Below are 144,179 nucleotides of genomic sequence, written 5' to 3' on the forward strand. Positions count from 1 at the left end.
ACCACAGAGTACTCCAGTTCTTGGCAGCAAGAGCTGTGCTCTTGCCTAAGTTCTGATTGCCAGACTTGAAGACCCAGTCTCCCCACCTGTGGGGGCAGTTCTCTGAAGCTCTCCCTTACATGCAGAACTCTGTTGAATACATCTACCATATACAATTTCAAATATTAGCAGCACAGTGGTGGAAAACCAACCCTGATCTCCAATCCCAACCAGTTTTGGGCTGCAAAAACTGATTAACAAAAAGCATTTTTCAGACTTTACCAAATGTTGTTGTACACATGAATCAGTTACATTATCCATACTTCAGCTATTTTCTGTTTGGTCTACTGCTTCCCAAAAGTAAGAGTATGGGGAAAGGATGGGTACAATTGAGATGTATCCCAACATTCAGAACCATAATAATAATAATAATGATGATGAAGAAGAATGTCTATGTGTTAAGATCACAGAAAGGCATGTTTCAATGCCCAATTTTTAAAAGCCCTTGGTTAGAATGAGGTCTACAGCATAATACCTGCTTCTTGCCAACAATTGTACTTCTATATAGTGATGACACTGTGTTATTCAGCTCTTTTCTTTAAAAAAGCCCACAAAATTGAATGTCACCATGGGAACAGTCTAAAGTTGATTTTGGAAAGAGGCTCATTTCCTATAGCTTTTCTGTTGGCATAAAAATAATGTCACTGAACTGTATCAGAAGTGTGTTATGAAGTATCATCCCTGAAGATACCATCCAGTTCTAAAAATATCCTCCCTAATGGTTGCATTTCTTTACTTTCTGAAGCAGAATAAAGGGCCCAGAAACACTTCTTCCCTGTTTTCCTCAACAAGAAACACACCCTAATTGTGTGATCAGCAGTGTGATCTAATTCCACCATTCTTCAGCCTGCAATATGTTGTGTAAGGATGGAAAACTTCCTCCTTAGAAGAACAATTAAACTTTAAAGCAGTCATCCTGGTTGGCTGGCTGAACAAATGACACATGTTCACACAAGAATTATTCAGTCAACCATCTTAATAAGGATTTACTTTAAACAGAACCTTGTATGGGTACACTAGACTCAGTCTCATTAAGGAGCAAGTTGGATTTTTATACACATGAACCACTGGCAATCTAAAACAGACCCACTGAGGAACGGAATGGAGAATCAAACGCAATGTTTCAGACCCAAGCTCTATGTGCCTTTAATACTTTCTTTTTCCTTTTCTTTTTGAAAGAGTGCACACTACGACAGACATTTGCATTTATCATGTTTTTAACTTCTTTTCTAAGGATGAACTCTCTGAATCTGGATCTTCCAACTCCGCTCTGTGTCTTTTCAGTCCTCCGAGAGATTGAGTGCTCTCACTGCCTGCAGGATGCAGGTCAGCAGTATCCTCTCTTGTGCTCACATTGTAGCTGTTGGAGTCCATTTCAGACAGGCAGCAGTCTTTGTGCAAGGTCACACCCACCTGTACAAGGTTGCCTTTATCAGCATTAGAGTGCACCTGTAGTCCTTGCATCACAGACTCCTGCTCTCCAAAACTCTGTCCATTGTTGAAGCATGAAGGGTGAAGATGCAAGTGGCCATTATTGTGGTTAATGCAGGAGGGGTCGAAGCTCCTCTCCTCACTGCCATCAGTCTGGTTTCTGGAGCAGTGACCTGACACGCTACAGATGGCAACAGCGGAGAATGGAGGGACCAGTGAGTGATGGCTTGGTGCTGGTTGACAGTTCTGACTATTTTTCTGTTCCACAAGTCCTGTGGTCTGAATGCAAGGTTCTTCAGTACAGCTATTTAGCCCTTTGCAGTTAGCTTTTCCATTGAGCTTTTTAGTCTCAAAAGAATGCTCTACACCTCCACTGCTTGTGTCTTCAGATGTGTTTTCTTGACCCTCCATCCGCCGCTGATTGTCACATTCATGAGCTTGACCATTACTAGAATTTTCTATCCCACTACATTCTTTTAAATTTTCTCTGTTGTGGTTTTCAGCAGAAAGAGCTGAGGAAGCCTGAGGAGCTACTGAACTTAAGTTCCTAGCATCTTCCTTAGTTAGCGAGCATGTTGCACTGTGCCTTCCACTGGTTCCTGGCTTCCCTTCATCATTTTCTCCATCTCCTCTGGAGGATTCACCATCTTTACTAGCTGAATATGATATGTAGGAATAATGGAGCCATTTGTAAGCTTTGTAAATCTTTCTCTCCACTGATTCACTGTCTGAACAAGGGGACGTCCTTTCTTTAAGAACTCCTTTATTGGCCGAACTCCTTTCTGGTGAAGAAGCTGGAGAGGAAGAAAGATCATCCACTTTGATCTGGGGGTAATCATATATGTCCTCACCAATATAAGGGGCTATATTCTCTGTGTTAGTGCTAGTCCTTTCCTCCTTTTGCACCTTCTGTCGGCGCCTCAGTGCATTGCGTTGCCTCATCGATGTGCGTCTTTCATTCAGTTCCTCTTCATCTTCCGTACTGGTGCTGCTGCTGGAACTGCTGGACTCATTCTCCTCAGGACTGGGAGATGGTGGCCGTGGGAAAAGGTCTGTATCTAGTTCCGCCTCACAAGTATTGTCATCAGAGTCAGACTCATTGGAGAGGGCCAGGAGACGTTTGTCCTGATACTTTCTCAGTGCAGAGAGCCTCTGCTGACGGGAAGCCACATCTTCTCTGGCTGAGGGGGATGCAGTAGATCTTAAGGCCCTTAAGTTATAGGCGGTTTCATCAGACTCTTCAGCCACCTGTGGTGGGGAGTGATGCAAAGAGGTGGAGGACTCCGACTCACTGTAAGCAGAGCGTTCACTGACTCCTGCATGGAGCTGCAGGATTGTGCTCTCACTGAGGTCACTGTCTGAATCAGAACTCCAGCCCTCGATCTCCCGGCGCACAAGAGAGTCAAAAAAGGCCATCATCCGTGGGTCTTCCTGGACTGACTGGTTGGCATAATCGTGGGACAAGCCACTACCACTGTTCAACACAAGACTGATGTACTCTTCATGAGTGTAGAGGCAACGCGAATCATCCTCAATTCTACCATCCAGGTCCCCTGTGCAGTCAGGCTGCTTGTAGGGACTCCAGATCTGTAACAGAAAATAAAAAGCAAACATATGTCTTGGAATTAATAAACTATTATAAGCATTTGAAATGGAACAGTAGCTGAAATACCCAGAATAGCTGCAGGTTGCAGATTGTTTTTATTAATTTTTACCCTTTGGTATCATACTTACAAGTATTACAGAGATGTGGGATTTTTGTTCCCCTTTACAAATGTGTTTTTCCTGCATTTACTTCACCCATACAGAATATAAAAGCTCTTACACTGCAAATTATCTATCATTTTGGTAATTCATTGTGTGATAATTTCTCCCAAATTGCAGGGCTCTATTTTTATGTAATAAGGGATGCTTACTCACTAACAGTAAGAATAGTTTGTTGCCTACAATACAGTCTTAGCACTAATGAAAGCACTTGTTTCCCAGGAAACTAGAGCTGCTGCTGCCAGTGGTGTAGAGTAACATTTCATCCAGCTACGTAGTCAATCCCACCTGATCAGCAGGCAGGGAGTTGAATGCATGGAGGTGAAAAGTAGAGCTGCACTACTTCCTTTAAGGAACAGTTACAGAGAAAAGAAATCTTCCAACGTTCTCTGAAGACACAGCAGCAGTTTTAATAGATGAAGTTGAAGAGTTTTACTGAAAGCTACTTCTGAAGTATACTGATTGCACCAACAGCAACAGTCATGACTATGCTGTCTGTCCATCTATCCTTCCCTCAATTTTCCTCATACGGAGAGGAAAAGGGGAAAAAAAAAGCCCCAAAAAAGATCCATCAATATCCCTAAGAAACAGGTAATCCATAGCAAACAAAATAGTTGGATGTCCTCACCCTTCTCAGATTTACTCACAGATTTGGGGGCAATGTGATTATGACATTCTGTGGACAACCACTATCACTTTGGATCAGTGGTTAGTGGAATGAACAATGCCTTACTGTAAGCAGAGCCAGTATGTAGCTTATCTACAACAATGCCTTAATGTTCTGCTTATAAAAGACCTGATCTCAGCCATGCTTTGGTTTTATCATGCTATCAAGCTCAGGGGAAAAAATTCTATGCCAGCTGTCTGTGCCAGATTGGACTTTTGGGATAGTCTTTGGAAAAAAAAAATCTAACAACTTTCCCAACAGAAATTAATTAAGTTTTGTTCCAAACAGACAAAACTGCTAACAAAAAAGAGTGTTTTGCATGTATAAATTACATTATCAGCACTTATCTCACAGATGACTGGTTAACAAATGCAACATAACCCAATACTACCATGACAAGCAACATAAGAAAAGCCCACACAAATGTCAATTACTCTGTATTCACTGAGATTTCCAACAGTGTACAAAAACCCCTTATACTTTTAATGATGGGAGCAAAATTAAATAAATTACCTTGCAACTACTTGTCTGGAACAGCCAAATTTAAAATGAACAAATAAACTTTATTCTGGAAATCTCCCAAATTTGAAAGCTTTTACTTTGCATCCTCTGTCATTTATGGTAAACAGAACTTCCACATATGATCTGGCTAGATAGATAAGAGACACTATTCTAAAATTAAAGTGGGCTGCAGATATACTTTCTTCTGCAGATAATCACCAAGCTGCCTTTCAGAGCAAAGGGAAAGGAACTTTACATTGTGTTACATCAGGCTGTTTCTAGGAACATCTCAACATTGAGGTGTATTTGCTGTTGGTATTTAATTGCTTTTATTATTTGCAGTACTTCAGCAAATTCTCTCCCAGTGCAGTTCTTCAGTATGACACTTGAAACTAGAATGAAGACAGTTCTCTGTTGCTTAGTTCAAGCACTACACTTAACAGACATATAGCCCGAAGGACAAGCATCACATTTGGATGAAGATAACAATCTAAGCCTACTATGTATAGAATTTCAGCAACCAAACTTAGCCTTTTTGAACTATTCAAGAGAACAGAAAGAATCACTCTTCATCCTTGATTTTCCAGGCTCCACTTCCTAAAGACAATGCAGGAAAGAACTTTCTCTCAGTGAATCCATGAGAGAGATCGTTGATTTGTGGATACACCATATTTTTTAATAGAAAAATAGAACTCTACTTGCTGAAAAGACAATCTTGGATTGCTGCCTTCTTGAAGATTTATGTACTGTGTGTTCAGTACCTTCTCTCACAACCCCAAATCTTTTCCCCCTTTGTCCCACTACTGAGCATTTCAGCAAGCAGATCAGATCTTTTATAGAAGCATGTAACTTCTTATAAATGCTTTGTACTCTGTGCTTAAGCAGGCTGGCATGCCCCTCCTTCAAATAATTTTAGCAGCATTAGATTGGTCACTAGGTTTTATAAAGCTTTTTTTGTTTTTTAGAAAAGAGAATTAGAAAATGCTTAGATCTGGTATGAACCAATATATATGGAGGAGAGGTAGTCTGCTCCAAAGTCCCTCTGAGGAAGGTCTGTTTGTAATGAAATTAATCTAAAAAGGTACATAAATTGTGTGCACAGAGATATTCTACATCCTTGGTAGCACTACCACATCTTTCTGCTCTCTCTCTGCAAGCATCAGCAAAAACACAGCAGTATAAAATATTGGAAAAATTGCTACAAGAGTCTTCAGTGAGACTTTTCCCTTCCAAGAAATTTGTTCTCAGAAAAGTAAGTAATAAAGAGAAGACAAGAGAATTCAGGATGTATACCTTGTTTGTACGGGATCAGTTGTCTCTGGAGAATGATATCCCTGCATTTCAGACATTTTTTTATGAGGGAGTGCAAAGGCCTGGCCAGAGTCACAGAAAGAAACCAGACTAAGAATCTATCCTTGGCAGAATGGAGAAGTCTTTAAACTGGTATCAGCTGATCCAGTGCCCTCTGTGGCATCTGAAATGGGCTTCTTTGTAAATGCAATGCCTTTGCCTTTTTCTTATCCCCTGACTGATGCCATGTCGAGGAATAATGTGATCAAACTGGAGAAAATAAGTTGGCAAATCAACCCACTGAAGCAACACTTTATCAAGAAGTTCTTTCTCTGTCAGGAGATTAATAAGATGAATATTACTCACTGATGACCTGAGTACAGATATAAAAATAGGAACAATAACAGAAAACGGAATACAAAACTGGTTCTCTACTCAGCAGATATCTACTGACAGCATCTTTGAATTGCTTGTATTCCAGGGTGGCAACCCCCCAAATTTTAAAACAAAAAAGTCCCTGTAGCGTGAGAATAATTAAAAACAGTTAGATTATCTGATTAGGCAGAGGCAGATAGTCACAATGACATTAATCTGTCACCATAGCAACATGTGCAAATAGACTTTGTTATCTCCGACACACTTACGATTTTTAAACAAATGGGACCCACAACAGTTGTGCTCTGTTACACAATATTCCATTTTCAATATAAAACAGAATTTTTTTCTGAAAATCATTATGCACATTATCTGCTTTATCTCTCCTGGAACTGTCTCCTAACTGCATAATTCTCCATGGCCCTCCTCTAGGCACAAGGCATCAGAGGGAATGCCTCATTTATTTCCTCCGCAACGCAATCTGTTTTCCTGCCAGCATATCCCAATGTTTTATACGCTTAACTGAGGGGAAAGTGGTATTTTTCTGCTTTATATTGCTTTAGCCCTTGTGTTAAATGCTTAATGCAAATGATTATTTTAGTTTTCAGATGCACTTTTTCATGCAATTTTGCTGAAGTTCAGTAAATGAAGGGAAATGAACAATTCATTTGGGTTCATGTGTCCATCACACACTGTCTGGAGTCAAGGCTCCTAATGTCTTCTGTTAATGAGATTGTTGGGTCTTATTTTTGGTCCTAGCAGAAATCAAACCTTAAACCAACGAAATACTTGAATCGTATACTTGTGGGTGCTTTACAACAAAATAAAACTAAAGCAAAAAAAAACCATAACTACAAACATCAAAACCATTCTTGTGAATGCTACTCTTTTCTGTGGGGCTAGGCCAGAGATGAATTTGTATCTCATTTGCAATCAGCTTTAAAATAGCAAATGTGTTGGCAGAAGCTCATGGAATTATTGAATGGCTTGATGCTGGTGCTATCAGTTCCTCCCTTCTTGAAGTACTAAATTTAGGCCAGCTACTCTAAAAATTAAGAGCTCAGACAAACAACTACTTGCATCCACGTTTTTAACACATCACCATGTCTCTACAATTGTTTCTACAATTGCAACCTACCACAGTGAAGTTATCTCCTGTGATTTAATTCCAGAAAGGGTTTTAGAAGACACTTGAGGGATAATAAAAAGAAGGATACTTTTTAAAAACTGATTAAAACAAATAAACCAAAAGGAACAAAATAAGAAAACATAAAAAATTTAACCATGATTGTTATTTATGGCTCCTTCTCCTGTCATCTCAATTTCTCTGAGCAAGCACTTCAAGCATTTATACAGGGGAAAGAAGGGCTGCCATGCAAAGGAAAAACTTGTGTTCCCAGCTGTTTTTAATGCAGTAAATGGCCCCTCAGAACTGCTGGTGCTGTTTTTCCTGTTCTGCCCTTCTGCTAGTGGCAGTTACTAGTCTCCACCACAGAAGTAGATGGAATGAAGAAGAAACCACCTTTGTACAGTCACCTGCAAACTGCTGTGCACTGAAACTGTGCCTTTAGAGAGTGAAGTCAGGCAGCTCAGACAAGACACGAGCACTGAAAGTACCCGTGTACTTTCAGTACAAACAAGGCACATTACAAGCTGAGACAAAAGGACATACAACAAAAGGATAAGAAGTTCTGGCTGGCCATTAAACTTAATACATTAAATACCTTTCCCTTAATTTTTCTTCTAGCTTGAAATGTCTGGGGAATTCAGTTCCTTCAAAGCAGCTGCACAAGTTCCACTGCACACACAGTGACACAACAGGAGTTCTCTTCTAAGGAAGCGCTCAAGCAGAGGTGTCTTTCAAAGAGTTACACAACCTGTGACTGCAGTCTTAATCAAACGAACCTTTTAATCACTAGGCAAAAAAAAATGCCCTGCCAAAACCCTAGCAGAAGTACACAAAAGCAACACAGGGGATGTTTATACCAATACTAATCCAACAGTCTAAGCACACTCATGCAGGAAGGATTCATAGGGTGAAAGGTCAGCAGATCTAGAATCCAAAAGGCAAATTTCAGGCTGCATGAATCAAGCTCCCAAAGCAAAAAAAAAAAAAAAGCCTCTGTCAAAACTGTTGTTAAACAGTGGCAGTTTGACTGCTTGGAAATTGAAAAATCAGTAAGCTGCTAAGACTGTTCAATGCACTTTTGTTCAAAGCCTGTATTTAATATATTTGTGATCAAACCTGTCAGGCAGGCAGAGATGAAGAAAAAAGAACTAAAGTACCGGGGGAAGACAGAAGAGACAGAAAGCTGAACTACAGTCAGAACCTAAATGCTGACAGTAGCTGTAATGCAAGAAATAGAGTGGGGCATTGAGCCATGGTCCCAGGATTTTGGGTCAGTTCTGGTTTCTGGTCCAGAATTCCACATCACATCACTAAAACAGGACAAGTTCATGCTGTCAACTTGTGCTGGACAAAAGCATTTACAATATTCTAGCAGCATTATTTATAGCCACATGCAGGTAAGACTTTCATGAAGTCATTCAACAAATAATTACGATCAACAGCAGTTCTTTTTATCCTGCTTCTAAATTAAATGGTTATGGCTTTTTTCACACTGTTGGTAGACCTAAATTATAGCAAAATATCTAAAACAGCAGAATGCAAATCACATTAGTGTAGCATAACCCTTTGCTTTCTCAACCCCCAAATAACAAAATTGGTTTGGCCTTGTTCCCACAATATTGACTCTCTTTCCTTGAGGAAGGAAAATTTCAGAACCTAACCAAGTTTCTTATCTCTTTCAGTTCTATGGGAAAAGGTAAAACCCATCCTAAAAGTGCTGTACATTGTCAAAGGATTCAGAAAGATATTGTGCAAGGTATTAAGAGTCCTTCCTCTGGAAGCCACAGAAAAGGTATATTGAATTGATTCCATGCATAAGTATGTATAAAAATTATAGAAGGCCTTCCAAGGCATTATTCAGCCCAGTCAGTTTAGGCTAAGGTTCAATAATACTCTTTGGAGATATTTTTATTACATTTTAGACCAGAGTATCACAAGCTGTAGGAGATCACATTACAACTGTAACCAAACGCAGGAGCAAACTAGACAAAACGTTTTATGAAACAGTAAAAGGAGAAGACAGGATAGAATAGAATGTGTGGAATAGAATGATGCTAAGCAAAGCAAAGTATTTCTTCCTGAAAGATTGAAAGAACACATTTTCTGATAACTAATCTTACCTTTATAATCTTTTCAACACCAGAAGAACAGATCATGTAGGTGTGAGGATTAAACCGCACTTGGTTCACAATTGACCGATGACCTTTCAATACCATAAAAGCACCATTGACGACCCTGCCAATGCCACCTGGGGGAAAACAAGCACACATGGACATAGATAATTAAATCTTCATATTACTTTCAGTCAAATTAATTTAAAGTCTTTTTATATTTGAGAATGCACTTCAGCTCTATTTTGCAATATTTTATGGCCTGTGTTGGCTGCAGAATTCCAATTTTATGAGCAATGCCCCTATGAGAAGCTGCAAGTCTGATGAAAAGCATCCTTCCTGCAAATTAGGATTTAGAGGCTTTCTTTGATACATCTAAACAAACAACGAAGGTTTTTGACCTAATATGACAAATATGTGAATGAGAACAACATACATAATGAAATCACCACAGAAACCTAAGGCATGACACAGACATTTTGTGAATCTGAAGTAGAGACAAATAGAGGTTGGCTTTTAACAGCAATACTATTTTTCAAATTTATTTTTTAAATCAGCAATTTATTACTGTCACAGTTGACTCTAGTCTGATGAATAGGAAGGACCTGAAATAACACATCTGAACAGTGGGTTATATCATTCTTTGTCACAAGGCAGTGAATTAGCCAAAGTGGAATGCTTTTGTACTAGTGGTAAAACTCAAAACAGAAGCCAATTAACTTTTCTGCTTGGTCATTGACTCTTACTAGGTCTATACACCAAAACAAGAAACAGTCATGCACTATTTTTTTTTATTCATAGACTCACACAATTAAAACTATAAATTTGTTAGAAAGCACACCTGAGTATCTGAATAAACCATTGTCCACCAACATGCTATGACTTAATGTTTTCAGTGAAAGAAAACAAAACTTTTAAAAGGCAAGAAGTAAAAACTGATTATCACTTCACGTGAAAATCAACTTGCTATTTAAAACTTCATAGGTTGTAAGTACACCTTACAGAAAATTAAAGTAATTTCACTACCTTCTGTGCTATTTATAGTCATCTTTACACTAAACAAACTTTGTTCCTCTTGTTGAACATACTTCCCTCCTCTTAAAATGAAGGTGAACTTCCTCACAAGGCTACTTAAAAGAACTGCCCAGTTACATGAAATTGCCCCAGGAGAAGTACAAATCTCAGAGGTCAGCTTTTACCAATGGTATGGGGGAGGTTTTAATAATTTAAACCAGAAAAGTACTGACTCCAGCAATACTCTGATAATCTTTATATCAAATATAATAGGCTGCCCCAGAACCTCAGTTTTGGACAGTCCCTTGCTTGATGCAATTTTAGTCTACCAACTCCTATGTGTTTAAGTGACACCTCTAAGTAAGCTCTTAATGTAAAGTCTCCTCCATCCTTATCTTGGAAGCAGTCCCCCTATTTTATAGTAGCTCACCACAGCTGTCATCATATTACATCAAGATCTGCATGGCAGAAATCTGCCATGTCTGGAATCCCCCTGGTCTCTCAGCAGAGGCTTAGCTGCAACCATTACAGCCTTTAGCCATCTCAGAGTGTGAGTTAAGTTTGCTTATCTCTGCTGGCAGGAAAAAAAAAGTGCATCTGTACATTAAGTGAAGGCTAGCCATAAACTGCTCAAATTCCTGTTGCTATCTTCCTTTTTCCCATGTAATATTGTTGTCTTCCCTTGAAATGGTATTTTTATTTGTATTGTTTCAGCAGAATTGACTACTGCTATCCTAAAACCACTGAAATTTTGCTTTTGAGGTTTGGAGGGGTTTTTTTTTAAGGGAAGGAGGTGTTATTTGTTTGCTTTTAAATTTAGTAGCATGCATGGGTTCTGTAACTCTTTAAGCACAGCAGCTTTTATATTCTTAGCTAGCTCCAACATGTATAAGCAGTGTTCATACAAAAGCCATTAGCTTACATACCTGTTACTAATAATATATTTAAAAAAAAAATCCTAAAGTCTTCAGAGGCTGACTATGCCGATTTTAGAAGGTTTATAATTTTATAACCTCTAAGTACTGGAGGGGAGAAATGGATATGTTCGAGCTGATTTTGCAATACAACCCAAAAATTGCCATGTTTAAAGACAGTCCTGAGTAGTGGTTTAGTGTTCTAGCTGTGCTGGTCAATGGGTTTTTTTGGTCTGCTTTTATTTGATACTCAAAGTGAAATGTCAAGAAAATCACTTTGAATTTATACCCTGCAAATAAGTGTTCCAAAGAAGAGCAATATAAAATCTCAGAAAGTCCTTTAAATAATATCCTACTATGATATCTGACCAGCTGAAAGAAATAACTTATAAAAGGCTAAATCTAATGTGTACATTTTAAAACAGATTTCCCATACATGTTTGACAGGAATACCTTTGCAACACAAGGCCTCTCTACAGGATCCTGTGCAGAGGAAGGAATAATACAATGTTTTGATGTAGTTGATGTCTACTAAGTTGCCAAAGTGATTTCTTCTTGGTTTGCTTTATTAATTTATGTTTTAAACGTTAGGCTAATTAACTACTTCTTAATTATGTGGTTTTGTAAATACTTATGTGAATGAGTTGACATATTTGACATATTGCAAACATGCTGAATGGTACATCCCAATAAATTTTAAAATCTCTAGTAAATTGTAACAAAGGAGAGAGAGAGATTTAGACACCAATCTGACTTCCCCTGCATGAGTACTACAACATGAAGCAATGTTTAGAAAAAAACCAGAATAAATTATTTGAAGGATAAAGAAAAAGTGAAAGTGATAGATTACTAAGAAAAGTGTTCTAGTGCAGAAAGCCTGTGAGAATGTCGAACAGTCTCCAAACTAATGGAAGCTGCATTGTCCCAAACATTAAAAAACCTGTCAAAATGCCAGACAACTTGGGAGAAGGAACTATCCTCCACTGGCTCTGTAACAGAGGAATTAAATGACCTCATTAAGAAGTCTTTTCTATCTAGGACACTGGAAAAGAAATCTCACTGTTTGTTCATATAAGGTAGAAAGACCTTCCACAGACTAAAGCATAACTTCATACAAGCCTTGTGAATTACTCAAAGTGCTGAAAACTCCTGAGAAGAACCAGATATTTGCAGCTGCTGCCAGTGTGCCATAGCATATCATTCCACTGCAGTACTTGGCACTACCGTAGTAGCTCATTTAAAATTAATTTAGTTTTCATTAATAATAATCCTGGGCACATTTAGACCATAGGCCACTACTTTGCATTTGAATCCTGTGAGATCATGATGTGCTAACAAAGAGACACACCATAGTTTGGAAAGTGAATGCACAGCACTATACAAGCTATATAGGGCCTCTGCCTTCAGTGCAGCACATTATGTTTCGGTAACTTAAAAAGTCTCTCTCTGCTCACTCACACACCTGCATTTGTTTCATACAATGGATGCCAGTAGATGGTTTTCTCCTAGAGACCCATCTGCAGAGAAGCTAGATTTAAACACAAGCACTTTCAGCCTGAGAGACAGGGTCCTGCAGCACACCTTCTTCTGGGATCAGCAATCTAACTCCCGCTCTGGCAGCAGCCAGCCTTACTAAAGTTTTCTCAGCAGCACAAGCAAAATTGCCTTTGGCCACATCAAATACAGGGTGAGAACAGGAAGGGGTGACCAAGATCCCTTCTCCTCCTAGCATGGTTAAAGGAGACAACAGAAGTACCAAGTACCTCTCATAAGAAAGCAGCTCCAACTCCATTTGCAGAGTTGGAGCTAACGGCATAGGCTGCTTCCTCTGACACCTTTGAATACCCCCTCCAGCTTCCAGGCCAGGTGAAAGGATCAGCATGGCCTTGCAGAGCTTGAATGAAAGCACAGGAAGCAGTCAGCTGGTAGCAGCCTCTGGCTCAGACAACAACTCCTTTGCCTGGCCTATACCTAGAACCAGCCCCAAAGTGGTCTTGTACCTCTGCGGAGGTTCCAAAAGCCAAAGAGAAAAGTAATATTTAAACATTTAAAGACTATGCAGAAAGCTGTAGTGGTAGTGGCTATTTTTGGATGTATATTTTCTCACTTCTTTTGTTGCTTCTAAATATCTGCCATATTACCTATCCCAACCCTCCCACTGTTGTTATCACCAGTATAGCTAAACAACAATATGAAAGTTAAGACAAAATTGCTATAGAAATAAACTTTGGCACACCCTTTCCACTCCATTCCCCCTCCTGGTCTGAGAGACACTGCTTTTTTGGTGTGCTTAATGGCATAGGTTGCAACAGGTTTCACAATGTTATTGGAACCATGCAAATTACCATCAACAACTATGCTTTCTGAACATAACAGATATAAAGTAAGTGGAATTATCTCACAACCAATAGCTGTGCTTGTGTTTTTTTGTTTGCTGTTTTGTGCTTGGGTTTGGGTTTTTTTTAATGAAAGTGTGAAAAGTGCTTGGCTGTGCATTTCTCTTGCACTGGTGGCTGCAACGATTTTCAATACAACCAAGAGAAAGGAGATTTGATACAATTAGATGGCCAGGTGCTACAGACTAAAGCTTCTCCAGCCTCTCCCAGTGCTCAGTGTTATCTTCAGCTTTCTATTTGCGAATTAGATATTAAACATACTAAGGCTGGTGAGAGAAACACTTGTTGATGCTGAATCTTCTTTCACATATCTACAGCACTACAAAGCACACAACACTGCCTTGTTTTCTGATAGATGCCACTTGGCCAGTACCTTCCACAGGTCCATAGTATTATTACAGTCCAAATGGCATGGAAACTAGACCCAATTCCGTGGAATACAGGAACCTTTTCTACAATGACTGAGAACTCACTCGCTGTGTTAATCAAACAGCTCCATAGTACAATATGGTCAACACTGAGTGAGCTGAAAAAAAAGACAAACTACAGTCTAAAAGTAAAACAGTTTATATCCCAAGACCACACCTCAGAAAAATAATTTTTTTTAGAAAACACAAACCTTCCAGAGCATGCTCCCCACTGGGTCAGATGGCTGCCCCATGAACCAACCAAGTGGTATGCACATACGCATATATATCCATACATAAAATATCTCAAAAATAGCTAAAGACATTAGGAAACACTTAATAATTTTTTACTCATCTTCACTTATCAGCCCAGAACTTTGAGAACTTAAACTACCAAGCTGTCTCCAATGAGACAGCCCTGTTCAAGTATTGTGAAAAGATCTGTTCCCGAATTCTTCAAGCATAAAGAGCTGTCGGCATTTACAAAGACCAAGGAGGAGGAAAAAAAGGAAGAAAAATTGCATCAGTTCTGCTGAAAATTTCTACAATTAGTTTAGTAACTGGACCACAATGAACAGCCCTTTCTTGCTTGAACTTACAGTCAAAGGCAGAATTAAAGAAGTTTTGAAATGTAGTTTGCTGTTTTGATTTAATAAAGTTTTCCAGAACCTGGTGACAGCTTGCTCTCAAGAACTGAAGGATCCCCAGCTGTATTCTCAATCACAAATAAATACCACATAGCAGCTTTGAGCAGTACTTCAAAAGCAAGAGTTGCATAGATGATTCAGAGTAGTGAGTGAGGAATGTAAATTCCATTTTGAAAACTTTTGGTCTACTAAGCCCTCTATTACTCCACAACACATGTCAGGCTCTCTCTTGAACAGGAGTGCTTTACAAGCTGTGTAAAGAAGACATGTTTATTGGTGTTAGGTTTATAATGTCTTAAATGCTTGTATGTTAATAAGCTTGCTGGACAAGTCATGTAGGACTGATGTCTCTTCTCACTTCCAGCTTACATCGAAGTCAAGCAAAAGCTGTGGAAACTCAGGACTGCTTTTCTTTTGCCAGACTTATGTATTAACTTTGCTAGAAGCTGCCTCTGAAAAAGACTGTGATACTTTCAGGGATTACTTTAAAGAAGAAACTGGCTAACGAATTCATGAAATATTTGGCAATTACTTCTAAAGCACAGTGGAAAGCTGGATAGTACTTGGACAGAGATGAAAGTGGAAAAATGAGCAAATTATTCCATCTTCAAGAAACTACAAAAGGTGGTAAAAAAGCAACCAACCTTCTGGCAAAGGAAATCCCAGCCAATTCAGAATAATGTAAGACTGCAGAGGGAGACAGTTAGTAAAGCTCTTCAGCAGAATAGCTTCCTAAGCAATTTAGGAAATACCTTTTTTCATATACCTCCCTGCCTCAAAGATGGCAAAAATCCTGTCTAATTGTTGGACCAAACAAAACTGCTTGCAGATTCCAGCTGATTATAGGAATGATTTAATGCAACCTACTGGAAGGACACTTCTAAACTATGACTACCCGAAAAAAAACCAACCTAGCAGAACTTCTTCTGCTCTCCTGGCGAAATACCAGTACAGGCAACCACATTTCTCCAACTTGAAATATGTTTGCAACTGTCTGACTGGTGTGTTCCTTCACACTTTCCTTCATCTTTTGTTCACTAATGTTGCTAACCATTGGATAACCAGTACTTGGTGCACCTATGCTTAAACAAAATCATTTCAGAGATGTTGTTATGGATGCAGCTGTATAAAAAGATAGAAGCTTGCAAAAAATTTCCGTATTTTCCAATAACTGATACAATTTAAGGGAGTTGTATCATAAATATTTATAGCAACACAATGTCTGAGTTCAACCGGAAGGCAGAAATCAGTTAGAGAGATATTTTTATTTAAAATACCAACCAACAGGACAGGACATTACATCATCCTGTCTAGTTTGCACACTATTTTAAGTGAAAGACCACATTCCACTCTCTCAGATCACAAACCCAAAGGCACTCCTATTTTAGCTAGAACATATGAACAAGGAGTTTTCCACTGAAGCAAAAGTTTTCCAAAGTCTCTACATCCCTAGGGCAAGACTATTTCTCCAAGAAGGAAGCACAGCAACATCTCTCTCTGGAAATTATTCTGAACAGCAGGATAAGATGTAAGAAAGGGCATTTTATCACATTCAAAATGAGCACAACTCTTCAAGAAGAGCTGAATGAAAAAAAGAAAAGCTTCAATAAGCCTATTATGGGTGATCTGGATGCCCAATTAGTTCTTTGCTACAGAAGCAGACCTTTGGATCTAACAAAAACAAAGCTTGTGAGTTTTGCTAAAATATTTCAAAAAGAGAACTGCTCAAGTTACAAGACATTAAGACATACACATTCCTACTCCTGGATCTTCTGATTGGTTAAGCAACCACTGAGGGCAATTGATATTAAGTAATTAATTTTGTAACTGAAATGTTGCAAGTGTACTGACATCCTTCCTGAAGTTACAAGAACCAGAGACAAGAAATCTGACCAAAACAGATATGACATGGTTTTGTGGTAAATCACTAATTAAATATTAAATTTGTTTTATCAAAATGTATCACCTATTTGTAAATAGCAACTATTTTTGCAAGCATGTATCTTTTTTACAGAGGGGTGTCTTTAACAACTATTCTGAAGCAGATTATTTTGCTTAACAATTATTTTGCTTACAGGTGCAACAAGTACTAGCTATTATCCTTGTCCAAAAGTCCCAGATAAAAGGTTTGTCATGCAGCTGTCTGGGAAAAAAGTTTTCAAGAGTATCACAGCCATATAAACAGAAAATCTCAAATCCAGATTTTACAAAGGAATTCAGGACAGTATGGTGACACATGCAGAAAATGTTATTCTACAGTCCACACAATAAAACTTACAAATAAATAACTAATTATAATGTATGTAATTAAAAGATGAAAAATCTGTAAGTAGTAGTAAACCAGTATCAAATGTAAAAGAAAATCACACAAATAAAAAGAAAAGCAGGGAGATATCTCTATAAACTCTGTGCAAAGATAGAAGGCCAAGTGACTGGTATTTAGTAGGAACATCTTCAGGACTTGGGGACTGCAACATGAAATGTTGGTTAACTAAGCCAAAACCCCAAAATTAGAATGCCATTTTCCTCAAAACCCTGCCATTAACTGAAGGCTATTCATCCTTTCAGCTGTGGATTATACAGCTGTTATTAACAGCCTCTGAAAATGAAACAAAATATTTTCATTTTACCTCTAACACAACTTGTAATTTTCTCTCACTATTGCTAAAGCGCCTGAGACCACAGGACAGTAGTCATCCCTGGTACTTAATATCACTGAAAGGTACAATTTAAAGAGCCAGAGCCACTAAAAATTAAAACACTAGTACAGTTTTGAAAGTCTTGGCTCTTTCAATTAAAATTTAACACCCTTCTAGAAGTGCAGTGATTTATTTCAACAGAAGTGAGATGCTGATGTTATATAGCTTAGTGTGTTATACTGCCAAACCCTACACCCTACTAGACCACATCAAATTAGACACTGACCAACAGTGGCATTCACAATATTTACATTGCCCCCTCACAGCTGCTTTTCTTTAACATGCCTCTCCTGTACTTTCATACAGAGCTGTGCTACTGCTGTTTGCTAATCATGTCTGCCCCAGCAGGGGAATGGGTCAGAAATCAGTTAAAAGTGGCCATTTCCACCAGCTGATAGTGCTCCTCCACCCAGAAAGTAAAAAAGCATAACTCCTCTGCACTGGAAATCAGTGGGAAGGTTTTGGTATAAGAGGAATGAATGACAGGGGAAAAGAGATCCTTGTACTGGAGCTGTAAGGAGCACCCTGTGGACCCAGCACCATTTTATGTTGCATGCTTTATTATGGGAGGAATGATCATTACATGAGAAGGGAAAAAAGTAGAAAATTATTATGATAAAACATTCAAATGCCATTGACCACTGTTACCCAGACACTGTATCAGGCATTTGTAAACTGTCCCTATCCAGCTTTCCTCAGAGTTGCTCTACATTCACAGTGTGAGAACAGCAATTTTTTTGAAATACTAGTCTAGTATTGTCAGACATTTGCCCCCCCACTCTTCCTTCTCCACCTAAAACAACAACAACACTTACCTGCTTCTGGATCTGGAGGAATCCTCCACATATACAAATTGAAGTCATCAGAGCCCGAAAGGATGTACTGTTGAGAATTAAAATAAAAGCAGTTTAAGGAAAAAGTATCACCTGAATTATGCTATTTTATTATTGATTTACTTCCTCCAAACCAAAAATGAGGGGAAAAAAAGGATAATTCACATCATTCTTTGCACCTCACTGATCAATTTACATTTAAATGGGGATGAAGTACCAGCACAAAAATGCTGCATGCATAAACAGACCAAAATTGAAAAGCATACTTCAGATATCTGATACCTACTGCCCAAAGTGTATGTTTGCTTTGCTAAATAAGGCTATGAATTTTGGTTGGCTTTAATATAAGCATGTCTAGATCTAAATCACACTCTCTATTTTTCAGCCTGCAACTCTGGTCTTTTTTTTATGACGAAGAATTTCATCTTTTTTTTTCTCATCTCCTGAACTACCAAGGAAAACTCCATCAAACACATACCTAAGAAGAGTGCTGCCATGTCCATTACTCATCAAGCCAGACATGTCTACCAAGACCATCAAAAGTCAGTCATTGAGAATAATTTTGAACACCAAACACAAAACAAAGCTAAACATTCACTGTCATCAAGTCTCATGTAGTTTAAGGCCCTCCACTGCACCCGCCCATTTATCACACTATTCATTTTTCCCTGGTCATAGTTATTCTGAAGAGATGGGAGGCTGCCCTTTTGCAGCAATGCACAAACGATAAACAACCTCTTTATTGTGCAGAACTTGAGGCAATATGCAATTTAAAGTAGTTTAATATACTACAAGCAGGAACTGGAATGACAGATGACATTTGATGTGGCAAAAAGCTTATGCCTCTCAGTTCCAAGAGGCCACAAACTGTGCCTTGCCTCCAAATACTTATTCTCCAATAAATGACAGGGAGTACACTTTATTTCTCTCCCAAATTGGAGATTAAATGACATGTAGTGGAATCAATGGCAGATTCCAACTCCAGTTATACTTGTGTAGACAGTGTAAATCTCTAACACTCCACTAACGTTAGGCTGCAGTTTCATCAATACAAGAAGCTGGGTTTTTCATTTTATTATTATTATTAGGTTAGGAGAAGGGGAGAAAAATAAAGAAATGGACCCCGCTTGCCCCTTTTCTAACCTTTGAGGAGAGACAAATTCTGTTTTGCTTGGCTCAAATATAACTGGTTTCTACCTTTCATTCTCCAGGGAAACATAAAATCATTAGACAAAGTAACACCAAGCAGAGAGGACACAAGTTCTGGAATAACACAGGACTGAGAAGCAAATAAACAAAAAATACACACCATCACAGAAAAAATGGCTATCAGTTTGCATATATTCTGTTTGCAATTCTAATTACATTAGTGCAGTGTTTGGATGTTTCCTGTCACAAAAATGCAATAACAAACACCAAAACCCCTTCTCTGGTTTCCTCCTATCATAATCCAACCATTCTTTCCCCCCCCGCCATTTTTAGGAATGCAGGATGTGAGTAAGCACTTATGAATGCAATTCTGCTCCTTTTCTGACAGGTAACAAGTACTGATCAAACAAAAGCTCCTTTAAAAGCTTGTGCACACTGGTTCAGAATCACTCATAAAGCCATACTTTCCAAGCCAGAAAGTTATTTCTACAAGCCAACATGTTCAAGCACTTAGGCAATTTACCTTCCAAACCGACCTGACAGTGCCAGGAATATGTGCTTCCCCTTTCATTTGATTGCTCATAAACGTTAGCCCACAGCAGCCTGAGCTGCTATGCCAAAACTTCAAGGATTAGGGCTCATATAGGAAGCATCCCAGCAATTAGAAAGAAAGCACTTCTAATACGTTTTGTTAAAGAAATGCTATGTGGAAAAAAAGTCTTATTTATGCAGAGATGTTGCCAATTGTTACTATTTATTACCAAACTGTGTTATTGAAGCAGCAAGTAGTTTGCCAAGGCCGCATGACTAAAAACAGACTTGTAACTAAAACACCTAGAAAACTCAGTATCTTGAATTTATGACCATGCCTTTTTTTTTTTTTTTTTTTTTTTTAAATTTCTTTTTCCCCCCACATATCATAAACCAACAATGACAGGGCCCAAAAGTGACAGATTTCAGATATCCTGCATGAGGCATATAAGACAGAAAAAAAAAAGTTATGTACATGCTGGGAATGGAGTGTCTGTGAGACCCTTCGAACCTGCTTCCAAAATTATTTGCAGAGGAACATTCTGTGTATTATCCTGTAAGACTCAATGGTCAACTGTGCAGGAAATAACGTGTCACTGCCCTCAGAGCAATATACTACCTGCAAAGACCATTGACCTCAGTATACTCTGTCTTGCTTTGGAGGCAGCAAAATTCAGAGTAGTAACAACAGCTTACTGCACCGTCAAGAGTGTAAACAGGAGGTCAACACAAGTGATTATTTCCCTTATCTGGCACTTTTGAAGCCACACCTGTGGTTCTGTGTCTGGCTTGGGTCCTCCATACAGGAGTGGCACTAACGAACTGGACAGAGAGTGGACAAGAGGGCTGCTGTAGCTGAAGCCCCATGACCTGCAGGGAAAACCTAAGGGAACTGGTTTTGTTTAGCCAGGAGAAAGGGAAGGGACCTCAACAGTTTCACACTAATCAAAGGAATACTGAGCAGCCAGAGACAGACTCTTCTCAGAGGCATGCAATGGATACCCAGGAAGCAACAGTCACAAGTCACAACAAGGGCAATTCCAGCTGAGAACAAAGGAACAGCAAGTTCAGGAGCATAACAAACACTGCAACCCAGCCCCAGAAAGATGGTGGAATCTCCACTCTTGCAAATCCGGAATTTACCTGAACAATTCCCTACGCAATTGGATTTCATTTTGAACAAGCTCTGCTCTGAGAAGCAACTAAAGTCAGGTGATCTCCAGAGCTCTCTTCTGACTAATTTTTTTCAAAGATTGCCAAAATAAGAAGGGAAATAATTGTCTTGATGGATTAGGGTTGGACTGTGGGTTACAGGGGGGAGAGGAAGGAGGATGGGAGAAGTGAACAGTGTCAGGAAAATGCCCACCTGAAACCTTTACACTCCATCAGACATCACAGCTTCATCAAAGTACTAATGACAAGACAGGCCACAGCAATAGGATCTGCAGTTCAGCACATGGACTTGCATAAAATAAAGTGATCACAATTTGGGAATTTAAAGGAAGAAATTGACGAAGTACCTTAAAACGATTTACAGAATCATAGAACGGCTGAGGCTGGAAGGGACCTTTGGAGTCCAATCCACCTGCTCAAGCAGGGCCACCCTAGAGGCTGACTTCCCAGGACTGTGTCCAGATGGCTCTAGAGTATCTCCAATGGCAGAGATATTCAATCCAATCCTACCTACTTAAAAGGACCATGAAGTCCTTCACTTCATTTTCAAGCTTAATGACATTTGCACTGATCAAACACACTTGCTAAAGTATTCTGGAGTGAATTAAGAGAAAACAAGTAGCAATGAATTAAACATCTGCAATGCAATTATGTCCAGCCACAGAACAAGCTCAGCTCAGGATCTGAGCTGAAAAAGTACTTATGGCTTTAATCTTGACACAAGACAGCCATTAGCAAATGCCAAAAGCATTAACGGATAAAGTCATGTACACAAGTTTGATGTTGTAAGCAATGTGCTCTGAGTAGTGAACTTTTCATATAAAATTAAATTTTATTTTGATGGTTAGGCCTGCTGATAATCACCAGAAATTTATCATATTCCACAAAACATCCAAGTAGTTTGTGTCTGCCATTCCACTGCCACCACTGTAGCAGCCAGCATTGTTTTCCGCTCTCTTTCCCTGTAAGGATAACTTCGGGGTACATGTTTTCCTCCTGTTCTCACAACATAGAATTGAATTCCCAAATGCATTCCTTTTGTCCTTTTCTGTAAGACTAGGTGATATGGGTCTGACAAGTAGAAAGCAGCTTTTCTGGTCAAGACCAAGAGATTGCCAGAAGAACAACCTCATGACTGCAGCCATTGCAAGAACAATGTGGCACACGAAGCTTCAAGGGCGGACACCCAAGCTGCCGAAGTCACAAACATGCCTGATGTCACTTGCATGACATTTGGAAAACAATCCTCGATTCCAGTTACTCGATTCCAGTAGTACTCCCTGCACAAAACAATCAGAACCTAAGGCCTCTAGAGAGCACAGCTGGACTGGTATTACTAGGACATTTACAGGACCATTAGTGAAATTTTTAAAAATATATTCATTATTAATATAACAATAAGCCACTAGTTCACAGTTGTAGAATAAGAATTAAGAAAACTAAAAAGTCAGTCCCTACTACTAGAAAAGTCAAAGAAATAATTACTATTAAGTTCACCAAACTCTTGTTAATAAGGCTCAAATCCTGAGAGAATGGAGTAGACTTCTTAAAATGAAGGAACAGAAAGGAAAAAAATAAAAGGGCTTGAGGAAGGGTAGATGAAAGAATGCCATCCTGCATGTGGTTAGACTCCACTTTAACTGTGAACAAGGATTTTTGGTCCTGAGGGGATAGATTCCTAGCAGAGTACTTTCTATTCACTCACTTTAAGAACAAAATGCCAGATAATCAAATCACAGAGGCAAGCCAGGGGGAGGCAAAACCATGTGCATTCACAGAGACAGCTAAATAGCTAAGACATCAAGCCTGTCCTCCTTCCACCCTCCCCCCCAAAGACGAACTCAATCTGAACATAACCTCAAGAACCTCGCTGCTGAATTAAGAATCAGACCAGACCCTGCATGAGGAGCTCAGATGTCTGGGGGAAACAGCAATATTAAACCCACCTGTTTTATTGTTTGTCTTTTTGCTGCTGTATCTGACCAGGACTTCAAAAATCAACATTTACAATATTCATGTGAAGACAAGATTAGACAGAAAAAACACTTGCTGTTAATACTGGAGTTTTTTTAGAAGGGCAGAGTCAGCTTCTATGCCTAGCTGTTAGCAACAATGACAGGAAAAGGCTTCCAGATGACTATGAGCTGCTGATTCAGAAGTTTGCCTTAGAAGGAAGAAAACTCTAAGGCATGATTAGTCTGCCCCTGGGAGAAAACACCAATTCAGTCTGAGTTTCAAGTAAGCATAAAATGCTTAAAATGAACCACCATCAGGAATCTGAAAGAATTACATTGGACTAGCACTCCCCACTCATTCCACTGTAACTCTTCTCATTTTCTCTCTCTCCCCAAGGAAATTACAGCAGTTGATATAAATAAATGAAGATCTAATCTGCTTCTGTAGTCTAGTAACAGTAGCATTAGCATTGCATTTTTCAGAGTACTACCACTCCAGGGAATTTATTTTTTGTTCGTAGCACTGCCAGTTTGAAAGCTTTCAAAATCCCACAAGCTACATTCCTGAGGTGCTACTAAATATGGATTATTTCAATAAATTCTTTTCTAAATCACACCTTGTTTTAGTCTCCAATATTCACATTTCCTGCTCCCATAAAACGTCCTATTGCTTATGACCTATATCAGAGAGATTTCTGAGCTTTTGGCCCTAGATAAAAGACTAGCAGACACGGATCATGTTTCCAAAAGTATCAGCAGGTCTCTTGAATGGCCTTAACTAATGTAGGGGAGAACAAGAAGAATGTAGGAGCCTGTCTTAAATGCACAAATCAAAAAGCACCATCACCATATAATTATAAATGTATGCACAAACAACATATAAAGGCACAGAAATTATAACCATTTTAAAACTAAGTACTGCTAAGTTACTAGCAGGAAAATGCTTGTCAGACTCAAATTTCATGCTGTTGTTGACAGTTTTGAAAGAAACTAAACATAAATCTCAATTCCCACTCACTTGGGCATGTCTGCCCTTTCTTCAGAAGGGCCAATGAAACTTGGGACAGAAAAGATCAGAGCAAAATAATTCTTCCTCATAGTTTTAGTGAGCTGTCCCTTAGCTTCTTCAAGTAGTGCAAAACCCACAATCTTGGAGGGTAGGAAGCACAGTGGTATCCAAGTTTGAAACAGTTAGTCTGGTGCATTGCATATGTCCTTTAAAAGACAGGATGTACAGGTCCTCTATTTTACCTGTAACACAATGTAATTAATGGGTGGGATGTAGACTTTTGCTTCTTTTCTGATGACAACAGATAAAAGAATCTGGTTTCGGGCAGAGTCTTAAGGCTCAAATCTGAATTCCTGGACATTTGTACATCACTTCTGTGGTGGAATATGCACTGATAAGCACTGAGGAAAACACAGTTTGACATGAAGTATCACTGAAGTCTGAAAAATACTGTTTGTCCAAAAGAGACTGGAAATCACGTGTGGAAAAGGAATCCATTTACATGAAGAATATAAAAACTGTGTTTTTATCCAAGTAGGAAAGGTTTCCTAAGTAAATAGGGCTTATGCCATTTTGTTCTTTGTGACAGCTCTCTGTCTCCAAGAACTTCTAAGCCTAACAGCCAATTTCAAATTTAATAAAGAAGCTGAAGATTCTAGAATTATGAACTGTCCAGAAATATTCTTTTACAAAAGGGCAGCTGTCACACAGAGGGGAGAGAGATACCCTGTAAGTAGCCACTGAAAACAAAGCAGTACCATAGATACATCCTACTAACTAAACATCAGGAAACCTAAAAGGGAAGTCATCCTTGAACCCAACAAAATCCCAATGTGAACATGACAATCTGCTTCTCATGGAACTATTTCAAGGGGGATAAGCAAGCTATAAACTAAAGAAGTAAAGTGTAAGAAAGCTCCCCTCATACACAGATGTATATCTCTGTGTGATTGTGTGTGTGAATACATACATGTGTATATATACATGTGAATATATACATGTGTATGTATATAAAACCCACAACCATGAACACCAGTCTTGTTATACATCACATTTTGTATGAGAAGTATTTGACAGAATACAAACAAAAATTTTTAATAGCTACTTCTAGACATTTTGTAGTGTCAAGACTGCTCTACACATCTTATTACAAAAAGCTTCCCCTGCCATTTTTTCATTTTTAAAAATACTGATAATTTACAATTTGATCATAATTTCATGTTGTCTGCATTTTTTGTAGGTAGAAAACCCACAGATTTACTTTCAATCCATCTATATTGTTAGAGTATCTACTAACCAGGTGGGAAACAACATAGGTACACAACTATGGAGGAGGAAAAGAATTTTCCTATTCCAAAAGCATCAAGAAACAAACATGCAAAGAAACAACAAGGCAAACCAATTAAGGACAACAATCAATTAGTCAAGTATTTCCATTTCTTTGCAATTCCTGATCTGTCAGGCTGATACCTTTATGCTGTTGAATCTAGCTGTTGATGAATCTAGGTTTTTAGTATAGAATTCCCACTGAGTGCAGCTTGAAAGACTGCTCTAATCATCACCAGCTGACTTCCTCAGCAGGCCTGTTCCCACCCACAGGTCTTGTGCTAACACTGGAACCCATAACAGCACTGGTCTGATTCAGTAGCTACAGCAGTAAAACCTCATACCAATTGTCATGAGTCATTCAATATAGTATTGCCATTTATGTACTGCAGCCAGATTCTGTAGGGTCAGATGGGTGCCAGCACAGCCCAAGGGAAGTACAGGATGTCCCAAGGGAAGTACAGGATGTCCCCTCTCTGTACCTCCAACTGCAACCCCAGTCAGAGTTGCTGCCTCCTTGTAGTAGCTCTCATTGTTAGCAACTAGAGATTGTTCTCTCAAGGCAGTTAACCAGGAGATGACAAAATAATGAGCAGTCACCTGTGCAAGCCACTAACCTCTTATTCCTGTCTTTCAAAGAAAAAACCTAAAGTAAGAGGAGACATAACTGAGGAAGTTCTCTCTGAGATGTGTTTTGGAGAACTTATGGCTATGAAAAGAATTTGCCTACAAGATATCTACACAACCTTTCATCTTCTACTTTATAGTAAATTCTGGGGCAAAAATTCTGGGGGTTTATTTCAATATTTATCAAATTCAAAGAGGGCTCACAACACTGTGAAAACAGACATCTTTTTTCACACTAGCCAGGACAGCCTGTATCTACATTCTACCCTGTACTCTTTGAGACTGTTTTTCAAGAGGCTGAAACTGGCACAAAAAAGAGCTTAAAAGTTTTCCATCTCAGTCTGAGAATCAAACAGGTGAGTCCAAAAGGCTTTTTAACAACAGAAGCTTTGTTCCTCAGTAAGAAACATGCCTATCTCATGAACTGGAAAAAGTAAAGCTGTGACACAGCAGACTGGAGAAATACAAATTGCTTCTAGTACATAAATTTCAAAGCCAAAAATTTGTATTCCCACTCCCTAAATCCCTAATCTTACAAGCAGCCAATTCTGTGTGGGGCAGTTTCAAATGCTTGCAGAAGCATCATTGGGAACAATTCATCAACATTTGTACAGCTGCCTTTTTGTCATGCAGAAAGGCCCTAACAGGAATTCTATTAATGAACAAAAGCAACTTACTGAGGATTTCTATGGCAGGGAAAATATTTCTATTACATTACAAAGAAATCAACAAGTTTATCTGAGCATATGAGAGGTGTTACTAACTACAGCACCATCTCCCATGATGTACTATGAGGAACACAAAGCCTGCAAGATTCAAAGTCTCCTGAGTCTGAGTTCCACTCCACCCACCAGAATTTAGTTTCAGTATGGGTCCTTTTGGGTTTATGCATTGCTGTGCAGATGTGTAGAAACCTCCCCCAAGGGCTTATTCAGTAGAGAAGGGAGACAGGAAATGGGGATGACAGGATGCACCAGGAATAGGGGAAGAGGCAATCAGAATGAGAAGAGTTAAAGAAAATTCACAGCTCCTGCTGTCAAGACCTTGACTCTGAAGAGGCATTTCCCAATGTCAATTACCAAAAACAATGGGGGGAAAAAAGAATAAATGATTTCACTGCTAGAAAAATCTCATGCAGGGACTTTACAGGTATGTATTATGCATATAGCTGGAATTTTAACTGCTATTTAGATAAAGCAAAAACCAAACTACAGTGTCATCAGTAATTCTTGGCAGAAACCAAATTAAAGACAGAGTAAGACATTGATTTTCTTTTTATCCAACCACAGCAACGTATTTGCACACTGAATGCTTTTCATATTAAGCAATGCTGATTGCAATAATGTACTATTCATTAGGAAGTCTTTCATGCATAGTAAACTTACTATATATTTTCTAAAAGAATAATTTCCTTTCTTCTTGCTAAACCCAGATATTGATAAGGACTACTTCCCATGATAAATGACCTCCAAATTGGATGACACAAATAACACCTCTGAAGAAACACTGAACTCTCTTTCTTTACAAAGGCAATATATAACCCTACAAGATCCTGGCACCTATACAGCTGACCTTGATTTTGGAAGAGTTACATTCATGTAATAATTCTGTCCTGTGAAAAGCTGAACATTAGGGAGCTCTAAATAGCCCTAGTTAGCTTGTCCCTAACTAGGGCTATTTAGAACACGGATTTCAACATAATGAGGGCTGTAACTTTATAGGGACTTGGAGCAGCCTTGCAGTACCGTGAGCAGTACATTCCTGAAACTCTCCTTTACCAGTGTAATGTCAACAGAAAAGGCTGAGTGGTGATGTAATGTCTGAGGGCATGCCAGAGTCAAGACACTTTTTGTTTGATTCACAGGGTACAAGTTATTTTTCCCCACCCCCGCCTTTTTTAAACAGGCAATAAGCAGTTGATTTTACAACCACGAGCATTACAGAGCCTCACATTATCTACACAGGGAAAAAACAGGAATGAAATGATAGCATTCATCATTGTGACACAGGCAACAATTCTTGAGCAAGAAAACCTTTTGGACTATTTTAGTTTGGAGAGTGGTTGTGTTTTGTGGTTTCTTTCTGGGCCTTTTTTTTTCTGTTGCCCATCACTACAGCCTCTGCGGCTCCTACACTTAAAATCACATTTGGGTACCTAAAGTTCTACAACACTTTCTGTATCCTCAGATACAAGAAGGTATTTTCTATACCAGTCTAGCAACTAAAAATCCTTAGTATTTAATCATCATTTCCCAAATTCTAATGCTGACAAGAAGAACAGAAACTCACCTAGCACTAGACTAGAGAGTCTCACACATTTAATATTTATATGTAATCAAACACTTGTGCATACCAAAGTCAGTGGGACTTGGGTGTATAAATAAACCGGTTTTAAAATTCTGGACCTGGATGCCTGGAAGGATGGACAAATTATGTTCTCACACAAATCTCTACAGCCAACAAAGGCAGCGGGAAGCTGAGAGTCATGCTTGATCCATCCACCCCACCTTACCCTTCCTCTCTTTCAAAGGTATATGACCCAAGTGAGCTCCTGGATAATGCAAACACCACACCATTTTGAACCCATTTATCAACCAACATCAGAGCTCTTCTTCAAAGAGTAGAAAAATTGGTGTCATGTGAATTAGCTCATTACATCAAGGACAAAGGAAAAAGTTCTGAGAGGAGCAAATGAAGATAGTTTTAAATGGGTGCAAATAAAATATCAGCTAAACAATGCATCTCAAGCTTTGGTAGCTGGAAGAAACAAGAAAAGCATGACTGTAGCATTTCTAGGAAAAATACTCATATACACACATATATATATACACACTGCTCATTGACTTTGAAATCAGACTCACAAGGACTAGGACAATAATGCTTTTGGAGGAAAACAGTAACTTGCAAGGTCACAAAGATAAACAAAGCTGTTCATCCTCTAAGATATCCTCTAAGACCCCTGTCACTTAGCTTGTGCTGCAACCCATAATACCTGCAACAATTCAAAATCATAGAAGCATTTCAGAATATGTTCTTGAACTCAAAAAAACTGAAAAAAATCATAGCAGTTAACAAGTGAGTCTTCTTGCATTTTGTACGTTAAAGTGTTAATGATAGATGTATCATTCTTTGCTAAAAGATTTCAATCTACTTGCATCTCAGATGCTCTAGTAAAAGGAGGTAGCTTCCCTCCAGAGTAACACATCAGGAGGTCTGGCTCCAAGTCCTTTTGAGTACCTATCACAATCTGTGAGCACTAAAAAACCAATGCTGAGAAAATATTAGAAAGTCTAAACCTCATCAACAGACAAACTAAACTGTTCCCCAACTAGTAGTCTGTGTTTTGTTTCTGCAAAGAAATTTCATCAATTTAACACACATACCTTATCAAAGTAAGAACAACACTTCTGGTCATTTTGGGAACTTAAGCATTTGGCTTCTTAAGATATAAGGGCAATCTCCAAGAGAACTCTTAAGTTGTATGCTTGCAGCTCAGGATCTGCTCGTTTCTGCCATACCAGAACAGGGTGTTATTTATCTTTACTGTAGATTTTCACCACTGTATTAAAACAATTTTCCAAAGACAAGCCAAAACTAACAGTTATGGGGTTTAAAATTCTCATGGCCATAATTTAAGGAGTTGAGTCTCACAGAGCTGAAAGGCCACATCCCCATCTCTCATCCATCTTCTGATCCCTATATGACAAACTCTTGTCAGAGCTCTCTGAGTGTCAGTACAAGTAAATAACTCAGGAAAAGAAGTAAATGCATTTGCCAAGTTAGGAAGTGGTATCAGTGAAAGGTCTTACATCACCTCTGCTGAACAAGAAAGGCCTCCTCCTTTTCAGCAGTTCACTTTTTTCCCAATAGAATTACATTCTAAGCACTGATGAGTTAAGGATAATCCTTTCTTATTAGAGTTAAAATATAGTATAGAAATGCAACTTTATGAGATGAACTACCTATGCAGACAACACGTAATAGTTTTTGAACACAGGAGACTCCATTTTTAATTTACTGTGCTCTCTAAGAAAAGGAAAACCTATCCAAGACAGCTTAAAAGAGGAAAAAAATCAAGTTGGCAGTTTAATAAAAATGAAGAGAACTGAAGACAGAGAAAATCAGAGGTTCAATGTGAAAAAACTGCTAAAGAAGCCTTCCTACCATAAGTGCCACTCACAATTTGAAAGCAACTTTCTTATCCACAAGTCCCTTCAAATAAGCCTTAGCCCACACAAAATTTTGATCCTATGAAGAAATACAGCCAAGGTATTCTGTGTGGCTTACTTTGCATGGATCTCAAATGAAAGACATCCTTTATAAAGGCTAAGAACAGCAATATTAAAAGAGAGAGGCGACTGAAGCCAGATTAAATTGGATACAGCATTATTTCTTCTTTTGATGAATTCTGATTGCAGGAGTGAAGACTTGTATACATTATACCAAAGCATACTAGTTGTACAGAAGGGAAAATCTCAAAAAAATGTTGTCTTTTTTTTATTCACCTTGTCTATCTTACAGTAGGTTCCAATTCTAACTCTCTTTTCTAGATATACCTGCAACTGGAATTGGGTTCTTTTAAGGGCTATCCCTAGTGTTGACAGTCTTAGCCACTGAATTTGAACATTACTGGACAGTTTCAGACATAGAATTGGAGCACGTGTTGGCATTTTCTGAATTCATTATAATTTTTCATCCAGTTAGAAGACAGGTATGAGTTTGTGTCTAAATGTCAAATTCCACATCTCTCTAACATTCCATATAAAACTTCATCTTCCCTATTAGCTTTATATAGTTTTATGAGAGAATATAATTGTCTTTTGCTCTGATTTCCAACTCATTACCAGCATTATGTGCTGCTACTTTTCTGAACAGAAAGTCTGTCAAGCCGCAAGAATATAAAGTGTTTTTTTTGAATGCAAGCTCCTGAAGTATAGCATCAGCCTGATACAGAACAGACATACTCCTCCTGTTAAAATAACACCATACCCATTAGAAAATGCCTTAGAAAGCAGAGCAACATATACTAAGACTTTTCTCTACATCTTTAGTAACAAATGAAAAGCTAAATTATGTGTCAGAGTGTACACAGCTCTACACTGAGTTCCAGAGAAAAGTGTGTTATCTTTAGGCTGACTAAATAATGGACCACAAATAGTTGGTGGTTTTCCTCTTAACCAACAAGTTTCCCCATGCTTTATAGTAAGCCCTCAATGGTTTTAAATGAGTTTCATTATCACATTTTCACACTCCTGTCAAAAAATATTCAGAACTAAAGAACACTGCTCAACATCAGTGACATGAATACATTTCCTACTTGCAATCTGAAAGAAGCTCAACTCTGCCTCCTGCAGCAGCAGCAATAGAATTAGTGATGAAATTCTGACTGCAGGAATTTTGCTGATGTCATTTAAGAAATTTTCACATCATAGTTTGATACCATCATAGCTTGAAAGTACATCTTTTGGCCTTAAACAGTGCCTGTGGTTATTAAATACAGCTGTCTAAAGACAATATCTGGATATAGAATCATATGAACTTCTGTTACCCACTTTATGTATGACCTACTTCTTGGTGATCAGTAGTAGGGACAGAGGCCTGTCTCAGTGAAGTAACAGACTATTCTTTCCTAACCACCTGACATCACCACTTACAGAACACTGACCTACAAAGACCTATCCTACCTGATCTAGTAGTCAAGTGCTAAAAGAGAAACATTATAATCGGCAATAAGAATTAATAACTCTATAAGTACACAATATTTGCATTTTGTGGGATTGCCTCTACGTCACTCCATAACAAAACTGAAATGCAAGGAAGATGCTTCCTTATCATATGTAGATGAGTAGATAACATTGTATTAACTGGACCTAAAAAGACAGCAAATATTTTTTCTGAATATAATCTTCCAAGTAAGTATTAGATCATATCAAATAACAGGTAAAAATTTCTCATGTGTTTTGGTATATGTTTTCCTTCTTTCACAGCCCATATTGCAAAACAGTTCTGAATAAGCCTGTACGTGTCCTGCTCCCTGTGTTATCTCCTGAATCAGAAAAAAAACGCCCTCACAGAGGTGTTCTCAGTCATGGAAACTCTTGCTTATTACCTGATCACGATCACCTGCAAAGCAGCAGCTCTTCATAGTGCAGGAGTTGAAGTAGCCCTGGTTGTCGAACTGGAAGACGGGCAGGCGGCAGTGGATGTCGTAGAGCACCGGGGGAAGGCGCCGGCGCAGCGCCAGCAGCTGGGTGCCGTTACTGTTGAACCGGACGCTCATGGCGCTCTGAAGGGAAAGGTTCCCACCATAGCGGAGCAGCGAACTGGGAAAACACAAGTGGGAGCAGGTGAGGTGGGCTGCACAGGTGGGCTGCTCAACTACCTAAAGACAGAACTCTCTTTAACCTTATTTAGGCATTTCAAACAAATAAGCCCAGTAAACTATAACCTTATTTAGTTTCTGCTTTAAAGCATCAGTTCCTGAAAAATCTTAATATGAAACCTGAATGACTAGCTACCAAAATGCTATAACTGTCAAGTCTTCAGAAGAGAAAAGTTAAAGACTGTGAGTAGTTTTGTTAATAACAAATATATTTCCTGCATAGGAGCAAAGTTGGACAGAGCACTTAGCCTTAAAAAGGCTGTACTTTTACTTCTGGGATGTCTGCCTTTGAGACTGACCCTACCAACACTCAACCCTTTTTGTTAGCTGGTTCTTGAATCCAAGCAGTCTTTTACCCTTGCTCTGGCACCAGATGGCATTTTCTCCAAATGTAAACAGGCTGGCCATTCTCTCTCTTCTGCTTCTATTTATATCTCTACAGGGCATCAGAGGATGTTTAAACCCCACAATCAGCTCCAGATGTCTTAAATAAATGGATATCTTACTAACATGTTATTGCAAGAAATGCTAAAATAAGTCACTTAGCTAATCTTGAACTAGAGCTTCATCCAAAAATACTGCCAAGTAGGCAAGACAATTATGTTATCACATGACACTATTACCTAAAACTCTCATGTGGCAGGTTTAGCTGGTTTCCTTGTCCCATATAAGGCTGTATGCTCAGAGCTGGAGTATTTGTGTCCATTCTTATTGTCATACACAAAAAACCCCAAACCCAAAGATTCACATTTTTTCCAGACTCTTGCCTTAAAAAAGTAACAGAAATGTCATTTGTTCCATAAAGGAATCTAAAGTTAATCAAAGCACACCTTAAATGCAACTTGTACTGATTTTCTCTTCTTTTCAAGGACTTCATTCAAACTGTGTACTTGAAATGATTGTGTATATGGAAAGCAAGACAAAGATAGAAGACATTTTACCCCTTTTTTTTTTTTTTCAGTGATCACTGAAACCTTCCTAAACAGTACTAGAGCTCAATTTTCTGTTAACAGTTCTGTTTTGAGCAATAACCTTCAAATCTTGTTGAGAGCTGTGACTTTTATGCCCCTTCTGGACCAGAAAAAGCATGCCAGCTCAGAATTTGTAAATTCTAGAGGGAAGTTTATTCATAGATTTTTAATGCATAATACTTTCTGATATAGCCCTTTGCCCCAACAACTGTGAAAAATGAGTCACTCCACATGGATGGGAAGCCACATTCCATGCAGGTCGAAACATGCATCATTGCCTGAGATACCATAAAGTTAAAAGACTATTGTTCCTAAACTGGAGTTAAACAAAACCAACACAAAATACAAGGCTCTACATAATGAATGCCCTAGAAATATGCTGCCCACACACACACACTCTCTTTGTGAACTGAACACTCAAAGCCAAGGTGCCACAAAGGCTGCAGAAGTCACACTTTCAAAATTAACCAACTAGCAAGTTCTTCAAGCTGGGCACCAAAACTTCAGAACACTTCTATCAGCGGGAACAGTCCCTGGTGTCTCATGTTCTCCTCCTCCATGGCAAAGTTGCCAAGCTTTTCTTCATCATGTTCAAGGTAGTTAAACATGAGAGAATTTAATACTAGAAACTGTAAGCTTAGAGACAAGGATTTAGGATCCCTCTCATCAACCCTAGTTTCTTTGAACTGTCACCAATAAAGTACTCAGCTCAATACTCAGACGTTAAAAATCAAAACAAAACAAGATAACCAAAACACATATGACATTTTTGCCGCCACCTCTTCTGATAGGTCTTAGTAAGCCATCTTTTTGTCTATGGAATTTTCCACTTCCTTAAAAAAAGCAAATAGATGAGCTAAAACATCATATACCCCCCAAAACCCCAACCCAACCCAGAAGTCAACACACACCAAACAGGCAGAAGAAACAATCCCAGATTTTTTTGGCTAAGAAAATTTTTAATAAAAATATATGAGTTGTCCAACATGAATAAGACGGTTATAACAAAGATGTACCAACCAGACTTAATGTTTAGGTGCAGCCATTGCTGCATCAAGATTAAGCTTCTCTCCTCATTACCAGTTCTCCCTCTTAATCCAAATCACATTCCAGAATTCTCTCCTGCCTAGAAGTGAGTGAGCCTACCAGATGCCCCATCCTTTCAAGTCTTCAAGCAAAGTTTCCATGGTTACTCGTATGAAATCATTTGAGATTATATTTTATAGCAATAGGAGTGCAATATTAAACTGGCTTCCATTCTGCTTACAGATGTTTCATTAAGCTCCTATAGCAGTCAAAGGTACCAAAGCAAACACTTGGAATTTAATTCTGCATTGTGTTGCAGCAACTTCAGTGTATCAAAGCTCCAAAAGAATGTTTTACATCAGAAATTAAAGGAAGCCAGAAAGACTAGAATTTCAGAAAAAATTATCATATCCACACATGAAAAGTCTAGAATTAAGGAGCTGCAGAGTTAATACTCCTCAAAAGATCCACAGTTTTGCCTGCCTCAGACAATTCAGCCACACATGCAAAGGGAATATAGTTCCTGCTGTGGTTCATTTTTAACATGTGGCTCAAACAAAAAAAACCACCAAAAAACCCCACAAAAACGACAATAACCCAAACAAAAAAATGAAACCCCCACACTAACAAAAACGCAGTGAGCTAGTTTGGCTGATACAGAAAGAACACTAAAATAGCTGTTTGCCATTCATTTATAACGTAAGATAATGACTTTCCCCACTTTCCTTAATTCTGGCCCCCAAAGTCTGACATATAGCTCCAAGTGAAGCATTTCACTGTACTAATCACAGGACAGCAGTTTTCTGTTTTCCCCACCTGACTGTGTCCTGACTTCTTCCTCTCTGCCTCTTAGAAAGGACTTGTTAAATTAACTGCACAGTGTTTTACTTTAACAAACACTGAAGAGAGGCAGCAGGCAGTCAATTGGGGATGAGGTGAACAAACTGACACAAGCCCCCACCAAACATCCATTTCCTGATCCAGAGGAAAAATATTTTCTTGCTCTCTCTCCTCCTAGGATAGAATATCTGAGAGATATGTTCACAAATAAGAGGGGGGATGTGTAATGGAGGGAGTGAAGCTCATGGCTCTATCTTGGTGGAAAAGCTGCTCACCTAGTTCACAAACAGAGGACATATAAAGGATTTGAGAAATCTCTCTCTGCCTCATACTGCAGGCACTGCTCATGGTAGCAGTACTGAGAACTGAGGAATCCAAAGACTTTGGTAAGTTTCATCATAAAATTTTGTTGATTTTAGAACAACCATGATGGTTTTAGGAAAAAAATAATTGTCTGAGATGCTTTCTAGAGTATTCCATCTCCATCAAAATTGCAGGAAAAAAGCAGTCAGCTGTCTCCAAGAAAGAAGCCAGCAGAAATTATTTTTTACAGCATTAAGCCACTACTTATACTTGTTATTACTAAAGAGGATGTCTGAATCAAGAAGCTCTAAAGACCTTCAAACTAATCAGAATGAGAGCTCTTGCACTTTCTTTTTTTTGGTGGAGTGGGGAGAGGAAGAGAAGTGCTGTGTTAAAGTATGTTCAAATGACTATCCCCTTTCTCAGTTGCGCGAGGGTGTTGCTCTGTACCTTTAGTCAGTGTTACTCTTGGATTTTTTCACACAGGATTATGTGGGGCAGCGTAGACATGTTTGGATACGTTGCTCATGTTAGAACTGCCACTTCTGCCTGCCCTTTACTGCAAGCACTAACAAAGGAGTTTCAGAGGCAACACCTTGTTGCAGTTACTAAAAAGTTGACTGATGCATCACACCAGAAGCAATACTCTCATCTTGAAGACACAGACCACAACAGCTAGTGAGAAATCTGAAGGCAATACTAAAAGGATACTTCTGAGCAAGATGAGTGCTCTTTCTGCCAGAGGCATTATTTTTATGAATCCAAAGCTAGACTACTCAGAATTACTCTGCTTCCAAATTTGGTTCACTCAGACAGCTGTGGAATGCTGATGTTGTTTACCAGCTCTGGAAGCAATATAGAGAGAGACATATGCACTTCTGAGTTTTTCAAAAAGTCATATTGTACGATGAAAAGAAATATTTAGTCCACAGATGGAACACTGCAATCCAAACACACATGCTGGAGCTGGAGGGAGGCTGAGGAGGGAGAGAATGGACGATTGTGTGATATGGTCATTTCCGTAGCTGGATATGCGGCACACAGGCAGCAGGCAAGGGCTAACTAAGTACCAGCTCAGCCAGACAATGGAAGGCTTTGAATCCATGAGTAGCACAACTAACGTAAATAATTTGGTTTCTACTGGCAGTTAGGGGGGTGAGGAATGGAGCAGTATCACTGCATTGCAGTACAGGCACTGTCCTTGGGACAGGGCTGTCATTTAGGAGAAGAAATTAATTAAGCAAGGGAAAAATGTTGGTTACACAAAAAGCAGTGAGTGAGGTTAAGTTGATGAAAGAATGACCTTAAAAGGAAAGAATGAACTGAATGCTCGTAACTAATACACACCACTGCATACAACTGTGTTTGTCAGCAATTCTGTAACCACAAAATTGAGAAGCTTCTAACTGTGCAAAAAAATAACTGGAATGAAATTTGGCAAACAGAATTTTGGCCTGGAAAACTGCAGAAAAGTTTGGGGGTTTATTTTTAAGAAAACTACTGTGTGTTTAAAAGAATACAATTCATATATAGTCTGAAACGAACACTTACAGCCAAATTAACCAATAACAGAAAAGTCAGCACAATATCGATAATCATGCAGACCTTTTTAAAGTAGATTATGAGTCTCAGAAATCTCAAGCTTCTTTGAAAAGCAAATAAATTGTGTCTAAGTGTACAGCATTTCACTGTAAGTATTGTAAGTGTTAACAAATGAGAAGGAAGTCTATCAGTATCTGAAGACCAGAAGGTATACAAGCCATACTCAAGATTTTATTATTTTTCAGAAAAAAAGCTAATTTTTCGAAATTCTGCCATCACTACTTCTGATTATCTTACTACCTTTATGAGAACTGTCTCCAAGAATCCTTACCAGGAAGTCAGGGTATTTGCTTGGACATTAAACAATAACCAATAAAATATAGGATGTGTATTGTTAGCAAAACTAAACATCTTTGCTTTTCTTAAAAAAACAAAAGTACAATTAAAATCAACTCCATCCACCAACATGAGAAAAGAACGGAATTCAGGGTGAAGATTCTGCATGTTCAAGAATGTGACATTTCTTTGCTGTTTACTGTTGGGGTCAGAAACATACAAACTAGTTCAAAATGGAATCTCTCTATCACTAATGATTTTTCATGCATGGCAAACTCTAAGGTGAATAGAAACTTTGCTGTTCCCTCCAAACCATGAGGGCAATATTTTAATTTGTTTAACAACTGAGATTCTTATCTGAAAACAGACTTCAGAAACTGGAATCCTAGAAACATCAAACACCACCATTTATGTACCCACAGCAACCCAACGATGTAACAGCAAAGGCTGGCCTAGTTTGGGCCTTATGACCTAAGTGAATCACTGAATGAAAATGTTGCTACATTACTATCTCAGACAGGTCTCCAGAAAGCATTATGATTTCCTGTATTCTGCCTTTATTCACAGGAAAATAACACAAGAATTTCAGTATTCAGAGGAAGATGGCAAGAACAGAGGCTTAAAGTATATTAAACTCTCCCCCTCATCTGTATTACTTTTATCCTTTCAGGATTTAAGGTTATTAAAAGAGTGAACATTACAAAGATTGAACAGTAGCAAATGACAACAAGCATTAAAAAAACCCTGTTTGTTTGAATGTTTCACATCCTCCTCCAGCTCTAGCCAAGTCTTGTTTTGGTCTTATTACAGATCTATTCCCAAACATTCTCCTGCCCTAGGCTTGCCCTCACTACAGACCTGCAGGTCAGCAGGCACAAGAACGTCCTATTCTCACTCTCTGCTTGAATCATGTAGGTGTTACTGTAATATAAGTAATAAATGAGATCCAGTAAGCAGACAATTCGTTTTTCAGAAAAGACGCCACAAAAACCGAAACAACAACAAAAACCCAAAAACCCAACCAAACAGCACCAAAATTTAGAAAGATAAAAAAAAGAAACTAGAGAATACAATGGAAAACACAACTGTCCAACAGCCACAAACAAACTAGCTGAAATACCTGATCATTTCCATCTTTTTCTAATCCCTAAATTCTCTGATCAGAGTCCATTATTCAGCCTGTTCAGAAATAGCACCTTGTAGGATGGAGTACAGACTGTGACAGAGAACACTGCTCAGCTAAATCCAGCAAAACACAAAGGAGCAGATTCCATCAGATAACCAGATAGAGAAGATGCAAATACAGCCAGACATGGCATGGGAGGATGACCTTTAGGCCAAATAAAGAAGCAGGATGTGTTCCCAAAACCAAGCATTCACCAAAGTTGTTACAAGACAAAGAACATGGACATCAGAGAATGCTACCTTAGAAAAATAATCTGAGTGTAAAAATTGGCAATTCCTCCTGAAGAATGAAGCCATTTTCATACCTCAGGCAAGATCAGTCATGTGTCAATACTGCAGTCCTATGATACATTTTTCCTACACATTTCTGTGCTGCAATTGTTGTCTTGCATTAGGAAAGCTGAGTAATATCAGCTACAGATTTGTTCTCTTATCCAATAAAATATATACACTCCCTTCCCTGCTTTTCTTTAGTGTAGCTGCAGGAAATTTTAATTTACAAAAACTACACAAGCAGAAATTAAAGAAAATAGCAGTAAGAAGAAAGTAGGCCTTTCTTTTGGCAGGAAAATTGGCAAGATCCAAAATCCTCCTGCAGTAGAAGAGTCCAGTCTTGAACTAGTAAAGCTTTTGCCTCTAGTAGGTAAAAGATTATTATAAATTTTCACCTAAAGCTAAATGAATGCAACAGCAGACAACTTTGGACTCATCAGGTTGGTTCCACCACATTTTCCCCTAGATTGATGTTTCAAAGACTAATTCCCTTCTGTTACAATAAGGTTAAATTAATATTTCAGATGTTCTCCTAGGAAATGCACTAAGAGAATCTCTCCTTTGATTTCAGTCACCAATGGGTTTTTTTCATTTTCCTTTCTCCTTGTTTTTCTTTTTAGACAAAAAAAGTTTCTCTTTTACCTCCCTCCATATTAAATGGAGGTACAGAGGTGATTAAGGCAAGACTTAGAACGATTACTGCCTTAAGAAAGTCGTCTACAAAAAACCCATTCAATCGGAGCTTCTTTTGAACAACAGATTACACTTCTAAAATTTGCATTACAAGGAAAATACATTGCACTTTAAATTCTTGCTTTAGAAAGAACTGGGTGCTAAAGTATTTCAAAGCTAACAAAAAGATTAAGCACCATGAGGCTTTTGAAGTAGGCAGTTTTCCCTTTTCTTGGTACAGGAAAAAACCGAAGGGCAAGAAAGGTCAACCAACAGACCTAACCAACACTGTGAAACAAAACCAGGTTTCCTGACTTCTTGTTTACAGTCACACACAGTGTGGAATATCTAAAACCGGAATAGCCCCTCTGCTTGTAGGAGCAAACTGGATCCCACCGAGCAAAGGGACAGTATTGATCTTCAAGTGCCTGCCAGAACCAAGAGGACTAATGTGAGGATGCTGTTAGGTGTGAAAAAGTTTCATCTTCAAATCAGAAAATCCTCGCGCAGATGATGGAGGCCAATCGAGACAGGAGAGGCCAAAGAGGAGAATGACCATAGCCCTATCTGAGAACAAGAAATAATTAAAAGCTGAGCTACTAAGAACACTCTTTTTTTTATTATACATTTTGAACCTCAGTTCTCCAAAATTCAGTTGTGTGTCTAATCAACAAATCCAGGGATCTTAGCGGAAAGTTAAAAATCTTTCTAAATACACTCCACTCCACGAAGGATACCAGTCTAAACAAAGAGAAACCTAAGCTATCCCAAGAGAGCTGACAAGGTCATGCATAAAGCAGGACTGGAAATGAAATATGGAGAGTGGGCATCTAAAACAGAAGCTAAGTTAGAGAGTCCTTCCTATGGTACGGTTCCAGTAAATTCCACAATAAGGACAAGGCATAAGGGTGGGAAAAAGAGACTACAGCACCTGTTCCATACACTTAAATACCAGGCAGTATCTGGCAGACTTGCACACTTAAGTATTTCCAGACTATCTATTGGGCGAGGCTCACACCAGCAACAGAAATTACCGCTTCAGAATAAAAAAAATATTTAACAATAAATTCACTGATTTATGTGTTTCACAACTTTAGGCTGCACTCCTATCTTTAAAGAAAAAAAAAAAAGGCAAATAAAAAATAAAAAGCATCAATTGACTGAAGATGGCAACCACAAAAAAAAAAAAAAAATCTCCATATGCAGGAAAGTCATCAACATGACTAAAGCCTTGATGATTGTTACCATCTCTCTTTGCCCAAAGTCAAAAAAGGCTCATTTGCAAGTACTCCCTTTTTTCCATCAGTGGGAAGAAACAAGGATGGACAGAGGAAACTACCGTAGATATTTCTAACTCTAAACAAGTCGTTGATTTTGGCTAAATTTGTGGCAAATATTTTGGAGATATGTGTTTACAATAAGGAAATCAAAGCAAAAAAGCCACCTGAAAAGTACTACTCCCCCAGATGCCATTACTATTCAAATGTTCTTTCAACACAGCACAAAGATTCCCAGAAAAATTCAAGTACCATGAACTTAAGCAATAACCAGTTCACTTTCTACCACATTAAAGGGAACTTTTGATAAATAATGGAAGACAAAGAGGGGGAAAAATATCCATATTTAGGTTTTGTGTAATTTGTGGAAAATATGCCAAGTTGGATCTGGTTAGGACATCTTCAAATTCTAGGCTGAGAAACAGATCAGTTGAGCTGCCTCAGTAGCACAGAAATGTAACATATGAGGATGGTACATGTGTGGGATGAGTTCTATTTCCTGAACTGCAAGAGAAGACAAATAGTTATTTGAACTATTCGAGGTGGTGTGGTTGACCCATATTGCTGAGTTCCAAAATAGCACTTAAAATTTGTTATACTGTAACCTAAATAAATTGATTACTTTAAGCAGCATCAAGTTAAGTCAAAATTTACAACAAATTATTTCACTGGGAAGAGAAAGAAATTATAAGCCTGACAATGAACAAGTGGTTGCCAAGATACACACATTTCTCCTGCAGTCCTTAATGCAGTGCTCTGCTCAGAGCAGGACTGACAAAGGTCTCCAAACAGGAACATGCAGCACACTTCTATTGCACTGAAATAACTGAAACAGGTATTTGTCAATTCAATGATGTAGTGAACTATACCACCTGCAAGGGCTTTGAGAATCCCAAAGCATTCACACTGGAAGTGATGACAATCAGAAGCTTCTTTCCTTCACATGAAAAATCAAAATGCAAAACAGTCAAATTAAAACCTTAAACATCCTCATACTATTCTGCCATCATGTCACATCTAAATTCTACATGAAGAAAATTCCCAATCCACCTGCACTAGCTTTTAAGGAAGAGCACTGAATCTCAGTAAGCTCACTGCCAGAAGCAAACCCTGCAGCAGGCCTGGAATAAATATCCTCACACAATCACCAACAATACTGGATCCCTCACACTTGCAGAAGCTCAGTATTTCATCCAACATATCAGACATCTTGGTAACACACAGATAAAAGAAGGCAACAGTTACTTTGTAGAGTGAGCTCAGGAAAGAAAGCTAGAAAGGATAAAAACTCAGCACATGCGTGAGCGTTTTTCAGAAAGTAACTGCCATCTCTGTTCTTCTGGTGTGATCTTTAAGGATCAAATACCTTGAAGGTATGACCCTAGAAATGAAAATTAGCAGCCACTGGAGACCTCAACTTGTACTCAGTTATGATACTGTGTTTATTGACCTTAGAGTACCTTTAACAACACCACACAGATTTTCCAAAGTCCTCTCTATGCAACAGGTTACAAATACCACCTGTGGTACAGACAGAGTTGAAAATACTCATCATCTCCCTTTCCTCCCTTTCCCTTGCACATCCACTCATCAAAAATAAACCCTAACAGAATTAACCATGCCTTTATTCAGCGGTAATATTCAGTCTTCTCTTGAAAAGCTGATCTATTTGAGATGCATTTAACTAAGTTATGAAGAACCATTCTCTAATTTCCTGTAGTTCTGGCAGCTACCACTCCTATTTTGATACTGAGAGAGGCTTCATAAACCTGACACCTAGCTTACATACTACATGGCAATCTAATACCACCTGCAAGATTTCTATGTCCAACAGTGTTTTCCTCTAGCTATAAGACCACGGATACAAAACCAAAAAAAGTAATACTCATCAGGTCTTTGAAAGGCTGGGAACAAAATGAAGTAAGAGAAACTACAAGTCAAAGCAATCAGGAGCCAAGAACTGGATTTTCAAAAGTATCTGTGGTTTCCAATACATGTGGACCAGAAGTAATGGATTTAATTTATTGTTTTAAGAGTTGGGATTGTGTTTACTTGCAGCAAAAGGACTCAGCTGAACACCTTGCAATTAGTGCTTGAAAGAAAAGCTCTGTTCAAGACAAAGACTTTAGGAAATACGGTCAGCTCAAGACCAGCAGTACAGTGCAGCCACACCTTCAAAGTCCTCCACACATTAGCAAGATCGACATACCTGAACATTCATAAACCTGTTGAGAAGAGTTCTCTCTCAAGACACCCCTGAATCTAATTTGTTTACTACAGGGAAGAAGTTTCTATATCTCTATATTTTTCTTACTGTTTAATGAGCTAATCACTAGATGATTCACTAATATCTAACAACATGTATTCCTTGTCCACCACTTGGGAGTTTGCTTCTCTAAATTCTCAGATTAGGAGATAAATTTAATGTTAATTTAGAGTACACTAAGAAAGCCTTCTTGATTGGTCTTTTTTGAGACACAAATATTCATTTAATGTGAGCTACAAAAGTTTGTTGAATTGGGCTCTGAACTGCAGTTACTAGTCAGTCAGGACAAAGAAAGGAATCAAAGCTGAAATAATGTTCCTTTTGGATTTATCTGTGAAGACTTGATGGAAAACACCAAAACCAACATTCGTTTAACTTGGGTTTATTATGATTTGCATGGTCAGAAAAAAAAAAGCTTTTAAAATATGCCATAAGGATTACAATCACCAAGCAATACCAGGCTTGCCCTGTTGCTCAAGGATTTTTTAAAGTCATCATTGGACTTTTTGAGTACATGGACTTGAAACTATGCAGACAGCACAAATCTCCTGAATTTTCAGAAGAATCTTAAAAAGGTATATTGTGTGTAAGCATTTCTACCTCACTCAGAGTTGAATCCAGTACTTCAATTAGGGGGGCAAATGTGTTTCCAGATCCCAAAAATAAAGTCTGGGGTTCTGGAACAGCGTTTTACTCCAGGAACACAAAAAGTCAAATGACAAAAAGAAAAACTCTCTGCTTATAGTTTATTCTTATGAAACATGCAGCCTCAGAAGGTAAATCATCCCCAGCTTTGGTCAGGTTCCACTTCTACTTAGTAAAAAGCTTGTAAAGAACATGCTCAGGAGGCAAAAAAGGGGAAGGTTAGTGCAGCAAGAGAAACCACAGCAAGTAAAACAGAATGAGCAGAATGCCACAAAAAGCTGAACGTATCTAATAGTTCACTGCTCCTCAAATGAGGACACATTTCCTTCTAATGTCCCCTTTGCAGCCTTACAGGCCTCACTCTCTCTTCTCAATGGTTTGCAGTTGCCACTGGACTCTCCCTGAACCAAGTTCAACTTGCTAGGGCGTAAGAAAGCTACAAAGACTTTCCAGCTTAGTTTTCTAACTTCTAAACATGATGAGGTGGCTCAAAAAACAGGTCAAACACATAACTATGCAACAGACATAGGAATGAGGGCCTGGTGGTTTTTAGATAAGTCCTCCTAGACTCACCTAAAATACCCCAAGATATGTATTTATGACACAAGCACTTTAACCCTTGAACTGGACACACCAATGGATTCCAGTGTGCATAAAGTATTGGTTCAATGCTCCCATCACAAGCAGAACACACTTCTGTGAACGGCCTTTTTGCAGCATGAAGATCTGTTTAAAAATGTGTGATGGTCATTAACAGGACAAGCCAATATAATTTTGATCTCAAAAATTTCCACATAAGTTGATGTAAGTGGTGGGTCAGGGGGAACATAGGAAAGGAAAGCATTAAGGGGACAATGGTAATATTTTCTTAAGGGAAAAAGCTGTATTTTTATTTCAGTAAAAAAAAAGGAGATGGTCATGGAGCTGTGTGGAAAAAGAGAGGGGAGAACATGAGCACCCAACAACAGCTGAAGTTTACTTAGTCTTTGTTTGAAATATATATGTACTCTAACTTGCTGAGTTGCCCCTAGCAATTCTGCAACAATATTTTAATACATATTTTATTGTAAATAGTTTAAGAAGCACAGACCTCCCTTTTAAAATTTACTTTTAAAAAGGCACAGCTTTCAGACCCCATCTAGTGGTGTGAATGCCTTACGGCAGCCTCCTCAATCAAAACCACATTTAAAGCTTTTCAATGCACTGTTTTTAAAAAAGAAACAATACAGATGGTTTCAGTTTAATGTCCACCTGAAGGAATACTTACGCATTCTAAAAATAGAAAAATAAGATTTCCAGAATCACTAGTCAGCTTATAATCATAGAATTATATTACTTCTATATTTATAGCACTTCATATGCTATTTTTGAGGAGCCAACCCACCACATCCAGACCTTATTAGTATACTGGGGTAGAAGGAGAGAATCTTAATTGCTGCACTAAATCTGAAACAGAAGAGATATCAAGCTGTGAATGAACTTTGGGAAAAAGCAAAATGAATCCGCCTCTGTATCCTGACTCAGTCAGCAAGACTAATCAAATTATGATTATTTGAAGTGAGCTAAACTTTCCACAATTCAGAGCTGTGCAACTGTCTCTAAATTTCTCCATGCATGCCAAGAAATGCTGGCTTTTCAATCACCTCCTTCACTGTAGTAGCCAAGCATAAAGAACTCCCAGCTTCCCACTAGAAAGTTAACCAATTCCATGGCATGTGAATAAAATCTACTCATAATCAGGACTTCTTTCCTAGCCCTAAAAGTATTCAATTTAAAATTTTTAGGGGTGTTTAATGTTGCCTAATTAAGGAAGTGGACCAAAGCAACTTTCCTGGCTGGAGGCATGCAACAGCAAGCTGAGACAAATTCTCTCATAACTCAATTGGAGAAGAGCCATATATTTTGAAGAAAAATACACTGCTGTAAAAATCCTCAGATTTTCTGGATAAATAAGTAGATACAACTCATTTGTTCCTGTCAAGCAATGGAATCTATATCTGAATTCTCAAACCTACAAGGACTTCTCTATTCAGTGTTTTGAAAATGTAGAGCTATTAGTTTAAAACTACACAATTAGCCATATTCCACTGACATACAAGTTTAGAAGTTAACAGCAAATTTCCCGTTTTCTCATAGTCCATTATCAAGCTGAACAGCACAAAGAAAAACTAGCAAAAAGAAAAACTCTACTTCCCCTGAGGAGCCTTTGCTGATTAAAGCCAGAAATTCAGCATCAAGCCTGATCTCCTTCAAATGAGTAAAGACCAGTCAAATCCTGTGAGTTCTATCACACCTCACCTATATCTGTAACAAGTCTCCATACACACAGTGCTGTTGGCTGCAGTGTGTTATGTGAAGGTATTGCTAGCTACAGTACTGCTACTGGCCACAAACAGCTTGTATCTTTGGAATTCCATGCTTTTCACTTGCTGGATTTTTCAAGATTCTCCAGAACAGCCTCCAGTTATGAACCAAAAAAGTAGTGCCTGCATCATCTAACTCTGCCTCCATCTGAAAACTGTCAGGAACTGGGGAAATGAGTTTTATAGGAAGTGTTATACCAGCAGCAAATTACTAACTACGTGTAACCATTTCCCATGTCCAGTATTGGAAGAGTGCGGTGTCCAGCTTAACTCAGTGGAAGTCAAAATTTTGGCAACCCACAGTAAACATTCAAAAGTAACTATACTTCTTCCCCTTCTTTCTACCCATTCAACCTCTAATCAAAACCTCACTACCACACAACGTGACAAAACAGCTGAAGTTTAACTGATCTAATACTTTCTATTAGCACCACAGGTGGAATGATAGGACTGAAAAACTTCCACAATGGCCTCAGTGTTATGATGGACTACATCAATACTGAAGAAAAGGAGGATTTCCCTTGACGGCTTAAGGCACAAAAATCCCTCACAGGTGAATGTCATGTGCAGCAATGTAAATAAAAATGTAGACTAGGAAAGAAATAGACAGATCTAGCAAATTTTTACTGTAGTTATTCATATACTGTGCTATTCAACAATCCCAGCAAAGATTCAACAATCACACAAATACTTCCAAATCATGTTCCTCAAAAACCTCAATTCCTTCCAAAGACAGTATAAAAGAGAGCTACAAACATGTAGGGAAGCAAAACTTTTCACCATTAGCAGACTTTTTCGACAATGAGGAAAGCATCTGATGCAGTAGCCCTCCTTTGCTGTGCTAGTGGCATGCTTACACAGACAGCTTCCCATTTATCCATAGATTATGGAGACTTTCAGGGCTCTTTAACCCATTCTGCCCACAAAACTCACCAACCAAGGTGCTTTTGGCACACATCTAACCTGCAACTACAGCATCATTTATTATTAATAAGAATATGGAAAATATTCACAAACTCCTGCACATACCAACTTCAGTTTTATGCAGTCTACCACAAGTACTTACAGCATTATGTGGATTACTTTATCTTTAACAAGAACTATTTTTCCCCCTGACAATTAAGTGTATTTTCTCCAGAAGAGACTGTAACAGACTAAAACACAGAGACAGATGTGTAAATTTTGGCTTCCATTTCCTCACTGGAGTGAGGGTTGTATCTGTACTGATCTAAAATTAGTATTTTTTTTCCTTGTATGACAAAGTGAATTGGCCACATATACATCAAAAAACAAGTTCTAGCTTTCTAGATTAGCAAATTAGGTCTACAGAGATAAGTAGAAGTTTTGTCAAATGCTCTGTTAGTTTAAAAAGACTAAAAATCCAGCCTAATTTATTTAGATATGAGAGACTCTAACTTTGGCAGCCCACTAGCAGGACATAGATAATTCTGAAGAGTCCTCTTTCCTGAGAGTTTCATGGAGGAAAAAAAAATCTGCAGTGGCAGCAGAATGCTTTAGACCCATTTTCTTTTCCTAAGCCAAAAACACCCTTCTCACAGTGTTTTGGACACATCTCTGATCAAGCAAAGGAGGTGAGCTAATGGCTGTCCCAGAAAAATGGTAGCTGAAAGCAGACTTAACACCTGCATTCATTTATGTTACAGCTGGCATCCAGACAGACTTAACCTACTACAGATTTTTGTGATGGAAAAATGAACATTCGAAATCTGAAAGACTGAAAAAGCTTAATCTCTCATGTATGCCAAAGTCTGGTATCAGACATTGCATACATCCACTTTAGAACCCAGTCTAACCATATTTCAAGCTGCAACCTAATTCTCTTAACTTGTTTTTAACTCTATGCAAATCTGGAAGCACATTATACAGCCAAATGATTATACAGATGTCTGTATCACTCAGGAAGTCATGTTAAACTCATAAGCACTGAGTAAAAAGCTGCCTTGACCACACTCTCTAGTCAGTCACTGAAAACTGAGCTGGGCAGGAAAAATGAACTGTAAACCAGGGAGTGCCCACCACAGCTTCTTCCAGCAGTACCAAGAGAGTGCTAAATATAATGATGAGAACTTGACACAGCAATCCAAGTTAATCTGCAGTGGTGAGGCCAGGCAGGCTTCAAAAAAAAAAAAAAAACCCACTTACCTTAACACTGAAGATCTAGCCCCATTTTAAATCAAATTAGATCATAAGTATGAAGAATAATACTAATTATGCAAAATAATTGATTACCAACATTGCTGTTAACTTTGTTCCGCATCTTTTCTTACTACCATATGTACTAATTTAAATTAAAAAAAGAAAAAAAGCAGCATACCATCACCTCCCAAGGGAAAGAAATAACACAGCATAAAACAAGGACAGCCAGATTGTACCTCTGAGGTTTACGAATATCCCAGAGTCCCACACCTTCCTTAGAGTTGGCAGTAGCCAGTAATCTGGGTTCTACTGGATTAAACATCACACTGTGAAAGGCTGATGGGTAGTGTGCCAAGCAGAAGGGCTCTGTTGAAAAAAGTTGAAATTTCAGACATAAGAACAAACAATGCATTCAACTGTTTGATGCAAAGAGTTTGGCAGCTGAATATGGAAACAGCATAACAAGATCTGAAGATATGGAGACATGTTCAAACCACTTCTCGAGCTGACACATCCAAAGCAATATAAAACCTGAAGTTTTAAAATCCACCCACGTGTACATTAATTCTGTCTAAATATGGAAAAGGACACATACTGAATTTCAAGACACCATTTTCTTTATGGAAGGTTATCAGAGTTTAAAACTAGCTGTTCAAAGATCAAATACTTGAATCTTCTCAAGGTCCATGACTAAATGCTCATCTAATAAGGACTTTACATGGAGGGGCTTCTGAAAACTTCTTAGTAAATATATGCCTGAGAGCTTCCACAACCACTGCTGATTACCCAAACCATAAATGCAGCAGCAATTGCTTCTAAGGGAGAATAGTATTACAAGAAGTGAAATAAGCTTGTATGCAACTCAGGTCAATGCAAGCTGCTAACCCTGGGGAAAAGAAGCCCATCACCTCTTAAGAGCTGTACAAGCAGACAAGAAGGGTGTTCTTGCATAAAAAAAATGTTAACAGTTAGCTCTTGCTGTTCACACAGAGCAGAAAACATGCTCATTCAGATTCTCCCTCACATAAGATTGTGTTTGGATTGCTACTCTGCCTTATTTATTCCATCAAAATACTATCTCCATGAAGAGTGGGGAAAAGCCTTGACTCTGTTACCTTCCTTCTGTTTCTGTGAGCTTTACAGCTTTAGGCACAGTCTAATTCTTTTCCTTGTTCGTATCTTTTGTGGCATGCTGGCACTCTTTCAATCAACTAAGAAACCAGAATCAATTCCTATTTTGATCCAGAGATTTGACCAGACTTTCCAATTCACCGATTGCTTTGGTACAACTCCTGTGTCACTCATGTGCTTGGGAGACAGTTCTTGTCCCTATCTGACCCACCAAGTGCAGCACCTGTAGCCCCACAAGCACCAAAGCTATGTCATTTTCTTTCCTCATTTCCCTCATTATCACATATAAAATATGGTTAAATAGGCAACTCCCTCATATTCCCAATACCTTATAAAATCACTACCTATCAAGCAAATGGGACAGAATTAATATTTACTTGTCTTGTCTGTACCCTCTTCTCATGCTCTATTACAGGTTTTTTCATCAGGGATTTTCCTTTTTAGTTTCTTTAGCAGTGATGAAAACAAAGGTCTCTGACCACAAATGAAGCTCCATGGTGGTATTCATTGTCATAAGAGTCAAAAGTAAAAAGAAGAAAAGAAGCCAACTTTTGTTCTGCCAGTCTGCCCAAAGGTTTTAGAAATTGCTGTTGGTCTGCCAGCAGCTCCTAACAAGGTTTAACACCAAAACTGACCTTCTATGTTTGCATCATCAAATGAGAATCCTGCTGGGATATAAAAGGCTGTGTTATTAAAATGGCAGCCCCCACTGAGAAGCAAAGGCCTGCATCAGCTGAGTGGAGAGAACAACATCAGACTGCCAAACAAAGGAGCTGGGTTTTAAAGTAAACTTTAGATTTCTGTATATTTCCTTAGTCAAATAATTGTCACTAATTACTGGTGCTTTCCTTCACACCTTTATTATAAATAGACTGGCACCATGGTTTTCTTCTAAGATATCAGAAGTTGCCTTTCAGCCAGTCAAAGACAGATTACAGGATCTAAACAAATGAGGCACTAAGTAATTTTAATGAAAAGTAGGGGGATTACTTCTCTATTGTTCCTTATGCTCATTCACAATTGTAGCTCTTATACACTGGAGTATGAACATGCTTCTGAAGGGAGCAGCTCAAAACCATCTTTAATAAAAATGATAACTAGTAATTTAAGACAGTAAGAGAACTGTAAAGACCAGGGCTTGCCAACCACTGGCCAAAAGAATTATGTCTCACTTTCACCCTTCTCCAAGACTCACTGTCTTGACTGTCCCAGATAAACATAACTTTCCTCTTCCTTGCCTTGCATGAACCCTTCCTAAATCAATTCCATTTTCCTTCTAGAGATCTCACCTCCATGGGAAGACTCTCGGATGTCCCAAATAAGAACCCGGCCATCATCTGAAGAACTAGCAAAGATGTTGTCATTTACTGGGCTCACTGAAAGGCCATACACTGCATCTTCATGGGCAAACACATCCAAAGTTTCAGTGCTGGAAAAGAGACATAACATTATCATTCTTCCTTCTTTTGCTATTCTTTCATAAAGCAAAGTATTTGCCACTTTATCTACCTAGTCATATTTTGTGACAAGGTTTCTGTAATTTCAAAAGAAGATCCTCGTGTTTAATTAGAGTAAAAACCAAACAAAACACTCATGTACAGTGACTTCATGCTATGAGGAAAAAAAATCTAAAACCCAAACGTTAAAAACTTTAGATACTACAAGACACTATGGAACACATGATGCATTAGATTTAAGTTTGGGAGCATGTAATGGGAAAGAGAAAGAAGCCTTGGGACCTCTGAGGTCAATTTTTACAATTTAATATGAAAAGGAAAACAAGACAGAAATTCATTCTTTAATGCAGGTTTCTGTTTTGTCCAAAAGTTCAGTTGAAGCTCACATAAGAGCAACTTTCCAGATGGCTTTTTCAGTAAGTTTTCTTTGTTTTTCAGGATAGACCATACCTGTATTTTTCCATGTAGAAAAAACAGCAAAACACAACAAAATAAAAATAATTCTCCCAAAAGTATATCTGGATTTCAGCTCTTTCACAATGATAAAAAAAAGAAAAATCATATTCTCTATTCTTTTCCCAATGTTTTAGATCATCTAAAAAGCTGGAATAGTGGTATGGAGAGATCAAAATCTCAAATACTAAATCAGAAGATTGTGGGACTGCTTTATTTCTTTTAAAAACCTCCTTTATTTCTTTAGAGAATAAACTCTATATACAATTCCTATATCACATCTCATGGAAGCTGCACCAAAGAGATCCCATATAAAATCAGCATTTTGCTCACATGGCAATTGATGTTATTAGTGGCAGATCTACTAACTCTGTCTCAGGGATCATTAGTAAAGAAGGGGAAAAAAAGCAGTAACAGAAAAAGCCATTTGAAGTTATGAAAAAGCAGTTGACAGACTAAGTGTTATCATTAAAAAGAGATTAACTTTCCATAGAAATCAATCAGAATTCAAGCTACTAAGGTTTCTTTTAGAAGATCATACAAAATAGCCTCAGAGGAAGGAATTCTGTATGGATTAAAACCAGACTTAGCATACCTAAAATAATAATAACCTGAAAACAAAAGCACATTAAAAATATGCACATATAAAAAAAACCAAAAACTTGTCAAAACATCTAAACAAGACACAGCAGGAAAAAATGCATTACATAGAAAAGTTAAAATTACAAAGATCTTGTAGAATCTTAAAAAGTCAGAACACAAACACCAGCATCTAAAACTGACACTTCCACATTTAATTAAAACAAGAAAAACAGAACACTAAACAAAAAAACTCTCACAAAATCAAAATACACACCCCCCAAAAAACCCAAATAAAACACCACTCCCAAAAGGTCTAAAATGTAAAAACCAAAACAACTCCCAAAACAGTAAACAACATTATATTCCTGAGAAACCATCAGCACAGAAGACAAAGTTACTTTTGCCCAGCTTGCGTGTAAGATTTATGCAAGAAGCAGACATAAGGTATGATGGAAGGCAAATATACACTGAACAATTCAATGCAAAAAGCTTTGGACAAACACATCAAGAAATATGTCTATATTATGTTATTCAGGGAAGTCAAAGAAAGGTTAGGTTTTCTAGTTCTCTGTTCTTACATATATCTCTTCTTGCTTTTTCTTTATTTTCTTGCGTTCATGTTAAATGAATGGTCAATGCTTAAATCTGTACAAGTTATTAGTACAGACCAAAATTTCAAAGTTTTTTTTTACTTCAAAAGCAGTAAGCTCAATAGACAAGATGTCTAGAGAAGTCCAATTCCATATATTACCGCTGTTGTATTAATTATACTTTGACTAACAGCCTAATCTTGATGGAGCACAACAAAGTCTAATTCCCAACTGTTTTGCAGTTTTGGTAGAAAGTAAGTATCAAAACCAAAATTCTTCATGTTAGAGTGGAGAATGAGGCAGCTGCATCCAAAGTTTTAACAGGAAGTTAGGGAGGCCAAGCACCAGCCATCTAAAACACAAGTCAGAGGAGTCTGCTGAAAAACAAGAAATCTGTGCCAACAGTTGTTTATGTGCCAGAATAATCTACTCAGAACCTACTACACTGTCTGCAGGAGAGCATATATAGTTGATTACCATTCTTTTTCCCAAGGTCAAAATAATACAGAACCCAAGTGCTGAAAAAGAAAATGGAGTGATGGGGAATACTCCATTCCAGTTACGAATTTAGATAAATAAAAAACAAATTTCAGTATTAAGATACTGTTCTTCTCCTAAACCATTGATTTAAAACAGAAAATACCTACAGTGAGTTGACATTAAAGGAGTATTTGAAGCAGTAGAAATACAAACTGTGTATTTACCTTTCAACATCATGCAGTATAACTTGCTCATCATTGCCTAAAAAGAGAAATATAAGCAATTAACACCACGTTCTAGCGATTACAAAGCATTATAGTGAAAAAAAACCCAAACCACCTTTTAAAAAAAATTACTATTTCAAAACCAGTATTGAAACAGAGAAGACCAGCTCAGTTGCTACGTGGTTACGCTCTGCTCAGTTATATGAAAGATTCCATGTGATATAGCCAGTCATGACCAAATGCACCAACCTGTTTCATCTGCTACTGCTCAACAAATAATTGTATTTAAATATGCTACTAACCATTCTTTGTCCAGTTTGAGCTTAAGTTTGGGGAGATTTGCAATAAAGACTATTACATGAAGCAGCAGAACACTTAACTCTCATAAAAATACATCTTTCTTCCTGTTTAAAGGATGCTCCATGAAAAGATAGCAGAAGGTGAAAAGAAACGTCGTAAATGAAATGCACGTGTGGCTCCCTGATCAAATGCTGCCAGCTAACACTGTCAGCATTCAGGGTTTTGCAGCCATTGAGAAGGCATGAACGTGACAGCCAGTGTAATTTTTTCTGTATTAACAAAAACCAAACCAAGTAACCAGACAATCATGTCACTTTTCTTTGATCACACCAACTGAATACAATGGAAACTAACCACATGCGTGCAGACTAAGAGGGTCACAGCCACCGAGTAATGCCAATAGCTCATGCAGAGTTTTTCAAGCTATAACAAAAGATAATTTTTTTAGTCTCTGTGCTGAATATTTTATTACCTAAATTTGGCACCTCCTTTTTAGAAATATTTAAGGACACACAAACTTTTATATTTAATTCAGAAAAAAACCACAAAACTAGAAAGCCTACAAAGTCATATTTTTATGCTCTGTATATATTTGTAGTTGTGATGTAGAGCTGTGAAGCTTTCCTAATGCACACTAAAGACAGAGGCTCAGAAGGAGCAAGATTTCATGTTATGATTCTTAAATGATCAGTTGACTCAATTTTCATTTATCCCATACATATTTCAGTTGTATTCTGTCTCAACAGAGAAATATGAGAAAGTTTCTCTTTGATGAGTGAGGTATGAGGTTTTCTACAACCATTTGCTCTTTGCCCAGGCTCCTAGTAAAATTGTGCCAGCCTTAGATTACTGCAGTAGCTCATCTTTTCCATGGTACAACAAAAAAGTAATTTAAGTGTAAGTGTCATTTGGTCATTAATTGTATCTGGAACTGCCTATTATATATTATTGCATGCTGCTTATACTTAGTAAAACTACTCTAGTGCCTACATGAAAAATGCAGCCTGGTTTCTCCAATGACAAAATTTCCTCCAGCAGACACTCCTGGCTCTTCAGTCTCCATCCAGAATGAACAAAAGAATCATTCCAGTTGCCCAGTTTCAGGCATCCAGTTATCATGAGATCAAATTCTCTTCCATCACAAGCTCCAAAATGGGAAAGAAAGAATGAAAGGAGAGTGGAATAACCACTGTTTTCCTCCCTTCTGTGTGTGGGAAGAGAAAGTGGTGACAAAAATGTAACCACAAACGGGACGCCTCCGGTAAGGATTCATCCCTGCACAAAACATCACTGCTGTTCAGCCCAGGGGGGTTCCTACTTACAGTGTTTTTACTTTAACACTGGAGAGTTCATTCTTCATTGAGACTAACTGGGTCATAATTGTGTACACAACTGTGTCATTTATAATTTCTTTTGTTTTGATAACTGCAGTTACAACAATCAGAAAGACAGGAAGAATCTGCCATTCCCTTCAGTTATACTTGTAAGGGTGAAATACTGCAGAGCACATGCAGAGGAGCATAGTTAAGGTGGTTTAAACTCCCTATCTGTCATATAAGGGCTAAAAAAATCAAATTCTATGTCCTGTAGGTTTATTTCAGGTTTTCATATACCTAACATTAGGTGCAAAGAAAAAAAAAAAGTCCACACAGTTTACTAGGAAGGGATCTTGCATTTCAAATGCTGCTCTACTCTTGGTGTGTGTGGACAGAGAAGAGCAAAAATATTCTTCAGAGATAGGAACTTCTTTGGGACAGTTTTTTCCTCCAGAGATTATATGCAAAACATTGTCCACTCAGTTCCTGTCTTCCATTTTTGTAATGGCTACATGGGATGCTTGCTCCTTCAAAGCAAAGAGCTCTGAAATTCCTTGGATGCAATCCAATTTGTACTGAAGTGGAAAATCCCTTCTCCTCTATTATCAAGAGTTGCTTTAGAGAAAGGTCATCAGATCATAAGTCATTAGTCATCGGCAGTATTTTATTTACAGAAGAAATTGAGTTCTGTGTGACTCGTGCTAGTTTACATATTCTAACTTTTAGTTTGGGGTTTTTTTTAAGTATTCCAACTTCTATGACTTAAATACAACTCCAAACTCAGGTGTTGATGTGAGTGTCTGTGTGACAACCAGTGGATCTTAGAATCCACAATTCTTTCAGACTTTTTAAGAATCTCTCAGAACATCATTGAGTGAATAAATATAGCTAGCCCCATTTTACCAACAGAGATAAAACAGATGGTACATCTAGGCCATGCAGCAAAATGACTCTTTACAAGGGATCCAAGAGTCAGACTCACAGCCCTTGCAGATGAGCTCACTGAATCTCGATGGAGCAGCTGAAAGAGTTCCTGACTCCTCCAATGGAAATAATTTCTGGCAGAGGATAAGTGTTTTTATGCAAACCGGAGGAGGAAAAAGATATGAGAACGGCCAGTTTCTCTGTGCATCAGCTGTCACAGCTCATCTAACCTGGCATCTTAGCAAAAATCCACATAATCAATTATATAAATTTAACTGCAGGTGTTACCTTCAGTAAAAGGTACAATCACACCACTCTTCTGCCTTTCCTGTGAAAACAGCAGCCTCTGACAGCAAAACCCAATGGACAGAGGGCTGAGTTGGACATGAGAAAATACCATTCCAGCTGGTTGAGCAAGATTTGGCACACTTCATTCCTTGAATATTCATGTAAGGTTCCATTTGTCTGAATTCAAACAAAAGTAAGAAAGACTCTGGCCCAAAATTCCACTGGAAACACTTGTGCAGATATACTAATTTGAAGATAGCATGTACTGCCATTTTTCTCATAAAACAAACAGCAGTCCCCAGAGTAAGAAGACAGGCATCACTATTTGACAGTCTAGGGCTTTATTCCACCTGAGAAGTGTAACTGAATCATTTCACCCTTGAAATCTGACACCAGCTTAAGTTTTGTCATATCCTTTTTTCTTAGGGATATTATAATTTTAACAGAACACTGAAGGACAAGAAGCTTCCACCATTCACATGCACTCAGAATCAATCTCTAGCATTGCTTTACAGTTCACAAATCTTAAGTCAGAAAGGTAACAGCTTTGACCAAGTAGTCTCATAGTACCCTGAAGTAAGTCCAGCTGTATATTAATGGACATACTGATGAAAAGCACAAATTCTCATCCATTCTGTGACCTGTGACAATTTCCACCAGATAGTGGAAGTAGAGCAGAAAATGGCACTTGACTGCATTGACACTCTTGTGCCCTTTTCTTCTCAATTTAATTTTCCTATCTGACCACCTCAAAAATCAAGTGGTGAAATGGATCTAAATTACAGAAACTATTATCCCAGAACAAGTATATGTCCACTTCCCTTACCGTAGTTTTAAGACCGAATTAAACTTTCTATTAAAAAGTAGATTTATATTAAAAGCATCAAGGGTTATCAGAGCCCAAGGTGCCAGCAGTTCTAAAAGACAGAGGCCTACCTATTAAGAATTGAAACAGGGCCTAAGAAAACATGATCCACCAATAGATGGCAATAGTCCTTCATGAGCTATTTAAGAGTGCATTGAAATCAGATAGTAGCAGAAAAGATTTTCAAGCATCAGGCTTGAGTGCCAGAGAGAATGCATGATCTGCTCCCAGTACAGCTACGATGGAATAACAAAGACAATGTTTTCCACAGTCTTTAGCACAAGTAGAGGCTGACTGGACCCAGGATTGTCACGATGTTCAAGACATGATGAGTTTAAACTAGAGTTTGGAAAAAGGCATGACAAAATTGAAAATGTTGTGCTAGCTAAAGGATTTCCTGTTCCCAAAAAAAATCCAACTGCTGATTAAGAACACCTTCCAGATCTCATATGGGGCAGGATCTTACTCATGGCTTCTACTCCAAGGCATCCACAATACATATTCATGTGAAATAAGGGTGCTCCTCCTTCCTTACCTCCAGAGAACACTTTTGTATTGCCACTGTTGAAAGCTAGGCAGAAGATGTTAGAGTGATGCTCCCCTTTCAGCTGAACTGGTTTGACTCTCGAGTGGATGGCTTCTTCCATATGCCAAAGTAAGACTCGGCGGTCATCCCCTCCTAGAAGAAATAAAAGAAATGCGCATTACTGCCTGAGCCATGTGTAAATTGATTACAGACAAATTATTTAACTCTGCAGCTATTCATAAAAAGCTCTGCTAAAACCTTGATTAGCATAAAGAATGTATGCCTTTTTGGATATATAGACACACATTTACATTAAGATGTCATGCAGTCAGGTATTCAATTAAAATTAATGAAAACAGAGCAATCAGCAGGAAAAGTTTGAATTAAACAGCTGCCATTCTGCCAACACATAGTGACAACCTATAGCAACCTGGAAACTCAGAAATTTACTGCTATGTAAAATTCCATGACAAGCTGTAGATGAATTACATGCCAAATTCACATAGGCACGTTGGCAAAATGCACCTACACCAACTCCTTGTTGCCAGCATTGCTTATGTTATTCATAAAACATGAACTCTTTCCCCTTTTCACTGACAACTATATATCCTCCAGCAGTCATTGCAAACCCTTCATAGCACAGGTTGGCTCAGGACTGGTAAAAGACAAAAACATTTTACTGAAGCATTCAGAGGTCTTCAGCACACACAGTTATGCCAGGCTTCTAGACCTGTAAAGGTTAAGACAAATATTTCTGTGAGGTGAGGTGAGGTCCTGACAAAGAGAGTGCCTGCAAAAAGGAAGTTCGACTCTCTTGCTTTACATCTTCCTGTACTCCTAATTGCTTGCCTACATGCAGTTCTCAGTTCAAAGCTCTATACACAAATATATTTAAGTGCCGCCTTCTCTGTCTGGCAAACAGCTATATATAAAATAAATATTAGACTATTTGTGCTTTAACTGCTCAAGTTATTATTTATTAGGAAAAGAAAAAAAATCAAGATGCTATTGTATTGGTCGGCATTCTCAGCAGCAATTTTGAATGCCTGTAAAATTTGAATGAGGTTTCTTCAAGTCAGACTCGAAGTATTTTTGGTATCTGTCTTTAAAAAACAAAGGAAAGAGAATGGCATCCCAAGTGAAATGTGACACCAGAAACATGCTGATTACAGCTAAAACATTTTACTGGTTCTTTGCACAATCAGAGGCCTAAACTCAGACCCTTTTGAGCTGCTTTATCGAGAAAAAAAAGGCATCAAAAAGAGAAAAAAAGAAACCAAAACTACTTGGCTTGCTGCTTACTTGCAAAAAAGGGTAAATGCATAAATAGATTTCATTACTACTGTTAATCAGATTTCTTAGAACTTTTCACATACATGTTGCTCTTAAGAAATTTTTCCCTTGGAATGGAGTTATGTCAAACATGCTACAAGTAAACAGTCTCTCAGCCTTTGAGACTCCTAACAGATTTTATGACACTTTGATAGACAGTACAGCAGCATGTTATGATTACCCATGCTCCATGAAATTGTGTATTCCTCCTCCTGATTTTATACTTCACACACCAAACAAGAGTACATGATACAAAGATTGGTGATGCATTTGATAGCTACTGAGAACAAGTCAAATTTGATGGATCCAAAATCTCACAAGTTATTTATGGTCAACTAAACTGATGGAAACTTAGATTCCTTTCTGTCTAGAAATAAAAGAGAAAGTTGCATTTGCACTCCAGTGATTGCAGATGAGCTTGTAATAAGGAGACATAGAAACACAAGACCACACTATTCAAGTTAAGATTAAGAACTGTCACACACACCAAAGGTGACTACTTCCAAAGCTGTCAACCACCATGTCATAATGTTATCACTATCTGAAAAACAATTTAAGCAACACTTAACACAGGTGAACACTAACATTGCTTCTATCAGACTTCATTTATTGCCTTCTGTAAACGACATTTCAGGGCAAAACATAGTAACATGTTATTTGTTACCATAGCAAACCAATATGCAAAACCACTGCATAAAATCTACACATCCTCCTATCTAATAGCACAGCCATCTAGGTGTCTCACTTCAAAAGTAAACTATCCAGATACAAAAAAAAAAAAAAAAAAAAAAGGATATCTATAAAACAAACATTACTGTGGTTCCCAGCACACATACAGCACGGTAGGAGTAGGATAATTTGCAACCTGTGCAGGAAAGTGTCAAATGTCTCCCTCTCCCCTGACACCTAGACCTCCATGAAACTTTGGTGGTGGCACGTTCCATACCTGAGTAGCTTTTAAATGCTCCCCACACTCATGCAGTGCTGTCTCTCCTCCATCTATGTCTTCTCTTGTACATCCTTTTCTTTGAGAACTTCTACACCTGTTCACTCCTCGGTTTTATTCCTCTCATACCCACTGAGACATAAAAGTTTAACAAAATAATATTAACTGTGTTGAAAGTGTGCTCCCTTCTAATTCCGATTCAGCTGTTCTAGAAAGACTTCAGACTCAAGGCCAGTTCCACCAAAAAGAAAAAGTTACCCAATGTGTTGGACCACAGAGGATTTGTGGCAAACAAGACACTACAGTGATCCCTACACTCTCACACAAGAGAACAAGCAGTGTTAAGTCACAGGCAAATAACACCCAAGAAAAGGCAAGTCTTAATTGACTGAAACCAGCAAATGCAATCTCCATTACCCAAACCTGACTCTTACTATAAGAGGGAAGAAAGGAGGGAGGTGCACATGTATGGGCAGGTATACAGGGAGAAAGTAAAGAAAATGTGAATATATGGTTTTTATGCTCTGTAGAAAGGAACTATCATTCATCAGACACAAACTGCATACATATTATGCAACATAAGTTACAAGTCTGAGAATTATAGGAAACTTCAGCTCTATAGCATTTGTTCGGTGCAGTGTATCAGCAAATGCAGATAAATTAAAATGTTATCAATTTATGGTGAATTTATTGTGCATGTACATCAATTCTACAACTGAAGCAGAAGCCACATTCTCAAAATAATATAGAGCATATACCAACAGCAACAGGTTTATCATATCTGGAAAACCTGGATATATGGCTTCATAGGCAAATACCTTAGTCAGCAAGGCTCCACATATGGACTTTCTGGAAATTGAAGATCCACAGATAATTTGTAATTTTTCAGTCCATGGTGTCAGAAACAGTAAGTTTGACATCTACAACCAAGAAACAGCTTCACTTTCATCTTATTTTGCAGATTCTGTTTAGGACTGTATGACTGACAATTTGAAAAGTAGAAGTGTCTGTGACCCAGCTAAGAACTACACAATACCGTTCTACAGTTATTTTTCAGAAAGGAACCACAGTTCAAAAGATTTAATTAGTCAAGTACTTCAGTGCTCATTACAGGAGCAGGGTCAAACCTGTAGAAACACTCAAAACCAAAGAGACACAGGAAGAGAAATCTATTTGCTTTAGACCTAAAATAGTTTGAAGGGAGCCAGAACATACCCTTGCCAAAAGTAAATCTAGTCCAAACAGTATCTGCATAGCTCATGAAACACACTTGAGCTCCTGTGTACTAACAGAAGCACTTCAAATCATACCAGCTGGTACTGAAAAACTGCAGTTTTAAAGTGCATTAACCTTGCTGATTGTGGACAAAGATCAAGACCATTACTCCCCTTTATCTCCCATATACCAGGTTCATTTGCTAAAGAGCCTACATGGCAAATGGGCAATACTTCTAAATTATAACATGAAAGATTAGTCTTATTGCTTGTATCTACTTCAGAAGTTGCATGAATCACAGAAAGCAAGATTGAATGGTATTTCAAGAAGTTGATCACCTAGCTAACCTTGGCCAAAGGCAAAAGGCCAGGCTCTGTCAGAATTATTCCCAGAAGATAGGTCTCTAGTTTGCTCTTAAAAAAAACACTGCTGAGGTAGATTTCATACCCTCCTTAGGCAACCTATTTCAGTTTTTCATTATCCTTGCCATTAGGCAGATTACCCTATTATATCAAGCCTGAGGGTGCAGTTTGACATCATACATAATCCCACTCCCCCTTGCCATGTGCTCTTGCTACTTCCCCTTCCATTGGATTCAGTGGCCATTCAGGCACAGGGTAAGTTAAAGAAGTGGATCTGACAGAAAATCAACTGACAGACAAACAACCTCTCCCTACCTATTCTGTTCCCCTGATCAGACACTTCCATCAAACCAGTTTCAGACTTCAAATTACCAAAGTGCCACAGTGCAAATAATGAAGAGGAAAAATAAGTGAATGAGTTATAGGATGAAGGGAAAGTGTGAGATCAAACATCACCCTAAAATCTTTCTTCCTATAATTTGAGACCATTTCTTTGTCGTATTCCCCGTAGATAAAAAAGAGTTTACAACTTCCCATAATAATAACTAAAAACACCTTTTTGCAGCTCAGGACTTGCATTTCTGCTCAGCTGTTCTTTCTGTAGACTAAATGGACCCCTTTCTTTCACTATTTCATTCTTCTAGGCCTCTGATCATTCCTCATGCCCTCTTCTGAATTTTCTCAGTCTGGGCACACATTTCTCAAAGCACACTGCCCAAAACTGAGCACAGCACTCCATCTGAGGCCCCAACAGCACCAGAGTAGGGTTACGTCACATGCTCTGTCATCTCTGATCATATTTATGTTGTGATATTTATGCATTTCCTTTCTACATGACTATGGGATAGTCTCCACAGTGTATTTGTAGAGTCGATTTTTATTCACATGCTGTAGGTTGCATTTGTCCCTCTCAAAACACAACATTTTTTTATCATGTAACGTATCTTAATTAACTTGAACTTCAACTCCTATCCCCTGAAATTATTGTTGCCTGATCCTATCTTTCCTGAGAAATTTTATAATTTCTCAGATATTAATTGAAACATCATGTAGTAACTGAGCCTAATATCTCTCCTCACACAGAATTCTGGTTGATACAAAGACCAGAGGATCCTTCCTTAAAACATACTTGATACACAATCCCCTTATGCAGAAGAAATACCCCAAAAACATTTGCTAAAGTCATCTCATTCCCATTTTAGGCTCATGTTTCTTCAGATTTATGTAAAAACTAAATGACAGATGAATTTCCAACACTTCTAGCACCCTCACAAATTTAGGATCATAGAGCAGCTATTAACTTCTGCATTATCTGGTAGGAGGGAAAAAAAGAGCCAAGAGAAAAAGAACACTGGCATGGATTAAGTAAGTCTCCAATTTCAGTACTTCCCAGAAGTTATCTTGAAAATGCAGTTTAAAGTATGCAAAAAAAAGTGGGAGGTTCTGATAAAGATACTCATGTTTGTAAAAGATAACAGGCATGAGAAATGACAGTCAGATAAACAGGAAAACCTATCCACTAAATCTAAGGATGGGAGAAAGACGACTACACAGACCAAGTAAAGCTGAGTTTTAGGAAGTCGAATTGCAGGACATGCTTGGCAAATGCAAAAAAACCAGGTGGTTTCATACCATTGCATGGTGATTTTAATTTCCATTCATGGACAGTCACATGCTTATCAAACTGTTAAAAGAAAAAAAACACTATCTAGTACATAAAGTGTTGCAAAGATACATTTTACCCAATAAAATCCTTCATCCAGAAGCAAGTTTTAACCAATTTCAACCCACTCAGACATTTTTTATATGTTAAGCTTTCCTCTTCCCTTGTGTCATCCTACAGGCATATTTTTCTCTGCTTGTCACACTACATCTTCTCCTGAGTGTCCACCTCCTCCTTCCAATTATTTCAATGTTTTAAAATCCTTGTCCTTCTGTCAGTCCCTTCTTCTAGCACCCCTGTCCCAAAAGATTAATCTCTGCCCCTGTAAAGTGGCACCACTGAGTTTCACACAGGTACAGAAAGAACCTCCAGACTGGCCCCCAATTCAATCTGTGCACCTCAACTTTTTTACTTTGAAACTTGGTTAAGAACAAAAATAAATACTATTAAACATGTACTTTCCAATACAAGATTTAAAGAAGTTAAGGTACCAAAAAAGTTTCAAATATCCTTTCGGAGAGCCTGCTGGGACTTGTCTACACTGAAGTTCTCTCCAAAATCAAAACAGGAAAATTATCTGTAACTGCAATATAAACCCTGTTTAAGCAGTTTGAATTGTTTACTGGAACAGTAATCATTAGCCTTACAGACTTGCTTCTGTGAGATACATTAAAAAAAAAAAAAAAAAAAAAAAAAAGTGAGACACATAACCAAGGAAAGCATTCCAGCCAAGTGATGAGAACAGCATTAACTTGGATCCGGGCTGATATTTTTCAATGGCACTGGTATAGCCACTATGAATGCACTGTATCAGCTGAACTTAAAACAGCTCTAACAAGGTCTAAGTTGTTAACAAGTCAATCAGCCAAAGCAGACTTATCTAGGTTAATAAATATTACTTAAGACTGAACAACTGAAAAGACTGCTTTCACTCCCCCTTTTCATGCACTCCAATATACCTGTTAACTCTCTTAGCTATTATAAGTGCAGTTGGAAGCACCCAACATCTCATCCTTACTTCTGCATGCTGACTATTTTGAGGGAAGAGAGACCCTCATGCTACCAATTCTAAGGCTCTATCTGCATTTGGAAGTCTTTTGAAGCAACTCTTTTACAAAACTTCAGAGTAGAGGCAGCTTACAACCTTCCTTTATCTTTCCTCATTGCTTTTTTTCCTGCTGTTGCTACTTCTCAGAGCTTCAGGATCAAGTATGGCCTTTAAAAGGAGTGCTTTGTGTGTCATTTTAATGAAGCTTAGTCTTAGAATGGCGTGAAATTTAACAGAGTGTCCATAAATACTTGGACTTTTAATTTCTTATTTTTGACTGAAGCACAAAGCACCTGCCTGCTGTTGCTATGGCCCATTCTAGATGTTCTGGTCATGGACAACATGAAACTTTTTATAAAGAAAGTTACCGTAATTAGAGCTCTTCATTTTCTCAGGACATCAGTAGGTCAGACTTAAGGTAATCTGTTCTTGGTTATCCCAAATTTGTGCACTGCTAGCACATGTAGTTTTCTTAGGAGTGTAGAACTCTAGTAGCATGTATATAATACATATGGAGGGAAACCTTATCCTCTTTGAACATTCTGAAGGTCTATGAAAAGTTAGGAAATTGAAACCTAGACATTGCTCAAAAGCCTTCCTTTTTTACACACTTTTTTAGATATCCACTAGATGTGAACTCTGCCTTCATTCTCTCACTGTACCTACCTTGATTCAGGCAGCTTGGACAAAATTAATTCTTAAAAGTCCATTCCAACCCTGGACTGTTTATGCTTCTGCCTAAAAAATGGATGTCAACATAGGTAAGTGCACTGATGATATGGAAAGACTTAAAGTATATCCTGAGGCCTTCTTGAGCAAGAACAGAAAATACTGGTGCTGTTTCCATCACTTATTATGGAAAACAAAAAAACAACAACTAATCAGATATACTTGAGCTCTCTGTAGCACTTCATAAGTAAAAATACATTGCTCTGCTTTCTACTGGAGAAGGATCAGTACAAACCAGTAGGACAACTGGCACAAATGGGAACTTTTGAATGGGTCAATCAGCAGTCCCTTCCAATACACACTCATATACATACATATATATGTATGTACAGACACATATATTCACAAGCTAAATGGATGCGTATCTCAGAAGTTGCATGTGCATAAAGATAAAAGAATCCCTAAGAGTAACACTAAGATCCTTCATGGACACTACAGAAATCACTGGACATATGCTTTTAAGTTTCTTCATGGAGGAATGTTAAATTTAGCAAGGTTTCAGTGTATCAGCATCCACTCCATGTTTATACAGGGTTTCTATTTTGCCCTTGCTTTAAAGTAACCAGTCATTAAAACTCTTTATTGAATGCTCTTTGAAATTATTACTGACACCACTGTGTGATACAGTTCTCCTCTGCCCAGACACCACGGCAAGGCAGTGCACTGTCCGCTCCGCCATGCCCCCATCACATTCCTGTCGCTATCTGCAAGGTGGACAGGCAAATCCGAGGCCCTCGCTTAATAACCAGGTCAGCAACCCCCTGGCAAGCGGAGACCGCTCTCCACAAAGCTGCCTGTGCGATGCCCCCGCGGGCAGCCGCCCCACAGGCCGGGGAAGGAGCCTTTCCCGCTGCTGCCCGGCCCCCGGGAGGGAGCTGCGGGCAGCCCCGGCCGCCGGAGAGCCCCGGGAGGGGGCGAGGGGCGGCCGGGACACACCGCCCCCAGACCGCGGCCTGCAATGGACACCGCGCCCGGCGGCCCTGCCCGGCCCGGCCCTGCCCTGCCCGGGGCGGCGCGACACCAGCGGTCCCTCCGGGGCAGGCAGCCCCCTCCCCGCCGCTCGAAGGTCTCCGCTCCCCCGCAGAGCAGCGCGGGGTCCCGGGGCTCGGCGGGAAAAGAGCGCCGCGACCCCTGAGCGCCCGAGCCCCCGGGGCGCCTTGGGCGGGATCGGCCCGCGATTCCCCGGCCTGTCGCTAAGAGCCGCCCGAGGAGACCGCGGCCTGCAGCGCCCGGCCAGGCCCCGGCCTCAAGTTGCCTCCTTCCCCTGCCGCCCCCCGGAGCCCGGAGGGGGGAAGCGGGAAGAGGCACCTGCGGCAGGCGCTGCTGGGGTCGGGGGAGGCGGCCAGCCGGGCGGCCGAGCCCCGCAGCCCCTCCCTGGCCGGGGGTGCAGAGCCTTTCCCCGTCCTCGGTGTCGCAGCCGATGTCAAGCCCTGGCATCCCTGCTACCTGACAGCATCCCCCACCCTACGGCTCCCTCAGCCCCGGGCGGGCCACAGAGGGGACCTTAACCAAAAAGCATCACCACAAACATATCCCCCCTCTTCCACAAACGTGCCCTGCAAGAGGAGGAACAAAACAAAACCCGACTCCCCTCCCCCCCAAAAAAGATTGGGGTGCGGGTGGCCCCAAAGTGTTGAGTCCCTGGATGGAGGCGCCCCGGTTCCCGCCCGCTGCCGAGCACCGCAGCCCCCCGGCCAAACTCGGGCCGCAGCCCGTCCCCGGCACCACTGCTGACCCCGGCCCGGGCACAAATGTCACCCGCTGTCCACAGTGAGCCGCGGGGCTGCTGCTTCTCCGCCGTCGTCCCCCCCAAAATAAGAAATCCTTCTTTTAAGAGGAAAGACACGCGAGCCATCAAATAAAAGGGCACCCCTAGCTGCCACCCCCAGCGCCCGGGAAACACTCTCGTAAAAACTTTGTCCAGGGCTCCCCCCCACTCCCCGATAATAGTAGAATTTAAAACCTGTCAACCATTTTAGATCCCTACTTGAGGAAACATCATTCCCGGGCAGCGGTGGACTGGGGAAGGGCTCCCCTCCCCCGGGCCTCAGGGGAGGCGGCCGGGGAGGGAGGAAGATGCTTCCCGGGGAGGGGGCGGCGGGAAGGGGCGAGGGCCGGGAGCGTTCGCTTTACCTGAGACCAGCCACTGGCCTCCATTGTTGGAGAATTCAATGGCATTGACACAGCCGAAGTGGCCCAGGAGGTCCTTCTTGTAGAGGTTCCTGCAGCCCCGCAGGCGTCTCCGCTGGAAGTCCTGGGTGAGCAGGGGGTCCCCCTCCAAGCCCCGCTGGGACAGGAACCCCACCACGGACCGCATGCTGCCCCCGCGGCCGCCTCTCCTCCTCATGCTGCCGCCTGCGCCGCTCCCCGCCGCTCCTTCCCCGCCGCCCCTTCCCCCGCCGCCGCCTCCCCTCCCCCGCTTCCCCCCTTGTTATGGTTATGATGATTTTTCTTTAGCCAGCCATGGCAGAGAGGTGTTAGACACTCCGCCGCTTCCTGATCCCGCTGGCTCCTCCCCGCTTCCCTCAGCAGCTGATCCTCAGCTGCAGCCCGGCCCGGCTCTGGCCTGGCGCCGCCGCCGGTTCACTCGCTGCTGGGGCGGCGGGGGACACACACACACATTCGCCTCAGCCGGGGGACGGTAACGTCCGCTGCTACAAGGACACGTTCGCCGCGGCGGGGATTTGCAGGGGTGCCGGACACACTCGCCGCTCCGGGGAGCTTTTAGGGGAAGGACGCGTTGGGCACTCGGAGGAGCTGCCGGGGAACGGGTCAGTCGGAGGAGCGGCGGCAGGACGGGTCCCGCTCGGCCGAGTGAGCCGTGCCTGGTGGCGGCGGCGGGCGGGCGGGCGGGCAGGTGCTCCCGCGGGGCGGTGAAGGGGAAGGGAGCGCTCCCGAGCCCCGGCCCGCCCGCCTGCCTTGAGGCGACGCACCGGAGGGAGGATGAGGGGAAAAATAGCGCAAGTGCGGGGGTGGTTTGCAGTGAGGTTTGTTCTCTGCAAATGCTGAGAGATTTCTGCGGGAATTCAAAGCGTTACGGGTCTAGAATTTAGTTTGGGGTTTTGTTGTTGTTGTGGTTGTTTTCTCTGTGATAGTTGTTATGGGGCTGTCCGAGGTTTCGTAGCGTGTTCTCTCCTGCTCCTTCCCGAGCAACGCTGAAAACAGGAGGGTTGTCCCATCACAAATGAGCCAGCAGACCCTTCTGCAGCCCTTGGAAGACTGCTGCAAGTACAGATGAATTTTCTTCTCTTACCCTGCACTGTCAACTAAACCCCAAAACGCAGCTGGCTAACCAGGTGGAAGAGATCTGTCTTGTCCTTCACTATTTAACAATACCCTAACCTTTACCTTACTGGAATAAGAATATCTTTTCTCTTTCACAGGACCCTGTAGCTCTCAGATAACATCTGATGGCATGTCAGGCAACAGGAGTGTCATTCAAAGAGTGATGGCTGTGCACAGACCCCCAGTCCCACCTTGCAGCATCTCACTGCAGGCTGCCTGTGCACAAAGTGAGCAGCTTGAAACTTTCAGGTGTGTATTTTTTGTCATGGCACCAGTACCTAGGGAAGATACAGTTTTCAAAAGTTAAGAGGAATTAGCCTGACCATCCTGGCCATCTTTGTGTAGCATTGCATCTGTTGGGAATTAGGAGTCTTCAGACTTTAAAACAGGCAGAGTGAAAAACCCTCCCTGACATAAACTGTGATGTGGCAAGGTGACTGAGTACCGTTAGACTGCTGCCATATTCCGGTGACAGCTTTTCCATAGAAATAGAAATTATTTCATCATAGAAAGTCAGTTGAGTGCTTTGAGTTTCTTCTTGGTTAAGATTATAGAAAGAGCATCAAATCCTGCATAAACCAAACTTTATATTTGATGACACTATAGCCTTAATTTTAACATATAAAAAAGTAAATAAAAAAACTTTCTCTTTTAATTCAGAATAAAAAAAAATGTACGAAGTTACATTAACAGTGTTAACAATGCTTCACAACTGAAGTGAAAACAGAGCAGTTAATCTCTTCTGATCTGAACTGTACATAAGGGTCTTTTCTAATTACAGTTGTTGATGGCCAACTATTGCAGTGTAACATGTCTAGCCACCCTCAATATAGAGAGGCAAAGACACTGTCCATCATGATTTGTGTTTATTACCTTAGCTTCAGACACAGGTAAGCTTCAGACATTGCTATAAAATCGTATTTTATAGCTCTGTTGCTTGCATGCCATGACATTCTGCACAATTAAAATTATATCAGAAACTGTTGCTCACTTCTAAATTCCCAGCATGTCGTTCATTTTTTCCCATTTTCTAAAGTATTGTTCAGGTTTAATATCTTCAAGTACCTTTGGTTTCCATACTGAAATAAATATGCAATATAATAAAATCTCCAGTGCTTTTTCTCCATGTTCTGGATCCAGTCTCTAGGAAAGCTGTGTACTTATATGGTTTTGCATAGAAATAAAATTATTTGCTAAGCCCCCAGTTCCAGGATTTTTAAGAAAGATTTAACAGAATTTGGTTTTGTTTTGTTGGGTTGGGGGATTTTTTTGTTTGTTTGGGTTTGTTGTGGTTTTTTTCTTGTTTCTTTGTGTGGGGGTTTTAAAATCACATTTCTAAGCAGTCAGAATTTAAAAGAAAAATTTTAGCAGGCTGCCAATGTTCTGCTCAATGACATGACCATATAGGTTAAAAAAAACTGTACTGGTAAGCATTCTTTTCACTCTGATTTCTTTCTTTGGATTAATTTTTAGTATAACACCTAAGGAGGTTATCATAGCCTATACAGGTAATATCTTCCTTGGAAAATAATGGGTTGCTGTGTTAATAAAGCCAGAGTGCTGTTACCTCTCAAGGCACATACACTGTTGTCCTGAGTCATACTGAAGTAGCATCAGTGAAGCATCTTTATCTACTTTAACAGGAACATTCTGCAGCTTGCAATGGAATTGATGTACTGACACTGTGTTGGTCACACAGATGAACTTCATCAAGTTGCTGTTCTGGGGGACATGTTAGCATGGGGGGTGCTATACTGAGACTGGTTGTCACAGTCCAAATTGGATTGAGCCTGGTCAGACTCAAAGGGCACAGGAAGCCCTGAAGAGTCTGTCTGTACACATTGCTTGAGCTGCTTAATTCTGTAGGATATTTACAGTCTCCTCCATGTACCAAAAGCAGCATGAAATCAAGCACAACAAATGTCTTGACTGGAATTTCAACAAGTAGGCAACAGAGTGGAGGAGTCAACTGGAAAGGAAATGGGAGATAATGAAAAGGGTGGTGACTTGCTGTAGATGCCCTTGGAAATAAAGGTAAGTAAATAATGTTTGATGCAATACAGAAGAGAGAACTAGGAGAATCCTTCAGAGAAGTGATATGGTTAGAGTAATGATATATGTAAACAATCTTGGGTTGCAGTTTCAGAGTTACTTATTCCAAGGCTGTGCAGAGCCCGGTCTCTCAGCAGTACTAAGTTGATCTGGATGAGGTATGGACATGGTGTGACATTGCTCTCATATTAGCTTCTGTCCATGCTGCAGAATTTTTGTTCTGCCTCTGGAAGGACTGGCAATAACTGATCAGTTGTCAGGCTGTGGCATTTCCAGCGGTCAGTGGCTGTTGTGTTAGGAGCTGTGTTGGTTAATGCTGGATGGAGAGGTATTAGGGCAGTCTTTGCATATCAGCAAGAGAACAAGGGTCTTAGCTGCAAGGATGGATCAAAGGGCTGTTTTGCAACTGCCACATGGAAGTCTATACCCTAGGTGCTAGGATCTACAACAACATTTCAGTCAGACCTGAGAGTTGACAAACAAGCTCGAATGGCAGGTAAACTGGTGATGCTATCCACAGATACTCACAAAGAAGATAGTAAGAGGGCTTTCAGGGAAGAGTTCTAGCTCTGCTGAGCTCTAATTTCTTGCTAGTCATTCACAGAAGAGAGGACTATGTTTTGAGTTTGGATAGAGGAGGTATCTCATCTGAAATAAATTAATATCTCTCTGCAGCTGATTTAATGGATCTGCTCCTTTCCCCAGAGCTAACTCAGAGATAATGTAGGAGGGTAACAGAAGACCAAGGATACAGCTCTCTGAGAGTCTCTCAAACACTAGGAAGTCTTAAATAGGTAAAAAGTATATACATGAAGCATGGTTGATTGTGTCAGGCAAGAAAGGATGAGATTTAAATACTCTTTTTGGGCTTCTGTTGAACCTTTGATTTGCTTTGGTTAATCCAGAATGGAAACTGAGAAGTTTGGACACTGATAGTTGGATGTCTATGGAGTGAGTCAGAGAGAGTGAATGTGTAATTAGGAAAGTGGAGCTGAGTCAAAGGCTTTTATTTATTTGTTGATTTATACCAATATTTTTTATTTTTTGAGGTAAAATAGAAAGACTAAACCAAGAAGACAACATAATATTTTAACCATATATATTTTTTAAAAAATAATTTTGCTTGTGTAATTTATTCCTTCTAGTGAAAATTTGGTGGCTTCTGAGCTTTTCTCCTTTTGCTTACTTTCATGGACCAGAAAGGTAGGAAAAACAAGGATTGTTTTCTCAAATTTCTTCTCTTCCTTTGGGGCTTGCTGTTCTGCTATGTAGGTTTAACATGCAGCTAAGCTAATCTAATGATTTGTGACCACTGAAAGGTGGCTTTATTTTTTTTGTGTCTCTGTGTTCTGTCCCTTTCTTTGTCCTGATGCTGCTACTTATTGGACCTGCTTGTCTGCCATGTGTTTATTTGGCTCATGGAAGTGTCCCGATGAGTGCCAAAATCAGCACAAGCTAGTCTGCAGTGCCCAGCTGGGAGATGAGTTTTGGAGATGGGGGATGTCATATTCTTAGCAGCCATAAATTGTGAGGCTGACTCAGAGTGCCTTCTGGACTGAACTACTGGGATAAGTTAAGCAGCTCTTCAAGAAATGGAATTGTGAAATTCATCTCTGTTTCTATATAAGCAATGAAAAGAGTTGGCAATTAAGGAAGAAATACATTGATGATGATTGATGTTAATACAACTCATCCTCATGGGATTATCTAGCATTTTACAAATCTGAGTTTTTTTCAAATTCTTTGCAAAACCTGCAAACTCTGTCAGTGAGCTACCTTCAGTGAGCTACCACTGACTCATCTTTTGGCTTAGGATGTAGTTTCACTGAGATCTGGCTATATGATGAGTTAGTACAAGGAGTTAAACCAGAAAAAAAACCCCAGTTTTCTGCTGTGCTAGCTTTCTGCTCACTTAATTCCTTGAATCAAGCAGACACCAGTATTTGCAGAATTGAGGCTGGAGAAGAATGCTGACAGGTGGAAGGGAGAAGCAGAATTGCCTTTTCAACAGAAGCTAAACCTTCTATCACATTCTTGCAGTGTGAGGCTCCACCTTTAGGATGTGGCTTCACAGTTGATTGAAACTGATCTCATTCTGACTTCTTGAGGAAAGAAACCCTACTGCCTTCCTGGTATCAACCCTGTTTAAACAAACCCTGTTCAAAACAGCTTGTTTGCATACATAGTCATGGGGTTACTAGCATCGACAGAAGGAAGATAAATCACATTAGGACTTAAAATGTGAATTTGGCTTTTTCTGTAGCTTGGAATGGGGCCCCAAAGAGAGTGTTATTAATGAGCTAGTGGGGACTGCATGCAGTTCTCTGCTCATTGTCTGCTACCAGCAATTTAAGTCTTCACTGGAGCCTTTTTCCTTTGATATTCCACGATCATTGATTTTCCTTTGAACACTGACTCATTTGCCCCAGTCTTCTCCCTCCTAAAGGATGAGCTAATGTCATTTATTTTTTTTTTCTATGATCAGCAGAACAAGTGAAGCCTGGTATCCTATGGATTTGTCCTGATGTGGTACCACTGTGTGGATTTTCATATGTATATTAAGTAGTGTCTGCACATGCTTACCATTTTATCAGCTTTATTAGGACATGTTTCATCTATTTGGCTTTGCATTTCACTGAAGTTACCTTTGTACAAATTTAGATGGAATTTAGCAATGGTTTAAACATGCTTTTTTTGGCAAGGAAAGTGGAGGAAGTAATGGGACCCAGAGGCAGAAACACTAACATAGAGCAATTTCATAAGCCTTCCTTCCTTAGGAAATCAGGCTAAAAATTAGTCTTTTGACAGAGACCTCAGGTCAAGCTACAGACAGAGAAAAGTAAATGTTGCTGTTTATCATGTAAAGGCTTCCAGTTACCTGCTGTAACAGATTTCTTCTAAGTAAGGCTAAGCCAGCAGTTGGTATTTGCTCACTTGGTTATCTTCTCATCTTCAGCAATGTCCCTATCAGGGGAACTTGGTCTTTGTTTAGGGGCAGGGGGTTGTTTGGGGCTTTTTGTTTTGCTTTAGGGTGGTTTTCTTTTTTGTTTTGTTTTGGTTTGGTTTGGTTTTTTGCCAGAGTGCACTCATGCATCAGTTGCTTTCGTTTATTTTTAATTTAATCTTTAGACATGAATCAATGGCTATATAGATATAAGACAAGCTGTTAAAGAGACTCCTGGCTTACAGGACTCTATAATATCAGTGATGCCATGAAAAATAAAGGCTTTAAATGCAACCAGGGATAGCATCCTCTTACTTGGAGAAAAGCTAGCATCTTCTCTATGAGATTTTCAGTGTGTAATAAATATTGGGGTATTATATTGCATTTTTCTCTATTGTAATTTTACACTTCTATTACTTGAGAAACTAAAATAAACAATTTGTAAGAGGAAAACATGCTATTTCAGATTTCCAAGTGGATGCCAGTTTATTATGAAGGGCCTACCTGCAAACAACCTTTGCAGACTTGTTCAATATTCTGTGCTTGAGCTCTGACAGAGCTGTCTTAAGGATGCCTTGCCTACCCCACAGTAGGAGCAACTGGATCCTGGAGCCTGCATTATCTTCTTGGTTCTCTTTCCAGGCACTTGGGCCTTGAAATGTCTGTTATGTCCCCAGGTGTTACCTTTTTTTCTTTGGACTATTTTACAGATGGATCAGTTCCATGATTTTCTGACCCTGTCGTTACAGAAACGTGGGTGCCGGAGCAAGGGAGCAGGGAGTGAGCAGTCACAGTACAATAGGAAATGTGGGACTATCCATCCAAGTAGCAATCCAGGTTTATGCTAGATTCCAACAACCATACAAAACAAAGCACTGTATTTTGAGGAATATGTATGAAGGGAAGACAGAGGGAGAGAAACAGGCAGAACATGTCCATCTGACTGTGGGAACTCAGGTACTGCCAGACCCCTCCAGCTTTCTCTCCTGACTGTGCACATGATGCACTTTTCCTCTGAGCACAAGTCATGTGAGAAACTTCAGAGAGTGATGTCTCCTGCTTGGTGACCTGCAATTCAGCTGGTCAGTTGTGTCTGGTGCATCACAGCATAGGGGAGGGAGGGATGGATGGATGGATGGATGGATGGATGGATGGATGGATGGATGGATGGATGGATGGATGGAGAAGCTGGGGCCAGGCTGTGACTGAAAGGGAGATGCAGACCTTCCCTCTAGAGGAGACTGAACCACAGACAAGATGCGAGTTACTGCAGTGAGATTGCAATGCTTTGTAACTCAGTGAATTAATATAAAAATGGATAAAAATCTCTTCACTGTAGAGCAAGACTGAGAGGCTTTGCAGAAACACTTATGATACAGAAGCTGTAAGTCTAAGGTATAAAGCATTTGTACATTCAAAATACAGATGCAAGGCAATGGAAAACAAAACTCTGATTCTACCCCAACACCAGTGAAACCCGATATGGCTACACCATGCTGGTCATTAGAACAAGTAGCTGCTTAACCTTTAATAGTCTAGTCATCTTATTTCTGATAAGGAGAGGGCCTTACTTGCTCAGAAAAGTGTTCTGGAAAACACCTGTGTCCCTTGTGAGCAATCAAGATGTCTGTACCTCATTCCTGTGTTAAGAAAAAAAGAGGGGGGAAAATAAAGATGAGTTATAGACTGAAAAAAATACTGCTTCTGTAGGAGATTTTTGCCAATGCCAGCAATTAGCTGCTTTGTTGCACTCTTTGGACAATGTGTCTGCTAAATACCAAGTCTCTGCTTGGGAGATCTTCCTGCCCTGATGACTACAAGTGGAAAAGTTAAAACAAAATTTGATGCTGCTATATTGATTTAACACAGCATTTTCTGGGGCTTCAGTCTCTATTTCAAATAGATGCAGCTAGGTGGAATTCTAACAGCACAAAATCTGTGACATACTGGGAATTGCAAAGGAATTTGAAGAAACCGCGTGCTCAGATCCACTCATTTGTAATGAAGTTTGGGCTAGAAACTTGTTTGCTTCTTAATAGTAATGACCTCAAGCCTTGATGATCGTAACCTTGAATGCAGCAGTTGCCTGTACACTCCCTGTCCAGGCTTTGTGGTGTCACACTTCTAACATTCCTATTTCTCCCCACGCACAGGGGAAACAATCACTTGTCATGATTATTCCTCTGTTAATTTCTTAATTCTCTCAATTTGCTTTGTTCCCTCTTTGTTTTCCTCCAGTTTGGCACTTTGGAGGCGGCTGCGATTTGCTGTTTATTTTCCTGACTGCCTTTGTTCATTCTACCTGGTCCCTCCTGCGCCAGGGGCTCCCCGGCGCTTTGCGTGTGGGTGACTTCACGCCCGCTGCGCCTCGCTCCTCCAGCCCTCCCTAGTCGCAGACAACAAACCGCACTTTTCACTCCAAAAATCTCCTTTAAAAAGAGCTGGCTTTTCAGTATTCTGGCCAGTATTTAGCCCCGGCTGAAGGCGCGTTGGCGCCTGCCCCGCCACACAGACGCCCCGCCACTAGCTGCCGTACAACATGGCGGCGCCCACCGCCCACTTGCACAGAGGAAGCGTCCGCCACTCTAAGGCTCCCGGCGTGTGTGGCGACTGCCCCGCGGGGCGTTCCTGCAGCCGGACGCGGCCGTTCCGCGGGACGCAGGCAGCGAGCGGATCGGTGGGCGCCCGGCGGGGCCGCGGGAGGGCGGGCGGGCGGCGGGGCCGGGCGCGGGGGAGAGGCCGCTGCGCGCATCCCGGAGAGGCGGCGGCTGCCGGTGCGCGGAGCGGTGCGCCCGCGGCCTCCCGCATGCTCGCTCCCGGCGTCCGGGCCTCTTCCCGGGGTAGATAGCCGCGTCCGAGCCTAAAGCGGGCAGCGCGTTCCCCCTCGGTGCCGCGGGGAGCCGTGGACGCCCCCGCCCGGCCCCATCCCGCCGGGGCTGGCAGCGGCGCGCAGGAGCGCTCGGCTGGCGTCCCGCGGCCGGGCCTTGGCGCGGCACCGCCGCCGGGGCTCAGCGGGGTCGGGGTGTCTCGTCAGGGCTTCTCCTGCGGCGGGGGATCCGCACCGGGAGCACAGGCAGCCCCGGGTCCCGGAGGGGTCGGGGCTGTTGCACCGAGGGAGAGGCCGGCGCTCAGTTTACGAGGGGCACTGAAGGACCTGTTGGTTAAGGGGCGCTCAGGCAGGGCCCGGGCCGTGCTCGGGGCGGCTCTGCAGGGCTGGAGTGGCATCGATTCCCCAACTTGTGCTTGTGGGGAAGAGAGCGCAAGGACGGCCCTTCAGAAACAACCTGGTGGGTTGGGGAGGTAGGGATGGAGGAGCAGGATTGAGTTCAGTTTATTGAAGAGGTACTAAGCTTTTATACGATACGGAGACAGCTGTGTTACAAATTAGATGATGATGCTTTAGGGCTTTTCAATGCCTGAAGAGCCATTTGACCCTAGTACGGATGTGAATGTAATGGACAAATGCCTGTTATTTACTAATGCGTGAATGGACGTGCTTATTCTGCAGCAATTTCATTTTGGCCTTGTTTAGCTAGATCTAGTTACCAACTGAACTAAAAGATGCTGATAATAACCGTGTCTAGTTTATTTTTGGAATAGCAGTTTGTGGAAGCACCGAGTTCAATTTAATGGATTCCCTTTAAAGTTTTTAGCGGTGTGATCAACAGCAGCATTCAGTCTTCTCTTCCTGCCCAATCCATCACTGCACCAGTCTGTCCCCAGGCCCCCGGTCTATCAAAGTGGGACCCAGACCTTTTTTCTGTAAAGATCACAAGTTGTGGTTAGAACCTTTAATATCTCTAAACACATTTCAATAAGTTGCCTTTAATTTCTTCTCTTACTTTTCTCTGCAGGCCATGATGAAATCCCACAACGCCATTTTGAGAGGGTGAGGTGAAAGGGGAGAAAGGGCAATAAAAAATGGCCAAGCAAACAGCCGTGACGATTACTTTGGCGACCCTACTGGGTGTTGCACTGGGGGGCCTGGTTTTGTGGAAAGCGACCCAGCGTCGGAAAGGAAAAACACGCTGTAGTAGTCAGCAAGAGGAAGCAGCAGTAAAGTCAGGAGATGAGAAAGTCATTAAAGCAGAGGATAAGAAGGTGGTTTCCTTCTTCAAATCTCCCACCTTTTTGTGGATGGAGAGGACCCTTTGTGCAGACATAGTGATAGTTTCAGAGCAGGAGGAGTGGGATCATGTTGAACCACTGCTGCAGAAGGAGCTGGAGGAGTGGCCGGTTCTTGGAATTGATTGTGAGTGGGTGAGTGATCAAGAAGCGCCTCTCCTTCTTTTAGAGTGCAAATTTTATGGGGAAATCATTGAAGGTGGAGCATTTCCTTTGCTTAAACAGATACTACAGGGCTGACTACTGAAACTTCGATCGTCTGTCCTGATGGCAGTGAAGTAGCTGCTAATTTTGATTCTTCTTACGTTTGAACATGCTAAGTTTTTAACTCCCCAGGTGTATTTGTTTACTGAGTTCCTGTGATAAATCGACTTTACTAAATACTGTTACTAAATACAGTAACAGTTGTATCGCTAAATAGAGCACAATGTGTTTTGCGTAATATCTCTTTAAAGGTGATTTACTAGAAGTAACTTGGGCTTACACTATTTTAAATCCAGCTACATATTTAAGAAACAGTCCTAAGAATGTTAAATCCAAAAAGGAGGGTAATGCTGATATGTAAATAAAACTCACTGGGACAACCATAAAACAAAGTCCCTCTTCTGCTTGTACATTTGCGTGTGTGATAGCTCAAACAGGCTTAAAGTAATTTATAAAGCTTGGCTTTGCCATTGCTTTGACTGGAAATTTATTCACCCCACAGTCATTAGTGTAAGACACAGCTAAACAATATATTTGCCATAAACATTTATATAGTGGGTGGCTTTGTGCTGATGTTTATGATTTCTTCCATCAGCTCAGCTATGAAGGGGAAGGGTGAAAGGGGGAAGGATTCTCTTGTGGGAATGTGGCAAGAAATAGCTTGGGGACAGTAATACTGTGAAAAAGTAGTACCTTTTCACTGCACATAACTTGCAGTGAATTTTTAGAGACGTGTAACAATGCTTGACCATGTAAAGTGATAAGTATTTCCTGCTTTCAGTGGCCTTTTTTGCAATTTGCTTCAGCTCCAGTATCACTAATAACACGGTAACCTGGACTCTTATTTTTTACTTCATTACAGATATCTGTGGAGGGAAAAGCAAATCCTGTATCCCTGTTACAGATGGCTTCTTCCAGTGGCCTCTGCATTCTTGTTCGGTTGCCCAGGCTTGTTGCCAGTGGCCAGACTCTTCCAAAGACCTTGTTGGACATCATGGCAGATAGTGCTGTGTTGAAAGTTGGGGTAGGATGCTGGGAAGATGCTTGCAAATTGCTTCACGATTATGGTCTTACAGTCAAAGGGAGCATGGATCTCCGGTATTTAGCCATGAGACAGCGGTAAGTGCCTGAAGATGGAGGTAGGTCGGTGTGAGTGAGTTGGTGATTTGCATAAGCTGAATGATATCAGGCTGGTATGTCTGGAATTCTTAGGGTGGCTTTAGAGAATGGACATTGATAGCTGCAGCCCAAGAACAGTCACGCTTCTGTTCTGTGGTTTTAATGGAAATGAAATCTTGATGAGGATTTCATTTGCTAATTGTGTCCATTAGTCTTCTCTCGTGGACTGATACCTTTGTGGACCTCTCTGTGTCAGGCTTCAGCTTTTAGGAAGTCCAGGCACAATGATGTAATGCAGTGAGAGTGAACAACACTCTGTCAGCAGATGTTTGAATACACTGCCTAGAAGTGTGAATTAAATGTGCCCAGGGCACCTAAGTGGAACTGCTGAATTTCAAGATTTCTTGAAAAATTACTAAATAAACCAGTTCCAACTTTGTCTTTTAATAACCGTTCTTCTACGGAAAGGTTATACTTATGATGTCATTTTCTTATCTTTCACTCTTCCTAAAACAAGATGTTTTACTTACAAATATTTTTCATGCACAGTTATATGTGTGCCTGGGTGTGGTGTTAGTGATCTGGGTCGTGGATTTGCTGACCTGTTGGTGCCTTTTTAGCATTGGGCATGGACTTCTGCTCTTTAGTGGCCAGGATTCTTCTGAGTCATTCCTGATTCTTGGGCTTCTCATGAATCCCTTGGACAACTGGTCCGTCACTGTATGATGGACCTCTTTAGTTCAGAGGCAAATATTTCAGCCTTAAACGTTAATAACTCCCAGCCTTGCCTGCTTGGCATATTGCAAACACGATATAATTACTAAATCTAGAAAAGACATTTTAGTAGAGGGAAGGGAGAGGGCCTGTAAAGCTGACAGGCAGCTGTGTGTTGTTTAAGTTGTACATCATAATGTGCAGTGCGTTCTGGAAGGTTCAGGCTGTATGAGGCCATCTGAATTTGCATGAGTATAGTTTCATTTTTAATATGTTTGTTTCACTTTCTTTGTTGAACTGAAGGAAGGATCTATTACACAACTGCCTTAGCCTTAAGTCTTTAGCTGAAAAAGTCCTGAATTTCCCGCTTGACAAATCTCCTCATGTGCGCTGCAGCAACTGGGAAGCAGAAGAGCTGACACAAGACCAGGTGTGTTCTCCATTTCAACTTACTGTCTTGGGAGGAAAAGTAACCTTCTTAGTTGAAAAAGAGGCTTAACAACAGGGAGATCTGAGCCTATTCAGATTATACCTCAAAACGTTATGTGTGACAGGGCTTAAAGTTAATTTCAGACTCACTGCCTGCATTTCCCTCCTTTTCCACAAAGATAATTTTCTGCTGTTCTCCTTGGATTCTTTACCCTTATTTTCCTTTAGTCCTGAAAGATCTGTGACGCAAGATCCTTTGAAGAAGTGTTTCCAAAACCTCACCTTGTTATTATTTTCTTCAGTCTGTAGCAGTCAGTGCATATTAGAGAGACACTGGAAACCTTGTTCACATTCTTCAGAGCGCTGTTTTCCCCGACTGCCCAGTTTCTTTAGTCAAGCTGCACATGCCTGCAGAAGCAATGACCAGCAGAGGGAGTGACAGGACAAAAAAACATGCTCGATACTCCTAGCCGTTGTACCAAAAGGGAGCATTTTATGAGGGAGGGATTGGTGAGGTTGAAGGATGTCTGACCTAAATGTATTTTCAGCCCCTTGCAGTTCCTGGGGGCATTACCCCAGGGTAGTGAGATGTGGTGATGTTATGAAGTGCCACTCAACTGGCAAAACTTCATGTGAACTTGTAAAGGATATGAATCCAGCTTTTGGTTTTACTATACCTTGTGCTAAAGACCAATAAAGTTGGGAATATTTGCTGTTTGTCAGTATCTTAATTTCTGTGCTTTTCTGCAGGTTCTCTATGCTGCTAGGGATGCCCAGGTCTCAGTGGCTCTGTTCTTCCATTTACTGGGATTTACCAGCCTCCCTGCTACATCTGAAGGTGAAAACTCTGTTGCTGCTTGGGAGAAAGCACGGGCTAAATGCCAGGGCTTGGTGGATATCCCATTCAGAGGAAGGAAGAGTGGCAGCACAGGGGAGGAGAAGAGTGGAGAGGGACGTTCCCCTCAGAAAACAAAGAACCGGAAATCCTGGATGAATGGCCAGCCCTCTGGCAATCAGCAGATGAGAGATCCACGGAGGCAGAAGCGAAAGCCTCTGGGTGTGGGATATTCTGCACGGTGAGTGTATGAGCACATCTTACCCTGTGCATTGCATACGGAAAACCCTGGAAAAAGCAGGGGCAGCACTTAGGTCTCTACTTAGATTGTGAGCAAGCTGAAGTGTTGTCTTTAAGTTTTGCCCTTCTTTCCTTCCCCTGTGGAAGCATTAGCCAGAGAGCAGAGTCTTAGCAGGAGGCAGTTGGCTTTCCAGGTGTTATTCTTGGGTGTCCAAGGTGTCCTGAGCAGAGCCAGGAGTTGGACTCAATGATCCTGGTGGGTCCTTTCCAACTCAGCATATTCTATGATTCTGTGATTCTGCTGCCCAAGCAGCTGTGCCCTGTCTTCTCCAAGGAAAAGGTGGCAACTGCACAGAGCTTGTCCTTTCATCAGGATCTGCCTCGTGGACTGCTGTTTGTCCTTTGCTGTCCCCAGTTGCCATGACCACAGAGATGGCAGGGCTGAAAGCTGAGGTTAGCAGGGGTAAGACATGTTACGTGAGGTGCCAGAGGGCACAGGAAGGAACAGCCTGTGCTAGCAGCAAAGCAGTGCCCTTCTGTGTTGGCTGGGGACTAGAGAAGAGAATAGTGCTGCCTTGGCCTTGCAGAGGCAGCTGTTGCTGGATTCAGGATTACCATCCTTGCAGGCGATTTTTTGGAGTGAATCCTAAGTTCTTATGGGCTTTTGCTAACAAGGGTTCAGTTGTTTTTAAATTAAAAACAAGTTGGAAAAGCTGCTTTAAGCTCAGTGCAGTGGAAGATGTGGGATATTTGTATGTTTGGTTTTCTTAGGGTATAATCTAATAAAATTTATCATGGGACATAACTAAAATTATATGTAATTATCATTGGGAAAGAAATGCATATCTCTATTTGTTTTCTTCTTTTTAAGTTTATTGGATTTCCAGTGGAGAAATTTTAGTGTAGTCAATAGTATTGATTTCATTAGCAGTGATTAACAGTACTGTGTTTTACAGACCAAGTCCCTGTTGTTGTTGGGGTTTTTTAAGTTTTTATTTGGAGGCTGTGTAATACAAAATGGGAGGACTGCATCTCATCAGAGAATTAAGAGGTTTTAAAAATTACATTCCAAGATAAATTAAGATCTCCCCATATATGTTTATTTTTTTGTTTTGTTTTGTTTTTAACTGTGCTTGAGAGATCTGTAGACTCACTGCTTTTTACAGTATTTACAGCAATGTGGCTCTGGTCTGTAGTAACACTGGATGTGGTTTCGAAAGTCCTTTTTCACTCTTCCTTTCTGTTTAAGTCTGTTTAGTTTTAATGTTTATTCATTTAGAGTTGGGAAGCACTGAAATTGTCATGTAGACTGAGTTAAACTGTTGATGTTCAGTGGAAGGAAACCTCCTGTATCTTTTGTTGGGTTTTTTCCTCTCACAGACCTCAGAAGAAATAATTTTGTCAGACTACATAGCCTGTGAATCAACCTTTTTAGCTGGTAGAGCTCTGCTGAGTACTAATTTGTACAATCTCACTGTAGAGAGGAAAGGGAGCTTTTCTGCAGTGTATTGTGACATGTCTGGCCAGTTCCTCCCAGGTCCTCTCAGAGCCCAGCCTGCTCCACGCTTCAATTTTGTTTGAAGGAGGTTGTCAGAGTAAAGAAATGTTTTCTGCAAAACAGAGCCCTTCTACACACTGCCAGAAACCACCAGAGACTGCTTAAGCAGGACTTCTTGTCACTTGTCACTTGGGGCCTGTGTTTGAGGGCATCACCTCAGCTTTGTTGTTCTCCTGAACTTGTGTTCAAGTTCCCAGTGCTGCAAGAATGTTTTTGCACCATTTTTCTTGGGTGAATAGAGTAATTGCTGTTGACACTAAATTTTAGAAAAGTTTTCATAATAAAGCATTAAAATCCAGGCTTAGGCAGCCAGTCCTTGAAACTGCCTTGCCTCTAAGTTGATGCTCTCTTTGAGCTTACTATTAGCTCATCATCCTTTGTGACTTCAATTCCCTTCTGTTTTCTAATTCAACATCTTTTTAATGCTGTCTTCATTGATGGTATCTCTTGGAAATTTGGATTCAAAAGTTAAAATTCTGTTGGCAGCAGGAGAGCAAAGATACCTTAGAGTCAGTTGATGAACCCTGGATGAATTTTCAGATGTTCTGCTTCCCTGAGCAGCAGCCTGTGGAGTCTCAGCAGCCTCAAGTTTATGTTTAGGGCTACTTCTGTGATTAGCAGGAAGCTTCCTGAACTGCAGTGTGGTACACAGGGCTATAGAAAGCACTGGGGGGTTTTGCATTCTATTATAGCTGCTGCAATACTGCCCTTGTTTCATAGAAAATCTCCACTGTATGACAACTGCTTCCTGCATGCACCAGATGGACAGCCCCTGTGCACTTGTGATCGCAAGAAGGCTCAGTGGTATTTGGACAAGGGGATTGGAGGTAGGTATATCAGTTGCCTGCTGGTATTTGAAATGCAGCTCCCTCCCTCTCCCTCCCTCTCCCTCCCTCTCTCTCCCTCTCTCTCCCTCTCTCTCCCTCTCTCTCCCTCTCTCTCCCTCTCTCTCCCTCTCTTCTCCTCTCTTCTCCTCTCTTCTCCTCTCTTCTCCTCTCTTCTCCTCTCTTCTCCTCTCTTCTCCTCTCTTCTCCTCTCTTCTCCTCTCTTCTCCTCTCTTCTCCTCTCTTCTCCTCCTCTCCTTCCTCTTCTTCATAATGGAACATGAATTTTTTTGTATCCTTTCTTACTGGAAGTACTGCTGGGGATTCACTAGCATGACTCTTATGTTGTAGCATCATTATTTTAGCTTTCCAATACAATTTGTCTTGAATATTTTCTCATTGCCTTTATCCTTTTAGAGCTGGTTAGCACAGACCCTTTTGTTGTGAAGCTGCGGTTTGAGCCTTCAGGACGTCCCGAGTCTCAAGTTGATTATTATCTGACAGTCAAAGAAAACCTCTGTGTTGTATGTGGCAAGCGAGAATCCTATATCCGGTGAGTTGTTTAGTGGGTAGGAGAAAAATGCATCTTCTGAAACACAACTGAGGTCTGCATCAAGTTTGGCATCCAGAAGCTTGGTTAGTGGCCTGAAACACTGTGCTTGCTCATGTCCTGGATGGGACACTGAGTGCTCTGCAGTTGTTCAGCTGTGTGAGACACTGAAGAAACCAGCCTTTCCTCTTAAGAGAGGCAGGAGATACTGATCCTAGGAGAGATCAAAGCACGTGGAACATGTATGTGCTGCAGTTTGAGCTGACACACTGAGTGGGTAGTATCCCCTTCCGAAAAGAGCTGTACTATTCCTTCCACTACTTAATCCTTTATTTTTGAAGGGTTTGGGTAAGCTTAAAGCTCACGAGGTCAAAAAGAATAAGATTTTTCTCTTTGTATTTTTGTTTGCTACTGGTTAGTTGAGAATTACACTTCTCATAGTGTATTACTTGATTTTTTTTCTTTTACAGTATGAATCTTTAATTGAAAGTGATGAATTTTTGGAAAGGAAAAAAGAGAAATGCAGAAAATCTGGAGAGAGAAACTACAAATGAAAAGAATAAAAATAATCACTTTCTGTACTACATGTCCTGGTAATATTTGCTTACCTGGACTTCTAGTTTTAGTTGACCCTCTCTGGGGCAGGAAGAGGAGAAACTGGGGAGCAGCAGCTCCAGACAAATGCAATGAGCTGTCTGTTTTGTCTTCTCTAGGAAAAATGTTGTTCCTCACGAGTACCGAAGACACTTCCCCATCCAGATGAAGGACCACAACTCGCATGACGTGCTCCTGCTCTGCACGTCCTGCCATGCCATCTCCAATTACTATGACAACCACCTCAAGCAGCAGCTGGCCCAGGAGTTTGGGGCTCCAATCGGCTCCGAGGAAGGCGTGCGTCTCCTGGAGGACCCTCTGCGCAGGCAAGTGCGCTCAGGGGCGCGAGCCCTGCTGAATGCAGACAGCCTGCCTGACCCCCGAAGGGCAGAGCTGCTGCAGAGCATCAAGGACTTCTATAACACAGACACAGTCACTCCAGAGATGCTCCAGGCAGCAGCTGGTCTGGAAACCAGGTATAGCAAGCCCATGTAGGCTGGGTGTAAGGTTTTAGTAGTTTATATTGTATTTCTTACTGGTTTTGTTTTTGTTTATACCCATCTCCCCTCAACCCACCACTGGTTTCTGAACCGTAGCTCTTGTTTCCTTCCCTCTTTCCCTTCCTCCTCACCAGTCTTCTGTTCTTGCTCTCCATCTTGCCCTCCAACATTTTATACTTCTTCTGAAGGACAGATCAGGAAAAGAGTCTGAAGGAGAGTCATATTGGAAGTCTTCTCTTCTTCACTTTCTCAAAGCCTCCCCAAATATCTTTTCTTAACAAGTGTCTAGTCTCTGCATGAAATGGGTATTTTCTCCTTGTTATGCTTGCTTTTGTTTGTAAAGTGCAGATGTTGTAACTCAGAACCCATCCAGGCAGGGAATTCACTGACAGGCTCAGCACTCTGAAGGTTCATATAATTCTTGCCTTGAGAAATTTGCAGTCTCCTGAGGAGCTTGTAATGGACCTTAATGCTTTGCTTAGTGTTGCCATAAAGAAGAACACTTTCAGTTCAGAGAAACCAGCTTTACAGTGTAACTGTGTTCCAGAAAACAGTCTGGCATTGAAGCAAAGCTTAAAACTCTCCCTCTTGGTTAGCTTACCCTTTGTCTGTAATTAAACTCTGCAGCTGAAAGTATCTTCAGTGTCTTGCTGTTCATTGGAGACAGATCTGGAGTTAACAGCAGGCCTGTGTGAAAATAAATTGTGCTTGTGTCCTGGCAGGATCTGCAATGAGAGCTACGTGCCACATGGACTGAAGGTTGTGCAGTGTTGTGCTAAAGGAGGCCTGCGCTCTCTTATGCAGCTGGAAAGACGCTGGCGGCAGCATTTCTTGGACAGCATGAAGCCCAAACATCTCCCAGAGCAATGGTCAGTGGACCATAACCATGTGAAGTTGATCCAAAAGTATGGAGAGGATCTTCAGATCAAGCTGTCATGAAACTAACTTCCTGGACTCTGCATAGTGTCTGATGGACACATGTAACTGAAGATGGAAAGACTGTTTTGTTTTCTATGTCTCCAGTAACACCTGGGGCCTGGGTTTGCAAAAAGGCAGCAGTAGATCTGCCAGATTTGCCAGTTAGAGTTAAATTTGACATTTTATAGAGTTAAATCCATTGACTTGAACTTTCAGGTGGTTTGGAAGTTTAATCGTAGTCTGTCACTTACTAGTTCAGTGCAAGAGTGATAAGGGAACTTGTTTTCTCAAAGTGACTATGAAGAATCATTTTCTACTCCCCAGGATGTCTGATGCCTCCAGACTGTATCTCATAGTAGAGTAAGTCCAAAGAAAGGCAACAAAAGCACAAGATGAATCTTTGAGATTTTCTGACATACATTTGTGCCCTTGGCTTTACCTTGAAAGTCTTTACCTTGAGGGTCTTCTTGATAAAAATCTTTCTTTGTTTTCAGTGCAGTTGTACTCATAAGAGTTCTTCCTAGAGAAGACCCTCTGCCAGAGACAGATTCCCTGTTTCAAAGAAGCAGAGAAACCTTATTTTTTTGCAGATTCTGAGCTTTCCCAGCAATGCACATAGGCTTCAGCAAGTTTCCTGGCGGCAGGTGCCTGATGAGAAGTGACACTCTGGAAATACGGAAATACCCATGTCAAGTCTTTTGGTTAAACAGCTTCCAGTAACATAGAGTTTATAAAAAAATGTTTTTCATAATTTTGCTTGTTTGTCATGAGTATTGTGCTCACATGTGCAGGGCTCTTACAGAGGTGGGGTGGCATAACTCCTATGACTGGAGTGTTGGAATGGAAGGATCTTTAGGAAGGCTCTTTAGGAAGAACAGGCACTGGAGGCAAGGAGGAGGTGTCACCTTCTATGTCAGTGATTGGTTGGAGTGCACGAGGCTCCATCTGGAGTGCATGGAGCTCAGCCTAGGGATGGATGAGGAGTCCATCAAGAATTTATGGGTCAGGATTAAAGGGAGGGCAGGGACAGATGACAGAGGGGATCTGCTACAGGTCTTCGAAGCAGAAAGACTGAGTGGATGAAGCTCTGTATAGATAAGAGCAATCTCATGTTCACAAGGCCTAGTCTTCATGGAGGTCTTTAGCCACCCCATATTTGTTCAAGAGGCAACACAGCAGGGCATAAGCAATTCAGGTGGTTCCTGGAATGCATTGAAACCTTTTCCAGAAAGCCAACTGCATCATGGGCTGCATCAAAAGAGGCATGACCAGCAAGTCAAGGGAGGTGATTCTCCCCTTCTAGTCTGCTTTTGTGAGACCACCTGGAGTACTGTGTCCAGCTTTGTGGCCCCCAGCATAATAGAGCAAGTCCAGAGCAGGGCTACAAAGATTGTCAGGAGGCTGGAGCACCTCTCCTATGACTTCTTACAAGAGTGTGTAGAACAAAGGTTAGTGGATTTAAACTGAAAGAGGCTTGTTTTAGATCAGGTATTGGGAAGAAATTCTTTACTGTGAGGGTGTGAGGCACTGGAACAGCTTGCCAGAGAAGCTGTGGATGCCTCGTCCCTGGAAGTGTTCAAAGCCATGTTGGATGGAGCTATGAGCAACCTGGTATAGTGGAAGGTGTCCCAGTCCATGGCAGGGATGTTGGAATGGGATATTCTTTAGAGTCCCTTCCAACCCAAACCATTCAGTAATTCTTTGAATAGCACTTGGTGAGTACTTTTTCATATCAGACTGAAATAAAGACAGGTGTCTTAAAAGGGATGAGAGGAAACAATTTAAATTAAAGACCAGAAGCTTTTAAGAGATCTGACCACACGTGGCAAAAAATCTGATGTTCTGTACCTGGATTTGACATGTGTGGTGGTGAACAGGTTATACTCTCTTCATGCCTGTTTCTCTGTCTCTAAAATGGGACTAATAATACTTAACTATCTCACAAAGGTGTTGTGAGTCTTAAGGAATTAATGTTTTTGTAAAATGCTTTGAAAATATATGTTAGTGTGTACTAATTATTATTGTTGTTTTTTAAGATGTGCTGCTGTTTAACTTCCTTAAATATTCATGGGTTTTGTCTGGTGCTAGACCTTAGTTAAAGATAACCTTTTAAAAATACACACTCCTTTCTGTAAAATCCCTTTTGATGATTTTGATTGCATGAGATGAGTGTGCTTCTACTGAATGATGAAGCTATGCTCAACTTCTCTACACCTCTGTAAAGAAGTTTCAGTAAAACCTTATCTTCATGCTGCTGTGTATAGCGCAGTTGACCCACAATAATTTATAACATTTGGGCAGCATCCTGGACCTGCTGTGATTGTGCCTGAAACTGTCCCTTATCAGATAATTCAAGAAATTTCAGAGGCCAGGGGTAAAAACACTGTAGCAGAGACTGTTTGAGATAAGTAGGAGCCATGGAGAGAAATGCTACATTAATGCCATCCCAGAGGAGCTGCAATAGCAGCATAAGAAATCAAAGATTCATGATAAATACTACTTTTCACAGAGCTGCAAACGAGATAATTTTCATTATAAGGGCATTTTTTTTCCTGTACCACTGGCAAGTCTTAACAAAAAATCACCTAGCCAAATGTGCTATGTCTCTGTGCTCACTCACACAGCTGATTATAATCCCAGCGAGACCTTCCTGCCTACAGCAGCAGTTTGGATATAACTATTTCTCTCCAAAGCATTTTGAGCATGTGTTCAGATAGTGCTATATCCTGTCTCCATCTGATCAGGGTGTTGAGATCTCTCTGCATGACTCAGAAACTCCTTTTCTGTCATCAGGAGTGCAACGTGTCCATTTCACCTCTTTGTTCTACTTAGTTTTCCTCCTTTTGTTCTGATACAGGAACTCCTGATCAAACTCTTTAATGGAACCGATTGGCTGACCACAGGGTCAAGTCTTTTCTGTTTGTGAGACAAAATAGTAATGTGGAGACAAGAACTGGACTGCAGGACCTCTATTTTTAAGGAGCCAGTGGTATCATTGAAGAGGGTTTTTTTCCAAATCACTTATTCAAAAATAGAAACTAGCAAGGAGAACTTTCTTCACAAATACTTTCTAAACTAAGATTCTTTGTTGTTTGTAAGATATCCTTAATTTGCGTAATTTTAATAAAATCTGAAAGAAGAGGGGAAGCAATATATTTATTACACAGAAATAGATTGGCTTTATTTTATTATGATTTTAAATTTTCTACCAGTCTATAGATAAAATTTCCTTGTATGTCTCCATTGCTAACTGTTACATTCTATAAAAATGTACTCTTTTACCAGACTTACCACTTCTGAAGTTCTTTTGTTCCTTTCTTGCATGCTTGCTTTTTCTCTTCTTTCCTTTTGTCTTACCCAGTCCTTACAGGTCCATTGCTCCTTACAGTAACACCTGAACCTCACCCTCCGAGTTTCCCTTTCCAGTGCCTTCCTTGATTTGTGTGTCAGAGATCAGCTGTGGAAGAGCCCATGCTGGCAGGAATACTGTATTTCTGCACAATGGGATAGCGAGCTTGCTCAGGTATGTTTGAATAGTGGATTCAGGTGCTCTCCTTGGCCTGGTCATTTTGGTCAGTCATGGTTACAGATCTACATTTGTTCAAATGAAACCTTAGATTTTTCTCAGCCTGAGCATTCATCTAGGTTGCCCAAAGTATTTTACCTTAACTGGGACAGTCCTGCACTTGTCCACACACATTTTGTCTGTGCAGGGAGAGAATTGGCAATGCTCTGTGTATGGGCTGGCTTTCACACCATGGGATTTTTCTTTCTGTTGCTTGTCACTTCACATTTTTAAGTTTGTCCAAAGTATGCTGCCAGAGATGGGGGAGAGAAATTTTCCCTTTTACTTGATGCTTGGTCCCACCTGCCTCAAGGTGCTCCTTGCAGGTTAGCAGAGAGCACACCTCATCTGCTGAGGTCCCCAAACCTATCTGGGCTTAGGAATTCCCTGCAGAACTTGCTTCTATCCTTTTTGTTTCATGTGAAACGGTTGTTCTGTAAGAATATGACTGGGTACAAATTTCCAGAGACATGCCTCTGGATTAGGAGAATCAATGGCCCTTGAAGCCCTTCCTCTGTGGGCTATAAACTGATTCCAAGCACCACAGTTTGTTTTTTCTTGATTTTTTGATAACTTAGACATTATTGCAAGGTGCAGGATTTACCAGCTGGGCAGCATTGTCTGATGGAGGTACAGTAGGTGTTGCACTTTTGAGCAGACCATACATGACATGTTAATTATGCTGCTGACAGTCTTGGCATTTGGAGTGCCTTCGTTTTCCTCCTTTGACAGTCCTCTAAAGGTCCCAGCTGTCACATCTGTGACTGACAGGACTGAGGACAGCATATCCCTGTGGGCTTGCATTTTTCTCTGTTTGATATTCAGCAGTGGCAGGGATGGGAAGCTCTCTTCCTGTTCCATTTCTATTGCTCTGGCTCCTTAGGGAATATCTGAACTCTGTGCTGTTTGTAACATGGTTTTGGTGGGAGTTTTTCCATGAAGGCAATGTGGTTGCCTTAAGTACCTCACTGCCTTGGCCCCGTGCCTCAATGTTTTGGAGGAACTGGGTCTTTTCACTTGCGAAGGGAGCCTCTGTAACAAGGAATCACCACCTGTCTGCAGTGTTCTGTATGGATTTAGAGGCACCTCTGGTCTGAACCAGAAAGTCAGTTCTCATCACTGCTCCTTTTTTAAGGCCTCCACAGTTGTCCAGACCTGTAAGACCTTCATTCCCACAAGCTGCCATCCCCTTTGATGTTCTTTGGGAGTAAGTGCCATTACGAAGAACTTTCTTCTACTTAGTACCATACCATTGGTATAAGGACTTTTCCTCACGCTGAGGGGTACATTGTTCTGGAGAAAGGCAGAGGCAGTTTGAGCTAAGTGCAAAGAAGATACATCCAGCTTTCTCTCAGACTTATTAAAGGAGCCACAGCTAGCCCTCTCGTATTAGCCTTGTATCAAAGGGGTTTTGTTAAATGCTTTTACAGGTAAAGAGGGTAATGCAAGTGAGCCAACATGGTTAAGCTTAGTAGAGGGAAAAAAAGCCCGAAAAGCCAAATAAACATGCATGGAACGTAATTTCTCCTAATCAAAACATATTCTTCTATCACTGTGAATTCTACCATGAAGAGCAAGCAGCTCTTGCAAGGATTTTCTGTGCCAAGGTTAGTGCTGCATCCTCTCTTGCCACTTAACTGTAATGGGACTTGTTTCTGTCTTGAATTAGCCACTGTGATGCTACCTGGGGTCTCAGTGGTGTTGGTCGCCAGGAAACAAAGCAAAACCATCTTTCTCTTATTACTTTCCTTTGCAAGCTATTGGATAAGTTCAGCTTTGAGATGGGGGAGTAAAAACAGAAAAAAAAGAAGATGTAGGCTTTTACTGTAAAATAGAGATGTCATCTTCAGATAACAAGAGGCCATTTGCTTGTACAGGAAAAACTTCAGCTTAGTCTAGAGATGATAGGAAATATGGCTTCTATCATTCTTTTCTTAAAAAAGTGAAAGATTGTGCAGTGGTTAAGAAGGAAAAAAGGAGAAGGCATTTATATATCTCGGCACGAATGTGACAAGCTTGCGAAAAGGGTACTAGGCAGCTGTCAGAAATGCAGGCTTAAGAGAAAAACTGCCTGTCCAAACTCCCTTCACAAAAAACCCTGCTGCTCTAAGGAGCTGCTTCACATTGTATCATGCTCTGTGGGGATCTGAAATATATCTGTTTCACATTGATTAACAGCAAGTCCCTTCCAATTGATTGTTCTTTGAAAAATGTCAGACAGTACTTTGCATTAACTGAGATCTGCCGGTTGCTTTTCCTTTTTCCTCTGTGCCATGACTCTGTCCAGGACTTCTAGCTGTAAATAAAAGCAGAGAGACTGTCTGACTGCTGGGGCGTGTGAAAATATGAGTGGGACTCCCTCCCAGTGCACTATGAATAAAAAAATCATTATCCCTACTTATCTAGCAAGGGCTATGGAGAGTTCAAATCTGAGCTCTAAGTATGTGTGTATAGTTTTATGTCATATTTTTGCTATTCAGATAATGTTTTCCATATGTTTTAAAAGTTTTATATTATCTTCTGTCCCCCTGTGGTTCTCCTGTGATATATGAGTAGCAAGACTAGATGTTGTTCAGCTGCATGTCTCAAAGTACTGTGCTGATGTCTTAAAGACCAGCTCCATTTTACAGGTATTTTCTCCACACTAGAAGTAGAGTTGGTCTAAGCAGTAAAATTGGAACCTAAGAAATCCTTACAGAGCTCTGGAAAACATCAGACCGACTGTATGTCTCTTAACAAAGTGTTTATGGGGGAGAAAACTGCCTGCAAGTTCATCTTCTGTGCACCATAGGTGATGGTGAGTGTTAGATCGTGAAGAATATCCAATTACCCCTTTTTTCCCTGCCTTGCAAATGGGCATTGGGACTCTTACTGTCACTGGGCTCTGGCCCCATTGGCTCCATACCCCAGTTATGTTCCGCTGCTTTCAAGGTTTCCGGTGTGTAGTGAAATACTGGAGTGTGTAAGGCCTGCTCCAAATTTGGACAAAGAAGCCAGCAGGTGAGGTAAATACAGGTAGATAAACATAAGAGCTACAAAAGGTGGATTGTCTGTATTTCACTCAATTGGAATAATCACCAGTTAAAACCAGAAAGACTTCCTGCTAGCCACCAACCTTTTGCTGGATGTGTTTCACTGCCAGCTGTGTCCAGGCAGTGAATTCACAGCAAAAGCTTATTCTCATGGTGGGCAGTAGCAGGGGTCAAGGCAGAGAAATGGCCATAGCTAGTGGGTTGGCATTCAACTACTAACCTTGATTGTCTTTTGGCCTGCCTTGCCCTAACCTTCAAGGGAATGGAGCAGAGGAAAGCCTGACTGGGTTTTTGTCCTCATTGCTGCCTCTTTTGCTGAGAACTTCACTCTGGAAGGTGAGTACTGTGCTCTGCAGGGAACTTCAATGTGGAAATGTGCCTTATGAGCAAAGTCTAGAAGAACCAAGTTTGTCTTGTTCAAGGAACCAACGGAGGGACAAAGAGGTAAATAAGAAACGTGCTGAAGAGGAGGGAGATTTCTGTGGTGGTCTTTCTAGTCTAGCTGGAACAGGAGGTTATGGACTTAAATGTCAACCAAGGAGATTTGTGCAAGTCATGAAGAAAAGCTTCCTTACACTATGCATTTCTTCACAACACAGGTCACATTGCTTTCTTAGCAGCACACTTACTGGCTCCCCAGCTGCAAACCATCTGTGCTGCCCACTGACAAACCTGGAGGTGATAAAACTAAAATATTTTAACTAACTCTGTGCACGGACATTCTGCTCCCCTGCATGCTATGTGCCCTTCAGTCACCCGCTTCCAAGACAGATACGCAGAGCTTCTCTCTGAACTGCTTTAATTAATATGTGCCTGCTCTGTATTTTTATAGCTCTTAAAAAAGTAGCTGTGAGTGGTATCTTGTATCAGAGGGAGGTTTTATATCACTGCTATGAAGCTCGCCGTTGCTACTGCCGCGCAGGTGACCTTGGCACGTATTCCCTCCCCTTCACTTCTCACACTGTGTTAACACCACACTTGGCACTTCCAGTCAAATGCTTCAAAAAAGGACACAGAAGCCAAAGGAAGAATTTTTTTTTTTTTAATGCAACTTAGTGGCTTTCTAAAAATCCCTGCTTCCTTGAGAAAAATTAGAAAACAGACCTCCAGACCTAAACAAACTTTCTCTTCCCACGTATGTGCTCATTTTTTTTAAATCTCAGAACTTCACTTAGGGGAGACAATGGAGTCAGTAACCTCACAAGCCTTATTTTCCTATAAAATTCCTGAGAGTTTGCTGGGGAGATTTCACCACCATCCCCACTCCATGAAGTTAAATGAAACTGCTGTACAAAGAAAAAAAATGTGCTGGAATCAAAATGGGAAATACATGCCAGTAAAACAAGCATGATTTTCTCACTTGCATCTTGAACAAAGATGAAGGGGAAAGCCTGCAAAATACAATCAACTTGAAGAGAATTCCAAAAGCCATGGGGTGCTGTGTGTTAGGTACACTACAAAAAAAATACTCTCTCACGATCCGTGAGGGCAAGGATAGATGTAGAAATTGCTGTGCTGGACTGAAGCCAAAATCTAGTTAGTTCAAGACAGTTTCACTGACCTTACTAGTCAGTAGTGTGAACTTGGTTCTCGCCAGATAGTTTGCTTTTCACACTTCATGTTTTCAGGATGAAAACTGACTGGTGTTTCCTTTGGTAGTTTGAGGAGAGCTAGGCAGAACTTTTTTAACAAGCCTCCTATTACCAAGACATGGGGCAGTGCCTGCTTTGCTGGGGCTGAGCTGGATGGCCAGCAGGATTTAATTTCACCTTTCTCTCTCTAAACACCCAACTCTCAATTAGTTGCCTGTCTGAAAAATGCCAGCTAAAGTGCATGTGTTTCTGCCAACATGAATTCCCAAACTGCATTGAGGGTTTGATGAGGGAGTAGAAAGTCCCTGATGATACAATACTGCTTCAGTTTGCTTCAGAAGGGCTCTTGCACAGGGGAACTGTCCATTAGTTAACAGAGCATTTTACGAGGAAGAACTTCAAAATCTTTTGGATTATAATGATCTCTGGATTATCCAGAGTGAACTTTGAAGTATTCTATGCTCTAGCTGACTATTTGTTTCTTTTAAGGATGGGGATGCAGAGAGTAATGGTAAATGTAGAGAGAGTCTGTGGATGAAATGCTGGTGTTCAGGCAGGTTTGGTGGTAACAAGCTATTTTGCATGTTTTAACCCCAAAGATTCAGTGCTCTAGGTGTGCTGATTTGATAAGGAAGAAAGGGGCTTCTCCACCCTCCTTCCTGTATTTGTCAGTGGTTTGTGGTGATAGTGACATAAAAAGATGTTGGGGAGCGTTGTCAGAAGCACATAGGCAGACTTCCCAATTTCAATGTGTGGCAGAGGAGTAGAAACTCATTCTATGCATGCTAACCTCACTGCTCTGCAGATTTGACATGAGGGAGACAAAGAAGGCATAAGGGCTGCTTTTGTGGTCCTTATTCCCCCTGCTGAAACTGCCAGTCTATCAAGAGCTGCACTGTGTGAACAAGACACTGGCAAGGTAGCTGGGTGATGAGCCAGTTGGGGAGATGGACATTAGTGGCAAGGAGACAGATGAACACATATCATTTGTTCAGGCTTGAGGAATATCATGGCTGTGTCTTCAGCAGTGAAGTACTTAAATGTCAATGGTCTTCATTGGCTATGGCCCATCAATGCCCACTAAGATGCATCAAGGGACCTATTTTCTAAGCTAGTACAGACCATCTGGAGAGGACACTCTGGATGCATCTGTCTGTGTCATGATAGGCAGAAATTCAGATCTCACTTGCATAGTGCTAATTATTATTTTGATTGGAGGCGGACTTTTGGATGGTCTTTTTGTTTATCTAACTGAAATGTGACCTGATGCTGTCAAGAGGCCTGTTCTGTATTCATAGCTCATTCCTCTGACAATGTCATGCTATAAACACCTTGAATCCAGCAGCTGTGCCCATCCTGAAGACGCTGCACTGGTTTAATGCTATCAGTGTATTAAAGCAGTATTACTTTTGTATCGACAAACTCCTCTCTCTTTTAACAGTGAATAGTAGTAGTAAGTAAATTACATTTTTTCTGACAAAAGAGAATAAAAGGCATTACATTTGCGTGTCTCCACCTCAGGCTCCGGGCTATCAGCATTTATGCACTTCTGGCAGCCTGGATTCCTGCTGAGACACAGCAACCTGGTACAAAGGAGCCTGCTAGGGAATCGGGCACTGGAGTGTCACTGAACTGAGGTGGAAGGTGGGGCCATTGCTGGGGGGCCCCAGGGGCAAAGGAGTAAGAGGCAGTACCAGGGAATGGACTTCTTGACTTCAGTCATTGCAGACCTCACAATTTCAACTGTTGCTTCTGTTCCCTGTTACTTTCATATCAAGGAGACCCAAAACACACACAATGAATGTAGGAAATGTATCACTGCTCCTTCAGGCAGCTCCCATGGGGAAGTTTGTTCTTGTCATTTCTAAAACCTCAAGTCCTTGGAAAGGGGTGCTGCCTCAGTAGCTGAGCTCATGCTTCAGCAGGTGGGGTGGTGGTAGGGCATTGCACCTCAGGTGCAGCACAGCTGGAAGCAGTGTAACAGGGCTGGAAAAAATTATTCCCATATGCAGCAGAATAGTTGGGGGTTGGGGAACAGAAAGAGAGTGAAACTGGGGCATTTTGAGGAGACCAAGCTACTGAACAAGATTTTCAGAGCCACAGCTGATCAGTCTTCAGAGATGGGAGGAAAGTTCTTTCCTAAAGGTGTGTCTCTTGTGTCCCAGTTCTTCATTTCTGACCTCTCTTGCATCCATAAACAATATTCTGAATCTTGCTCAAAGCTGTGAAATCTTGACTTCAATAAATCCACATCCAAAGCATGATGCCTGGGCTGAGGTCAAGAAATTACAAATTCAGTAGAGGTATAAAACAAGAAGTACCATCAAATCCTTCTAAATCTCAGTGCACTGACTATAGCTCATTTATTGACTTCTGCTCAGTCTGGGGGCAAAAAAATGAATGTGCACAGTCTCCCTCAGTTCAGTCCATGGAAGACAGTGCCAGGTCACTGACTTCAATGTTTTATTAGTGAAAGAACTGCATATGAGCCAAAAATGAATTACAGGTTTTGTTATTTATACTATAGTGGCTGGTGGTCTAACTATGGATGAAAATTTGGGTGAGTCCCAGCATTTGATGAATAGACAATGACCTAATAGTCTGATGTCATCACAAATAATTTCTGTTGCAGATGATTTAAAACAACTCCAGATTTAGATGAATATGGTGCTAGTTGCACCCCAGATAGCAGACGGTCTGTCATTTTTCTTCTCTCATAGGAGCCCAGATTCACCATCAGTTTTGTAACTGGACTCCCTCTTTACAGCAGACTTGCTCTGAAGCAGCCAATGCAGTACTGAATCTGCCTGGGAGAGGAACAGCCTCTTGGATTTTCCTTCAATGCATGAGACGCCTGACTGAGGAATTCCTAGTTTTCTCCAAAATCACTCCTCTGGTGAGCAGTTTCTTGTTGCACCTCTCTCTGAGACTCTGTGCTGGACTTTAATTTCCAGATTCAACTGATATTTTTCATTGTGATTCTCATTTGATATTCTCAGCTTTACTGGTTCAGACCTTCAATTTCCCACTTCCTTGCATCACAGAAGGCCTTCAACTTGTGATATATAAATTTTCTATCTAAGGCTAGTTTTCTGCTAGCAAGCAGAAAACACATTTCTTCTTTCACTGTTGATCACACTCTCACTTGGATTATTCTAAGCTTTTTTTTGTTTTGTTTTTGATCCAGGTGCTACGAAGATATGAAGAAGGATAAGGTGGCAGAGGCAGATGGAAAGATGTGCAGCATTTGTTTCTTCCTGCTTAAGGGAGGTTGCAGGGGTTCCTAAGGCCTGGAAAGGTGTCAAAGCAAACTCATCCTTCAGAGTTTGTTGGGGGCCAAACATCCCTGTGAGTCACATTTGTCTGTTGAGCTCCTCCCTGCACATGATGATAAAAAGAACCTGGTGCCTCCTTCCCTCTGTGTCTGCTGCACTCAGCTGCCCCTGGGGCTGCCAAGCAGGGAAGAGCTGCCTCCCATGTCTGGAGACACAGATACAGGGGCTGATGCTCCCAGCTGAGGCAGGAACACAGCACATAAGAGCCCATGAAGTGCTGTGATGGTGGAGTCCCAGCTTGCTCTGTGCTGGAGTTGGGACAAAGCCTGCTTGGCTGAGCTGGCTGCTTGGAGCAGAAACAAAGCCAGGCAATGAAGCAGGAAAGACCAGTATGACACTTGTGCATGGTAGCATAACTGTTGGCAAGCTGGGATTGCATGTGCTGTACATGAGTCTTTAAAACTTGGACCTATTGATACGGTTATTTTTGTCAAGATAGATTTTACTACAGTAAAATAACTGTTAAGTGTACTTCAGTGTGCCATTAAGCAATGTGGTTATAATTGTTGCACAGAGCCTTTTTCATCCTCTTTCTGTGGTGAAAGGTACGCTGCAGTGGACACATTTGTAAAAGAATTAGTTATTTATTTGCTAGATATGGCACATTTCTTGGATCTTGCTGTGACCTTCAAATAGAAATGGTTAGGCTTGCAATGGTTCTTAACTCCTGTGGGAGATATTTTCCTTGTCTTCAGCCAGCGCCAGAGAAAGTGATATCTGCTGCAAACTTGAGTTAGACTTGAAACAAATCTAAGGGTGTAAAACACATGTGCATGCCTGTAAATGCATGTCACGATGTATTTCTGCATCTGAAAATGCTGCGGTGATGTGCTGAGCATCTCTGCAGACATGCAAGTGTTCAAATCAGAGTACCACTTCCATTCACAGTGGTTTAAGCATTTTCTGCCATTTCTCACTCCTTTTTCTGGTTGCTGTGCTCCACAGTGACTGCTCTTCATTGCCAAACCATGCATTCAGGTACTGAAGATAATTACAAGGAAAAATTAGGGATAATTTTTTAAATAGTGAATTTTTTAACTTCATAATTCCCATCCCCCCTTCTATGAGAAAGTGGTGGAGGCCATTTTGTTCAGCACATCTAAAGCATTTACCTTTAGGGGGGGATAAAAATACTTGTCCTAAAATGTGAGTATTTAAAAAAGTACTTTCAAAAGTCATGGAAAGGACGGCAGCTCCATTTCTGCAAGAGCTTCGAAAGGATTTTGAATATTTGTGGAAGCTTAGCAATACCTGGATTGCTGTTTATAGAGAGGGATGCTGCTAAGCTCAGACTGTGTGCCTTATTCTTCCACCAGAAGTGGTGTCATACTGAGAGTTCTCTCTGTGCTGCCCTATGAAGCCCCTGGTGCCTTCCAGACACACAGCTGCTTGCTGGCCTGATACAGGTCAGCAGTTCTTAATGGCTGCAATTCCACCAAGGCTGTCATTTCAATAAATACTCTCACCATCCTTGCTGTCTGTTTCACCCACCTCCCTGGAAGTAAAGATGTTCCAACAGAACACAGATAGAAACGGTAGAAACCTATAAATATTTATTATTACTTTGAGCTGCCTGAACTGTGCTCCTGACATTACAGGGATGCCTGATGTCCTCTGAGCTCCAACCCCTTTCCTGGCTATTATACACATTCCAGGTTCCACCTGGAGGTGGACCTGGATCCCAGTACGTGGATTATGGCATCAGGCTCACTGAAACAGCATTGCTGTACTTCTGGAGTTGACTGATCCATGGCTCCTATTTCTGGCCTCCCTTCAGCCTGGAGTTTCTCATGCTTAGTGCCAGGGCTGGAATGTTTTGGAAACTTTTCCATTAATTATCCAAGCTATTTTCAGTGATAGAGCTTCAAAAATAAATATATTGCTGTGATTTTTAGGAAACCTAAACATTTTTCATTGCACTCTATTCAAACCTAGTCTGCTGTGCAGGGTGCAAGCTCCTTTTATGGGATGTGTGAGAAACTGGGTTGGATGTTTTTCACAGGTTATTTCTCAGATTGTTGTGTTTTCACATGAAATTCCTCTGTGGTGGAAGACAGGAGTTTCATCATTTTGCCAGATGAGCATCTCAAACTGCTTCTCCTTTGCAGCCAAGAGGACTGTTATGAGCACTAACCTGGTAGCTACACTGAGCTGTAAAAGCTTTGAATTTCTATAAGCATTAAATTGCAGTTCAGGTCATAGTCATGGCTGTGATGGGATGCCAGTAAAAGAGAGCAAATTGTCCTCAGATCATAATAAAAAAAGAATTTATTGTTAATTAATTCTGAGCACCAGAAAAAGTGCTACATGCATTACCATGAAGGTGGGAAATAAATCTGTGTCCTAGAAAAGATGCAGCAAGGAAGTGAAGCAAATGACTTGGATTAAGAAAAGGAGATAAGAAAAGTAGCTAGGACGGAGAGCAAAAAATTGTATCAGGCTCATAAAGTGAATCAGGTTGATTATATGTGGATCTTCTAGTTAATAAATTGTACTAATATGTAATTATTACTACTTAAATATTTATTCTGTTTCTATGCTTTAAAAAGGTTATATGAACTTTGAGCATTTTTCTGGGCTGTTGATCACTCCTGCCTGATTCTATCATAACTGCACTTCCCACTAAGGGCCACCTTGTCTTGTGGTGACAGACAGGTGGGTTCCCTGGCTTAGAGGGCACCATCTCCTATCCTGAATCCCAGCCAAACACTCTGAAGGCTCTTACACACTGTCGAAGCAGATTCCTCTTGCCACTGTTAGCCTTTTAGCAGATGTTTTTCTCTTCATACAAGAGCACAAGTGCAACCGGGAACTGTTAATTACAGCTTATTGTGAAGTCTTCTCTATGCTCTCATTTTCCTTTAAGAAACATGCTCATGAAAGTATGTTAAGATTACAGTGACCTTAACAGCATTTATGACAATGTTTAATTGTACGATTTACAGCAACTGAAATCCTGGTTCTCAGTAACTCTGTGCTATTTGCCTTAACTTGGGTCTGTGTTGCTGCTCTCCACCACCTTACTTGTTTACATGCTGGGCAGAAACAAGGGCCCAGAAGACACTTCTGTCCTGGTCAGCATATATGACACCCCAGACACCTTAGCTTCTGTTAAATGCAGAACTAATTGGCATCTACCATCTGTACCTATTCTGACTGAATAGGCATCAGGATAAATTGAGCCATTCCTAGGGGAGTAATTTATCTGACTGGCCTTTTTTTTGGTGCCTGCAGCAGTAAAGGGCTGGAGACTACTTGAACAGTGTAGCTCTAGGCAGGGCTTGATCAAGACAAGCTGTTGGGCTTTTGGTGCACCTTGTGGTTTCCCAGTGGTGTCTGAGGCCAGGGATGTGGAAGGTGATATATGACAGCAGAATGGATTTTCAGAAGCCCACATGCACACTCATGCCCTCTGACCACTATTAAAAAGCTTCTTCAGGCAAGGAGAATACTTCAGGCAAGGCAGTGTAGAAATTTGGCCAATGTAGATGAGTCATGAAGATAACATTTTTCTTTTTCTTTTCAACATCTGTGTGGTGAAGGATGATGGCACACACTGTCATCTTGTCATTACAGTATAGGTGAACGTGTCTCAGAGGTTTTATAGGGGTAAGATCTGGATCTGGTTGAAGAGCATGGTGGAATGTCACAGTCAGACTGTCAGAGGTGCCTCTCGTCCATTACAGGGCAAGAACTTCAGATCTTTCTGCCCATTGAAACAAATATTTTCCTTTCTCCCTCTTTTTCTTGAATTGAAATCAGGGATGAGTTGTAAGTCCTCTCCCTTCAATTGCTTTCACCCACTCCTACCAATCTCTTCCTGACCTGGAAGGAGACCACTGCCCCTGCTTGGGAAAAGAACAGGAGCTGCACCAGGGAGGGTGAGTATCCAAGCCTAGGGGTGGGCCAGAGGAAGGAGTCACTGGGTGGCAGCAAATTCAGAGAAAACCATCCTAAGATGTCTCACGTTCTTTACACCCTGCCCTACCCATGCAGGAGGAGCTCTCGAAAGAGTAATCTTTTGTGAAAAATCCCTGAAAAGTCCCTGAACTGGGGATGCTTTTCCCTAGATGCAAGGTGGAGCTCAGATCCTGGCAGGCTGTGGGCAAGGCTTCTCATCCCATCTCATCATCGTAACATGCTACTCTTGTTTCTCTCTGGAGCATGACCTGCTTCAGCCCCTGAACTCTAATGCTAATTTTCTTCAAATGTTCTTAGCTAAACTCTGTATGAATTTACTCAAAGTTTCCAGGTTCCAGACAGACCTTATGTTCCTATTTCAGATGGCACTTCCTTGCCTGGCGGCCACAAATATAGCAGACCTGATTTCTCAGATCAGAGTAGTGCTAAGAAAAAACCTTCTTGTGTTCTCCAGATGTTTTGTAGTTGAAAGCTTAGCCACATTTTAAGTCAGATGACTGCAAAAACATGCACTGTGTCTCGCCATAACTATAAAGCAGCCACACTTCATTTTTCTGAAGACAAATCTGGATGATGCTTGTCTTTTCTCCTGCAATATCAATCATCTCAATTTTATCTGGGCAATTTGAAACACCATGTCTGTTCTTCTAGATGATGTGACCTAATCTGTCAGTCAAAGATAAAACTGGCTTCTCAAGAGCACCTTTTAATATTCATGGTCTTTGGAGATCTCTTTTCATTAAAGGTGATGCTGATTAGGGCCTTGGTGTTTATAAAAAAAATAGAAGGTTCTCAAACCACACACAAAATGCTCCTTGTAGCTGGTTATATTCCTCCTCTTGTTCTGTATATTATTCACCAGATACTTAGTTTATGTTTATGCTAAAAAAAACCAGCTGCCTGGGATGTCACAAGGTCCCTTATTCCACTGTACAAAGTTTGTCACAAAATAAGAAAAGATTTAACATCTCTGTGATGGAGCTGAAAAAGAATAAATGTGGTGATAAGATCCCATAATTCTGCTGTGGGGTTTGAATAATCTTGATTAGTTTAGTTTATTATATTATGTTTCTCAGGTCACTTCTCTTAGGGCATTTATTGAATTAGTTGATGGGTTTGCAAAGATCAGCACTGAAGTATTTATTATCACTGTTAATATTCATTGTATGTCTACATTGCCAGTTGTGTGGTGTAGAGATCTCCATGCCAGACTGCTTCTGGTATTCTTATCTCTGATGGGCTGGTGCTAATATCTGCATGCAGCATTGCAGCTTACACTGTAGCTGTATCTGAACTGAACAAATCATATTGTCAGAGATCCATGTAGAACATAAGGTTAGAAGTGTGTTGTCTTTTAAAAGAAAGATGAGATTGTGGAGCAAAGCTTAGTGATCAGAGATTAAATCATTGCAAGTTCTGGCTGCAGAAAACGGAACCTTCAGTACCAATAGCTCAAACCTGTGAGCTAGTAATTCTACAGTGAGATATCTGAGCCCTGGAGATGAAACATTGCTGCAGAGACACTTTCAAAGCACATGGAAGCTTGGTGCTGTGTAAGTATATGCTTTCTCTGCTGGAGCTGTTCAGAAGGTCCTTGGTGGACCTTGGTGACCTTCTTCAGGTCAGCTAGCTCCAGTGCCCCAGCACCTCCTAACACTCTTCGGCTCAAATAGGCCCCAAAGCTGAGGCAACATAAATGAAGGACCTCTGCAAATCTGGTTTGTCTGTGCTGAATTGGATCTGCTGGCATGGTGAGCTGCTCTGCCACTAGCTCTGAGGGTGGGTAACACTGCTTTTGCTGTGCTCTTCGCTGTGATTGTGGGCTAGAGCAGAGCTTCCCTACCCAGCAGTCTGAATGTGTTACTGCAGGAACAGACCCTGCTTTCTACTGCTGATTCCTGCCAGGAGAGGGGACTAAAAACAACTGCCCCCTAGGAGAAAGATCTCTTGACCTGGCTTCTGTCTGGGGCTCTGCTGAAGATTGCCTACAGACCACTGCTCATTTCTGAGACTTCCCTACACACCACCCCTTGAGAGGCAATGGTGATTGCATGACAGTTTATAGGGTGTGCTCGTGGGGTGGGGGGGTAACACTGGAAGAAAATGAATGGCTGCAGCAGAAAAGGGAAGCAGTGTGCTTGGATGCTTGGAAAAGCAGAAAGCAGTCTGTTTAGTTCAAGTCTTGGGGCAGGGGATTTTCTCCTGTTTCACACAGAAGTCTCCACTGTTGTTCGTGATTTGCTTTTCTGCAGTGAATCCCACCAAAAGGTGAGAAAAGACTAAGAAGGAATCAAGCATAGTCTCATATGATCTGCACAGTGGTGAAAGAGAAGACACTCTGCCTGGCTCTGCTATCACATGTGTATGAGAACATCTTACTCCCTGACTCCCTCTTTTCTGAATCCTTGGTACAGCTCCTCCGCCTCTCTTCATGTCCCTCTGCAGCCCAGGCAGCTGCTGGATCCAAACCCACATGGGACAGCAGATGCTCTTTTTCCAGTAAGACTGTGAAAGAGATTAAAAATAGTGGGAGCCCAGCTTCCACAGGACGTGGACCAGGCAGCTTAAACTAATTATGTTTTTGTTGATCCCTTGGAAGATTTTGGGTTTGCCTTAAATGTCTCAAACTTCCTTTTGACTTCCTGACCATGACTAGTCAGTCTGGACAGCTGTGTATGGTTGACAGGTCATTGGGAGAAGTACCTAGCAAGATGTGAGATGCTTTCTAACATTTTCTACATCAGACCTGCAGTGTGCTTTGCAGGGAGATTGATGTGGAGCCACGCTGCACCCATGGGAGGTGGTGGTCCTAGAAACAGCATTCTGCCCTGAGTGCCCCCAGAACAAGACTGAGGAATGAATTTTGTACTGTGCTGTACGTCAGGAAACAAGCAGTGTGCAGGTAAATCTCAAAGGGCAATTTAGCAGGGCAAGCTGCAATTACACTTAGAGGAATTTGGTCAGGAGGAAAGTAGGGCATAAAGCTATTTAGAAGCCCTGATGACATTTTCCATACTGTAACGCAAATACTCTTATCCCCTCATTAGGTACCTTGGAAGCACCCACATTTTCTATCTAGCCCCACTACCAGGTGCCTTGAAACCACCTTTGTTTTCTAAACATTTGTTCTCCCTGTAAGTTTTCCCGGTACCTCCTCCTGCTCTTGCAAACCTCAAAGCCGTAGTTGCACAGCAGCTGCTCTGTGCCTAAATGTCACTTGCTTTCACAAGCTGCACGCTCTGTTGTTCGAGCTGCCCGCAGGGCTGGATTCAGTGTGCTTTTTTTCTGCTACAGCTTTAGCAGTGCCCTGTAATGTGGAATTGTACCATAGTTGCCTCTCCACTGCCATGCTTGTCCTCCTGCAGGGTTAGAGGGGCCTCCAGGCTGTGGCCAGCCCTTGTGCCAGTGTGTCACCCCTGCGTTGGCAGGATGGGAGCGGTGCTTGGGCAGTTCCATTGTCAGCCTTGCTCCCACAGCTTGGGTGGGAGATGGGCTCATCTCCATGGAGCGGGTGGGTGCCTACATCCCCCGTGCCATGGGGGTGTATCCGCTGCCCGCCTGCCTTAGGGGAACGGCTCTGGCAGTACAAACACCAGTCCCAGCGGGGCAGAGGGGCAGAGGACAGGCTGCTGTGCTGTCCGCGTCCCCGCAGCCATCCCCTGGGGCTGAGACCCCGCCGCCCCGTCCCCGCTGCAGCGCCGAGCGCATCCCCTGGCCGCCGGTCCCCGCTCCCCGCGCCGGCCGGGCCGGGAGGAGGAGCAGGAGGAGCAGGAGGAGGCGCGGAGCCCTCCGCCCCCTGCGGCGGAGCGGGCGAGGCGTTAGGACCCGGCGGCGGCGGCTGGGCGGTGCGGGCCGGGCTGGGGCTGGGGCCGGGGGAGCCGCGCCGCCGCCTCCTCCTCCTCCTCCTCCTCCTCTCTTCTTCCTCCTCCCGCAGCCGCCCCTGCCCGTCGAGGCAGCGCTCCCAGGCTCCCCCGGGGCGCTCGGCATGAGGAGGATCAGGGCTAATGCCATCGCCATCCTGACCGTCGCCTGGATCTTGGGCACTTTCTACTACTTATGGCAGGACAACAAGCCCCGCTCGGCGGCTGGCGGCAGGTCGGCCGGAGGCGGCAGCGCCCGGAGCGGGCAGAGGGCGGCCGGGAGGATGGAGCTGCGCCGGGAGGAGAGGACCATCCCCCTGATCGTGAGTGAGCGGCGGCCGCAGCATCCCGTCCTGCCGGGAGGATGCTCGGGGAGGGCTGCGCTTTGCCTTCGGGCTGCTTTCTGTTTATTTTAGCTTTCGTGCTCGTCACCATGGCAGCCGCTACAAGCGGGGAGCAGGGTGGGCACTCTCGGGGGAACGGAGTAATGCCGTGGATAAAGTGTTTGCGAGTTGTCTCCCTCTCCCTCAGAGAGGGCTCTGCTCCTCTGGCTGAGAGCGGCTGCCCTTGGCCGGGGAAAGAGGCGCGTGGAACAGCTGGAAGGCTTTTGGTTCGCATTCAGGAGGTGCACACAGACAGACACGTATGTGTGTGATCACAGTGCTTCCCCGACAGGAGCAGCTGAGAGCCATGACCTCTGACAAGCCCTTCCTCCGGCCAGCATCGGCCCGGGGGGATGCGGGTGACCACAGCTGGTACTGACCCCTGCCTCGGCCCCTCCGCCCGGCTGCCACTCGGGACTTTTGTCTCTCTCAAGCCAGAGGCAGCACTCTGAGCCGGGCTCAGTCTAGGGTTTGGGCAGGGAGATGGTGGGGGTCCCCAGGGCTCCGTTCCTAACCCCTGCTACTTCAGTTACTTCACTTTGCCCACCTTGGGTATCTGTGGGCTCAGTAGGAGGATAAAATTGAGCTCCTGACTTGAGGATGATGATGAGGACCTTTCTGCTCTCTCCGTGGGTTTGATTTGTCCTCCCTTCAGCCTGTATAATAACGTCAATAAAGCTCTCTCAACTCTAGGCAATCGCTTCATAAAAAATAAATCAGCCCCTGGAGCAAGAAGTTGCCCAGCAATACCATTCCCGAGAGTGATCCAGCTGAAGCAGTTGGGGAACTGCACTGTGTGTCACTCTTTGGCTGCAAATCCATTTGTCAGCTGGTTTTGCACACATGGAAGTGAACAAAAGCAGAGTCAGAGCAGGGGCCAGGCGCCAGGGCTGCCCGCCTTGCCTGGCACTGGGGTGTTTTGGCCTGTGTCTCACTTTTTTTCACCTGTAAAGCGGAGATGGGAAGTGTGTGTATAGGTGTTTGGGAAATGCAGGCAGAGCAGTCCCAGCCCTCAGGCAGCAAGGTGGAAACTCTTTCAGTTGAGCCCCTTGGTCATTGCTTGCAGCTGCTGAAACTCAAAAGTCAAGGCTGAGGCTCTTGGGCAGAACACTTCTGTTATTTCCTGCTCACTAGGGCAGTTCAGGCTGCTCTGCTTTGGACTCTCTATGGAACAGAACTGTGGAAATAAGTATGGTGAGGAGTGCTAATATTGCTGTAGCCCTTTGGGTGCACCGGGTAATGCTCTTAGGCTGGCTAGGGCTGAGTTGAACAAACGGAGGATTTGGAGCACTCCTGCTTTTTTGATTCTACCTTAGTGGCAGAGGAAGCTGCCCCATGAGCCTCTGATTTCTTGTGTGAGCTTGAACATGCTGCTCTAGCAGTTTTATTTCTCTGTTCCCCCGCTATCCCTTCTGGTTTTTTATAGCATTTACTTTACTCCCTCTTAGAGGGCTTGTGAGGTTACATGAATCCATATTGTCTGCCAAGCACCTTAAAATCCTCATGAGGAGGATGCTGTGGCAGTGCTACACGTTGTTATATTGCTGCTGTTTGGGAGGAGGGGGGGAGTATGTGCTCATGGCTAACCACAAAGCCTCTCCTTACAAGATAGTGCCATGCAACAGCCACTCCAAATCTGCTTCTGCTCTCAAAACCATGTAAATCATTCCAGCTCTGCTCCATGCCAGAAATCCCTTAGCAAGGAAAAATAATCATCCTTTGCATCTCAAGTCCCTCTGTAACTGGGGTCCTAGGATGTGCCAGCCTTCCCAATAGGGCTCTCAGTAGCAGCTGAGATGAAGGAGGACCCTCTCCTGATGCATGGTGGAAATTTCACATTCTGACCTGCCATGATGTATTTCATAGAGAAAGGAAAACAGGAAGGGTTTACAGTGTTTGGGCTTTCCCTCCTGGATGTGGGTTTGCCAAGGGTTTGGTGGGTTGCCGTGAGAGGCAAGGTGGTAAATTGCAGTGTGTACTCCTGTAACTGTGTTACAGGGCTATGGCTGTGGGGAGCCTAACAGGCTTAGTAGTGATGTGCACAAGGAGCTATCCCAGCCTTGGCCTCTGCCTGCACTGCTGGGGCAGAAGCAGGGAGGCGACTGCATGTGGGCACAGGGCAGGAAGGTTGGGGGAGGTCTGAGGACGGCACTGTCCCTCAGGGTGTGGCATCTAGCAGGGTCTGAGCAGTGGGTTTTGTGGTGTGAGCTGTGTGTGTGAGCCTGAGGCTGGCCAGGCTGGGGCAGTAGCTGTGCAGACAGTCCTCAGCATGAGACCAGCTTTGTTCCCCAGCACAGCCCACCACCCTCTCCCAGCCAGCACAGGAAATGTGCCAGTTCTACTGCCCCACTGGAGCCTAGAGAAGCAGCTGTCCTTTGGCAGTGCAGAGCCCTCAACCCTGAGTTCATTCCCCTCAAAGTCAGATTATTTGACTTAATGTATGATGGCGGTCCTGTACAAGGGGAGGCATGCCTGTGCTCTGTGTACTTCTCTATCCCTTGGCTTTCTGCAGAGCCACTGAGACAAACTGCCCATTTTGGTCCAGTTTCTGGTTTCCTTTGCTCTGCATGAGTGATGGTGTTGGAGTTCAGGTTTGGGCTCATCTGCAAATAAGGGTGACTCATGTGACTTATGGGTCTCTGGAAAAATATTTTTTCAGTTTTCTAAAATTGGCTGCTTTTCTGTCTGGGAAAAAGAAAAAAATTCTTTGTTTTGGATGAGTGAGTCCAAGAGTTCTGCTCTTGCATCTATGCTATGACATTTCAAATCCTGAACAAGTGAAGGTGCATTGCATGAGTTTAAACACTGAAGTGGTTTCTGGGCTTGTGTTTTTCTTCTTTATTCTCTCTTAATGCGAAGAATAAAAATCACCTGAGGTAAACACTGTAGTCAATTGCAAGTCTCAGCTTGAAACTGTTTTTTATTTGTTGACCTCATATTTATTAGCACAACTTTGAACTTAAAATCTGGATGTCTGATTCCTGAAGTCAGCAGGGAAATCTTTGAATATTTAAGCTGGGGCATGGAGCTGTCAGAGATCAATGTCCCAGAAACAGCTCGTGATCCTACAGATATCTGCTTTATATATAGAAATCTTGACATGTGGCCTCTCTGCAATAGGCTCTTCACAAACAGGCTCTACAGATGCTTGAAATGATAATTCAGATATTGGCAAACGGCAGGGCTCACTTGGTGACATGACAAGCCCCTGCACGCTTCTCCTTCTACTTACCACAGAGGGTAGAAACACAAGTGAGTACCACACTCCTAGAAATGCATTTTTTCTCTGGAGCACAGCATAGTTTCATATTGATTAGAAGGAGCTCTAAGACCTCTGACAGTTGATTTGTGTGGTTTTGGAAGATAAGCTTCTTCCCTGGACTCTTTTCTGTCTCTTCTAGGCAAAAGGTTGTCTCCCATCTCCAGGAAATTTCCAAAGGCCAGGAGCTGTGCTATGTGTCTTTGGAAGGGTTTTAGCATCATTCCTGCACTAGGTACAGGTGGTTAATTGTTCACCATGTGCTGCATATCTGCTTTAGTATGGCACTGATGAGCAGAGCCCAGGGCTGTTCTCTCCTGTCTAAAGACTGCAGCATGGGAAGCTCGCCCAGCACACTTGTGTCCCAGTGAGGAGAGTGAGGCCATTGCTGCAGTGTGGGCAAAGCTTGTTAGTGAGAGGGATGGTTGGTAGGCAGCTTTGAAAGAGAAATTTTTCTGTTGGCTGACTGTGAGCTGAGGGTGGGAGTATTTGCTCCTATTCCCTAGTCAAAAGCAGGATGTGAGGCTGCCCACAGGATTCTCCAGCTTGCTGACTTCTCTGAGGTGGCAGGGAAGCAGCAACATGCCTGGAAGTTGGAGAGTATTGTTATTAAATGATCTAAAAAAGTATCCTTATTAAATGATCTAAATTGTATTAGGCTGATGCCCTGTTGCTCTTTGGAGCAGGTATGATGCCTCTTATCTTTGTCAATTTGCTCTTTGGAACCGGTATGTTGTCTCTTGTCTCCTGCCAACCTGTGTGACCTGTGTAGTGACTCTGTGAGGCCACTGCAGCCAGTTTGGCAGTGGAGAGGCCCTGCACTGTAATGCTGGCTCAGGCAGCCTGGGCTCAGCCCTCCTGGCTGCTCCCTTCCTCTGTGCTCAGCCTTGTAGAATGAGCACTGGGGTGGTGAGATCAAGGCGTCCTTTTTCCTTGTAGCAAAGGCTTTCTGAATGCTCTGCAAACATCACTGAACTGCATGTCACCTGCCTGTGGTGAGACAGCAAGCAGGAGACTCCACTGGGAGGCTTTGCTCAGAACAGGTGGTGTGTGTAGGCAAAGAACAAGTTGGTAAGGAAATATGTCAATTGTTTTATTCCCACATCTTGTTTACCTAGAAAATAGGCAGTGGCTGGGCTTTACCTGTTTTTCTGAATTGCCAAACTGGCACATTTAGCCATGCTTGTATTTAGCCATGCTTGTATTAGTAAGACCACCTTGATGTATGCTCTTCAGAGCCTGGAACGCCTAGTTAACAGCATGCTCTGCTGCTTTTGTTTTGTGTTGCCTTTGGCTCCTGGGTATCCGTATCCCACAGAGCAGGTGCTGGCTGATGTTCACTGCACATTCATGAATGATTTTATTCTCAGCCCTTCATCACATTTCCTCTGTGTGCAGCTTTCAGAGGATGCTGTTTTCCTCACAACTGAGATAAGCTGCAACTTTTGTGGTTTGCTAAATGATACCATTTTGCAGGGACCTATGTCCCATGAGCTCATGCATGTGTGCCTTTGGAGGCAGCTCTTGTAGCCTCAGGCATGTAACTTGGGAAACTGAGGTGGATCCTAAATAAATAAAAACCCCCCAAAAAAACCACAAGAGAGGCATCAGCACTATTTCCTTGCATTGGAATATTGCCAGGCTTAATCTCATGACCTGCTGTGCTATGGAGAGAAAAGGCCTAATTTTTAACGAGGTGCCACAGCTCATTTCAGCAGTTTCTTTTCCATTTTACTTATAGCAGATTGGTCTCTCTTGAGTCTCCTGCCTTTTGGGGCAAGGATCAGGCATATGGCTCTGTAGCTTTCTTTCTGCTCTTATGCTGAGTGTCTGTTGGAGTTTGCACACATGTGTACAGAGCATGGGAGGCTGTGTGGTCCCCCCAGGGCTGTGATGCTGCCTGTAAGCCAGACCACCTTGGCTGCAGCAGCAGGAGCTTGAGGCCAAGAAGGTACGGTGAGCAAACCAGTGAAGTTGCCACGTTCAACAGCTCACAAAATGCTCTTGTTTTCTTAAAACATCTTCCTTTCAAGTTAAAGGAATAGTGGAGGAAACTTCATCTCTCCATCCTACCAGCCTGCAAAGCAGCTCTGCTCCCTGTGGCTCTGCAGATACCTGAGATGTTGGAAATGAGGTGGAAAAGAAGCTGCAGGTTGCAGTGCCAACAGTTTTGCAGGTGAAGGTGCCTCTGCCAGTTGGTGGGTTTGTCTGTGCTGCTCAGCCTGGCCCATTCCACTGCCAAAATCCAGCACCTGCCTGGCTCTTCCTGGCACCTATATGGCCTCTGCTCTTCCCAATTTGTATCAGGGTCGGGGACAGAGCCCTTAATGCTTGGGGTTTTGTGACAGCCATTCTTGCTGTGGCCAGACCCTTGCAGCACTGATTGTTTTGGGATCTCTGTGGCATCTCTCTTATGGCTCATGGGGCCTGTGCCAGCTCCATAGGAAATGATGACTTGGTAGCTTTTTCTCTAAGGGTATTACTGCAGGAGGAAGATTCAGTGACAGCTTGATGGTTCAATATTTTATTTACAGTGATTATGTTTGAAAAATGGGGGAATGGCTGCTGTTTGCCTAAATGGCAGAAAATGATTTATATTTTATATTTAATTTGTCCCAGGGGCCCTTGTGTTGCATTAAAAATAAAAGAAAAATGAAAGAAATTACTCATAATAGTAATATTAATAAAATCCAGTTGGCAGCACTGGGCTTAATTGTTAATCAAAATTATGCTGTAGCTGCAGTGAGGTAGTCGGGGCTTGGGGAACGTGGTGGTCTGGGCAGCCTGGGACAGTGTGTAGAAGTGAGAGGAGGCCCAGTGTGGTGCTCCTGAATGTGATTTATTTTACTAGAACCTTTTCATTAAATCAGTGGGTGAAGCAGTTGCAAGGTTTAGCGAGCTGAAACATTCTTTAGTATGCAGCTGCTTCTTCAGTTGGATATGTCTTTGCATGTACTAAACTGTCTTAAGATTTAAAGACTAAAAATTTAGCACTGTTGCTAGAAACAGAAAGCTTTGATAGACATCTCAGGTTGCTGTTTGCCATGGTGAAACTTGGTCCAGACACTTCATCCCAAGACAGGCAGGTTGAGAGTCACCTCAAAGGCAAGGGGAGAATGTGTTTTGCTCACCAGTGCATTGTCTCATCTCTGCACGGGAAGCCCCAGGGCAGAGCCCAGCAAGGTGGGATCTCTTGCTCTTCCTTGGCTCCCCATAGAATACCAGCTGGTTGTTCCTATTCTATGTCACCTCAGTGCAAGTCCCAAGACCTTGCTTTCTCTTTCCTGTTTTGGTTGTGTGTATGCTCCTGCAGTAGGCTTGTAGGCTCTTTGGGGTTGTCCTGTCAGCTGTCACTGCTGCTCTGTCTGTCCAGTGCCTAGCACAGAAACCATGATCCACAACACATCCCACCCATACTATTGCATTAACATAAAGATTGAACCACAGTGAGAGTGGGAGTTCAGCTGCCTAATTGAACAAACTGAACTCATCTTCTTACAGGCTCTTCATATGCCTCAGTTTCCTCAAAGTCTAAAATGAAAATTTTATCTGCTTCCCAGGGCTTTTGGGCAACTTAGCTTGCAAGTTTTGTAAAGGGTTGGAAATGAGAGAGATAACCTTAGCAAAACATGTTGAGTTCTCCCTTTGTGTATCCTCTGAACAAGGAACAGGATTAGAAATGTAGCAGGTCGGGGCTGATCTGCTGCAAGAGGAAGGTGTTGAAGGCACAACACAGGCTGCTCCATGCACTGAACAATAGGATTTGTTAGAAAAGGCTGTGTATTACCTGCTGCTGTATTTTGCTGTGTCTTTACAAGCACATATTCTTGCAACTAATAAAAGTGATAAAGGACTGGAGGTGGACTGTCCGTTTCAGATTCCCACGTCCCAGTTGTGCTTGGGGCTGTGGAGACAGTGAGATATATGGCAGTACATTTAAAACAAAATAAAAAAACAAAGTAAAAAAAGACTATAGTGGTCTCTTGGGCCCTATCTCTGCAGAGAAATTACCCATGTTGTGATGTGCTTTGAGCATATGGGTAATTTCTCAGTGTTGATAGAGACCAGGTTTTTGATAGCCAGCTGCATGCTCCCTTCAGTGCTACTTTCTTTTGCCTCCTTCAGGGGCATCATCTCTGCAGAGACCTGCCTCAGCTCCCTCTGCAGTGCCACTGCAGGTCTCACAGCACTGTCAGTGTCCCTGTGTGTCCCAGGATGTGAATGAAGCTGTCATGTGTGGCTGCCCCTGGGCTGGGAAGCCATTCTGGCTGGTCAGATGATGCTTGGCTGTTTGTCCTGCCATGGTGGAGCTGGAGGGTTGACTTAGCAATTCAGGCTTCAAGGCTGCCATGGTTGGGCTGGAGCAGTGCTCTGACTGTTAGAAATTGGTCACTGGTGACATTTGGCTAAAGCTGCGGAAAATTATCTGCTTTAACCTCTTGTTTTCAATTCTCTCACTTAACAAATTTTTCACCTTATAAGCTGTAATATGATCTTTTTGAGAGGGCTTTGTTTAACAGTAGCAGAGAGAGAAAGCACCTGTACTGAAATCTGTATCAGACATTTTGTGGGCCTGTGAGAAAAAAAGAAGGACTATTTTTCTTGCCTTTATTGTTTTGGATAACTGCCCTGAAACAGCTAGGCCTTGGCTGGAAAAGTGCTTCTAACCAATGAAAGTGTCTTCAGACGTTCTCTGAAAAAATCTTTCTGCAGGACAAAAAATTGGAAAAATGATGCTTTCCATCTGCTTGCATGCTGAGTGCCCTAAACAAAGTATTTGGTGCCAGAGAATGTCATGCCCAGTGATGCCATGCTGTAACTTTGTGCCTTTTGGTACCAAGTATGCAGTAAAAAGCATAATGAATAAAGAAGAGTGTATAAGAGCTGCAAAAAGCAGTGCAGCTCCTTGGGTAGCTGGTCAATATCTCTCTAAGTACAGGAATCTGTATACAGTGGTAGTGCAAATGAAAGCCATCACATCCACTCAATGTAATTGAAACAATTGTGTGCTTCCTATGTAGTTCCCTATAGTCTTTTGAAATTGTAAAATATAATAGTAAGGTATTGGATTTAGAAACTGTGAATGGTGCAAGCCACTCACTGCCAGGTCCTGGTTCATGTGATCATGCTGTATTTCCCAGGAGCTGTAATATGCATGTAATTTTTGGTGGATTTTTTTCTTCTTTGTACCCTTCAGTGAGATTTATTCAGATCTGGTTGTGTGGTAGGAATCACTAGCTACCAGGTTGCTGATGAAGTGGGCCATATTTGTCTCCCAACCTTCTGAAATGTCTCCACTTGGCCGAACTACCTGTTTTATGCCTAAAGATAGGGAACAGCTTCTCACAGTGACCTCTGAGGGGTTGGCAGGAGCACTGACAGAAGGGGCATAACCCTGTATCAAGCCTAGGGATGCTCAGTTGCCACATCCCTGTTGGTGCTTCACTTGCAGAGCTGGTTCCATTGTCAGGGGCAGGCTGGGTGAGCACAGGAATGTTTCTCTCATTGCTTGGGTGCAGGGTGGCGTTTATACTCAGCTTGGGTTGGATGCTCTGCCATGAGGTAACCCTTTCAAAAATTCTGTTGGAACAAATCTGAATGAACTTGGCATCTGTTTGTATCTGCCTTGTGTTTGGGTAGTCTCAGTCTGGTTGTGCCATGCCTTGGAATGCCAGATTGCTGTGCCATGTCTGCCAGCTGAGTGGCCCCATGGGGCATTTTGGGGTGTTTCCAGTCTGTGCTGGGAAAACTGGACTACACCAGCTGGGCGGCCCAAATCAAATTTTGCGAAGGGCTGGGAAATCAGCATTCCATCAGGACTAACTGTGAATCTGTCAGGCCAGGCAATGATGAGATGAGGTCAGGTGAGGTCTGGCCTTGGAGAAGCTGCCCAAGCACCTATCAAAAGCTGCTTTTGGCTGAGTGTGAGAGGATTTTAAGTGAGCAGTTGGACTGCTGGCTCAGGTCAGGTCCTTGAAGAGACATCAATCTCATGCTACATGTTAGGCAAGCTGTGAGGAGGTGGTTAGCAGTGAAAGCAAACACTGTCCTTACAGCATAAGATACAGATTGAGTCACATTGGGTAATAGGAAAAATCTGCTCATCTGCCTGCATCTCTCTTCTTACAGCATTATTTAAAAATATGCATTGTAAATTATGCACTCATTCATTTTCTCGGGCCCAAAACCTCACATTCAGGAAAGACATATTGGAGTTGAAAGGAAGTATGGTGGGGTGATACAAATCATTGTGTGTGGCAGGACTGATGTGAAATACAGGTTATGGCTACATTCTTCTCTCTGCTGCTGTTCAGCTGTTAATTGTGCATTACTGCCCTGTGTGGTTGGTACCTTTGCTACCCCTTGTATCTGTGACTCAGAAGGGCTACCTGGGTGCTTGTTACCCCCATGTTACCCCCATGGGTTTGGATTCATCAGTCATACCATGGCAATGTCATGGCAGTAGCGTTCTCTTGCCCACCACCAGCAGTGGGTCTCCACCTGCACTGAGGAATTGGAGGGGACAGTATTCTGTGAGGACCTTCTGAGAGACACTTGATGTGTGCAAAGCTGAGCCCCTTAAATCTTGGTGCCCTAGTTAACAGGGATTTAGTCCTTCCAACCTGTCATAGTCCATCTCATTTTCCCCCCTCTTTCCTTTTAGTTAGAGGATTAAAATTGTCACGTTGAGCTTAAAGGGGATTGGAATGCTCTGTATTTTTCTTCTGCTTTTGCCCAATCTCTCCTAAGAGACATCATAAAGAGTGGCCAAGAATGGATAAACAGGTATTAGCACCACTCTGAGTGCTGAAGAAAAGGTGAGAAAACTCTCCCTACCCTCTTGTGCCTGCATTATTGTAGGGTCTGCACAGGATTCTGGTGACCCCCTGAGCTGTGCCAGCTGCCCCACACAGCAGCATTATTCTGTGTCTACAGATTGCCTGGAGGCAGGACCAGGGACTTTGGGCACTCAGCTGGACAGGACCAGCAACCTAAGGAGGGAAGAGTGATGATAGGAATTGGGTGTATGAGAGGATTCCCTTTTTATTCTTCTGTGCCTCCTGTACCATAGGAGCTGTGTAGGGCTCCCCAGTTCACCAGTGTACAAGAGGAACTTGCTCCTGCCAATGGGCTGCATGGAAATTGCTAAACTAAGTCTTGTGACAGATTCATAAAGACTAAGTAAATTTTGAGAATCCACAATACATCATCAGTTTTCTTGTCCAGCTTTCTGTAAGTGCTTTTACAATTCTGCTAGAAATACACCTCCCACTGCTACGTTTAATTTGCTGGCCCTGTGCTGAGCTTGAAGTGTGGTCTTCACCATTCTCTGTGTCAAGGACAGTCATGAAGCATGTTGCCAGCAGGTTATTTTGAATCATTAGAGGCAATTTGTATCTTTCTGGTCTTGAGTAGGTGAGTTGAATTTCAACGGAAAATATTTCCATTGGGATCAGAATTTGCTTAAAATTTTCTGTTCAGTATTTTTCTTCCCAAGATAAATTCCCATATCACGGTCCCATATCTGATAGGGGTAAATTTAGATGCATTTCGATCAGTGTCTGTCAGCTGGGAGCCATTTGAGCCAGATGCTGCTTATCCTGGGGTGGGCTCTGTGCAATGCAGAGATCAGATTTGCACTGGGTTGCAATGGGGGTGACTCCAGCCATTATCTGGAACTGCTTGGCAGGAGCTGGGTGAGGGTTGGCAATGTGCTGAGGGTTCAGCACAAGGAGAGACGTGGAGAGAAACTGTTCTCTATGAAAAGTCTTTTTCCCTGCCCTAGGTGTAACTCTGTGTACCAGGGGTGTGCACATCTCACACCTGGATATGTGTCTCTGTAGCTGGGTCTTTCTGAATGTGAGGGACATGTTTGGGGCCCTTCTGTGAAGGGAGAGTGAGAGGGGGAGACTAGTTGAATAATAAACCATCAGGGGCTGCCACAAGCCTGTTTGGAGTTACCAGTTACCTTGCCATCCTTTTTCAAGCAATTTCCATGTAAGAGTTGGGTGAGATCTCCTGTTTGTCTTGCTCCTCTCAAAGACTTTACACAAGGCCTGTACTTCTGGATGCTTCCTGTTTATCTGCAGATCTCTTTGGCTGTCCAGACTGCAGGCTGTTTTGTGCAAATGTGAACAGAAAGGACAACTTCTGTACTGGAGTGTATAACCTCTGTACATGAGTGAGATAAAGAGTTGGGGATAGAAAGCATTCTTTCCTCCATTCTGCTGATGGAGAGCTGAGATGAAGTCTGGAAACTCTGGTTATTAACTCTGATGAAAATACCTGTGAGGCCGAGACAGCTTGGATATTAATTGTGTACCAACACATATTCGATGAATTTGCTGCTGGATTCCCGTTACTACCCCAGAGACAATTAAAACTCTGTCCTGTGGTAGCTCCTTTTGTAACTGGCCATCCCCCATTACATTTTGCATTGATAATATATTTGGACCACCTCCCTACCCCTTATAATTTCTATGACCAGTACACTCAGGTTACATTTGCATTTCTTTCTACATGTTCACTTTTGGGGAAGAAGTAGCATTTGAGAATAAGCTGCTAGGACAGGAGGCAGGTTAGAAAAAAAAATTCTAAGTGATGTGTAAATGTTAATCATTAAACCTGTTACCTGGTAGCAACATGACTTCCCATAATGATTAACTGCCTTGCCATGCTGTACTGGAGTAAATTTCAGGGTGTTTGCTGAGCTCTGGAGGCTGGACTTCAGCTTCTCCCACCTCAGCCCAGCTGCTGAATGGTGTTGAAACACTGCTTAACTGGCTGGGGTGATGAACAGCAGGGCACCTTGGGCCTGAAGGTGCTTCTTCATTCTCGGTTCTGCTTTTGAAGACTTACATCTCAACTTAATCAGGGTAAAGTGAGGTTCCCCATGTTACATTGTTTTCAATGCCAAATGAAACTGTGTATTTTGCTCTTCTGACTGGAAAATACACTATAATACTTTTAATCATTCTCTCTACAGAAAAGAGAGTGTTTTCATCAGGGAATATGTTCCTGGCCTTTGTAGCATTTTTTTGTTTATTGTCTTGCTACTCAGTTCTTTACATAGAAAGATGAAAACAGGAGTGCTGAATGCTGAAATGCTTATGTGCCTGGCCAGTGGCATGTGGCACAAGTTGTCACGGGCACTACCATCTGACTGGCCATATGGTCTTTTCCCCATAAGTTATTAATAGTCAAATGCAAGTACAGCAACATTATCTACTTTTGTAGGAGCAGAATTTTACAAGACTGAATTTAGCTGGTTGTTCTCATTTTCCTTCAGATAAGAGTCTGAATGTCAGGCATCTGCTGCTGCCACTGCAGACCCAGCTTTGTGCTGAGAAGGGATACTTGGCTACTTCAGGCTCCAGCAGTCTGGACAACATCAACTGGGAGATGAAAATTTACAAATGGATGGCCAGGCCTTTACCACAGTTGTTTTGGCGAGTGACATTGGGTAATACTGCCAATAATTCTGTAATGCAGGCAGGGAAAACTTGGCAGTCTGAGCATGGGGCCCTGGAGTACAGCCCGTACCTGGGCTGGATAACCCACTCTGTGCATGCTGGAGAGCACCTCTCCTGATCAGAGGGGTGAGGAGTAATGTTTCTAGGTCAGCAGCAGGATGCCACCTTGGGAAAACTCCTAACAAGTGCAAACAACTCAACGTCCCTCAGTAAGTCTGTTTTGTTTGACACAGACTTGCTATAGTTTCTTGAATATCTCCACATGGTGCTATTGGGGTAGTGGGAGTGGGACAGAATTGCTTCTGCAGAATTGGTTTTTCAGAATGGCTCTGCACTGTAAGCAGAATTTGTCTCTCTGGACTTATTTGAGGGGAAAAGATGGCCAAAATAGATCAAAAGCCTGATGACCTAGAAGAAATATCTTTGCTTCTGAAAAGGGTAAGTAAAAAATCCCCACCAGTTTGTAGTACCATTCAGGCTCCCTATAGGCTGTGCTTCCAGAAGAACTATGTGCAATTCTCCTGCCAGTTCAGTACCTCCAGTGTTACCAAAGAGTGTGTGAAAAACACCTGCAAGTGAATGTCTTCAATGTTAGAGGGCAGCTCAGCTATCTGTGCTCAGGACAGACACCAAGTCTGGCAAGGAGGAAGGTATTTATACTGTGCTTTAGTAAGTGTTGACCTGAAAGAACTTGTCACTGTGCATTTCTCAAAAACATGTTTTTAAAAAAATTATTAGCTTTAATGAAATTGATTTGGTACATTTCTGAGAGTGTGATGGCAGTATTCTCCTTGATTTGCTGAACTGGCTTATCTGAATTGGAGGAGCTTGCTTGGTGCTTCCTTGGGATGAGAAAGGTGTATGAAGAAATGTTGAGTGCAAGGACTTTTGTGTCTTTATTGTGTTCTCCTAGTATAGAGAAAGTGTAGAAGTCTTAAAATATATCTAGAACAATTCTAATAAATTTAAAATATTTGAATGTTCACTGAAATGTAGACTCTTTATATTGCCTTAAAATGACTGCAGCCTCCCTGCAGATGCTGACTGCCTCCTGCAGAAATGGCTCCATGGCTTCTGGAGCTTCTGGCTTGCTTTGGGAGGTAAACAAACCATCTGATAGCTCTCCCTTTCCCCTGTCCCGTTGAATAGGTTGCCAATATAAAATGCAGTCAGCACAATGCTATGGTTTTAGTCTATATTGAGCCAGATTGGAACCATTGTCTGGAAGCAGCAGGAAAGATTATCTAAGGATCCTGGGGTTACAGAGTAGAATTCAATGTGACTGGGCTGGAGCTGGCTGCCCTTTAAAGATATGTGGTTTGAGAGGAGAGGATTGCCGAAGGAGCCTGTCTGCTCCTTCAGAGCTAATTAAACAGCCTGCCTTCTATTCAGGCAAGGGAAATGCTATAGGTGGATTTTTTCCTATTATATTGAGTGACCTATCTGTATGTCATGGCCTAATTGTGTTACCCCAGAGGGCAGTGGATAGAGGATGATTTTACTTGAAAGTTTTCTTTGCTGCATTGGAAAGGGACTGCTCCCATCTGATTCAGCCTCCTGGCAGCCAAATTTCTCTCTGCTGGTCAATAAACAGAAACTGTGGTTTTATGCAGTTTCTGGGGTACTGGCTGCTATAGTTATGACTTAATTGCTAGTGTCAAATTAGTTAGGACTTGGATATTGCATCAAGCTAAGGATCTGTCTACTAGAGATGTACACATTGAAAGTGAATCCATATATCTGTATTAAACAGATTTGTAGTGGAATCTGTTCTGCCCAATGGTTTTCACAGGGAAAACAGTCTGCAGACAATAAGACTGAAACACTTCAATTGGTACTTTCGGTAATAAACATTTTTTCAATTGACAGGTCATGTACATTTGACTCTTCAGAAATGTGGTACGAGTTTAAGCATCTTCTTTTATGGATCAAGAGTCTGAAGGAGGCTCAGAAAGGTTAAAGTCTTGATTTACACTGATTGCTCAGGCTCCATTGACTTTCTCTTTGAATGTCTTTCCCGCTGGGCATTTAACTGACATCCGCTTCCTTAGAGCTTCAGTGCATGTTTAAATAGTCATGGCTCTTCTGCAGGGAAGGCAGGGGTAATAAGGAAAATTGAAGTGAATATACCCTGCTGATGCACAGTGCCAGCATGCTTTGCCCCCGCCCCCACCCCACCCAGGATGATGCCTCTCCTCATTGGGTATCTTTAGAAGGCAGCATTGAGAGTGCTCAGGTCTCTATTTGCAAGTGGGACAACTTGCAGTGCTGCAAGGTGAAGGCCCTGGTAATGAGTGGCTCAAATGAGGCAGACAGTAACGAGTTGTCCAGGAATGGTTCATTGGCTCCTGCCTGAAAGAAGGAAGAATGTCACTGTGATTTGTGCTTTCCTAGCTATGCAATTGAATTTTATCCTTGAACTTGGTTCCTGGTTTAGACGAAATCCCTCATGAGAAATACATGCCATTTGCACAGGGTTCTTAATTAGAAGAATTCATCATAAACATGGGTGTCTTTCTCTTATTATGGCAGGGGATAGAGATTAATCACATCCTCAGAAATTCCTCAGAAATGTGTCTGTTGTTTACTATTTCTATGAAATTGGCAATCCTTGATGTCTGCAGAAGGATGAGGTTCCTTATGATATTGCTCTGCTACTATTATTATGCTTTTAATTAGTTAATGAACTAGTGACTTTTGAGTTGAGGTAGTTCCACAAGGCTTGCTATCTGTTGATCTGCAAATGCTTAAAGCTTGCATATTCAAAAATACCTAGATCTGCAGGGATAAAGCAGGAAAATCATAGCATGTTTAAATTTTTAACAACAGCTCTCTCCTAAAACATCTATATTTTCTTCCCCCATACTGCCACTAGAAATTTGCTATGATAATTTCAAAATTAACAGCTTGGTTTGGGGTATATCTTTTACCCTGCTTTTTCTCTCTGCCCTCCCTCAGGTGGCCAGGGCATGCCATTTTGGAAGCATTCAAAGAAGAGAAAGTCCATTGTCTGTGCAAAGTTCAAGAAATAGAGGTTAAAAATGGCATATTAGATTCTTCTATATGAAACCTTAGCTTCCAGCACCGGGGATTAATTGCTTACCTTCAGGTTTTGAAAGGTCTGTGTCTTTCACAGAGAATATAGCAAGAACATCTTGCAGGCTGCAAAGCACATCAGCCTTATTTGAAATGTTTGCTGGGGGTGCTCCTCCTAAGCTAGGAACTATTGGACTACTGCAGAATTTATTTTGATGGGTTTTTTTAGCCAATTACCCCCATTTATCTCCTTGGGGAAATTTTCTTTTAGCTGGTTTGTGTCCTTTCTTCCTCTCCAGATGGATATCATGGTATTAACAGATGGCCAAGGAGAAACGTTTCCTTCCCTGACTAAAAAGGAAGTGAACGTATGGAAGCTGTCTCAGACATGAGTTTTGAGCCCTCTTCTAACTTGGCAAAGACTTAGCCCTCAACCCTGGAGCCTTGAGGAGCAACAGCAGTGTGGCAGAGGCAGATGGGGAAGCCCAGAGAGGCAGCTTACAGAGGAGAAGGGAGTAAGTGTGTTTTGAGAAGTCCAGTGCTACAACAGGTGGGCTCACTTGTACTGTACTGGGCCAAATCCCACTCTGGCTCTCCCACTGTATGTCAAAGCTGGTATTTTCAGCTGCTTCTGTCCTTTAAGCATAAAAGCTAGGTCATCAGTGGTATTACTGGAGAGGAGACAGATATTTGTCCTTGTATTTAATGAAGACCTGCTCTTCAGTGGCTGTTTTGTACTGCTGGAAGCAGTGAAATAAATAAAACACTGTAGGTTTTAGACTAGCAAGGTCTTTTGGGTGAAGGACTTGGGTAGATCTGGAAGTAGATGTTTGATGAAGCTGTTTTGTGCTTTGCAGTTTTCCCTTTAAGCTGAGATGGAAAGGGAGTGTTAATCATTTCTCAAGGGCGCTGCAAGACATGACTGCAGTCTAATGAACATCATTGATTGTGTCCTCCAAAAGATCAGAAATGGCAGAAGGAATAGACAGCTGTGGTGGCTTGCTGAAAGAAGCAAGAATATTTGATTTGAGAGTCTGCAGGCAATTATTACTGCTCCTCTTGCTCTGAGAAGGCACTAATTTTATATTTTGCTCTGCAGGTTACAATTAGCAATTATTGCTGGTAGGGACATTGCTTAGGAGGTCGTAAAATGCAGGAGAAACTAGTCTTACCAAGACATCCCTCCATCTGTCTGCAAATAATGCCTGTATTTCCTTGTCCCTGGGTACTGCCTCTTCTTTGGCCTGTGAGAGAGGCAGAGACTGAGTCAGTACAGTCCCATACTTGCAGGACATGTGGGCCCTGCTAGGTCTAGAGACAGAGGTCATCTTCCAGTAGCTGGACTGAGAAGACACTTAGGGATGTTAGTTATGTTTGGATGGAGTGTGGGAGGAAACAGAAGCAAAAGTCAGATTATCTCTACCAAATGCTGGCTGTGGACCCCGAGGAAAGCTATTTTTGCTCTGTTGCCATGATGTTTGTACTCAAGGTTAAAGCACTTGGGTGGAGGGGAAGACACCATTCTGGTAATGTTTTGCTTCAGGTGGGTTGACTGCAAAGAAAATTCCTGTTGTTAGCCTGGTATTAACCAGGGGGTATGAGAGGGCTGATGTCTGTTACTTGTCTGGTAACATGAAAGTGTGCAGTGAAAGCTACTATAAAGTCATTATTAACTAAAAGAAGTTGAGGGACTTCTCCCTCTTGGTTAAAAGCTAACTGCTTCACACAGGTTAGCTCAGTACTCTGGGAAGAGATTGAGGGGATGAATGTGTGTAGGAAAACAGAGGGTGGGGATGGGTGTTCTATATATGCTTCTCCCACTTGCTGTTTCCCTACAAAATTTATCAGTCATTTGGAAATTTGTTCTGGCAATATTGCTCTATATGTTACAAGAGGAGGAGTCTGTTAAAGGCATAGCTGATGGGTGAGGGAGTAAGTGTAGGATCTTTCATCTGTTAAGATGTTACCAGGTTAGAGATGGTACTTTGCTGGAGCAGTTGCTGCAGCCCAGCTCCAGCTGAGCACTGAGTGGAGAACAGGGTGGAAAGGTTCTGGCACTAGGAGCTCTCAGTTCAGCTCCAAGGACAGCTGAAGCAGCCTTGCGGGAATATCCCTGCAGTTTGAGCCACTGGGCTAAACAGCTCCATAACTCAGAGAGTTAATATTAACCTACAGATAGAAAAGTTTGACAGCCTCTGACTCAGAGCATCTTAGTGACATGGGATGGGAAGAGCTTGCAGGGGGCCTGGCAGGATGGATAAAGAAAGCTAATTTGAAGGGGAAGTATATTGCAAGTAGCAAGATATGACCAGCTTTGTTTCCTTGTGCTTTCCCCCCTGGCTCTAGACTGCAGAGAACAGCAGCTATTTAACATCTCTGTAGACCTTCCTCACTTTCAGATGAGGAAAAAAAGGGACAGTATTTTTTTTAGGAAAACAAAGATATGGCTACATTCACAGTTTCTGAACTGAGTTGTCTGGGAGATTTGTACATGTTGTTTGTGTGGGTATATACTGAAAGCCTTGAGTTTCTTGTTGCAGAGACTTTTTTCAGTACAGAGGATTTTTATCATCTTTGTGCTTCTTTTCCTGTTTTGTTCAAAGTAGTAGTTCAGAGCTGTTGTTTCTCCTACTCTTTGAGTGGTACAAACAAAATACTGGCAAGCCATTTGGACACCTGAGCAAAAGCACTGAAGATCAGAATGCCTCCCTCTATTTACCTAATACTTACCTCCCTCATACTTACCTAATAAGATGCCAAACCTGATCAGTTTGGCTGATGCACTTCCATCCCCATCAAGCAGAGGCTCATCTTGAATACCTTTAGTTTAAAAGCCCCGGAGGCATCCTGCAGAAATGGATGATGGAGCAGCTCTGGGACCCAGCTGCCTTCCTTCCTCTCAAGCTTCTCTTCTCTGGGCACCCATAAGCAGGATTTGGGGCATCCAGGAGCTGGGGACAAGCCAGGTTATCCTCCTGTGTGAAGGTGAGCTTGCTCAGGATGGGATCACTCACACATATATCCTTTGATATGGTCACCACTGGCTTGCAGCGGGTAGACCCCTCTTTAGCTGGAGGTGATCTCTGAGTCTTGCAGCAGAGGCCCCACCAGCAAAAACTAGTGAAATGCTTTCAATTCCATGGATTAAAACCACAATAAATGAGTGTTTACTTGTGATTGCTATGAGAGTTGTAGTACCTCAGCCCATGAGATTTTAATGGATTTTTTTAGCATTCCCAAGTTAATCAGCTTCCTTGAGATAGGTATCTTTTCTCTTGACACCTATGAGCGTGTCTTAGACCTGGCACAGTAGGATTTGAACTGTTGACACTGCTTAATGCAGAGATATAAATTGCTATTGCATTGCCTTCACCACAGTGCATGATCTGTGTCAGTTGTCTCTCTCAAAGGCAGCCATTTCTGAAGCAGCGTTTCTCATAAGTTTTGCCTTCAGTGAGGAAAATCACTTTTCTGCAATGAGAAACATGATTTCTTCCTTTATCTGTGACTAAAGATGAGTGACCTTTTGAAAGATACCTTTCTACTGTCCTCTAATGAAATTATTCATTTTCTTGTTCTGCATGACTGACAGATACCTATCAATTCCTTTAGTGCTGCCTGTGCTTAAGGAATGATTATTCATTTGCAGGAACCGTACCAGGCAGTTATCCCCTGTGAACTGGCATACAGACATGGGCTGTGTGTAGTCCAAGTGCATCAGCAAGATAGGTGTGCCAAAATTGCTCCATTTTATGATGGACATACCTCACAAAGGTTTGATGGTGGGAGGCAATTTTCTATTGTTTAACTCCACTGGTTTCTAATGAAGTGTGCTGCTAAGCTCTTCTGCTCCACCAGCTTGGGGCATTGGTTGCTAAAGTGACAGCTTTCCAAAATTACTCAAATATACCAAGTGTTTGACTCTTAAAAAAAAAAAAAAGAAATCTTCTGGCAAAATAATATATTTCTTTCTGCTTCTGGAAGGATTCTCCTGTGGGTAGCCTTGATTCTGAACATGACTAGAGTTAGTTATATTTGAGGAGTAAATAGCTGTCAGTCAACATTTTTGTCTTTTTCACAATCTTTGGACTAGCCTGTAAATGGTATGCTGAAAAGCAAGCTGTTGTCCAAGCTGCGTGTTGGTATGGCAGGCCTGGAAAACAGTCTTATGATAGTAGTTTTAACACTTCTGTAGATCACTACCAGACCCTGAAGTAAACTCTAGCACTGAAGGAATAGTTGGCTTTATGTTATTTGTGCTTGTCTTGTAAGCTGCTTTTGGCTGAGCTGTTTGAGGAAGAAGCTGAAAGTGGAGGCTCCTAAGAATCTGATGGGTGTTCTGAGAAAAGTTAATCACAGGGGCTCCCCAAGAGGTAAGGAGTGCAGTGATGTGGTGCTGATCAGCGTGGGTGTGAGGCAACACCATGCTGGGTGCAGGCGTCAGAAATGGCTTTGGTGAATGAAGGAGGCAGAGCCCTGCAATCGCAGTGGGGCTGAGGCAGGAGCTGAGCATCTCCTCAGCACTCTGCTCCCAGGGAGGAGGCTCTGCCACATGCACAGCTCACTGGGAGGTTTCCTTCTCACATAACTAGGAACTGGCTCTGTGCGCACTGGATAAGGACTTAGCTTTAAGAAAACCAAAAGCAACAAAACAAGGTAAAAAGTACTGTGATATTGCTATGGTAACAAACATCTAGAAATGCAGGCAGATCTCTGTTTTAACTGTAGGCTTGGGCTTTATAGCCTGTGCCCTGGTGGTTGCATATGCAATCAGAGACAGATATGTGCTGTAAAGGGAAACAGCAGGAGGTTTATGATACCTTGGGATCTTTCCAAATATGAGACCTGCTGCTCCCTCTGCTTGAGGCAGGCTAGGAGCAGTGGCAGGCTGTTGGTGTGTGTCTGTCACTGCCTGTTCACTCCTCGTCCAGACAATGAGAGATGAGTGGCCAAATGCATTCTGCAGCACTGGAATATCCTGCAGTTTGAGTTTAAGAACAGCTTGGGTCCTTCATCAGACATTTGTAGGGCTTAGACTTGTTGAAGGAAATGGGTATCATTTGCTGCTTTCAATGGCAGGCTTGGGAGAAGGCCAAGGGAGTTCAGCTTCTTCCCTGATGTGGTGCTTATTTGTGCAGTAGTTCTGGGTTGTGCTTTGCTTTCAGTCTTATTTTCCATTTTTCCACTGTTTTGGGCAGTGTTAAAATCCTGCTAGAGGGAAGGTACCAGTAGCAGGAGCACATTGAGTTTCTGACAGAGATGGAGCAGGTCCTTCCATGGCATGCTGAAGGTTACTTGGTAGGTTGGATAGCTATTTTCCTCTCCACAAGCATCCACTGGAAAATACTGCAGGACTGGGCAATAGATAAGGAGAAGAAGGGAAGGAGCTTCCAGAATGGCAATTAGAGAGGTGTAGAGGACCCTGCTGTAATTATAGAGGCTGATGTTAGAAGAGGAAAAGACCTGTCCTGAGAAGGCATGGCTTTGAAGGGGAGAAGACCTCAAAATGACAATGAGGGAACTGGAGCATCTCACTTGAGAGGAAACTGAGAGAGCTGGGGCCTGCTCACCCTCCAGAAGCGGTGACTGAGACCTTTTCAGTCTTGAAGGGAGATTGTCAGAGGGTGGAGCCAGGCTCTGCTCCATGGTGCTGAGTAATAGGAAGAGCGGCAATGGGCAGGAAATGATTCACTTAAACATGAGGAGAAACTTCTGTCCTCTGTGGGTGACCATCCACATGGAACAGATTGCTCAGAAAGGTTGTGTAGTCTTCCTCACTGGAGATATTTAAGAACCATTTGGACATAATCCTGTGCCATGTGCTCTAGGACGACCCTGCTTGAGCAGGGAGGTTGGACCAGATCACCCACTGTAGTCCCTTCTAACTTTACCCATTCTGTGATTCTGTGAAAATGCTGCCTTCTAAAAAAGAAGTCTTGTTTTCTACATCCCTCCCTAAGGGTGATCCTAGCAGGATCCTAGCATGTGTAAAGGAAGCTGCCTCTTGGAATGCAAAGATTTCTCTGGCTTATTGCTACTCTGGCTCACCTTGGGACCAAGTTGCAGCCTGACTACGATTTCAGGCTTCAAGTTTTTTAAAGCTACTGTGTGTTAGATATCAGTGGGACCTTGATCTGGACACTTTTGGCATGCCACTTGTTTCTGTTGTACTTTGCAGGGAAGCAGAGGGAGAACTCCAGGAAGTTCAGTCTCCTGCATGAGGGCACACTTTGGCATACAATTATGTGCAGTCATGCCAGATAAAGCTTTTAGTGGACATGCATGGTAGAAGTAGCTTTGTATTGACACTTACAATTCAGGATTGCCCTTTTTGCTGAGTGCCTAACCCTACAACCTTAAATATGCCTTTTTTATATTGGCTTGGGGAGGAAGGGACAAGAGAGAGAGCTGTAAGCTGTATGAGTGACAGCTGTATAAAGAGCTGTATATATTGACAGATCATGAAGAGTCCTTCCTCAGTACATGTTACTTAAATATCTTAATTAAGGACAAAGATTGAAGCATGTTGTCCTGTCAGTTGTCTGGATTGTGTGTGGGGAATGCTACTGGGCATGAGAGCTATTGTTGGTTGCAGGGACCTCACTGGCAGCTGCCTTTGTGCTAATCAAAAATGAGATTTGAACAGTTAAGTCTGTTTTGTTCAGTACAAGGTGCTCTTCTGAAGGGTGTTGCTCTTTATTGACATTTGGGTATGTTGCTGGTCCAACCACCTTCAGCACTGGCAGAGAGAAACTTCCTGGAAGGGGCATGGCGATGAATACACTGCCTGGGTGCCATTGGTCCATGATCGTGCCATGGTCAGACCCATACAGAATACTTTTTACATTCAACCAGCTAAGGTAAGAAATGCTTATTCCAGACTGTGATGCAGAATTACAAGCTGATTTCTCTTTCTTTTTAACCTTTTGTAATCTAAGGACAGGCCTCCTGCATCTTGTTGCCTATAACAGTCCTTTCAGGATTTTGTGGGTTTTCAGGGTTTGGAGGCTTTTTAAATTTATTTTGTGATATCTTTGATGCTTGCAACCACAGTTCTGCTTTTGGTTTTATGATTTTTTTTTAATTTTTTTTTTTTTTTTTTTTTTTTAAATCTACTTTGAGCAAACCTCTCAGCACATTTTCTTTGTTCATATTTGTTCATCGCCCATATTCCTTTGTGGAGCCAGAAATGCTGAAACCCAACAAAAGCAAGCCAGAAATATGAAGAATGTCTGAACTTTTTTTTCTGTTTGAGAGAAAATGAGCTGTTTTACAGACTCCTTGAACATACCTTGAACAAGCTCTTTTGTTTTTAATCTTTACATCACCACCACAATCTCCATGCAGAAATTTATACATTATTTGTCTTCTGGGTAATGAAAGCCATTAACAACATAGTTAAAATGGTTTCTAAACAAGAGCCATTTTCCAGAGCAAATAAAGAGTTGTAAGAAAGGCAACCTTAATGTGCTAAGCAGTTTAATTTTTCCAAAATTCTGAAAGATAGCAGGAAATTGGGTCTTCTGTGGGTACTCCATGCGTGTTTGTTTCTCACTGTTTGTATTTTTGTTGTGGCTGAAATTCTGCTGATGTCACTGGCAATTTTACCACTGAAGTTAACTAGTGATTTACAGTCACTCAGACTTTTGCATCGTGTTCTTCTGAACACGAACAAAGCCTGTGCACTTCAGGCAGCTTTGTGTGGAGAGGATGGGGCAGAACTCACTGAGCAGTGCTCATCCTCATGAGCAACCCTGTGGGTTTCATGGAGCTGTGACAAGATTTTTCATTCATATTTAGGAAGGCTGCTGAAGGCCTGGGCAAGGTTCTTTGGCAGCTGTTCTCTGAACAGCTTTTTGAAGCTGTTCTCTCTCTTTGGTGAAACAGGTCTGTGTGGTGGAAAATGCACCTTTAGGCCATGGGAGGTAAGTGAGGCTGTTGTGGTGTGAGTGGAGGTCACTCAATCCTACTGGTTATACTCAGCTGTCATACTTTATAAGAGGAGATTTTTTTAAAAAGCATCTGATAGATCTTGAGAAGGGAAAGTCGTCTTCTTGACAGTGTTGGTTATACTCACACAACATGCCTTGAGAAGCCAAAGGTTAAGATCACAGCCCCAGCAATCAGAAACAGACACCCACATTTCTTGCTGTGACCCATACATGAACTTTGAAAAGTGAAATCTTGCTCACAGAGTGGAAACTGCTGAGCTGATGGCTGGATGGCCAGGAGAGGAGTCTGGTATGTCAGGAGTGCACTTTTTAGGTGAGAGGGAAGTGCGACTTGGTTGCATGACTCTGGGACCTTTTTAAAAATGGAATTTGGGCAAAATTTCATTAGTTGGATATATGGAGAAAAATGCCGGACGTACTTTTTCATAAAGGAACTCAAAACCAACAGCTCCAAAAATCTGCCTGATCAGATTTATGGTTAAGCCAGGCCAAAAGAAACAGCTAGAGCCCATGGTTTCTGTAGTGGTGTTATTGCTGACCACAAACCATTCAAATATTACTTGATTTGAAAATCAAGTTCTGTGTTCTTTACCTCTGGCTTTTGAATTTCTAGATAGCCACGTTTTTCTTTTTTTGCAACTATGACAGCAAAAATTTAGCCTATCAATAGAAAAACTGTGAGTTCTCCTAACAAAATACTCCAGGAGTTGTATCTTTACAAAATGTTTTTACAATACAGAACTTTGAGCATTGTGTGTGCAGAATTGGATTATGCCCTTTGTATTGGACAGGGATTGATTGAGTAGTGGATTTTAAAGATTCTCACTATCACTGGCTTGGTTTTGCTGCAGTTTGCACCTGCAGAATGAGACAAGGGGCTGTGTGAAGGGCTGTGGCACTTTGTGAATGGGTGGAACTGTATTTCCATGAGCAGTGGTTGTGGCAATACCTGTCCTGAGTGTATTTTTGTGATGCTTCAGTGGTTCTGCTGTTCCTTATGTGCCCAGCTCTTTCCTGGTTGACAGTGACTAAACTGCAGAGCCAAGGGGCTGTTGAGGGAGCCTCTATTATTAGTGTGATTGAAGTCTAGAATGATAAAGGCCTGCATAGCATAACACAGGTGTTTTTCATATTTGACAGGCATATATAAGTCCATTGCATGATTCTTCATTGGTATGCATCCTTGATTAAATTTACTGTTGGGGAGATGAATTTAATGCCTTTGCAAATGGAGACCCAAACAGAAGCAGAGCGCAGCTCTGAGGGTTTTGTCAGTTCACATTGATTGCTAAGTCCTAAAATTGGAGCAATGCAGTAACTGAAAAATTAATCAATTAAAATGGAATATCATTTGGCTCCTAAACAAAATGGCAATGGCCTGATAGTCTCAAATCTTCACGGATGAATAGACAGTGAGTTTTTCCACTATTAGAAAACAATGTTACATGCTGCAGGGCTGAATGCCTAGCAGAGAAGATGTCTGAGTGAAGACGGTCTTATACAAAGGGTCTCATTTTTGTAATAAATCATGGATGTATATGTACCATCGCTGTTGTCACTACAGAAGGAATGTCAGTACAGTCTTTGGGAGTAGATCTCGTAGCTTCAAGCCTCCAAAATGCAAGTTTACATTGTGAGCTGAAGGTCATTCTTGAAATTCTCTAAGAAACCAGGTCATGATTCAGCAGCAACATGAGGTGCTATATTAAGTCACTCTGCTAAATGTCACTTTGGCTGTTGGTTTACAGACAATTTGCATTTTCATATTGGGTCTGTCTGACTCCCAAACAATACGTCCTGCATAAAGCCTTTCTGTGTTGTTCAAAAGCTGATGTGAGGAGGAGCCGTGTGGAGCATTGAGGCAAATTACTTGACTCGTCAAGATCAGATCCTGCTCAGGTGTTATCTCCTGGGAAGACAAGGTCCATGCAGACTCTGGGGCTATGGGCCAGCCTCCAGAAGCAGCATGGTACTGGGCCCAGGTGGCACAAATGCAAGGAGTGCAGGATGTGCAGCACTTCTCACCTGCCTGGTGCAGCTACCTGTGAGAGGTGTGGCAGGATCAGTGTGGTGATTAATATGGGGAGAGAGGAGAGAGTTGGTGCAGAATTGGTTTGTATTTAAAATCATGACTGTTTGAGCAAGACCTGCTAACAAAATCACATTAGGGAAAAATCTTTCCTTGTTGGAAGACAGGGAGAAATTCCCATCTGCTGCTGTGTCTTGGTGGGAGTGTGAAATGTCCTGAGGTGTCCTTTTGTCTTCCTGGCTCATCTGTGCATGTGCACAGTATTTTTGTGAGTGTGAATGTTGGCTAGTTGCAAAACCGAACTATTTTATTCTTAATCTTCTAATCTCCATTTAAAGCTCTAACTCTTGAGGATGAATGATTAAAAAGGCACTTTAGCTTCCTTTCTCTAGCCTTAGCAAAAAGCCTTTACAGCGTCATCTCAAAGGCAAAGAAAATGAGCCCCAAGCTTAACATAATTAAATACTTTAATACTTTGGGTGAGTGGTGCCCCCTTGTCAGTGCCAGCTGACCTCTGCTCATCTCTTAGGTAAACCAGTTCACTGCTTACTGTGTTAGCAGCTTATGAGGCCTAAAGTTGCTTTCTCCTTTTCTGTGAAAATATCCGTGGCAGCATCTGTCACTCCAGACAGTTGTGATTCACTGGGAGGAAGGGACTGAATGTAGGTCACTCGAGTTCAAAGGGAATAGATTAGTACATCAGCAGGGCAGGCACATACCCAGGTTGTGTCTGTGCAGACAGCGTAGGTGGAGGAGTGGGCAGAGGGAGATGCAGTTTATGTGACTGATGATTTATGAAGACATGGACCACCCTCATTTGAACATACAGAATGCTGTATGTCAGTTTGTCTTGATACAGGTGCTATAAATCAGGGTTCAGGTAACACCCAAGTGGCCACTGAGTACCTAACAGTTAGAAGATAAATAACAGAATATTGTTGCTTTTTCTTCTTTGTTTTCCTAGTTGAAAATCACTGGGAAACCAGAGGCATTCTTTGCGTATTTAAATGTGTATTTAATTTTTTTTTTTTGGGGGGGGGATATTTTTCCGAAAGAGGAAATGCTTCTTCACATGGCACCTTTTATACTCTGAAGGACCTCAAAACACTGTTTTAAAGATGGCGTAGGTACGACCTTTAGCAGAGCAGTATTCCTACATACAGTAGGTAACCTGAATGGCTTTTGCTGAGTAGATTTCCTGTGTGATACTGAACAGATGTCTGAATGTAGCTTCGTGTCCATGTGACCATCTTCTCTGTGCAAAACCTTCATACCCAGAGGCGCTGTGACCCCAGCTACCTGCTGGGATCTCTTTCTGACTGTGCTACTGCTTTGGTGTGGGTGCCAGCATGAGCAGCCTAGTCCCTTAGGTATTCAAAGAGTGTGCTGTCCTGTCTGTCTTCTCCCTGACACCAGATGTTGTCATGGATATTTATGGATACAGGGAAATGTGCTTGGAAAACAAGTGCTGTTTCAGGGAACAGCAACACTGCAGACATCACACTCCCCTCTTGTGCTGGTAGTCAGCAATTTTGAAAACCATCCACTCACTATTTCTCATGGGATTTTCCACATTGTTTTTGTCCTGGAGTGGAATAAAACAACATATAGATTTCTCTGAGCAAAAGTGGCAATGTTCACGTCACAACAAAGTTTGCTGAATAGGGAACAAATGGCATTATTCCAGGGTATGAGGTAAAGACTGAACAAACATAGAAGCCAGATGTATGCAAGTCTGGACATGTGGTTGTTTATACAAAATCAATGTATGTTAATATCATGTATATATATATTTTAAAAAAATTATATTGAACATTTTCATAATAGACATCTGTGTGCATTAGACTTCAAACTGAGGGAAGGAAAGCACCTTGGCAACTGCATTACCTCACCTGGGGTCTGAATTTCTATGGTTCTGAGCAGCCTCATTTCCTCCAAGCTGTTTGGAAGAGACTGCCCTCAGGCATCTGTCTTTGAAGCCCTTTTTGCTTCCATTGCTTTGCTTTATTCAACACTCCTGAAAACAAAAGACCAGAAGGATACCTTAGGGCATCCTGTCCCCTCTCTGCAGTTATGGGCAATGTCTTCCTGCCTCTGGGCAACTGGGCCAGAACACCGTTTAGGGTCTAACTCTTGTTAACTGCTGAAAGTCTCTTCATGATTGAACAGCTGGGTCAAAGATGGACATACTTGATAGAAGTCATCTCCTAATGCTTTATGTTAGATCTGTATATACTATATCTGCCTTGGCCAGCAGCAGAGCAGCATAAACAGTACTATTGTGCACCTGCCACATGATATAAATTCTAGCTTCTCAGGTAATCATTCTACAATGAATATACATCAGGACTGTATTCAGAGGGAAATCTAAGTTGCCATGATTTTTGCATTGATTGTTAATCTAGGTGAGCATGGAAAGAAGTTAGGTGGTGTGGAAGCCAATTACTGCATGTGGAAGTAATTTCTTTGCAGAGAGTGAGTGCTGAGCTCCTGTAACCAGCACAACAGCAAGTACCCCACTTTGGGTACTTTGGGGCTGCTGTTTGCAGCATGAGTGACACTGATGTGTGCTGTAGTGCTGGCATTTGTGCACTGTGTTACTTTTGGCCATCCTCCAGTTGTCAACTCATGCTGCATTGCATGTCCTTGAGAGCTGGGCAAAGTGATCCAGCCATGCTTCCTGGAAGCATCTCTCCCCTCCTGTAGACAAGGACATGCAGGATCTGGATGAAATATTATGGGAAGGATGCTTCTCCACAGAGACACTAAAGAGATGGCTAAGTAGGATCAGTAGGATCATTAGGCAGAGGCCACATGGCTGCCTCAGAAGCAAGACTGAATACTTACACATGAAAGCAAGGAATTGGGAATGTGGTAGGACAGACACCACCCTTCTGTGTGCTGAGATGTTGGATGAGGGTATCAGAGAACAACTGCTCATGATAGAGGCAGTAATTTAATTACTCAAGTGGGGTTTTTTGCTGCTCCCCCTGTAAACTTCCTGCACACCATTTTACTCTCTTGTGTTGCTTTCTTCCCTTAACCTGCCCAAAAGACCAGCAGTCAAACTGGTCTTTGAGGACGCTGTGGCAAGTGTACTTGAAGGTTAGTGACCAAACTTTATCCATCAATGTTATGAATAAAAATGGGCGGAGAAAATATTAATCTCCATAAATGCCTTTATTGATCAGCTCTTTCAATATTTGCCCGAGAGGTTTTTGGCTGCTCGTGGTCGCCGTGGAGGAGGAGGGCTTTATCAGCTCTGCTGCAGGCAATTCAACAGAGCTGGAGGACTAACCCTCGCTGGGAGCAAACCCAGAGTCCTGACAGTTCTTTGTTTTCTCCTGTGGTCTCATCTCTGGTTTGGTCTTTTTAACTTACGGCTAGTAAGCAAAACCGGAGAAATTAGCTCTTCTGATTCCCCAGGGTCCACACGGCTGAGTATTAGTTCTTATCCGTTTTAATTTTACTTGTTTTTTATTTGATAAGGGTTTTTTTGATGTTAAACTTCATCCCGAGACCCTCTTGGAGTCTTTAATTTGCATGCGGGATCAGCCGGGGCGGGCGGTTGGAGCTTTTGCGGCCGCGTGGTGGTCCTGCCGCAGCAATGGCGTCTCGGGGTCTCATGCTGCTTCACAGCGGCGGCAACGTTGTGGGGGTTTGGGCCGGGGCTTGTGCGGTGGGAGGTGGAACGTGGCGGGTGTGGGGTTTTTTTTCTCTTGAAACGGGGCAGCGGTCCGGCCGGCTCGGGGACGCGCCATCTGGCCGCGGCGGCTGACCGCATGGCGGCTGCGGGCAGACGGGGCGGCCGGGGCTCTTTTCCGCGCCGAACCGGGGGGGCGCAGCCGGGGTTTCTCCACGCCGAACTGGCGGCGGCTGACTGCGGGCGGGCTGCATGGCGGCTGGACGGCCGGGGCGGGAGGCTTCGCAGACTTTGGGTTTTCCCCCGCCGGCTCCTGGCCGCGGACGGGGCTGGGGAGGGGCTTTTCCGCGGCGAACCGGGGGGGGGGACGGGGCGGCCGGCTCTTTCTTTTCTCTCCGTCGGTGGCAGAGCCGGTGGCTCCGCGGCTGGAACTCTTTGTGCTGAGCCTCGTTGAGGCGGGCGGCTCCCTCGCCCCGTCTCCGACCTGGGGTGGAGGGGCGCGGTGCCCGGCGTCTTTGAAGGGAACGGGTTCCTTTTGTTTTTAAGGTGGTCTGGGAGGAAAGGTGCCACCGAGGTGGCTTTTTACTGTTACATTATAGGATAAACATTTTAAATTTTATTTTTATCAATCAACACACTCTTGTGACCTGTCAGTCAGCCACATCCTGTTTCTAAATTCTTCACGCCAACAACCCATGTCTGCTTGTGGCAGACATCATAGTAGCCTGTGATGTTCACCTAATCCATACTGTAGGCAATAACATGGAATACATTGTGCCATCTTCTGTATTTCTTGGAGGAGGGTCTGAAAGTTGCATCCAAAAATGCTGGTTGTGGGGAGAGCATTGCTGTGGAAACAAAACACAGATATTTAGTTATTTTTCCTTTCTTATCTTGTACAGAATTTCCACCTTTGTGGGTCAGATTCTTGAAGACACTTTTCCTTGTCAACAACTCAGTGTCTGGCAAAACTGTGAGAGAAGAAAAGAAGAACGAAATAGAAAATATTTGGTGGAATGGCATGACTTTCTAGTCATGAGGCAGGCATAGAGAGAAAGGGCTTCTCAGGGCAAAAGCAGAAGAGAGTTGAGATGCAAGTCTTGCAGAGCTGACAGGGAATTGTCTGGAAAAGAATAGAGAGGTGGAGAGGCACTTAGGGCAGGCATCAGTACTGGAAAGCAAACCCCAGCAGACAACCTCTGTTTCTCACTTTTGCCATCCCATGGCAACTACAGATCTGTCACAGGGCCTGGAGAAGCCCTGTGAGCTGGTGACCATGGGCTCTTCTTAGAGGGCATCGGAAATAGCCCCTGCTGGGCATCTGCTGCTGGTCTCCAGTTTGGAACTGACAGCAGACCTCAAGACTGCCCAGTGTTAATGGCAGTAGAAATTCTTTTGGTGACCAGTTAGGTGCCATGGGAGTCGATCAAGTTGCTTTACTCTTTCCATTGTGTTCCTCCAGTTTATGCAAGCCAGAAATGAAACATTCAAATTGGTGTCTGGGCTCTGCTGTCAGCACTTGCACTTCTCAAAGAACAGTGATGGTTCTATTTAACTGTGGTAATTTTTATTAAAATTTCATAGTAGAAGTTCCATAAGTGCATGGTTCCCAAACCACATTTAAAATGCTTTACACTGTTTAACAAAGCATGAATAAAATAGGCCCTGTGCTGTCAGGCACAGGCTTTTGTCTCTGAATGGGAATAGTTTTTTGGAGAACAGTACAGACTATTTCATGAGACATAACAAAAGCCTCGTGCTCACTGGGAATTCCTAGTGCAGACTGGAAATGCAACACACCCTCTAAAGCAAATGCTTTTGGTGAGAGGCATTGAGCTCTCGTGATCTTCCAGGTTCAGCCCAGAGAGAGTATTTGGAATTTTTTGGGAGTTGCCGCAGGTCTCAGTCCTGCCCTGTGATCTGTGCCACTGTATGGGTTACAGAGCTGAGCAGCACCTGTCTCTGTAGCATCCCCAAGCACTGCTGTGCTTCCCAGCATCTCACTGCTGGTGGTTGTGCTGTGCTGGCTTGTCCTCTCTTGGACTTTGGGACAGTGTGTGGAGCATGTGGAGTGAGCCTGCAGAGAAATGTCACACCATGCAGGCCTCAGCAGCACCAGTGGGGTTTGCAGAGGTGAACTAGCTCTTACCTTTGTTCTTAGCGTTGAGGATTTGCACAGCCAGCACGATTGTATCTCAGTATGGTGTGTTGAAATTGGCATTAAACCAGTTCAGAGGACAGAAATCTGCTGGGGGGAGTAGGATGTGCAGAGCTGGCTGGGAGGGAGGTGCTGGCAGGGTTGGGGGACATGGCAGTGACAGTGTGTGAGGTTGCAGCAGCAGGGTAAATTGAAGGGGAGCCTCAAGAGGGAAGGAGGTTTGGTGAAGTTGTTACTCCCTGGCTTGCTCTGTGTCCATATTGGTCAATTAGACCTTCCTGGTCAGTTAGGTCTTCCATGGAAATACACTTAGTAAGGATGGCTTGGAATTGATGCTTTTCATTTCTGGGGTTTGACAGAGCTGAGGCAATTGTAAAAATGAGCTTAAAACAAAAGAGAAGCATGGCACCCCCTGCTCCATTTGTTGTACTGGCACTGAATGCTTGTAAGAAGTTCAAGAGCTGCAAAGTATATATCCTGTCATGTAAAATTGCTGCTGGGCTAATTTCATAGTAACTGTTAAATGATTAATTGCACTTACCTTTGAGAGTTTTACATACCTTACTCTAATTAAGTAGTGGATCCTCATGACCCCTGGAGTATGGTTATTTTTTTTTAATTTGGCCAAGCCTGCTGTTAAAAAAAATGCACCTTGGGACCCTGAATTCCCTAGCTCTGGTTTTAGTGGCTGTTAGCATCATGTGGCAGCTGGTATGCCTGTGTCTGATGGCAGAGAGATCCCAAAGATGAATGGCACTCTCTCTATTATAGTCTTGCTATTTCACAAGGAATCAAACCTAGAAGAATATCCCTGTGTTAGTCGAGAAATGAAGCTCTCAGGTTTTTATAGATGTGCATGGCATTAATTCCTTTACCTTAATCCCTCGCTTACAAAGTTAATTTTGCTATTTAAATAGTTTCTGGTCTCTTGAACCATATCAAAACACAAATCAGAACATGCTTTCAACAGCAGAAGAGCATCTGAGTTTATTCTGTCACTGAAAGGAAAAATCATATATGAAAATAAATGGTGAAATAAGATTATAAGGTTTACAGTATTTCCTGAAATTTTGATATGTAAAAATTTTTAGAGGTCTCAGCAGTGTTTGGGACAAAACTTAATTTGTGCAAACTGTTTGCTAATCCCTAGTCTAGACACTCACATTTCCAGTGCCTATTCATCCTTATTTCTGCCTTCATATAGCTGCTTTTTTTTTTTTTTTTTTTCCTTTGATCTATCAGAGAGCATCAGTTATAAGGAACTGGGGTCTTCTGCTCCCCTTACTCTCACTTGTAGTTCCAGCCCCAAACATGGGGATACACGGTTTGTAACTACATAAAGGACCTAGGGGTATGAACTGTCCTGTTGGTAGGATAAAACTCTTGACTCTGCACTCAGCTGTTCATAATGTGCCTCTAATATACTAAAGCTAATATCTGCTTATATTGACTTCTTCCTGAAGTGAGAGGTGTTAAGGTGAAGAGACAGGAAACAGGGGAGTAGAGATTAGTCTGCCCTTCTCACAGGGTTTGGCAGGGTTTCATAGAGAACCTGTACTGTTCCTGTCAAGTATCATTTGACTTCACAGCAATAAAAGTCCTGTAGTGCAACATCTATGTTCTAGGAATATAATCTGTTAAAGCAAGTCAGTCCTTAAAGATAAGGTTTATATTTGCTTTGTCAGGCTAGTTCATAGCTGTCTAGGCTCCACTCGGGATTGTATTTGCTCTGCTTTTTTAATCTGACTTTGCTGTTGTGTGGTTTGTAATGAGCTGTAATGTCTAGGGCTTTTCTGGGGAGTTGCTACTGTGCTGTCTCTGCCATGTTTTGTGTCAGCATGGACTGGGTGAACTGTAAAGGTCTGCAGTACCCTTATTGAATTGCTTTTATTGTTTTCAAATGTATTTTCCATATGTTGAGATAATTTTGAATTCTAATCCTGTTATCCAATGAGTCTGACATTTTTTCTGGACTTCCTATGGATTTGAAAAACATACTGTGTCTGAATATCCAAGGTATTTATGAAAATGCTGAATAGTGCTGGATCCAAAACAGACCCCTAAGACCTTCTCTTACTCCTCTGCTCTGACAGTGAACAGCTAATAATTATGCTCTGCCAGTAGCTTTCCAACCAGTTTCACCCATTCTGCAGTAGTTTCACCTAGACTATTATTTTTCTAGCTTGCTAATCACAGCATCTTAACAGCCCCTACCAAAAACATTATCAAAGTCCTGATGTATCTGTCTCCTGCTTCTCCATACCCTTGAACCTGATTACTCCATCACAGAAGAAAATTAGTTTGGTCTGACATGACTCGGTCTTGACAAATCTCAGTTAGCTCCTATTTATTACCTTGTTATCTTCTTGATGCTCATAGATGGATGTTGGGTTACTTGTTGATTATCTATTGATTAGCTGCCTTTCTGGAAGCTGAAGCCAGGCCCTCCAAGCTATCATCCTCTGAAATCTCCCTTTTCCCCATTTGAAGACAGCACAAAGAGATACTGTCTGAGATAAAACTGCAAGTGCAACTTATCTCTTAACTGACAATCATTTCCCAGTGATCTTTTACCACTTTTTGATGTGGAAGTAATGTGAGAACAATGCTATCTAGAAGAATTAACCCTGATAGTTCAAGTTGAAATATGTCATGGCTTTTAGGGCAATAAAGGGCGTTCCTGTCCCTGCCCACTCTCTGGGCATGGACCATGGCCAGGACCCCAGGGTCTTACAGCCCCTGCCCCAGTGATGCTGCAGCAGGGCTGGTCTCCAACTCCCAATAGCCTTGCCCTGCCAAAGGTGGGCCCTCATCCTGTCCTTCCCTAGAGAGGTGCCTGATTCTTCTAGGGAGTAGGATTGTCCTCGGCTGCCAGACCCAGCTCCCCACTACAGGGACCCCCAGCCTTCACACTGTCCTGGGAAAAATGTCTCCTGAAAATAGATTGTCATTTCTAGCATTTTCTAATATGATCCTGGCAACATAAACCAAAACCAGCTGTTGCTTTTTACAGGATTTGGATAGATATCAAAGGGCAAGCAAGTGACTGCAAAATATTTAAACGTGTGTGATAAGCTGGGCCTTTGCTTCAAATCAGTATTGTTTTCTAGGGCAAAAGGAAAAAGAGAAATGGAAGCTGACTTTGACAAAACTCCTTGTATGATTTAAGGAAAGAAAACATTTCAGTTTTTAGAGGTATGAAAGTAATTATTTTCTCTTCATAATGAAAATACAAATTCAAGGGAGGTTCTAGGCAGCAGGCTGTGCAGCCAGCCATAAAAGTAGCCAAGATGTTCCTGTAACCCAGCACCATGGCCAGGGTGATGTGGTGGTGGCTGCAAGGGGCAGAGGAGATGGCAGCAGCATCCCTGGAAAAGGGGTGGCAGAGCAGAGCACTCTGCCTGGAGGAGCAGAGCAGGGGCAGACTCACCCACTGGAGTTTGCCTATGTGTGTCCTACATAAGGGCAGATCCATAAACATTAGCTTGGTTGTGCAGTGGCTGAAGGGATTTCTCAGTGTTGAAAATTACAGCTGCCTTTTTTTTTTTTCTTCCTCCTATGAAAAGATGTTTGCCTCATTCTTGTATGGTGAGAAAGGGAACTCTTAGCATCAGACTAACTTTGGCTGTATAAGGCATAATTTTATGGGCCACCTTCTTTTTTTTTTTTCCTGACTTAATTAATCTTCTCTCCAAATTGAGTAGTCCCAACCTCTAATTTCTCTTCATCCTCCAGTAGCTTCCCTCCAGATACAGGCTTGACAAATCTAGTGCTCTGGCTATGGCTGCTGAGCTGTCACTGATTTCATATAACTGCTCACAATGGTTTCAGTTTTCTCTGTCCCATTTGCAATGCACTCAATTTGCTGCATTTCCCATCTCAGCAGACGGAGTGCAGGGTTTCATTTGAGCTGTCCACGGGGATGCTCAGATCTGTAGCCTGAGTGGTCACGGTTCATTTGAAATCCATCAATGTACATCAGTGGTTCAATTTATTTTTTCTAATGTTCATTGTCTTGCACTTCTCTATGCTGAATTTCATTTGCCATCATCTTATCTTCACTGTCTGGTTCTCCTAGGGCTGTCTGCACTGAAGGGTAGCCCTTGTCAGAGAAAGCTGCAGAGATGAATGCTCTTCTAAGCTTAATTCCTTCCTGCTAAAGGAATTTGCTGTGGTGTTGTATCTCTTGAATTCTTTCCCAACCCACTAGGACGGTTCAGCCAATATGCTGTGTGATACTGGGGACCATTCTCTTATCTCTTGCCCTCTATAACTCCTAAAAGGAGACCTTTAGCAGAGGGAGAAATGTAATCAAGCCTAATATTAGAGAGTATCCAAGCTATTTTACATTGAAGGATCTCACGATCTGGGGATTATCTAGTGCTTAGAATGAAATATGTAGGTGCTGGTGTCTGCCTCTTGCAGCAGTTTTAGGGAGCTCTAGCACTCCCTTGCAAGGCTGGGAGTATTTTTTCATTATTCATTATTTGGTCTATCAAGCAGCTACCACAGACAATTTGTTAAACTACTTTTATTGTATGAACAGTCTTGATTGCTTTATGGGCAAATATTTTTAGAATTGCAGGTTGTTTCCAAGCAGAATCATGTACCTAAGAGAGGGCCAGAGCTGTGCCTGTCCCTTCTCCTGATGACCCTAATGAATGGTTTTCAGATGCTGATCTTGTACTGACTCTGTGGCCTAGTAAAGTTAGAGGACAATTAGGAGAGGAGAGGGGTGGTCCTGGCCTTTTAACTCTTGTGGGGTACTGGGGACAGTCATGTGCAGCTTTCAACTGTATCAGGGACATCTGTGAGACTGGGCAAGTCTGAGCAAGGCACAGCAGGGCACCTAGTAAATCAGCTGCCTCTCTGTTTGCATGTAGCAGTGATTGTTGAAAGGCTGAAACTGCTTTTCCTCAAAATATGGTGTCTCAGCCACCTTGGCTGGAGACTGCTCTCAGACATTCATTGCCTGGAAGGATTTCCAAATGCCTGCAGTCTCACACATTCTGTGTAACAGGTGCTAAAGGGAATTTGGCTCTGCCTGAGCTATCAGGAACAGCAGCTTTCATCCCAAGCTCAGTCAGTAAGGATAGCGAAGGATTCCTCAGAGATGGCAATTTTAACACCCTGTCTGTGAGGACTCCTGCTTTCCCTTCCAGGCTCTTCCCTATCCTGCCTTCCTCCATGCCTGAGCAACATCCAGTTGTGTGGCAATGTCTGAACTTATTACCTCTCTCTAAAAGTGGGCCAGCCACTCTCCCTGATGCTATGATGCTTGTCTCTGCTCTAGATGACGAGGGCTCCCCAAGGAGAGAGGAGCAGCCGGCGGGGTTTTGATGAGAAGGCTTACTTGTCCTCCAAGGTGCTGCAGGCTGGAGAAGACCCCTACCGCCAGCATGCCTTTAACCAGCTGGAGAGTGACAAACTCAGCAGCGACCGACCCATCCGGGACACCAGGCACTACAGGTACCCCCCAGCCCCTGCTCCCAGCCCTGGCTGCTGCTTGGTGCAGGGAGGCCACTGCTCCCCACTTTGCAATGTTTGGGGTTTTTCTTTGCCAGCTATAGTCCACTGTTTCACTGAATTTCATGGTTCGTCTGGAAAGGTCTCAAATGCTCAGAGAACCTTGACTAATTTGGTCCCAGCTTGAGACTTTTCTAACATCTCTTTTTCCAGGTTCAAACATCATCTTGTTTTAGCACAGCCTCTCTACTGCAGCTCAGATTTCTCTTTGGACAGTTGTTTTTTACCCAACTGCTCCCACACTCACAGCTTCCCTCAGCATCTGTCTGTTCTGGCTGCAAAATACACCTTTGTTGTAGCCTTGCTTTTAGTCTGGTGTTCCTCACCTGCTGTGTCCTTGCTGTCTGAAGCTGGTTTGGTGTTTCTTTCCAGCCTGAACATCACTGGATGAGGGCTGCTGGGGTAGGGATGAAACTAACAAGCAAATACAGTGTTTCATGTCTTGCAAAGCACTTGTTTTCTCCTTGTTTCACTGGGGGTGTATTTATTCTGCTGAAAAAAATCATCCTTAAATTGCTGATAGTGCTTGGATAACAATTTTGTAGTTTCTGGAGTACAAGTAGGTAATGCTTTAGTACAAAAAGGTTCTTGAAAACTGTAGGTTTAATAGTAATAAGATAGTGTACAATAGTCTGCTTCAGTTCTAGACTCTACCTAGAACTATTTATGGTTTTAGGTATAGTGAGGTTGCAAAGCAACATTTCACAGCTGCTGGGAGCAGGAAACCAGGCATCTAACTTGATTGAAATTGTGAAAGGGATGCCAGGAGACATGGAGCTTTGTGAGCCTGCCAGCACTGACAGCCCTCAGAGTGTTTTTTGAAGGCAAGCAGTCAGGACAATTGTTGTGGGATCCAAGTGTTGTGCTGCTGTTCTCCAGCACGGTATTTGGGACTGGCTTCCTAGTGACTCAGAGGCAATGGTTCCATGTTCTGTGTTGCTGACAAGTCTCCCTGCCATGCAGAAGTGCTGTTTTCTGCTAATCTGCTGTCATGTTCTGGCCTAAAACCAGCTCACTTCAAAGGTGAATTATTGTTTATTTTGATCTGTGATAGCATGCAGAGCATGCTTTTTGTGAAGAGCCTCATCTGTGCACTTCAGTCAAAAGAGCAAAATATATGTGATTCCCTGCAAATGTACAGCCATTTCAGACCCAGCTTTTCAAGGATTCCCTTGCATAACGGAGAGTCCAAAGTAGTAAATAGTCTGAACAAAGAAACCTATTTCCATGTTTCTCTCCTTTAGGGAGAAAGGGAGCGATTTGGGAATGAGCAATCTGTGTTTCGGTATCTTATGTTATAACAGTATTGGAATAGTTGCTGGGATGGCCGCTCAGGATGAGGACTTACTTCAGCTGGTACAAGTTAGATTGTGGACCTGGCTCTTTGTTTAAGGAATGGGGAGAGTCTGTAGGTCACTAAGATATCAATTTTTCTTCAGGCACCCAAGCCAGAGCACAGACATACTTGACTTCATATCCTACAAGTTCCTTCTGACTTAGCATGTAGCTGTTTCTTTGATCCAAAACAAAGAGAGGGTCAACTTTCAAACATAGACTTTGTCCTTGTTCTCTGTGATGCCATAGTAATGCTGAAATATTGGGAAAACTTTCCCAAATAACACATATATCAGCTCTTCTGCTTTTCCACTTCCTGATTCCTTAATACATTTTGTATGCATTACATCACGGAGTTATTTTGAAACAATAATAGATATGGTTGGTCTCAGGTCTGTTCTCACGTTGTCCACTTTATCAGGTTTCTCTATATGTTTGAAAATTGCTGTGTGAAGTTACTGTCTCCTTAATAAAACACTGCAATGAAAAAGTCATAAACCAGTAGAATTGAAAATGATAAAGGCAGTAGCAGT

General features: G+C 42.0%; 3 protein-coding genes across 19 annotated transcripts in view; 2 read left to right on the forward strand and 1 right to left on the reverse strand.

Annotated features, from left to right (window-relative positions):
- Positions 1–291: 291 nt before the first annotated feature.
- Positions 292–67,023, reverse strand: DCAF5 (DDB1 and CUL4 associated factor 5). 5 transcript variants are annotated; one of them, XM_083864550.1, is made up of 9 exons: positions 66,790–67,023; positions 57,371–57,514; positions 53,143–53,179; positions 50,646–50,785; positions 48,462–48,591; positions 32,097–32,310; positions 18,200–18,266; positions 9,317–9,444; positions 292–3,057 (listed from the first exon to the last, which is right to left on the reverse strand). In XM_083864550.1, the coding sequence occupies exons 1-9, from the start codon at positions 67,001–67,003 to the stop codon at positions 1,249–1,251; spliced, it is 2,883 nt and encodes a 960-aa protein (XP_083720676.1). In that variant the 5' UTR covers positions 67,004–67,023; the 3' UTR covers positions 292–1,248. The 5 variants fall into 5 exon arrangements, with proteins under 5 accessions (XP_083720676.1, XP_083720680.1, XP_083720677.1 ...); XM_083864554.1 differs by lacking the exon at positions 66,790–67,023 and adding an exon at positions 65,965–65,984; XM_083864551.1 differs by lacking the exon at positions 66,790–67,023 and adding an exon at positions 62,849–62,868.
- A 61-nt stretch (positions 67,024–67,084) lies between these two features.
- Positions 67,085–88,706, forward strand: EXD2 (exonuclease 3'-5' domain containing 2). Of its 10 annotated transcripts, none has more exons than XM_083863916.1 (13): positions 67,085–67,427; positions 68,040–68,190; positions 68,723–68,831; positions 69,839–70,787; positions 71,139–71,196; positions 76,792–77,197; positions 78,129–78,385; positions 79,403–79,529; positions 80,279–80,604; positions 82,882–82,988; positions 83,403–83,538; positions 84,249–84,605; positions 85,352–88,706. In XM_083863916.1, the coding sequence occupies exons 6-13, from the start codon at positions 76,859–76,861 to the stop codon at positions 85,566–85,568; spliced, it is 1,866 nt and encodes a 621-aa protein (XP_083720042.1). In that variant the 5' UTR covers positions 67,085–67,427; positions 68,040–68,190; positions 68,723–68,831; positions 69,839–70,787; positions 71,139–71,196; positions 76,792–76,858; the 3' UTR covers positions 85,569–88,706. The 10 variants fall into 10 exon arrangements, with proteins under 10 accessions (XP_083720042.1, XP_083720040.1, XP_083720041.1 ...); XM_083863914.1 differs by having other exon boundaries at positions 69,839–69,975; XM_083863915.1 differs by having other exon boundaries at positions 69,839–69,975; positions 84,249–84,455.
- A 16,228-nt stretch (positions 88,707–104,934) lies between these two features.
- GALNT16 (polypeptide N-acetylgalactosaminyltransferase 16) overlaps positions 104,935–144,179 on the forward strand; it is a 75,734-nt gene continuing 36,489 nt past the window's right edge. For 3 of the 4 annotated variants that reach the window (XM_083863168.1, XM_083863166.1, XM_083863167.1), the window contains exons 1-2: positions 104,935–105,175; positions 142,079–142,254. In XM_083863168.1, the coding sequence (XP_083719294.1) occupies positions 104,978–105,175; positions 142,079–142,254 (374 nt within the window). In that variant the 5' untranslated portion in view covers positions 104,935–104,977. Of the gene's footprint in view, positions 105,176–117,256; positions 117,371–142,078; positions 142,255–144,179 lie in introns of those variants that run through there. The other variant, XM_083863169.1, reaches the window with a different exon arrangement.

Source organism: Zosterops lateralis (assembly GCF_965231275.1).
Source record: "Zosterops lateralis genome assembly, chromosome: 6".
NCBI lineage: Eukaryota > Metazoa > Chordata > Aves > Passeriformes > Zosteropidae > Zosterops > Zosterops lateralis.

What these genes read in the sequence shown, in the direction of transcription:
- DCAF5 (XM_083864550.1), bottom strand. Translation starts at nt 67,003, where the DNA reads ATGAGGAGGAGAGGCGGCCGCGGGGGCAGCATGCGGTCCGTGGTGGGG. An exon ending in AGGCCAGTGGCTGGTCTCAG is followed by an intron (nt 57,515 to 66,789) that starts GTAAAGCGAACG and finishes TATTTCTTCTAG; the next exon opens with GAGGGGATGACCGCCGAGTC. An exon ending in ATACTGCATGATGTTGAAAG is followed by an intron (nt 50,786 to 53,142) that starts GTAAATACACAG and finishes TCTCTTTTCCAG; the next exon opens with CACTGAAACTTTGGATGTGT.
- EXD2 (XM_083863917.1), top strand. Translation starts at nt 76,859, where the DNA reads ATGGCCAAGCAAACAGCCGTGACGATTACTTTGGCGACCCTACTGGGT. An exon ending in GGTGTGGGATATTCTGCACG is followed by an intron (nt 80,605 to 82,881) that starts GTGAGTGTATGA and finishes CTTGTTTCATAG; the next exon opens with AAAATCTCCACTGTATGACA. An exon ending in TTTGGACAAGGGGATTGGAG is followed by an intron (nt 82,989 to 83,402) that starts GTAGGTATATCA and finishes TTATCCTTTTAG; the next exon opens with AGCTGGTTAGCACAGACCCT.